The 144,179-nt window shown below is 39.9% G+C and overlaps 1 protein-coding gene across 1 annotated transcript; it reads left to right on the top strand.

Annotated features, from left to right (window-relative positions):
- The first annotated feature begins 38,947 nt into the window (after positions 1 to 38,947).
- SLC12A2 (solute carrier family 12 member 2) lies at positions 38,948 to 104,965 on the top strand. Its single transcript, XM_064140854.1, has 27 exons — positions 38,948 to 39,696; positions 62,206 to 62,325; positions 64,254 to 64,329; positions 65,429 to 65,524; positions 67,261 to 67,400; positions 68,878 to 68,988; positions 71,980 to 72,088; positions 72,535 to 72,662; positions 72,750 to 72,834; positions 76,010 to 76,158; positions 80,006 to 80,113; positions 81,016 to 81,139; positions 82,425 to 82,526; positions 83,489 to 83,644; positions 84,660 to 84,759; positions 88,096 to 88,207; positions 90,313 to 90,453; positions 90,656 to 90,762; positions 91,920 to 91,999; positions 93,286 to 93,426; positions 94,167 to 94,214; positions 95,686 to 95,808; positions 95,962 to 96,073; positions 96,550 to 96,636; positions 99,496 to 99,631; positions 101,100 to 101,167; positions 102,028 to 104,965. Exons 1-27 carry the CDS (start codon positions 39,127 to 39,129, stop codon positions 102,161 to 102,163), a joined length of 3,465 nt encoding a protein of 1,154 aa, XP_063996924.1. The 5' UTR covers positions 38,948 to 39,126; the 3' UTR covers positions 102,164 to 104,965.
- Positions 104,966 to 144,179: the final 39,214 nt, after the last annotated feature.

Here is a 144,179-nt window from a genome sequence, read left to right as displayed (position 1 = left end):
GTATGCAATTAATACACAGCATCTGGGAAAATGTGTCTTGGTCAGTGTTATGTAACAATTTATTATTCAAGGCAATATTCAAATACCATGAACACAAAACTGGGGCCTTTTTTTCTTGGAACTTTTTCTGCTTGATTTGTTACCCACATTCAGTTACATGCAAAAAGTTACACACCAAGACTCTATATTTCTCATAGCTGAGATTTCTTAGCGATTTCTAGATTTCTCATATCAAAGGAAAAGTATATGATACTAGTACTGTAATGTAAGCATAAGGTATTCTGGTACTGATTTACTGTTTGTTCAATAAGCATTTCAGATGTAGAGCTGTTTAGCTTTGAATGAAACTCGTAAATGAGTTCTGTTATTAGGACAAGAATTCATTTTCAGGACGCATTTGAAAATTTTGACAGTCTAATGACTGCCCATAGTTTACTAGCAATTCATTTTTTTTAAAAATTTTTACTTAAGTTTGAACACACTTACTTAAACTTACACCTCTGATTCTGTGATGTATGATTCCTAAACACTATAAATGATTCCATGTACATTTGTATGTCAGTCTGGACACAAATGTGATTGTATGGAGCCAAAGTCTTAGTCTCTGAACTACCTATTTAAGGCAAGTATTTCATAAACTCTCCTCCTGAAATTAAAGTAATGGATTATGCTGTTCTTTCAGCCACACAGCTGAAACAACAATAAGTCTCGTTAATTAATTAATGAATGAGAAGGAACTGAAAGAAAAGAAGCATCTTAACAAACACATTCGAGAGTTTAGTTATAATAAAGGGTGAACTTTTGAGATACATAATTGAGCAAAATGGGTGCAACCTTCACTTTAAAGGTCACATACCATTCAAAATTCTCTTCTAGAGATAAAAGAATTGATTCTACCCTCTGAATTCTCACCAAGCTAAAGCTTGTCAGGAAAATTCAGTTCAAATCTCTGATGTTTGTGTCCCACTGATCCAACATATATGTTCTTTTAGCTGTTGATGGGTGAAAACCTATGGAGTTTTAGAATAATGTCTTTAAAGCCCCCTTGAAATTGGATAATTTCCATGTATAATCATATTTCAGTCTTAGTCACCATAGGCACCAGGCTTCTCTTTCCACCTCTAAACTGAGAGTGTGTTCTGGTTTACCAGATTAATTTAAAAGACAGAAAGCTATTCAAGACAGTTAATCATCCCAACAACTACAAACATCTTAAAGATGGTGGTGAGAAGGGTGGGAAGAAGACAGCTATGTTGTAATTTTAGTGATGTAAATAAACAGTAGTACAGTTTCTTATTTGGGTTGGGTGTTTTTTAAAATATTAGGGCAGTATTTGATGACTTCAAGCAGGATTGAGTCCTTACTCTGTGAAACATTGTGCAAGTGTAGTAAAAATCTATTAGCAGAAAAATCTCTGGTCTAAACCAAGACAATAGTATAATCATGAAGGGAAGTTAAAAAGTCACAGCAAAAAGTGATCTCTTACTGTTATGTAGTCAGCTGTTGATGTGTTCATGTACTTCTAATTAGTTTTTATTGCACATTTCTCTTAATATCTAATAAACATACTTGTGTGGACTTTGCCAATATGATAAGCATCATCTATATTACAGAGCTGTTATACCTTCTCTTGCTGGCAATGACTGTCAAAAAATCTAAGCTGTTGTACAGATAATTAATTTAAAGATGTTTATTATGGCAGCAGGTTAAGTGGAGCATAATAGTTTCATTTCTCATATAAGGTAAACCAGACAAATCTGTGCAACTGCTAAAAACAGAAGGCAAAATTTGTTAGTTTTTTTTAATCCTTCTCTCTACTTAAGGCCTAATGACACAAATTTTCCACAAAAATAAAACAGCAATACAAAGACAATCTATTTGTTATGTTTCATTTTCTCTCAAGATCACAAGGCATTGCGTTCCTATGATTTAGATACTCGACTCAAAAAATAAAATGTCATATTCTTCTTGACATCCTGCACAGGAACTTGTTACAGTGGCATTTGTTTTCAGCAACTGAACACTGGGTTTAACTATGCCTCAGATTAGCAGGGCAAATTATCTGTTCTGGTTGAAAGTGTTCGGCTTTAGCCTGTAAATAACTAAGCACATTTTCAACAGATGAGAATCTTGAATTGCATTAATTAATTCATGAGACAACACAGCTGAAGAAAATGTGTCCTGTTGATTAAGTTCTTGGATGGGAATCAATGGTTTCATTGCTTGGACATATTAACTTTCTAAAAAATCATCACTACGGGTTTCATTACAGAGAACACAATAGATTGCACATGGCTGAGTGAGATATGGCCTAGAAGCCATTCATTTAGAACGAATATATAGTCACCCATGAGCCAAACTGTTCTGCTAGTGTTCAGCAGAAAGGGAGAGAAGGACACGCTTGATGGCCTGGACTCACAATCTGACATCTCTCTCATATAACATTGGGCCCTCCACAACAAACGTGAAATGAATATGACAGGCTGGGTGTTTGCTGGGTTTTAGAATACGTGCTACTGCAATAAACCAGCAGGAAGGATGATCAAATTCAGAGGAGAAACTAAGCAGGTGTGGTTTTGGTGGTTTAATAAAACATTTTTTCACTGAGAAATGGGATATTTTTTAAAACTTAACTAAAAATGAGTTGTGACATATTTTTCTTCTCATTTCTTTCTGTCTCATCCCATTATTTTTTATGCTTCACAGTGTGCAAATTACAAAATAATGTAGTATTTACAGTGGGGTATTTTCCTGTTTCCACCTGAATCTTTTTGAAAGTGAGGAAAATTTAGTGAAAGAAAAACAAATTACTTGTATTTTTTCCTCAAATGATCACGTTTTTGTAGCTTGAGAGTTATCTATTTTGCCTCATTCAGTTGCAAAAGAGAAAGAAAAAAGGAGGTACTTGGTATTAAAATAACTTATAATAGTTTTTGTGACGGTTTGGGTGTTCCCCGTCCTCCCACACTTTAGAAATCACCCAGACTAGACTGAGCCAGCTCTGGGAATATGAATGAAGCTTATATTTACAGCTGGCACAATATACAAGCAGATATGTACAGTATATACAGATATATACAGAAATATACAAGGTAAAAGGTAATACAAAAACACAACTCCCCTCCCAGAAACCTGAGTCCCCAGGAGGGGCTCTCAACCACCCCTGCACCTTCCCCCTATGCCTCTCAATCAGTCCCAAGGAAGAATGGAGGTTAGGGGGTTAGGAAGCAAAGTGGATTAGTCCAAAAAATGGAGGGTGAGGTTAGAGAGATGCAGCTCAGCCAGCAGCCCAATGAGAGTGATTATCTAATGTTTTTTATTTCTTGTTCCCATACATCTCAGCAAGTCTGTGAGTGACGTAGACATTACCATTGTTTTCTTCCCACAGCCTGTAATCTAGCTCTTCTCACCAAAACATTCTAGCTAGCTTCAAACTAGCACAGTTTTATAGAAAGAAAATCAGGAAACATTCTTTTATAACAAAACTTACTTTTGTTCTTAACCACTCCAGTTACAGGAGGTGTGGAGTTTCTAGAACATAATGTAAATAGGAACTGTGCAAAAATCTTAAGACACTCAACCCAGAATAAATGTTTGTCTTTGTTTAAAAACAGATAAGTTCTTCAGTGATATTCTAAACACGGTGGTGACAGTGGTACAGATATCTGTCAAGTAGGCTGTTGTTCTGGAATTGTGTGTTTGGAATGCTCCAAAGGTTGAGCATGTTTGCACACCACACAGCCTTACTTCGCTTCAATGACTTTCATGGGTTTTTGCTTTCCCATATCAAAAACTTATTTGTCTTGTGTTTTCATTCTTGGTATCACTGCTTTTCTTCTAAATTTTCATTCCATAGGGAGAAAAAGAGAAACACAGTCAGCATTCAGAAAATGCACAAACCACCTGTGTAGTGACTGATGTTGTCCTATTTGATATAAACTCAGAGACAGAAATGTTATGCAGTTTATTCTGGCAACGGCTTCACATGACTGTGAAGGGGTCTGCAAGCTTCAGAACTGTTCTCCATAATGTTATTTCTCAGTACACTATTGGGTTACCAGCCCCCCTCTGTCAGATCTTCCTTGACATTGTGATGGTTACAGTATGCAGCAGATCCCAAGCTCTAGCAGTACCTTTAAAATGTAAGCGTCACAGACTGGTTCTTTCCTCGGATACTCTGCAAGTCTAAGTCGTCCTTTTTCCTGTTGATTTTTGCTTGTTGGGGTTGTATTTTGTGTTGTTTTTTCCTTGGGTGTCAAGAGTAAAAATTGCAAGAGCAAAAATAACATTATACATTTCCTAAAGCATTTAAAACCCCTCTCCAAAGACTACCAAAGACTACACTAGCATCAGACACAGCTTTCCATTTACAGTTAGAATCAGTTCTTTTATTAGACGCTATTTGGTAACTTGAATGAACGCATGGTTAAAAATGTTTGGGTTTTTTTTTGTTGTTGTTGTTGTTTGGTTTGGTTTTGTTTTGGGTTTGTTGGTTTGTTTTTTTTTTTTTTTTTACTCTCTAACAGGCAGCTGGATTCTTTTGTGGAGAATATGCAGTGTTGAAAAGATAAATAGCTCTGCTCTATTAACATCTTAATGAACTTACTGAAAAGCCCATCTGATGTCTTCTATTCACATTTCACATGTGCTAAACAGCTTAATGTTTCTTCTACATTCCTTTGAAGTCCTTACGTGCAAAAGATAATCACATAATTTAAAAAAAATTAATCTCAAATATTAAAAGCAGTTGCATATCTGACTCAAGGCATGTTACTGACTGATCATAGGCGGCATACCAGAGAGAAAACAAAGTATCATGCCCTTATTATAAATGCCACCTGTTTCAGAAACTGTCAGTCAACAACCTTTTGAACTTCTCATTTTGTTACTGAGATGAAATTGAGAAGGAGGTCAGGGTACTGGGGAAGGACAGAAAGATTTCAATGCAAAAGCTCCAAAAGCAAACAGCAGTTTCCTTCCAGCTCAGGGAGTAAATCTTGAACACCCCTGCCTGAAACAAAGGAGAGAGAAGGAGGGTGAGACAGAATTCCATGTCATAAAATCCCACTTGATTGTTTATTGTAGACCAGGCCTGAGACATAGTTCTTTCTTATCAGCACAGATGAGACTAACTTGTTTCACCATTTGATTTTTAAAATAGTTTTGGAGTTCCATAGATACAGCCATTTCCATGGCCCATCTGAGATTTACAGCAATTACGAAGAAACCCAATTTTCAGCATAAGGTCTTTTGGTATAATATCTTAAAAGTCAGAGTGGAAATGGAGGCCAATGGGATGAGATTTAACAAGGCCAAGTCCAGGGTTCTGCACTTTGGCCACAACAACCCCAAGCAGCACTACAGGCTGGGGACTGAGTGGCTGGAAAGCAGCCAGGAAGAAACAGACCTGGGGGTACTGATAGATAGTAGGCTGAAGACGAGCCAGCAGTGTGCCCAGGTGGCCAAGAGAGCCAATGGCATCCTGGCCTGCATCAGGAACAGTGTGGCCAGTAGGACAAGGGAGGTTATTCTTCCCCTGTACTCAGCACTGGTCAGGCCACACCTTGAGTCCTGTGTCCAGTTCTGGGCCCCTCAATTCAAGAGAGATGTTGAGGTGCTGGAACGTGTCTAGAGAAGGATGACAAAGCTGGTGAAGGGTCTGGAACACAAACCCTATGAGGAGAGGCTGAGGGAGCTGGGGTTGTTTAGCCTGGAGAGGAGGAGGCTCAGGGGTGACCTCATTGCTGTCTACAACTACCTGAAGGGAGGTTGTAGCCAGGTGGGTGTTGGTCTCTTCTCCAAGGCAATCAGCAATAGAACAAGGGGACACAGTCTCAAGTTGTGCTGGGGGAATTATAGGCTGGGTGTTAGGAGGAAGTTCTTGCCAGAGAGAGTGATTTGCCATTGGAATGGGCTGCCCAGGGAGGTGGTGGAGTCACCGTCCCTGAAGGTGTTCAAGCAAAGCCTGGATGAGGCACTTAGTGCCATGGTCTAGTTGACTGGCTAGGCCTGGGTGCTAGGATGGCCTGGATGATCTTGGAGGTTTCTTCCAACCTGGTTGATTCTATGATTCTATGATTCTGTGATTCTATTTAAATTAAATTTTAACTTACTTGATAATTTCAGAAACTGAATTCCAAAATCCACAGCCTCATCAGAGTTATTGTTTAATAAAGTGAGGTGAAGGCACTCATGAGTTCATGGCCATCGTTCAGGTGGGTAATTATATACAAGATGATGTTAAAAAAGTCATGATGTTAAAAAAATCATTCCTCTGCGATGTCAGTGTTCGTATCACAGTACAGAAGGCTAAGACTACATGGAAATGTTATCCTATACCACCAAGTTATAGATCCTGGAACAATTAATATACTGGACTCACATTTTTGTTTACTGAATTTCCCATGCATCAAAGCTTGAGAACCATAAGAAATATTATAACTACTCTTGATTTTTTTTTTCTGGAGCAATTTAAGTGCTGTATGTGGGTTAGGATACTTCTCAGGTGGTTTTTATGCCCACTCATTCTGGTTATACAGAGAGAGAGAGGTGTATACTGAAGTTTTACTTTCATTAAAAATTGTTCTTACGAGCTGAGAGCAATCTATACACCTTCAGAAAGCTCCATGAACCAGGACACTGGGATTCTGAGACAAGAAAGAGGACTGGTTTAGTTGCTGTCAATGGGTGAAGAAGGTTTCTCACTGAAGACTGTTAGCTGTTCAATGAAATAGAAATAGTATTTTAAGGACACTTGTATTGCTTAAAGTCTTCTAAGGCACATTAGAGACCTTAAAAGCAGCACTGGCTTGTTATGACTGAAATCTCTATTTACGTCATTTCAGTTGTCACAGCCTCAGAAAAGCCAGACAAACTGATTCATCCTGGATAATTACCAAAGCCTCCCACATACAACCTGGAAAAAACCTGTCCTTTGTAAGTACATATCTACATCTTAAATACCATACCCACTTTCTAGAGTTACTATTCGCTACTCTGCTGTCTTCATGTTGCAAGACCTGAATTATGCATGGCAAATTATATCCCATTTTCTATTGTTTTTCTAGTTAGAGCTTAAATCCTCAAAACAGTTGGAAGCACCTTTTAATAACATACACAATGAAAGGAAACAACAAGATTCATAGGATATCACTGATATTTGGGTGTCCGGTGTATTACTTTAATGTTTTTGTAAAACTGAAATTCAGCTTCTGATATAAGCCATAAGTGAGTATGAATGAAATATTCTCGATTAACTTAATACATGCCAGAACTGTCACTGAGCTACAAGTGGACCTTCTTGGCAATTTCTCATTAGTAACTCTCCACAAAACCTGGGGACACACAGAATCAAGCTGAACTCTGAGAACTGTGAAGATACACAATGTAAATGACTTACACCTGCAGCAGATGTTGAATCACACTAAACATCATTTTATTTTTTCAATTAAAGCTGGAGAACCCTACCCTTTACTACATCTTTACTGTTCCTGAGAAAGTTGCTTTAGCCATTTTTTTGTAGAATCAGGAATAGATGCTTTATTTGCATGTTTTCTCTGTGCACACTATGGATGATAACTCCTTCACTTAGAATTGCAGTATAGTTTGAGTCGGAAAGGACCTTTAAAGGCCACCTGGTCCCATTGCCCTGCAGTAAGCAGGGATGTCTAACTAGATAAGCCTGCCCAGAGCACTGTCTAACCTGGCTTTGAATGCTTAAAGCATCCATCATCCACCACCTCTCTGTGCATTCTGTTCCAGTGCTTGATCTCCCATATCGTAAACCAATCCTACCTTATATCTGTCTACTCTTCTAGTTTAAAATCATTGCCTCTCGTTGTTGCAGTGGTGCCCTTCTAAAAAGACTGTCAACATCTTTCTTATAGGCCTCCTTTAAGTGCTGGAAGGCTGTGAAAAGGTCTTCCTGGAGTTTTCCGATGATCTCTTTAGCTGGTATTTAAGCAATCAAGTACTGAAGCACCTAAGTATGTAGGTACTCAGGTACTATAGAATATACAGATCTTAGGTACTATACAGTACCTGAGAGGCCAAGCTTTAATATGACATCTCTGTATTGCTCCCTCATTAGCTACTCCTGACTGACAATTGCTTAAATGTCATGCTTGGAATTGTTTTGTTGAAAATCAGTGAGTGCCCTGTGTTCCAGTTAAATGCTGGGACCTTGGTAAAATCATCACATCCAACCTTAGCACCGCTGCCCCAGTTTTCACACATTGTTTCTCGTCCTGAGTTCTGAATAAAATGTGCTTTTATAGTGCCTAACAGCCTATGGAGCTTCACAGCAGTTTATGATCTGCTGGATTCTTTCAAAAATTACCTGGCAAATATTTCAGTGTGGAAATTGCCCTCTCAGAAACTTGTTTGCCTGCCTACTAGATTCTCATAATCTCTCTTTTAATTGGTCTATATTTATTGGGTTCTGACAGAAAGTTGCAAAACATGCCTCTGATGTTTGCATACATTGAAACACGTTTAGATAGCACTTGCCTTAAGCAATCCTTATGTAAAAGAGGTGAAAAAAATCTGTAAGCTAATAAAGAGACAATGTTCTGTCATCTTCAGAAACACACAGCCAGTTAAACACTAATGGCAACCATGCTAAAAGAGTGGAAAAAAACCCAGGACTCATGTATCAGCATTCCAGTATCTCTCATAAATGGTTCTTGCAGCTTTGGACTCACGTGACAAAAAGACACAAAACATCAATAAAATCATAGGCCACTTGGAACATGTAATTTATTTTGGCTGTTTTATATGCAGGATAAATGCTTTCTCAAGCATTAAAATGTTCTGAAATACACATAGAGCAGTGCTGTGACAGTCAAAAACATTATTGGAATACCATTGTAATTATACTGGTCTAAACATAAGTGACAAGGAAGAGTAGGATTGTCTTTTAGTTAGCCGACTGGAAAAAAGATTTGCATGGAACGTTTTATCATCCAAACAGCTGAACTACCAACTTGATACATCATCCTTTTTCATTTTTTTTCTACACAAAGATCACCAACATTCACATATTACCTTGCCATAAAAATAAATATTGGCACCTCTTTCCCTCTTACAGAAGCAGGCATGGAAGTGCCAGCTATACCAAAAGGAAAAGGCAGAAGGGGAGTATAACACAACTTAGCATTTTAGTGAAGAGGAACAGAAGTCAATGACATGATTAAATAAAGGAATTCATTAACTACATTTCAGTGAATTATTTCTATCATAAGTATCAATTATGATGCTGTGTGCCTCAAACAGAGTTCTTCTAGTGCACACTAGGTTCTGCTTGCAAAATCCATTAAATAAAATTTGAGAAAGTGTGTGACTAGCCACCCAGTATTTTGAACATATGTGTTGTCTCTCTGCTTGCTGGCATTGCCCCTCGCTCAAATTTAGTAACATAGAATATTAAAGCTGTCACTTACATCTAAGGGTTAAGAACTCCAAAAGGATTTATGATCTCTTTGCAGTTTCCAGGGAGAATAAGCAGACTGTTCCCTGCCAGAACACTCCTAAGCTGCCCTGCAGTGAGGAGTGTTACAGGAAAAGTACCAGAGCTAGACAAGGAGGAAGGGGAATAGCAAAGGAACAGGGAAACGCAGCTGTCAGCATCTTACCCACTGTCTATTCTTCATTCTTACTTCAGAGTACTACCTCTTTTCATTTAAAAGATATGTTGTAAAGTTGACCTAAATTTAATGAAAATGTGACTAATTCAAGTTAGAAAGCATCAGTATATTGTATAGACACTTTCATAGAGCAGTGAACATTAAAAAATGTAGAAATAATGAACTACTAAGAACAGTGAACCTCTAATGAAGGTTGCTCCTGTCTACTTTTTGTGGTCACTGTCAGCAACGTGCCCTGAGTTAATTATGGTTTGCAAGTCAAATTTTTGTCACTCTGGTGCTGTCTTGGAGAATAATGCTTGTCAGATGATAATTAAAGAATGTCATCTGACATTGTCTGAAAATCTGAGAATATGATTTGCTTTCAGCTCCTATCATGTAGGCACTAACTAAAGGTAAAAATCCTGGAATGATCACACTCATATTCTGTCAATACATAATCTTATTGACTATGTCCCATTCTACCCCAGTAAATTTGCACAAGTTCACCAGTCAGCAGACATCTTTAAATTTCTACTTTCTCAAAGGCTTAGCAAAATTTGAGAGGACAAACACTCTAGCTGAGGAAAAAAAATATCTGTGGTTTGAATACAGATCTGCAGTTGAAACAAACCACTTATGTACTTCAGCTGTGTGAAACCTCTATCTGGAAGAGTATACATCTTCTTAAACATCGAAATCAAGCATCACCCACAATTCATTCATATTGCCTGCAGAACAGTTCGCTTTTCTACAGCTCCTTTGAGATTGTGGCAACGGTGAGGCTGAAGATAAAGGTTCACAAGAGCTTAAGATAACCCACGGGTTTATTTGTGAAACTCACATCATTTGGGTTAGCTCTTTAAAAAATGATTCAGTAAGCATCAAATCTGCTGCATTAGAGTACATTCAGCAGAGGTCAACCCAACCCTGAATGCGAAGGGAGTGTTGGTTTTCATTGCACTGCTCTTCCCCATTAGTGATGAAGAAGCAGTGTTTTGACAGTCCCAGAAAGAGAAGAAAACAAGCTAAAGGGAGGGTTTCACTATCTGGCTCAGGGAAGGGCCATGACGACTTCATCTGAATAGCCTTTTCAAGCATAATGTTGCATGCCCTCACTTGTGTGGCAATTTATATCTTGTTTGCATAAGGTGTGTGAATGAGATGCATCTTTCCTGTGAAATGGGAGCATTTCTGAACAGTTATGTAATAAAGATATTGTATGCTTGCCTGCATGCATGAGACTGAAGAAAAAAAAAAGGCAGAGTATTTCTGAAACTTGAGGAAATGTTAACAATCTTAGAACTCCTCTATAACTCCAACTTAAATTTCTGTGCATCTTTGCACTTATAAAACACTGGCAATAGGCAATGAAGTTTGGTGCAAGTTTTCCATGAACAACCTGAGTGTGGCTTTGAATATGCTGCAGAGACATGAGTACTGCTAAAACTGGGTAAGCAGGGAAACAACTCAGTACCTCTGTATGCTAGATTGGCTCTAAAGCACATCTTAATACATCTGTGAGATAATTGTAATTACATTTCATTGGATGTTTTAAGCAAAGGATTATTAATGTGTAACCACTCATAAACAAGGAAGAAATAAGCCAAAACCAAAAGTGGATTATGTAGAGCTTTCATTTCTACTTGAACTCTATAATTTGGCACAACTTGCATTGAAGTGGTTATCCAAATGACCCATTGAACCTAGGCAATGAATTGGAAATGAATTGTTCTGGAAGGAAATTAGTGAGTTGAAGGTAAAAACTGGCAAGATTTGGGATGTTGATAACAGTTCCAGGCAAATAAGTGGTTTCTTTATGGAACACATGTATTTTTGGATAGCACTAAGGCAGTGTCATAACGAACTGCAGGAGGATAGCAGCTTACAAGCCAGGATCTCAGAGAAAGTCAGAGACATGAAAGAAGCAGAAGTCACAGGAAGCCTGTCTAGATCCAGAAGTCTATTTTGAATGTCTCTGAAGTTAGGAACTTAGAAGATATGGGGGAGTGGGGGAGAGAGAGAGAGAGAAAGGGATGGGGGGAAAGGAGAGACAAGCTAATATATTTTCAAATTATATGATGTTATTTTTATCTGTACCCCTTCTATGCCAGAGGTTACAGCTTCATAAATTTTATGACGGTTTTTGTCAGGAAATGAAATAAAACATCACTGCAGCATCTTCTGATTTTCATTCCAGTGTTGAGTCCCAGTGTCAGTCCTGTCACCTCTTGGCAACGGACTCGGCTCCTCTTCCAGACAATGAGGATTTTGCCTGAATCCCAGTCCAGCACAGCTCTTCACCTCTGTGGGCCAGAAGTCCAAATCAGATGGATGATAGCAGTTGTCTGCTCTGTTTTTGTAGTCACTGACTGAATATGCATATAATTCGTACTAAGAACAAATACAGGAAATACAGTAAAGCAACCACAAAATTATTATTAACACAGTCCCTTTCAGCACTTCATTGTTAGACACTGAAATCAGAGTATTTATTAAAGAAAGCTGTAAAACAGTAATACTTCTTATTTCCTCAAGGATAACCTCAGGATTGTTTTTTAATTTATTGCTTTAGTTTTCTGTTTTGAGAACGAGGTGATGGTAATTTACCTGTATTCCTTGTCAAATTCTTCAGTGGTTTTCCTGTTCTGAAGTATGCAGTTTCTTGGTATTTATTTCATCCAGTTTTAACTGTTTGAAAGTTAGCTGCCTTGTATAAAATCATCATCTAGGCAACTTCTCTAATGAAAAGACAGGCACTTCCCATTGCTCTGAGATTCCTGTTTTAAAGTGGCCTGAATCATCCACTGAAGTTGCTTTTCTCTCTCCATTAGTGTCAGAACACAAAAATAAATTAAATTTCATGTTTAAATTTAGACATCCAAAGTTAGATGGTTAAATTTGGGTGGCTAAAGGCAGGGGTGATAAATTGCACTCTTAGAGATTTTAACATCATCTTAAGTTACAGTTCTCTGTCTTTTATTTCCAAGACCATATTAAGACTATTCTGCCTATTTAAGAAAGAGATAGAAAGAGAAATGCTGCAGATTTTTAGCCAAAGCTTTGTCAAATGGTAGTGCTCTATTGAAGTGAGTGCCATTTAATCTTCCTATGCCAGGTTTTGAAGTGCAGAAGAGTTTTGATATCACAGGAAAATCAGTTTTTATTTATCTTCAGATGAGTTTTCAGGATCAAGAGACACTTTTGAAAGTTGCAGTATGAATGATTATTTGAGGTTATCCTCAAAGAAAGCAGTAAAGGTAGGAACAGACCTTACTTCTTCTCAACCTGCTACTACAACATTGGTGGGGTTTTTTTAATTATTTTTTCTTTTTTTTTCTTTTTTTTTCTCTCTCTCTTTTTTTTTTTTTTTCCTGGTTCATAGGATTAGCTTTCTACTGTAAAGCAGAGCAATCACAGTTAGAGTATTTTGTGCCTTAAATGCAGTGTTTATTCATAGAGTCATAGAACTGCCTGGCTGAAAAGACCTTAAGATCATCGAGTTTCAACTAATCTAACATTTCCCGGCACACAGATGTTAGACCATGCCCCTGAGCACCTCATCCAAAGGTCTCTCAAACACTCCCAGGGATGGTGACTCCATCACCTCCCTGGGCAGCCTCTTCCAGTGCCTGATGACCCTTTTGGTGAAGACTTTTTTTCCTAATATCTGACCTAAACCTCCCCTTGTGTAACCTGTGGCAAGTTCCTCTTGTCCTATCACTTGTTGCCTGGGAGAAGAGGCCATACCACACCTCACAAATTTCTTTCAGATAGTTGCTGTGGGCAATGAGGTCTCTCCTCAGCCTCCTATTTTTCAGGCTGAATAACCCCAGCTCCTTCAGCCACTCTTCAGTGGATTTGTGTTCAAGACATCTCACCAGCCCTAGATGTCCTGTATGCATAGATGAAAATCCCAGTATAATGCCTGGGTTTGTTTACTTCTGTAGATAACACATTTTCTTATTTTTTCATAAGTCATTAACTGAAAGAATTTCTCACTAATAATGAAAAAAAAAAAAAAAAACCCCAAATATTATTTCATTATTACTTTAACTCACAACCATTCTCAGGCAACAAGGCAAAAGCTCAGTGTTATGTAACTAAAATATGTAGAAAGAATCAAAGAAAATAAAGATTCACAGAGCTATCTTGTAGCTATCATGTCTCTTTAAAACAAGTCTGGCAGATAATATAAAGAGGCTCAGCAAAGAGTTCTGTAGTATGGTCTTTCGCTCTTTCAAAAGACATGTGCTTGACACAGGGATTCTCAATTTTTGTAAGGCAAGAACAAGAGGAAAGTGTGCTCCTTGAGCTTAGCTGATCCAGAGAGTCCAGCAATGTTCATTTTCTTGCAGTTATGTGAATGTTGCTTTCACCTGATCCCTAAAAGTGTCCATCAGATCAAGGGAGGTTCTCCTCCCCCCTCTACTCTGCCCTAGTGAGACTGTATCTTGAATACTGTGTTCAGTTTTGGGCTCCCCAGTTTAAGAGGAACAGGGATCTGCTGGAGAGGGTCCAGCAGAGGGCTATGAGGATGATTAGAGGACAGGAGGGCATGGCTTACAAGGAGAGGCTGAGGGACCTGGGGCTTTTTAGTCTGGAGAAGAGAAGACTTAGAGGGGGTTTGATAAATGTTTATAAGTATCTGAAGGCTGGCCAGGAGCAGGGAGACAGACTCTGCTCACTGCTCCCTGTGATAGGACAAGGAGCAATGAATGGAAGCTGCAGCAGAGGAGGTTCCAGCTCAACACAAGGGACAGTTTTTTTACTGCAAGGGTCACAGAGCACTGGAACAGGCTTCTGAGAGAGGTTGTGGAGTCTCCTTCTCTGCAGATTTTCAAGGCCTGTCTGGATGTGTTCCTCTGTGATCTGTTAGGTAGTATTGTCCTGCTCTGGCAGGGGGTTTGGAATCGATCTCCTTGGGTCCCTTCCAACCCCTAAAATCCTGTGATCCTGTGAAAAGTGCACTTGGTGAGAAGCACTATAACATTGTCTTTATTGGCTTTAAGTGTTTGTATTACTTTGGAGCTATCTTGCTATCTTGTTAAAGTTTCTTCATGTGAGAAAATTGCAACAAGTTACACTTATGTGTCAAAGGATGCAAAAGGTAAGATCATGCAGAAGCTTGATATTTGTTTTGTGGTTTAAAACAGAAAATCCTTTCCAACACATGTAGGGCTAAGATACCACCAAAAGGGCAGAGCACTTATCTGAGAATCACAGACTCATTAATCATAGAAGTACTCTGGTTGTAATAGACTTTTCAGATTCTTGAGTTCAACTGTTAACCTAGTACTGCCAAATCATCCCTAAACCATGTCCCTGAGCACCACATCTTTTAATATCTCCAGGGATGATGACTCTACCACTTCCCTGAGCACTCTCACGACACTTGCAACGAAAACATTTTTCCTAGTATCTTCCTTGTGCAATTTGAGGCCATTTTCTTTTATTCTATCATTTGTTACGTGGGAGATGAGAATGACACACACCTTGCTACAGCCTCCTTTCAGGTAGTTGTCCAGTGTGATAATTGTCCCCTCAGGCTCCTCCTCTTCAGGCTAAACAAACACAGTTCCCTTGTTCACTCCTCATTCTCTAGCCTCTTCATCACCTTCATTGCCCTTCTTTTGACACATTGCAGCACTTCTATGTCCTTCTTGGCCCAAAACTGACCACAGTACTAAGTACGAAGTCCACTCTGCACCTATTTTTATTTCATGGCTTTCTCCCTTCCACTTTTCAGATGTAATGAAATTTCACAAGCCATTGTGTTTTCAGGTTAATTTTGATCAAATAGAGTAATTTTATATTATATTTATCAGAGTATTTTTTCCCTGTCTGGAGAGTTATTGAAAGGAGAGATTATAGGAGGATGTGTGTAGTGACAAACACTTGCAGATTGGTATGAACTGATATAGTTTCTTGGTTATGCTTCCCATGACTGACTTTTGAAATGGGCCCAGATCAAGAGAGCTAAATACATGCATTGTGTAAATATGGCTGCATCCGAAAAAGCAGCATTAAGTGGTAGGGCACTGGACACTAGATAGGTTTTTGTGATGCTTTGTTCATCAATATAACCTGTAAAATGGAAGGATAAATATACATGCAGGCACTTTTACAGTGTACCAGAATACTGGCAGCTAGTAGGTTTCCTATTAATGTACTTTGTGCATAGGTTTAGACCTTTACTTAAGTTTTTTATTAGTCAGATACTCAGATGCTGTTTTCTAAATCCATGCCTTTATGTTTCAGGCTGCAGTTCAGACAAGGGTGACCCAAGACTGCATTACACCACAAGATCCAGGCACTGGTATTTCAGCATTGCACTGAGAGCAGACATTCCTATACACTACTTGGGGGATCTGGTTCTCAAAGGTTTTCAGAAGATAAAGTGAGCAGGAGCTTGAAGTTCCCTCCCCACTTAGGAGGGAACTTACAACTAATCTGATTCAACCAGCTGGCAGGCATGTCTTTCCCAAGATAATTAACCTTCAGTTCTTTCCTGGTGGTAGTAATCATTCAAGAAGCTTAGTCTGGACCTGCTAAACTCCTATCTCTATCACTTGCTCACGCTGGCTTCCTTCCCTCTGTTCCTTAAGTTACAAGTCTTTTCTGCATGAGTCCTCTGCTGCTCTCACCTATTAGGGATTTATCTTCTGTCATGATACTGCTAAGTAACAGTTATCAAGCATGTGGTAAGAGTGCCAATGATAAGGAAAGCTGCCTGCGGCTCATGTTGTGAATAGTTCAGCTGTAACACCCATAACATTTTATCTCATATGGCTATATTTGTAGACTGGAAGCTGCTGGGTAGTCCTAATCCTTTGCAATGTGAGGAACTATGCTATTGTGATATTCATCTGCACAGCCAGCCACATTCAGTCCAACCAACATCCAGACTAAATCCATTAGAAGCTCCTGCCTTCAAATTTATAGAGCTCTTCCCTCTTTCTCCTCCACGTTTTCTCGAGACCAGGCTTTGTGAATGTTTTGATGGATGGTTCATAACATTAGGAAGGCTGGCTTAAAAATTGCATGTTTTTTTTCTGCCTAAATAATCTCCTTTATATGCCTTGAGAATTTTAGAAGCTGGGTTCTCCATAATCTTCTAGCCCTAAGGCAAACACAGTGGTTTCTAAATATAAAATGGTAGAAAAAACATTTAACAGCAGTCACCTGAGTGATTCTGAGGTTTTGTTCTGGAATAAGATGGGAATGAAACCCAAAACTGCTATCATAACTTGCATGCCAGTCTCTCTTTATTAATTGTGTTTATTACAAATAATAACTATAGAACAAACATTAATAGAGCCTCATTTATCATTGTACAGAGTGAAATATGTAAAAATGTGTATTGTTGCTTTTCTCAGTGCTTTGTATCTAAAGTACATTTGGAAACTCTCTGAGGTACAAGTTGTCCTGCTTGCAGCCAGCCTGTCAGTAAGATGAACAAGCATTTTGCGCTATGCAGAGCTGCTATTCTGGTAACACTGCACCTCCTAAACATTAGCCTGAAAGCAGTTTATTTGTGTACAAACCTGCATATCTTCAAATAGGAAAGATCTTGTTAATGTGGACATAAAGTGATATAGAATTTGAGACATAAATAACTGGAATCATTCAGTTCCACACAGATCAGCATAATCCAAGTAAATTTAGAGTTTAAAGACGCTCTGCAACACCTTGTATGATATAAGTCTCCAGATCCACTTTCTTCGTAGCAACAGCCAACTGATCCTTCTGGGAAGGGTACCTGCAAGAGGAATAAAAAACTTGCTCTGTTTAGACAAATTTTCAGGATACTTTTTTGTACCTCTACTTCATTTATTAATTTGTAGCATTTGGGTGGCCCTGAACATGCATACATAGTAAAAATGAACTCACGGTGTTTGAAAACCAAAGAGAGTTGCACAGGTACAGAAATGTTGGCACTGGCAAATAGCTTCAAAGGAATCATCTATCTAAGGGTGCAAGGATCTGTGGTCAATATCACTATCAAAATGTGAGTGCTGTTTCCAGCTCCTACATTAGGAGAATCATAGAATCTTAGAATTGTAGGGGCTGAAAAGGACTTTATCTTTCAAACAGTTTAGTGTCTCAAAATTAATATACATATGACTTCAAAAGATCTCAGCCTAAGGTACATTCTTTTGTGTCCCTTTGTAAGTGTTTAATTACTGGCTTACAGCATAATATCAAGTTGACACAAGCATGCACACATCCTGGTGTCTGCATTTCCATTACCTTATAGTCATGCTATGTTTTATGAATGCTGTTAGAAGACATTCAAACATTTGGTATCAGAGGCAAATGTCTGGTTTGGGGTATTTTCACAAACATATGCAAAAATCCACCTAATTAGCATCTGAAAACTACAACTGATAACTAAAATACTAGAAATATACTGAAATCCACAAGAAAAATAAAAGCAATTAAACTCCAAAAATTTATAGAAATGGCACATGGCAGGTGGTCCCAGAGTTTTCTCCCCCAACACAAGATTAACTATACTAGCTCAGACATCTGGAAGTTAAGGAATGAAGCTGTATTTTACAGCGTAGCACAGATTTACAAGCATATATACACAGTATATACAGATATTTACAACTATATACAATCATATACAAGCTAAAAGTAATATAGAAATTCAAAGCCACTCCCAAACAGCAGAACCGCCCAGGAGGGCTCCAAACTAACTCCCCTCATCCACCCCCTTCCTTATCTCAAAAGGCTTACATGCAGGGGTGAGATGCCAGATAAGGGGTTAGGAGGAGAATGATTGAGTTATACAGGTCCAGGCAAAGGAGTTAATGAAGCAAGATGCAGCCAGAGAGACTCTTTGTTTATGTTTTGGCTTTTCATATCTCTAAGCAAAATCAATGGGCAATATAGACATCACTGTTATTTTCTTTTCATAGCAAATGATCTAATTTCTCTCATTAAAATATTCCAATTAGCCTCAAACCAGCACACATACAGCAAAGATATTTCTGTACTACAAAATGTAGCTATGCATGAAAATATTTATACTGCATTTACCTTAGACACTCTTTAAGTTCTGCTGAAGTATATAAGATTTTATCAATTGATATCAAGTAAATTGTTCACATTTGGGTTGCAGGAATACAGAAAATCTAATAAAATATTCCAAACACTGCACAATGCATATACAATTGTAACAATTTTGCCTTTTTTTTCCCCTTTTTTTTTCTTCTTTGTTGAAGTGATTTGTTTGGATGTGTGTTATCTTGTTGCATTTGTAGTTTTTGTTTCTAGCAAACAAGTAAACCCATCACTCCAGAGGTGAAAATGCTTAACAGTTAGTGAATTTGTGGAAAAGGTGGCACAGCCTCTGGCTTTGTTGTTAATAAAATCAACAATTCTGTTGTTTCTGTAAAGAGCCATTTAGCCTCCAGCACAACAAAATGCTTCAGCACATGCCAACATTTCAGCACCATCTAATTCTACTCCTGCTCACCAAAGCATCCAGTCAGTTTTAAACAGAATTTAAGTATGTATAAAAATTATAAGTTTAAATATTTTGCCCAAATCAACCCTCCTTTTGACAGAGAATTTTACATCACATGAATGGAAATGTTATGAATTAAAGAGAAGCAGACTTCTTCTTTCAATCTGGGCTTTATTTTGATAGATTGCTTTAAAATTAACTCAACCTCAATCACAGAGCACTTAATTTGATGCTGCTCTACTAAAATTTGTCAGTTCTGATATCAACTGCTCATGAGGGTTACGTATATATATTTTAAACTTTAAAAAAAATCGTATTTCAGTCCCTTTCACCATGACTGTCATACTAAAAAGCAAGCAACACCCCCCCACACACACTATTTTTGTCTCAAGCATATTTCTAACATTTTACAACACAGATGATAATGTTTCAATCTAATTTCTACCAAAACCTATTATGTAACATGTTTTAAACTCTATGGCATTAACAACCTGCAATGAAAATTACATCTGCTAGCTATTTGTTAATTATCTCTTTGCATTGCTTATGGCTACAATAGGAGACACATTTTAGGCTTCGATTTCTATTAATAGATGCCTGCTCTACAAATACAAAAAAAGCTTCTGTCCAATCCAGTCTCTTTATACCTAACATCAACTATTCTCAGAAAAAGACAACAAACTGATTCTCTCCTGTGTGAATATCTGTGTGAATATCCATGTGAATGTGTGGTATATTGTCCTCTGAATTCTGTGAAACCATTCATGATTACTCAATGAATGTGTAATAATGATTAATTTGAGACAGAGGTTGTATTTAATGCTTTCTTAGACTCCAGTTTTCTGTAATCCTTCAGGAACAGGTTGGGTTCAGTTCAAAGCGATGTCTATCACAGTTATCTAAATGTCTTGAGATTAGACTAGGCTGTAAGTAGCATAAAGCGAACTTTCTTATTGGGAATCTATTAATTTCCTTTTGATCACTTGGAAATAAGCCAAGTGCATGCAGAGTTTGAGCCAAAACCTGCAACTGTGCAGCTGTAACATTTGCACAATGTTTTGATAACAACTACTGACTTTCAGAAATTTCTGACAAAAGCCCAGGTCTGCTTTTGGTTTACCTCTTCAGCTTCACTGAACTGATTTAATCAAAAGAAGAGAAATAGGTATGTTAGTATTCTCCCCAGTTTTAGGACTGCAAGCATGAAACAACCTTTATTAAAGCAGCTCAAATAAGAATATCATCAATGCTAGGTCCTCATATTTTTCTCTACCCAGGAAAAAGAAGAGAGATAAGGAAGTACTCACTTCTCCATAACTGTTACTAGTAGAAAAAGTAAGATATCTTTTGAAAAGTAAGAAGGTACAAATAACAATCCTGGAAATGCTGTGGAATGATCTTTTTGGGAGCCAGAATGTTTCTACAATCAAACTATATAGTAAAAATATCACAGGACATAGAAAATATAATTATAGTGTAATACTACAAAATTAACTGCTCTTTTGACATAATCAGGTAATAGTTTCTTTAGAAACATTATCCTACTTTTTTTAATGTCCTTGAAAACTATATACTCGCTGCAGACACAAACATTTACATGTTACAACTCATGGTACAGACTTCAGAAAAAAAAATTCCATGAAAACATATTACGTACTCATTGACAAGTTGGATAAGAATGCAAAGACTGATCCAGGAACATGTATCTGCTACTTTTGGCAGAGAATAAGCCCAACATTTCACCTGCCCTGGCTAGGTGAAAGATTGTCTAGATATGAAAAGGCAGAACAAACACTAACAATGAAGCTTTCAAGTGAGGAGTTGGAAAACAACCTGGTGTGAGGGTAGGGCAGACAGAAATATCTCCTCAAATGAGTATTCCAAGGGCATAGCATCAAAGCTAGTTAAACACCAACAGAGAGAGAGATGCTGGGAAAGCTACCACTGTGGGTTTTATTATCAGGTTAAGCAAGCATATATATATCATGAATGTCATTGGTGCAGTTAATTTGTCCTACTCTAAAGCAACAATTACCTTCTTAATAACCGTTCTTTCCTCCTCACCCTGCCCATTATCATTCTCATGATATGAGCGCACTGCATTTTTCTCTTGGTCAGATTTACTTGTTTAGGTCACCTTCAACCACTGGAACTCAGAGCGGTAACAATTCTATGGCTTCTTTTCAAGGGGGAAAAAGAGTCAAGAAACCTGGATGTACTGAAACCAGAGGCAAAGGTTTTACTTTCCAGTGGTAGAATCCTGTGTAAAACAGGTCTTTTCTCACAAAGTGGGGGCCGAAAAGCTACCCTCTTTCACCCTTGCTTGGCAGTCTCTGCAGTCCTGAGTCTTGACATCTGCACCAACATACCTCAAAAGTTTGTGTGCCAGCTACCTAATTTTTACAAACTTTAAGAACTTATGTGGCTTGTCTGTTCTCCATAGCCAGTAAAAGGAGTTAGGACCCTCCAAAGGGCAATTAGGCTTTGATTAGGCCAATCACCATCTAGAAGTGCTGTCCCAAGTAATTTCAGGCTAACTCTGGGAAGACAAGGCATCTCAGCTCAACAGATTTACTCACTTCATGTGAACTAGATTTCTGTATAGTAAAATAAACAAATTTCCTCAGAGAATGAGATTACAAAACTAAAGGGCTTTTGGAGTTAACCTTTAACTCAAATGGCTAATCCAGTGTTTTGTACACTGAGGATAGGCAAGTTCCTGGCATTCCCATAAGAGAAGGTGCTTTGGCACAGTCAGTATGGTAGGAAGTTGGCACTGAGAGGCAGTTCATATGAGAGCTCTGGAAGAGGGCTGTTTGGTTGCTGTCTTTAGGCAATTCCCGCTCAGACTAGTCCTGCAGTGCAGCCTACCTACTAAATAAAACCAGTAAATTTATACACAGTGAAAGGATATTTGACTCCAAAAAAGTTATGTTTATGCTGGCTGATTTGTAAGCCAAATGGTGAGGAGCAAAAAAAGACCCAGCTCTTACTGAGCATGGGGAAGGGGAGGCAAAGCAAAGGAAGAAAACAACAGCCTTGCCCCAGCAGGAAAGAGCAGGGAGAGGACCAGGAAAGAATTTTCCCTGCATCTTTTCCCAAGTTAGACTACCGAGGAAGCATCTCTTTGATTTAGTACTCTGAAGGTTTTTCACACCCTGGCATCTTTGACAATGATTTGATGCAAAATGTAGTAACATCTATATTTACCAGGCACGAAAAAACAAAGTACAGCATTTCTTCTGTAAAACTAAGAAAATAACAAAGGGCTGGACTCAGTTAGCCACATGGCTTATAACATTTTTGGCAAATGTGTACACATGCAATTTTCTAATTTTGTATGGCCTAAAATCAGAGCAATGGATGCGATTTAATAAATTGCAACTGTAATATTTAACTGAATAATCCCTACTTTCCTACATAATAACTAATAATTTCTTTCAATTTGCATTTCCTGTGAAATTGCAATGAAAATGGACTGATGTTTTATGCTTCTTATTTATCCATAGTACCTATGAATTATTGGGTTATGTTTTGGTTAGTGTACCGCTATGATGAAGCTCTGCATCTATTTCTGGAAAATCACTATTTTGAAGACAGTGTCCTCATATTTAGAAAATAGATCTTAGGAAGATAAATCTGCCTTAAAGATAGAAACTTGCAGATCCAGTAACTAGAGTTAGAACAAGGCAAAAGAGTGTCTACAGCCAAATCAGTCTCCAAATCTGACAAGATTTTGAATAGAACTTATAATATTTCACAAAGAAGGCAGGACTGAAATAAACAGACTGGTAATCACTTCTGACCTTGTGTTTCATGTTCTCTTTTTAAAAAAATAAATTAGTAAGATAGAACTGAATCAATCTCACTACAGAATAATGGAAAAACTAGCCAGTAGAATCTACACTTTCAGTTGGTACTGTGTCTTTCCCAGTGTCTGCGGAATGACTTCACTGGCATTAAACAGTTCTGAAATTTGACCCAAGTCCAAGTTGAAATGCAGGTGAAGAAATCAAGAGTGCCTTCAGTTGTGTGTATGAGATGTTTAATGTTCAATATGACATTAGCCAGATTAAAAACATGAATTTTGGTACATCTGGATAATACAGAAAGAGGGACAGCAACAGCTGCAAAAATTTAAACACATTGTGTACTGTAACTTTTTGTCCTGGATTTCTAAATTTTCTGCCTGTGGCCCTGATCTTTCCTTCCTGTGTGTATTGGACAAGCAAACCCCAAAATTTATACTGGAGAACTCTCAGTGAACCATATTTGTATTTACAAATGAGTTATCTTACAGGAATTTTCATCCATCCATAAAAAAAGGATATTAATTTTAGTTGTTTTTTCTTTTTTTTTTTTTCCCAGAAGCATAAGGTCTATATCAAGCAAAGTATTCACAGCTAACACAACAGTTTTAAAGTTATGTTGTTTTCCAATTTCATTGCCCTTGGTGGTAAAATCATTACATCATACAATGCTTTCAAGTCATCCTGGCTTTGTTAAGTCATGCCTTTTCCTTGGGAACAAACTCATATACTGGAGTTTAACTGAAAAAAAAAAAAAACAAAAACCCAAACCCAAAAGAAACCAGCCAAACAAAAAAAACCCAACCAACCAAAAACAAACAAAAGAACCACCCTGCTTAAATATCATAAGAAATTTGGTTGAAGAAATGTGAATGCATGCAAATTATTAGATTAGGAAATCAAAGTTGCTGTTTTCACAAAACACTTCTAAATGCTTATCAGGAAAGGCCTTTCTAGTGTCTCCTACATATTTAATAATGTCTGCACTTTAGTACCAAGATGCCATAGTAATCTTTCAGAAATTTATTTGTATATAGTTGTCAAATGCCTGAGACATCTGCACTTCACCAGCCTACTGACAGGAAATCAAGGAATGAGTAGAGTGACAAGTACTGCCTTCCAAAATTCCATAGTCAGCATTTGCCTTTTTTATTTGATAAAACAAGAAAACACCTGCTCATTTTTTGGGGCATGAAAATTCATACATTAATATTCTACATAAACAGAGGTCATTGTCAAATTAGCATAGCAAAGTAATGTTGGCATCCATGTTCTAACAGAAGTCAAAGTAGAAAGCAGAAGTACAAAAAAAAATAGGATTTTTTTTTATTATGTTTCTGAAATGTGTATTCCACTTCACACAAAATACAGTGCCTTATTTTTTGCAATGGCTGTAACTAGTTTTGCCTAAATAATATATAGACTGTTTCCATAGATTCAATACTAGAGCATTCTATAACTCCTATTTATGGACAGTCCAATGGCACATAACAGTCTGGGTTCATCTGAGGTGCAGGAGTTGCAGGGTCAAATGAAAAAGGGCTCTTAAAAGAATCTTTCATGGAGTTCACTGTCTGTAGCTCTCAGTTGGTTGAAAAATAAATCCAGAGAAATTCAATGTAAGTGTTATTACTCAAATATGTTTCCAGTTTCTATTAAATACATTTCTGTTTGGGGAAAAAAAATAAAAAGGTAAAAAAAAAAAAAAAAAAAGAGCCACCTCAATAAATAACCTCAGTGAAAACATTTGAACATTTCTGGTGAGAGGTGAAATATTTCAGTCCAGAACTCTAAGTCTCCTTGTTGGCATCCATTTCTTTAACCCTTTTTGTTTGTTTGTTTGTTTGTTTTTGCATCTACCAAACAGCAATCTTCCTCTCTTTGGCAAGGCTCTTAAACAAACTGCTTGATCTTAGTGGACCAGGACAAGTTTAATGCTAAATACAGTCTTTACTGCTTTGCTGAATAGCAAAAAAGATAAACATATGCTTACATAATTTGCTTTGTTGGGTGTCCAGATATGTATATAACATATACACATACACTCAACTGAACAGCTATATTATACACTAATTTATTTCAATACAGTAATGATCATTAGGCAGTTTTTAAAATTCAGTGGCCTAAAAGAGTACTGTGCTCTGGGATCTGATACCTTTCAGTCTGCTAAAACTCAAGCTGTATTACTGGAGAAAGGCCAAGAGGAAAGACAGAAGCAAAACAAGGTAAGAAATATAAACCAGAACACTAGCAGTAGCTTTAGGAGCAACAGTCAGATAGAGATTCAAAATGTCACTTGTAAATGAGACAAGACAGTGACCAAATGGAGGCAAATTCTCTTCTAAGGTCTGTCATTGATGATGGAGGTAGCTGGTTACACAAAAACCAGCCTTGTGAAATTGGTCACTATGGGGTCAACCAGGAGGACAAAACTGAAGAATAATTTATTACCATTTCTAAACAAAACAATTCTTCCAAGACATTGCACCACACAAGGATAGAAGGAAAAAACTATTGCTTACTGACAGAGTAAAAATAAATAGTGAGCAATGCAGAAAGAAAAACATTGTATTTCTGCGTGTTGATGTTCCAGTTGAGAAGGATAACCGTGTATCACAATTAGAGGACGTGCAAAGAGAGCTGCAGGAAAGCACTTCTGCTGCATTTCCTTCCAGCCTATTCTGAAAGATTGAGGAGTGCCTATGATATCAATTCCCTTTCACATAAATGGGTGATGACAATAGACTGCAGTGCGTGGGGGTGACACTTGCCATATGTTTTTTTTTACACAGCTGAAGTAGCCATTTTTCAAACTGGATAAAACAAATTTTACAGTACACAGAAATGTGCTATAGTTACAGCAGTTCTTCCTCTTGGTCTAAATGAGCTGTTTACAGGATGGTTAACTGATCAAAGCAGTAGCAAATTGGCATATATTTTGCTGAAGGTTTATGTATGTTTCATCAATCAGGAAGAGAATCAAAAGAGCAATTTCACTTTTGAACATTCCTACCAGAATCTGCATCAGATTTTGTGCTGTAAGTTTAGTTCTCCGGAATACATAAAGATACCTAATGATCACTTTTGCCACCAGCTGCCTCTGAGTAGTGGTGTTTTCATGGGAGGAAAAGCACTATATAAAGTGAGAAATTGCAAGCATCATTGGAAACAGTCTCTAACCTATGCCAAGAGCAAGCATGAGTAAGTAATGCATTGATTTGGGGAGAAATCCTTTCTATTCCTTACTAAAGTACACTTACAATTTGACAGAATCAGATTAAGATCTTTGAAATGTTCTTTTGTCTGAAAACCACTAATGTTTTATTGGTCACTTAATCTAGTCCTTTCTTCTTACCTACCTAGGTGAATGCCATCTGCATCAGTAAGTTAATTAGGTTGTGTGTTACTAATTTTTATCCTGATCATTCCATTCTACTAGAAGGGCAGACTGTAGCTTCCTACTTTTTGTTTCATTGCCTTTGAGCATTTTGCACCTGCATGCTAAGCCCCTTTCTATTTGACCTTTGTAGAGAACCACTGTCTACAGTCTGTCATTTCCCCACTTCTAAGTACTCCTGTCCTAAAACTGGAAACCTTTGTCTGTTTCTGTTCTTTTTAACACTTTTACAGAATTGTTTGTATGATTCCAAATCGAGATGAGTGACTGGATATTATTACAACAGTTTACTGGGGTAAACATAATTTATTTTATTTTCCTTTGAATCATTCATACTTAGAAGTACCATGTAGATGCTATCTTTTCCAATTGATTTTCATCCACATTACTTTTCCATAGCTCTCTCAGGGACTATTCACTCAGGTCACCCTGAACTTACCTTAGGAAAGGAGTTCAAAAATATTTTTAGGGATAAGAATAAAAATAAAGCTCTACATAAAGACATGGGGTTATATTATTACTTATTTTTCTTTTATAAAAGTTTGGTGCAGTGATTTTCAGAGGTTAATGATAAACTCTTTGAATGGATGCAGTTGAATCACTCTCTAATCATTTAAAGATTTCAAGAGCACATACAAAATACTTCAAGAAAAAAAGAACTCTTGACCACACTATTTAGGAATACAATAAATAATAAAGCAACTTATCTTGCCAAGATATCTTAAAAAGCTACACAATGGGCCTACATCAAACATCTGTAACACCATCTATAGTTAGAAGACTGAAAGTAGGGCAAAAATCAAGTGCATTACTACAAAGCTCTGTTTTCGGCTTCCACTACTTGTAAGATTATAATGCATTGGACTGCTTCTGGTATTAGTAATTTGCCCAATGAATCTGTGGGTGGAAAAAAGTGAAAATAAAAACTGAAAGGACATTTTATGTTCACAATATTCACCTCCACATATACATTGTAAAGTTTGATTCAAATTTGTGTCTTTCCAGATCTGATTTCCCAGGTGTAAAATGGTTCAAGTCAGACTATGCTCTATTGCCACTACTAAACTTCTCCAACCTTACTTCCCTCATATTTCCACATAAATTTCCTGTTTTGAAGCCTGGTGAGGGGACTTAAACATGTCTTAAGAGGCTGAGGGAGCTGGGTTTGTTTCAGCCTGGAGGAAAGAAGGCTGAGGGGAGACCTCATTGATCATTACAACTATCTGAAAGGAGGTTGTAGTGAGGTGTGGTGGTTTGGCCCTCGCTGCAGACGAAATGCCTACCAAAGCCTCTCTATCACTCCCTCCTCTTAGTTGGACAGGGGAGAGGGGAAAATATAACAGAAGCCAGTTATAAGATAGAAGCAATTTAATAATAATAATCACAAGTGATAGACTGTGTGGAAGCAAAAGCAGAGAGAGATGTTAGTCTCTGCTTCGCATAAGCAGGACAACGTTAGGTCTAGAGAAGCAGGGCTCTCTAGGCATAATGATTCTCCTGGAGGATAAACGCCATGGGCAAATCTCAGACTTCCTTCTTTCACTTGATTCTTATATCTGAGCTGACATTTTATGGCATGGAATACCCCTTTGGCCAATTTGGGTCAGCTGGCTCAGCTGTGTCCCCTCAGACTCTCAGGGTGGGAAAATATTGGAAACAGACAACCTGGGTGCTCAGCTCAGGCTAAGCCGAAACACTGCTGTATTATAAACACTCAGCTACAGCACTGCAAACCATGCACTAGACAGATGCTTTGAGGTGAATTAACTCCAATTCATCCTGGTGGGTGCTGGCCTTTTCTCTTGAGAAACAAGTCATAGGATGTGAGGAAATGGCCTCACATTGCGCCAGGGGAGGTTTAGGTCAGATATTAGGAAACATTTCTTCACCAAAAAGGCCATCAGGCACTGAAACAGGCTGCCCAGCAAGGTGGTGAAGTCGCGATCTCTGGAGGTATTTAAAAGACATTTGGATAAGGTGCTTAGGGATATGGTTTAATAGTTGTGTAAAGGGAGATAATAAGTTGTGGTTGTAATTTATGATCTTAAGGTCTTTTCCAACCAGGTAATTCTGTGATTCTATGGTTCTGTGATCTTGGTGATATGTGACAAAAGTATTATAATCTTCCTTTCCCATGACCTTAATTTCTGGAACTTGTAAACTCTTTAAATTCACAAAACAAACAAAACCAAAACCAAACCAACCAAGCAAAAAAAAAAAAAAAAATCCAAACAAACAAACAAACAAAAACCCCAAACCAAACCAAACCAAAAAAGCCACAACTCAAAACCAAACAAAATAAAAAGTATTCTGAGAGGGCAAATATTATTTTATGCTGCAGGCATATCTGAGACACTTAGTTTGTCCTATCACAGGAAGGCATAAAGACTTCCATTCAAAGAGTTAGAATTCTCTATCCAGTCTGAACTGTCTATTCATAGATCATTATTTTACATTTTCAGATACCTTTATGACATTGAGAAGAAAGAGCCTGGAGCAAAATTCTGCTTAGAATTCTAACTATCTTAAACAGCATCCTAGAATTAATTAGTGTCCATCTTCCTGGCAAAATATGGTAGTAGAACAGAATGCAAAATTCCTGCATTGCAGGAACATGTAGCACACATGAATCTCTTTGGCAGTGCCTACTCAGTTTGTTGCTCCTGTTAAAATGCATGTTAGAATTTCTGTGGATGGATGGTAGATCTCAAATCTAAGTCAATCTGACTTAAGTTCAGTAGTGTACAAGACCTGGCAGGCTTAAGCTGCTAGAGTGTTATACGCAACATGTACACTGATTCTGCACTAATACATTGCAAAGAAAAGTATCAAGCTATGACTGGGCTCAAATAACATCAGGCAGTAACCATGAACGATCCCTTGAGAAACACTCAAGCTACTAGCTATGCTACAAGTGTATCATGACAGTTTGGAACATAAGTGGCACAAAATTTGTCTGAATAATCATGATAAAATTCAGTAAAATAGTCTCTAAAAACCTGACAGTATCACCTGGACTACAGAGCCTGTAATGAAAAATGTCATCCTGTTAGTTTTTATCCTTTCCATTAGTTATGAATTATTGTTTACAAGCATAACTTTACATTGAAATTTTATTTTCTTGCTTTCCTTTTTTTTTTTTTTGAGAACACTTTATTCTGATCATCCAGCAGTACAAGAGCTGACTAATAGTTAAATCATGTATTTGACTCATTTCTGGTCTGATGAAAATCAAGTAATTTTGTACTAAGGAAGGTTAGTGCCCAGGGCTGGAAGACACACTGTGGGTGCAGGGGAAGTGAAGCTTGAAATCCCATAAAATGTTTGCAGAGAAATCAGTGGTGGGAAAACTGGTTTGAGGTGATCTGAGGAGGACTGAAAGTGGGAATATGCGAGGCAAGTGGGCAAAAAGGGCTGGTGATGGGGAAGTAGCTGGCTGGTGGGTATGGCTGTTCACTGTGCTGAGTCGGGCTGTTCTCCAGAGTCCTTCCTCATTCTGTCATGTGTTATGGCTTTCTCTGCATGTGTGCACATGTCATTGCCAGTTCCAGAATCTGACATGTGGCTGCAGCCTGTCGTGGTAGGCTTAAATAGGCCAAAATAGGCTAATATACATCCTGGCTTCCCCAGACATGTTCCCCTGCTCCCCCTCCTTCTGTGCTGGGGGAAGCAATTGCAAGAAAAGAAAACAAAAGCCCTGGTTTCATGTAATATGGTCAAGATTGGCAAAGTGCCATTCTGATAGGCTAATCTATGTCCAAAGGCCCATTAGTCTCAGGCTGTATCAATAAAAAGAGATAAGCAGGTAGTACAGCATGCTCTGATGCCTCAGTGCATCCTGAACTGCTTGGAAACTCCACCTTCTCGAGTTTACTAGGAACAGGCTCTAAATGCCTGCATATGATCAGCGTGCATAGCCAGCATGACATTGTGCCAAGACTGCACATCGCATTAAGTCCTGCCTGCCCCTCTGCTGAATTGGAAATCAAGAGGAACCACATCAGAGACTATGCTATAGACTCTCAGCTTCCTAACAAAAAAGCTTGGGAAAACTCTAAAGCCTCTAACGGCTTTGAGACCGCTGACAGCAACCCCTCTATGTGTTTTGAGCACTGTCTGCTACTGTTCTGTGAGTAAACACTTAAAGCCTCTTGTAATTCACTAATTGCCTTCTGCCATAAGCAGAAAGGAGTTTCTTGCATCCATCTAGTGGATAAGCTGTATAATTAACTGCAAGCAGTGTATTGACCTTCTCCACCATTATGTTTGTATTTTCTACTTATTTCTTAAGGTGTTCTAGTTTTGCCTGTTCCCTGTGTGTATAAATATCCGAACTCTGCATTTCGAACCTCGTAAATAACTTTTATGGTGGGATTTAATGTTAATAAACTGTGTTCATAGTTATTATGCTTTTTATAACATAAAAATTAATACAGCTTAATAATTTTGCATTATTTGTAACATAGCCTTAGCACTTGTATGTCCTGATGCCCAGAATTTGGAAGACTGGAAGTGAGGGGCAGCTACTGGACAAGCTGAGAATGTGAGCTAGCTGATGGGGGACACCCACCTTGTCTGCTCATGTGTGCACACTGTCACTTGTGACCTCCATCACTAAAGACAGGAGCAGGACAAAGCCCTCACTGCTGCTTGTGTCCATGTGAGTGCTCTCAATGCCTGTCTGATCGGTGGTCCAGAGAGGTATATAGGTACATATGTGGTGTGTACATGCGATTTGACTGCCTGCTGGGAACATGTCTCCAGCCTTGCTGCTAGGTGGAGCAGGGTACTTGGAGCTGAGCAGCCTCCTGTCTCCCAGGCTCTTAGATCAGGCAGGGTATATTGTTTCCTACTTTTTTTTTTCTTTTTTTTTTTAAGCTTCTGCCACTTCACCAATCAGTTGCTAAACAGCAAGTACAAACAGTGCCACAGTATTTCTTGGAAATGTTTGTTGGTTTCCCATAAGAAAAAACTCAGGAAGAAGAAGATTAATTCTATAATAATAAGACAGAACAAAATCTAAGAGCTTTCCAAACACTGAACGTAGTAGGCAAGGTGAAAAAAACAGAAGGATGACTGCAACATGATTAGCAACCTCTACTCAGTTTTGATAATGAGGGTTTATAGAACCCTCTTTATATAGTGGATGTCTATTCCAAAGAACATCCATTTCAGAAGCTAATTAATTGGGTACAAAGATATGAAAGTTATTTTATTTTCAAGAAACAGGATTAAGCAATCAAACACAAAATTATCACTTTGAAAAGTAAAATTAAGAAACAGAAATCACATAGTAGCACCCCTGTAAAGCAGATCTTCATCCCTGTATTCTCTGTATCATGTCTTTACATAAAGATCTCCATAAAGTTAACATCTGAGATGACTTCTTATACTTATTTCTATAGAGCAAAGACACGAACTAAAGAAAGAAATAAATCATGCTAAATGGATGTAGTCCATGCAAAGGTGTCAGAAGTTATCAGAATAGGTTCCAAGCTCACAGAAAAATTATATAGGAGGATCTCTGGTGAGAAATTGTGTGAGCCCTCTCCTGAGCTACTTAGATTCAATCTGTATGCGTGATTTGGAATCAAAATTAGTATTCTGTAGTCTGAATGGCATTCAGTGTATACCCTTTACATTTCAGCAGCACCTCAGTGCTTCTCTGAAGTTTTGTCTATTATAAAGTTCCTTGAATAATAAGCCACACAAGATGACTAAAACTAGAAACATAATAAATTGAATTCATGGAGAGTTTTGCTTTGAAAATACATTGTATTGCATAAGAAATCTGTTTTTTTTTTTTTTTTAATTTACGTATCCAAAATTCCTGCAATATATTTATCTATGCTCTCAAATAATTCTCACGTAACTGCCCATAGCCACAGCAATTTAAGATAACAAATTTCACCTCCCCTTTGCATAATTTCTTCTTTCTAATGCATGTACATACACACTGCAATCTACAAATACTGGGTGAAAAAAGAATGAGTCACACATTAAGTACTCTGAATGATAGGTAATAATTAAAGCCCATAATTATAAAGTTCTCATATTTAATCTCACTTTCAAACACAGACCTTGGCAATGGTTTCCACAGCCTGTGGGGATTCACTGGTCTCAACTGGACTAATACAAGCACTGGATAAATGGGCAGTGTCCTATATCTTAAGACAACCAAAAATTTAAAGACAACCCAGCACTCTAAACCTAGGCATGTAAACTCATAAACTCCAAGCAGTGACTAGGTCCTAAATATCCCTCCTTCAGCTAACAAAAAACCAGAGCCCCTTGCAGAAATTTCCATTTATGGATGGACACAGTATACACCTTCTACCTCACTCCTAGGAAACTACATTAAGAATAGTAGTCTTCTGAAGAAACTATCTATAAGCTATCTTGCAAGTCAGTCTCAAAACTAACAATGTTAGAAACACTCAAATATTAGAAATAACTAGAGTCATTACAGAGGTACTCTCATTACTACTGGGTCAACAAAAACAAAGCAGAGTTGTGCTAGGGCTGTGACACACATAAGCATATCAAAAGCATAGTTGGAACAAGGCCGGCCCCTAAACAAGATTGTTCTACCACAACATCTGGCTGCAAGCAAATGGGTTTCGTTTCTGAGTGTCTTAATAATAGGATTTATCTGTCAGCCTTTCAGAAGTGTGCTGCAATTATGCTTCTCCTTGTAAGCTAGGATTAATATAATACAATTACAGGTGAGTTGCCACAAGACAGTATCGTATTTGCTAAGAGTTCATACAGATTTCTGTGAAGAGTATTACTTAAATATTCATTTGGATCAACACCTGTAGCAATCATAATTAACAGAATGCAAAGTAGAATGCAAATACAGAATCATAGAATGGTTTGGACTGGAAGTGTGTTCTAAAGGTCATCTAGTCCAACCCCTTTTGTGGTAAGCAGGGACATTGTCAAGTATATCAGGTTATCCAGAGCCCTGTAGAGTCTCACCTTGAGTATGTCCAGGGATGGGGCCTCAACTACCTTCCTGGGCAAGCCATTTCAGTGTTCCACCACCCTTATGTTAAAGTGAACCTTTATTTGTTATGGAATAGGATGGAAAAAGGAAGGAAAGAACTAAAACAAGAAACAAAGGGAGGAAAAGAAGGAAAGAAGAAGGAGGCCATGTGCTGACTGGCAAAACATGACATGGGATTATGATGCAGAAAAAAAAACATTTTTAGATGCAAATAGTGTCCGTTATCAAGGAGCAACTAGGTAGCTAGTACACAAAGGAGAAATAGCCCTCCTTATGGTTCAAGCACTGCACACAGAGGATATAGTCCAAACTTTCAGCACTGAATAACTGCATTGTAACAAGCGACTATAGCCTGCCGTGCAGAAACAAGAAAATACATGAAACTCCAAAATCCACTAGACATGCTAAACAGGAAGAAAAAATAAATCAAACAAAACAAAAAATGAAATGAAATTAAACTGGTCAAAGACAAAGCTGGGTTAGATCCTTACAGGTGCTGATTGTTGAAAAATACCGTTTTGGAAAGACATAGCAAATTTATACCACCAATCAAAAAGATCAGAAAGGTTGAGAAGATGGCACAAGACAGAAGGAAAAAGATGAGTTGCTGGGAGAAAGAAGTAATCCTTTGAAAAGCTAACATTGTGTACAAATATATAAACCTCAAACAAAACAGATTATGAGGATAACTCTACAAATAGAAAATGCAAAAATAATTAGTTTTTGAATAAGTAAATGAGCACTTACCTCTATCTAATAGTAAGCCTGTCAAGAGTGTCAGGCCAGTGGATAGAAAAGATACAAAACAAGCACTCAGAGAAGTTAAGGCCCTATCAAGCCTATCAGGCAGGCAAAGAGAGTTATTATCTGTCTCCTTAGAAGAGGCAGCAGATGTTCCTCTGCTGGACCTCTTCTTTACAAGGCACAAACAGTAGCAAAGCGATAGGTTCAAATAGCACTCAGCCCTAAGCTCTAGAGGAACTTGAGGATGAAACTGCTGAATTATTAACTCAAATGCACAGCTCTTAAAAGCACTTTTGTGTCGAAGGCCATGAACTTTGCAAATTAGATACCTATTTTTAATTATTTGAATGGAAATCTGGATCTATGGGCTTGTGAATCTGGTGCCTGTAATCAGACGTATCATGAGAAACAGAGTAGACATGGACATGTGGACAAATAAGATGTTTGGAGTGTCAGCACAGCTCGCATATACTAGGAGTGTACCAGAGTTTTATGAAGGTGTTCTCAAGCAGGTAACATTTATCTCAAACACTTTAGACTACACTGGAAAGAGAACATGACTAGATAGTCTGTTCACACACTAAAAGGAGGTCCACAGTACAATCATAGGGTAAACATGGTGCAAGTATCTGGAAAAAAAAAACTGGTAGTACCAGAGAGGAACAAGGACATGTGCAACAGCTCCACAAGAGGAAAAACTCATAGAGTTCTGCTTGGGTAAGGGGCAAATGGCAGAACTAGTCAAGGTCTAAATGGTCACAATTCATAATGCCATTAAGTATGTGATTTTTTCAGTGTTTCATATTGGGTAGCAAAAGAGCATTAACGAATACCTGGTGAAGCTGACAAATGGAAAGTTCAAAGAAGAAAAACAAGGTAGTTCCTCACATCATGTTTACATGTGAAAACCCTGCCACAGGGTACACTGCATAATGTCAGGTGTAAATGAGACGAGTCTATGAGAGAGAAAGCCCCTCTGGCTTGCTTAGTCATGCCCAACCGCTAAAGCGTTGGGAGGCTGAAAAACTACCTGTGCCTCCTGTTCTCAGGCAGTCTTTCCTTGGTGGCTGCTGCTGCAGCCTGGTTACTGGACTAAACAAACTCTTTGTCTGAGCCAGAACAGCTGTTCTGTTTTGATCTGATATTCCCAGGTGGAGGTCCACATGGATGTTAAAACTCCCAGTTTCTAGTGATCGGCAACCATTTTCAGAAACATTTCTGAAGCCTTTTGGTGCCAATAGAATGTATGTGTCTGATGGAGAATGATTATCTCAGGTAACAGTAAGTCATTGAGGAAACTTTGGTATTTTCTCCATCATGCGTATACATTATATATGCATAATTAAACATTAATCCAAAGTTACCAAGATTTTAAAATTCCAAAACCAAAACTGGAATCTTCAGTTGTGCTCTTGCATCTTTGACAAGACACTGAAATCATACAGTGCAACTCTTTCCACATTTCGTGAAGAAAACCAAACAAAACTGTTAAAGTTCTGTGGTAACTTAGAATTACACTAATTTATGGCTTGCATTTATTTAATGTGCTACATTCTTGTTAGGTTCACCAACAAGATCCAGATTCTACCATATTAACTTATTTTGTCAGAAACCATTTAATAAAGACCTCAAGATGAAAAACCTTTTTTAATTCAGTGTACATTTTTTAGTATCAGTAGCATTTTACTTGGCAGTTAATGGGAGTTCGTGCACTCTGTTAATGCTACAGATTCTCTTACCCTTCTCACAGGCCACATGAGGACACAGGTTCTTTATGAAGGCATGATCCATTTTTCTTTTAATCAGTTTCCCATACAGTCCTATTTCTTAATCTTTTATGCTTTTTGTTATGAGACAACTGTGCTTTTCTCACCCATCTTCTTTTTCTTGGGCTCCCTATTCCCTTGTTTTTCATGGGGACTGTAGTAGCATTCTCAGTTCTTTGCTTTCTTCAGTCAGTGTTTTGTATTACCTCACATTAAAAGGATGCACATCACAAAATATAGTTGCTACAAATGCTATACCTTGTCTTGTTCTTTCATTTTCATAAAGTTCTCCTTCATGTGAACTCACATGCCCCAGCTGTCTTTCCCCTTGGCATGAGGTACTCTTCTGTTATTCCTGTGCCCCATTTTCTGCCCATTTGCATACTCTTCCCACCCTTTCCCCATTTCTTCTAGGAAAGAATCTCTTCATGAATCCTAAAGTGCAAACACTCCATCTGTCACCTGTTTTGCTCAGATTGGTGCTTTGGCCTCCCTTCATGAGTGAGGCCAATCTGACCAGTTTCCAGATGTACACAACTATGGTTAAATGTTTGAGCACTTCACTGCAATGATACAAAGAAAGATGAAATGGTATCAGACAGGCTGTAGGCCTCATAGATGTGACAAATATATATTTAGCTATACAAAGTGCTGTTTGATTTAGAATAGCTAAATAAATAATCCTATCATCACCAAATGTTTCAGTCTCTTTTATTATTTATACATATAGTCAAATGAAATAAAATTTTCCAAATGTAGTTTTCTTCTAAATACCTTACCAAATGACATTGAATGCAGTGTTTACATTTCTTTAAGCAGAATGTACAGCAGAGGATTCTTTTTTGCACTTTACATGATGTTGTAGAGTTGGTTGCTTTCAATTCTGAACAAAGTCCTTTATCATACACTGCTTTTAAAGTCCCTGCTCCCTGACATGAAGTAAAAATTTCAGCACAGTTTAATGTTTTATTTTCCAGTTCACTGACAGATTCTGTGTTTACAGTCTGAAAACTCCTGAATTTCTTTTGAATGTCTTATTCTCAAATTCATTTAAAAAATATGGTCTATGACTCTTGTTGTTTATCTGGAACAGTGTTTGAACAGGAAAGGATCTTTTAATCTGCTGCAGTGCCCTCAGCTCTTTTGTGCATGTACACACCCCCAAAACTAAAACAGTTCTTCCTCTAAGTTAAACTGTTAAGAAAAGGCAAGCTTTGTTTTATAACTGCAGCCCTTTCCTGTTGGATTATGTCACCAAGTTTTTTGTTAATTTAAATAAAGCAATAGAGACTTGGTGAGATAGAAAATGGACGCTGGCACTCAGCATTTGCTAGATGGGAAGAATACAAACCTGCACATAATTAAAAAAAAATAAAATTGAAAGCAAGTACCAGCAACCAAAAAAAAAAAATATATATATATTTTTTTTTTTTAAATAAAGAGGTGTCATTGTTTCAGAAAGCCAACAAATGAATGTTTGGGGATTTTCGGCAACTACATTAGATAAAATTGTTTTGGCAGGTTACCCAGCTTTCCTGAAATAAGAATGCATCCCAAACAATTGCTGGTGAATCCCTTCTCACCCTTTACTATCTAAAGGTTTCTTTCTTTTCCAAAGTTTCTTTTCATAGCCTCAGAGTTGGCCTCCCATGCTTTAATGGATTATCCAGACACATGCTCCCCTAAGAAAGAGGAGGCCTAATGAAGCATAATCCGGAGCGGGGGTGAGGGGGTGAGGAATGGAAACAACAAACAAACAAAAAACCCCAACCAATTTAATAGAGCAGGGGCAAAAAGCTGCAAATATAAGCCTCAGTACTTAAATTCCACCTACTAATATAAGGAGAAAACTATTTCCACAGTACACTTGGAAGCAATCTAGAGGCTAAAAGGTGAAAGCGGTGCTTGAACGACCACTCACTTTTGCTCTGCTGGTTTATTCTTCCCTCAGGACACCTGTGGGTAATTATCTCTGGGCATCCCCCCGCATTTACCCGGACGCACACACCTCATGGCTGCACTTACAAAACACGAGCACTACCGCCGGCTCCTTACACCCGGACGGCGTCACGGAGCAGCTAGGTGGCGTACAGCAAAGATCAAGATGAGGCGGCTCAAAGCGAGTTTCACAAGGCTGTGTCCACGCCACGGGCGCGGGCTGGACAGATCCGGTACCACCGGCGATGGCTCCCCGGACGGCCCTAGGTCTGTCCATGCGTCGGAGCCTCGCGGCCGCCTGGCCACCATCCCTCAGCCCACACCCGCCTTAATGCTTCAGACATCACCAGAGAGGGCGAAAAAAAACAACGAGCTCGCCATGTGGAGCACTCTACTCCTACCGGCCTCCCTGGCCGGCGACCGCTCAACTCCCGCCGGTCGCGGTGGGATGAGCTTGCCGGGGAAGGGGGGGCGGGGGTCGCTCGTCTTCACAGCGCGGCCAGCGCATCCCCCGGTGCCAGCGCTCCTATCGCGAGATGTGCGCGCTAACCCGCTATAGCTGGCGGACGAGCGCCAAGGCACCGCGGCCCCCCACCCCGCGCTTGCTCCCCCCCCGGTCTGCCTCAAGGCGGATGCGGCGGTCGCCATATTTTGGGCCGGGAGGAGCTGCCACCGCCCTCCCCGCGAGCGCCGCTGGCAGGCCAGTGCTGCTCCAGCCGCGGCGGGCGGAGCCTGGGGAGCAAGACGGCGCCAGCGGCCCCCTGCATCTCGCCTCCGCCCTAGCGGGGAAGCGAGCAAGCGGGCGCGGCGAGGCGGCTCTAGCTGCTTCTAGTCCAAGTTCGTGTCTTCGCCAAGTGGGGATCAAGTCGACGAACTGAGGAGCGAGAGGTGGAGGGCACTGGGAACCGCTTCCTTCCCCACTACACCACTCCAAACCAGCCGCGGGCATCACGCTGTTCCCTTGTTTGATCCCCGGTGGGCTTGTCCGGCGTGGGTGCTCCTCCCCGCGTGTTGCTGTCAGAACGGCGGGCGGTGCCTTCACGTAACGGGCGCGCTCGGAGGAAAGCGAACAGAGGCAGGAAGGCAGTGTGGGTAGTGGGAGAAAGTAGCTGCTGTGGGGCAAGAGGGCCACGGCAGGGTTGGGTCTCGCCGAGGGGTGGGCGGTGGCAGCACCAGCAGCGGCATCATCACCTGGCGCTGCGGAGAGGGACGGGGCGGGGCGCGCGGCGCCTGGCGTTGTCTGCGGAGTGCCGCTGCAGCGGGCGCTGGTTGGCGGCTTAAAGCAGCGGGGCTGCCACCGCGAGGGGTGTTTAGAGCAGCTGGGGCTGTGGCGGCACGCAGTGCTCAGTCAGAGCGGCAAGCATGGAGGGCAAAGAACAGCAGCTCTTGCCGCCTGGCCCTGCTGCGCCGAGGGCCGCAGGCGAGGAGGGGCGCTCGGATGAGGGGAGAGATGCAGCGGGTGGCGATATGCTAGGCAAACCGCTGGGTCCTACGCCGAGCCAGAGCCGCTTCCAGGTGGACTTGGTGGCCGAGGGCTCCGGCCGCCCATCTGAGGAGGTCCGTAAGGACAGCGTGGATGGTGGCATAGCGGGTAAGGGCACTGAAGAAGCCAAAGGCAGATTTCGGGTGAACTTCGTGGACCCATCGGCGGGCGACGATAGCCCTGGGGAGCCGGGAGGCGGCAGCTCGGAAGGCGGTAATGTCAGCTTCCAGAACGGCGGCGACACGGTGCTGAGCGAGGGCAGCCTCCACTCAGGCGGCCACCATCACTATTACTATGACACCCACACCAACACCTACTACTTGCGTACCTTCGGCCACAACACCATGGACGCCGTTCCCCGCATCGACCACTACCGCCACACAGCTGCCGACCTGGGCGAGAAGCTGCTCCGGCCCAGCCTGGCTGAGTTGCACGATGAGCTGGACAAGGTGAGCGGCAGTCGCGTACTTCTCACTCTCTGACCGTCGCCGAAATCGACTCCCCGCCGAGTGGCCCTACTTGCCCCTCCGTTCCTGTACTGGACCCATACTCGGCCCTGCATGGCGCAGGGAGCGCTGCGAGCACTCTTGTGCGAGTTGGCGGCGGTGGGAGGAAGATGGTAACGAACAAACAGCTCGCCTAGCCTCGGGCGAGCGCAGGGAGTGTGAAAGCACGGGGTTCGTTGCTCTTTTCCCCCCTTTTCCATGGTGCAGTGGGGCTATCTCCCCCATATTTCTGGGAAGTGGTCCCTGTGGTGGGAAATAGTCAGCTGTAGGTCTGCGGGCGAAGTGTTTTTAAGTATTTCCTCCATAACCGATAGAGGATCTGTTGTAGACGCAGCCGTTTGCCCTTTCTGGTTCGTGCCGCCTTCAAAAGGGAATTTGGGGGTTTGCGAGAGGTATTGGTCTGGGAAGAGGAATGAAAGTGTTTTTGAAAATAGGCTAAAAAAAAAAAGCCAAAACAAAACCCAAAACAACCAAAAGGATGCGCTCGGCTTTAGTATCCACAAGAGGTTTGTGTGCAGACCCGTTGAAAACGCATGCTTCTCCTGCGCCTGCGGTGCCGAACAAAACCGCCTTCTGGCGTGGTGATGAAGCCTGCGCGGATAGAGCCGAGGCTCTTCAAAGAGCTTTTTTCAGTCTTACTGAGTATCCCCACGCGTGAGGGCGTTATGATCAAAGCTTAAGAATTTCTGAAGCTGTGCGTGTCAAGCTTTTTTCTGTTTTGGACTTGTCAGTACATTGTTGGAAAACTTCTTTTCAATTGCAGGGTTTCTATTAAATGGCAACCTTTAGCGGAACCTGAAATTAATTTGATGTGTTTTTTAGATCGTTCTTAAACGATCGGGACTAAACTAAGGCTAGATCAAACTATTGCAATACTGTTTTCTTGAAGTCTGAAAAATGCCTTTTTTGGTGTTAGGTCATGCTCCTAGAAATCCGTATTCTAGAGAGGTCTTCTGCTGGGTTTAGGGAAATAAACAGTGTGTGTCATATCCTAATGAATATTTTGTTGACAGAACTTTCTTCATCCGTTCTTTTGCACCTTGATCGGTGAGGCTACATGAGAAAATGTATACTTCCTTGCAACATCTCAGAGATCAAAATAATTACTAACCATAACAGTAAATTGTTCTTGTCTCTCAGGTCCTTCTCGATGGAGTGAAATGTTGTTCTGGGGTCTGATTCTTAGTTAGTATGGAATGGAGTTTGGCAATTACTGTCTTACGCATAGACTTAGATTTGCTATAAATAAACCATGTGTAATACATGTGGAAAAAAACCCCACTGGTATTTTTTTTGTAATTTTTTTTCTTCCCCACCAGCTCTTGGCTGCTGGTCTATGATGGGATGACCAGGTTGTTAGTCTTTTCTGTCACCACAACATAACTTGAATTTCTGAGCTTGGCAGATAGGCTTTTGGTGTGTTTATACTGCAGCAGTCAAGAAAGCTTTTGGACACCATTAATACATTTCAGTGTGGACTCTTAACTTACTCTGAAACTAGATTTTCTAAAAGTGTGGTTTTCTCATAAAGCGCTTTCAAGCATGGCAAGCAATACTCTTGGTAGGCTGTGGCGTGGAGGAGATACAGGCAACCTAATTATGTCATTATCAGAGCAGTTTTAAGGTAAGAATTAATTAAAAATACTAATTTCTCAAATGTCCTCAGTTTGTTCTGCAGTGTAGATAGATGTTTAGATGAAATTTTGTCGTCTTTTTTTTTCAAAGTTACATCTTGTCTGCAGTGTCCTCCCCCCCTTCCCACTCTCCAACCCTCAGAGAAGGGGAGAAGAAATGGAATGTGCAATTTCAGTTACACATCATACCAAAGTATTAATTTTAAAAACTGTTATAGTATAAACTCCATAAATGAGGTTGAATTCCATGTAGTACCTTAGCTGTTTTGTTGGGGAGTGCTTCATTTCCCAAGCCATTAATGTGTTAACAAGCATTCAGGCTTATGTGGAGAAGGAAAGCAATTATTTCTGCTTCAGACTTAACAGGACAGTTTGGAACATAAAGTTGAGAACAAAAGAGCTTTTAATAGGGTGTGTCATGCATACTAATAACGTTGGATATCTGCATTTTCTTCTCAACCTCTATAGTATAAAATATTCTACATTTGTGACTATATACTTGGCTGCTGGCCACAGAGTGCTGATAAGTTTTCAATCATGATGGCACCATACTTACATATGAAAGATGTTGAGCCTTTTTTCCTCTGTATTTCTTGGGACTTATTGTCTCCATTCCCAAAGATTTTGGTTCCTGCTGTGTAACAGTAATGGTCTGTAGTGCTGAATAATACTATACATTAAGAAAGATAGTTCACTGACATAAAAGAATTTTAAAAAATAAGCTCCCTCTTTAGCTGTGGTGTTTGTACTGACTTAACTTGTGCAGCCTGCATGTCAAAGGCTTAGGGCGGCTGCTATTAGCATCCTAGTACCATTACATAAAACAATCACTACTTGGAAACTTCTTGTTATGCCACTGCTTCTTGACCCAGTGCATCCAGGTTGACAGTTAGTTTGTGTTAAGACTGAACCAAAAATATATTCACTAGCAGCATGGTTCACTGCTTTTAATGTAGCAGTTACATTTTGCAATTAGAGTTATCTTTTAAAAAGTAAATAAATATTGTGAGGCAGTGTTGATGTAATTTTGATGCTAGTGCGAATTATAGGAGATTTTCTTTCCTCCATAGTTTTTGTTCAGAAGTTTAGTATGTCTGACTTTTACTGATTCTGTTCTCACAGAAAAGCACTGTTGGAGGAAGATGCACTCTGAGAAAGATGCCCATACGTGTACAGAAGGGGTGCTATTTGACAACAGTTTGGTTTGCTGTCCTGGTAGGATAGGTCTCTAACCACCAAGTTTCATGTGGTTGTTCCAACAATGGCTTTCCTAGCAGAAAAAAAAAAGGTCTGTTTCTGAAAATGATTATGGAAACAGAACTGAGAGATGATGAAGTACTCTGAAGTGGGTGAGTTGCATGCTGCTGATCTTGGGTCTGTTATGTTAAATTTCAAGTGAAAAGTTTTATCTTCATATATTGTTTGCTGCAAATGGCCAAGATCATCAATCTGTTGCTTACCCAGTTGGTGTGCATTAGTCTTACTCTGCTAATGGAGTTGCTCATCTCATAGACAAAGCAGTGCTTTGTAGGAGCATTGGCCTCCAGACCAGTCTCTGTAGAGGTGAGAGTGTGGTAATTAACAAAGCTGGATGAAAACAACTTTGATACTTCTAGAGTAGGTCAGCTGCAAGTGAGTAAAGCTATAGGTTGCTTCACTTACAGTAAGTAAAACTTTATTGTGTAGAAGTCATTCCGACTGCTTTTGTCTTCCTCAATGGTGTGGGGTTTTTTTAAGAATAAACTTCAGTATGTGATTTATTCGGATTTGATAGGTGTTTTGTGCAGTTATTTACAGCTGTGGTAAGTAGATGTTATGTGAACTAAGCCCTCTACTGGTGGCATTGTTCTGTTGTTTGTTAAATGCCCACTGCAAGTAGTAGTTTCCATAACAGCCTAGAACGTAGTGATCTCAGTGGAAGATCTTTCTATCTTGAATTAAAAAACATAACAACAAAAATCCCCACCAAAAATGAGAGGAATTTAAAAACACATGTCTGACTTTGCTTCCTTTCATGTAGAAATACATGCACTTGTCCACTGAATTTCTGAGACAGAAGTAAGAAAGATGTTACTGATAGCCTTGGTGCAGAATCGAGGGGAGAGGCCTGTTTGTTTTACTCACATTAGATAACTGTATTGTGGGGTTTTTTGAAACTATATTTTCCACTTTGGTTTTTATTTTCTTGAATATTGCAAGTTTTCTTCTTATGTGATTGTTGTGGAGGCAGGAATTAATGTGTGGCCGAGTCGGGAATTTTATACAAAAATAGTTATTTTCCCAAAAACCCGCCCCCACAACTATATATACAAAGGTTAATTTAGTTTAATTAGCAGATTCAGTCGCATGAGAATTATCTACAGGGATACCATCAATAATCTGACTATTTTGGAAGTCAGAAGTTGGAAAAGGCTTTAGCTATTAATTAATAGCGGGTTTCTTACTAATAAAGTTGAGCCAAAATAACTCACGATCAGGCTGGCTTCCTGCTGAGGTTTGTCTCTCTCGTTCTCCTGCAGAAGCTGTCGGAGAGTCGTTAAGAGGTATTCAGCTCTTACAAAGGTGTCAATGGGGAAGCAATCCTTTGAAGTTTTCTGTATTCACCTTAGGCGAGTTGGGGGGGGGGGGGGAGTCTCAGGCAGACACGAACGTCCAGGCATGGGCGAAATCCAAGGCAGGAACCCCCAAAGGCGGGAAGCCCCCCTATTTATACCCTTGCTAGACAAAGGGCAGAGTTACCACACCTTAGGCGCGAAAGCGCACAGCCAATCCCAGTCAGATCCCAGCGTGCGCACTGCACGGGGCACTCCTCGTGCGGGCAGGACCCCTTTGCTCACCCCCTTCACACCTGCGGGGCAGGCGAGGGCAGGGAACCAGGCGGCTTTCCCCCTCCCATTCAAGCCACTGAGAGAGAGGAATTTAGGGGTACCCAGGACTTCCAGGACAGTGATAACTTTAGACGTTTAACAAGCACAGTGAACAGGCTGGCACTGCTTTTCTGCAAGAATGCTGAGTGACTGCCTCACCTCTAACATTTGAGTGGCATTTGGTTTTTTCAATTCTTAAATTGTTTCTGTGTAGCCTGTGAAGAAAACAGAGCTCAGCTAAAGATGCATAAAAGACTAAAAGATGATTCTAGATTATTCTAGGCTATCAATTTATCTGATTGTGTTATGTAAGGTCTGTCTTGAAAAACTCCTTCCTCCTCTCTCCCTCTGGCAGAGGACGGAGATCCTCTTGCAGATAGGTTTTATTGCTACCTTGCTGAATCTTGCTTATAATCATTACATCTTTCAATTCTTGTGTCAGTGTGTTTTAATTGAAGCATCATCTTTTCCTATTTGCTTTCCTTTTATATTTTTAAGTAGAACTTGAATTTTCATTCTCAAGTTCATAGTACTAAAATAAAAGGATGTCTCTTAGTCTCTGTGCTTTTGGCCATCTTAGGAACCTTTAATTTGTAACTATTTTCCTACATCAATTTAGGAAAATGGTGATCTCAATGCACATATACCCATGAGGGTATACTAGCATTATGCAAAGTGATGTTTTTATGCCTTTTTGTCTATGTGGAGCATCCTCACTTTGCATGCCCTGATGCCCTGCTTAATTACAACCATTTTCATCAAGGGAGAAAAATGAATGTACTGCTTTGTTTGCAGCAGTAAATCCTACTGGTCCTTCAGGGTTTGTATTTTGTAAAGACCACGTGCGTTTTTAAATCTTACATTGCTTAATGCTTAAATCTTTCTTACTGATTTTCATAAGCTATGGAATCCTGAAACCCTTGAACTGTCTTCAGAAAACTGATATTGTTATTGCTACTTTAATTTTGCTTTATTCCAGGGAAGCTCAGAATAACTGGGTGCCACATTATTGTTTGACAGCACAAGTATGAGCTGCTGCTGAAAGGCGTAAATCAGTGTGCTGTCTCCTGTGGTGACTTTAGAGTTACATCTGGGAATTGACGTGGTTTACAGAAAGCAAGCACCCCCCCCCCCCCCCAGATTGTGAAACTTGCTGCATATTTTTATTAATAAAGACATTTTTGAGCATGCGCCCTTAATATATATATACATATACTCAATTACCTTAAATGGCATAGATGTACTGCTATGCTAGTATTGTGTATGTTACCAAAAAAAAAAAAAAAAAAAAGCATGAGATAAAGATTAAATAAACACTTAAGAGAAATACTTTTTCTACTTTAGTGTCACAAAATGTACTTTCTGCCCATGTGTCCATCAGTCTTGTGCATACCTGGAGACTACTGCAGTGCACTGTGAACACCTTGAGGGCTCGTGTCAGAAGAGGAGGCACTGTAATTTGTCAGAAGAGTACAGTTAGTGAAGGAAGGAAAGAGTGCCTGTATTTGGAGGAGCACCTTTTTCTGTTTTTTAATTCTTTCCAGTAAACCACTTGTAGCTGACATAGTGTCAGTATCAGTGGCTAAAGACCAGAACCTGAAAGACTGGCATTAACTCTGGTCTAACTGGGCAGCTGTGGTTGTTTTTTTTTTTTTCAACATAAGCGATTTCCGAACTAGCTAATGAGAAAAGTGCTGCAAAATTTAAATATTTGGATTAAATTCCCTTTTGGTACTGCATTTTGATTATGCCTCAGATAACTTTCTTGAAGAGTGCTCCTGCAGAGGAGGAGATTGGCAAGATCAATATCTTGGAGTAATTCTAACCAGTGTATTACATTTTCTGTTGCATCCTTCAGATTTTTCTGTATAATATTCATACATGATCAACTAAAAATATACTTCCTCCCTTCTTTTTGCTATAGGTAATAGCAACTGCAATATGGTAATTTTCACTGAAAATAGTTGACTTAAAATTGTTTGCTTTTTGGCATTTTGGAAGCTATCCAGTTCTTGCAGTTCGAGTGCATGAAATGTCTCTGGTTTATTTCTACACTTAAACGTGCCAATAAAGTTGCATGAAATTTTATTTTCACGTGTAGAAAATAACTGAGATGCATTAATTTATGCTCAATACTGACTGCGGGATGTGATGATAAGCTTGCTTCTTACAATGAAATTTAGAAATTAGCAAAATTAAGATGCAAGAGAACTCGTTCAAATGAACGTGTGTTTCTGTTTCAGATTATTTGAATTTTTTTCATTCAAAGAGAATAGTGATACCTATTTCAGCTGTAAAGAAGCTGTGATGCTGGGTTAATTTCTGAATTTATTCTGAAGGCTTATATGGTAGAGAGACTCTTCCAAATAATCCTGAAATGGTAAGCAGTTTGGCAGTCTGAATGTAGTGCTGTGTTAAATGAAACTACTAGCCCTGCTCAGTGCTGGCTTGGGTGCTGTTCCTGTAGATGTATCTACAACTTCAGTACTTAATTGATTTTTGAGATTATTTCAGTGTGCTGTTTAGTCTATTTTAAGACAACAATTTCGAAGTAATTTTAAATTACTGTACTTGGAACTAGACTTCTAATTAACATTAGTTTTATTAATCTTGCCCACCTCTTGAATGGAAAATCACTTTTTTTGCAGAAGTAGTTGAAAAGTGAAAGGTACTAAGAGTAAGAGTGCTTCAGTTACATCTCTTTTGAGGTGGAGTGTAGAAGAATTAGAAATATGCTGTGTTGAAAATAAGGTCTTGAGAGACTGAAAAGGATTCTGTTTTACACTTTCAGGGCATTGTATTTCTCATATTGTACTTGAACATGCAATATTACTATGCAAGAGGCTTACTAATAGGATTTAATTCAGCTTTTAAGCAATAAAATGGTGCATCCGCTTTACCGTGGAGAAGAATATTAAAAGGTCTCTCACCATTATAGATGTGTCAAGGTTACATTTTCAGATAATGAAGTGAAAAGTATCTGCGTGCAGAACCTGGATTCATTTTCCTGAGAAGCATGATTTCTCCTTTCGTGACAGTGGATATCAAAAGGAGTATGAAAGTCAATGCACAGTAATGAATAATTAGTTTAATCATTCACAGTGTGATGGCCCTTCTGTAAGGGATTAAGTACATTGGGAAATGAGATGTTTGATTCTGGAGTTGACAGGAAAGAAATTGTCCATCAAAACCAGAACTGAATTGTGTTCTTGGGGTGTGAAGTAGACTACATGTATTTCTTCCTCTTAAGCTGGATGGGTTGGTTGCCTCTAAACTTATTCAAGAAATTAATTGTGCAATTTCCTGTCGACTAAAGAAATGGAGACATTGGTTAAGTTGGGTTTTTGGCTGTTTTGTTTCTTTTTTTTTCCTCCAAGGGTGGCAGGCCATGTTTATTATTCCTTGATAGAGCGGCCAAATTTTGCCTGCAGTATTTCTAGCAGTGCAGAATGTAAACTTTGTGGGTCTGTCACAGGGTAGCCACACTGTGTAGCTGCTGAAAAAAGATACCTTCTCAGTTGTCTTAATTCTTGTCAGTTTGCCCAGATTATTCATATTGTCTGGTGGTTATGGATTTATATATGGATCATGATGTGAAGATACGATTTTATCTTGATGTTTTTGCAGATGTGCTGTTCTGTAAGTAATGTTTTTGCTATGGAGAAAAAACCCACAACTTTATGTACCTCAGGTAGGACAACTCTTGCAGGGTTCACCTTGGTGTTTCCAATCAAGGTCAAGATCAGAGTTGGTACCAACTTGGGAAATCTTAGCAGGTTGGTCTTCCTGCTGGTTGTGTTGGTGTTCCTCAGTAGCTCTGCTCTTAGGCATGTGTGCATCTACATGCTCCACCTTTGCTGGAGTTCTCTATAGTTGTGCATCAATGTCCTGCCATAGATCAGCACACCAAATAGGCTTTCCTTTTCTCTGCCAACCATTCTTTTTCCAGTCCTATAGCCCATGAGTCGGTGTAGAGGTAAAGCATAGACCAATTCTCACGTTTAGCCACATCCAGAGCAAGTTGGACAGCTTTTACCTCAGCAAACTGACTGGATTCTTCATCTCTTGCTTCAGTAACTCTCCTGGTAGGACTCTGGACTGTTGACTTCCATCTTCACTTGTTCCCAACAAGGTGACAGGAACCATCTGCGAATAAAGCATAGTTCTTTTCCTGATCAGAGAGATCACCATAGGGAGGAGCTTCTTCAGTACAGGCTATTTTCTCCTCTAGAGGTTTTATACAGACTGTGCCTTCTGGCCAGTTGGTGATCACCTCCACTAGACCAGGTCGATCAAGATTACCCATTCGTGCTCGTTGGGTTATCAAAGCCATCCATTTAGACCAGGCTGCATCTGTGGCATGATGTGGTGATGAACCTTTGCCTTTGAGCATCCAGTTTAGAACTGGCAATCTAGGAGCTAAAAGCAATTGTGACTCAGTTCCAGTCACTTCAGAAGCTGCTTTCACTCCTTCATAAACTGCTAGTATTTCTTTTTCTCTTGTGGTGTAATTTGCCTCTGAACCTCTGTAGCTACGACCCCAGAAACCAAGTGGACAACCACGTGTCTTATTTGGAGCTCTCTGCCAAAGGCTCCAAGTTGGACCATTGTCACTGGCAGCCGTGTACAGAATGTTTTTAATGTCTGGACCAGATCTCACAGGTCCCAAGCCCACTGTATGGACTGCTTCTCACTTTATCTGATCAAAGGCTGCTTGTTGTTCAGGTCCCCACTCGAAATTGTTTCTCTTACGAGTTACATCGTGCAGAGGTTTGACAATTTGACTGAATCCAGGAATGTGTAGTCACACTGCACCCAAGAAAGGTAGAGTGGCCTTATTTGTGGAAACTGCCATGGTGGAGACTCTGTTTATCGCATCCTGTGGAATGTGACGGCGACCATCCTGCCACCACACTCCCAGAAACTGAATTTCTCTGGCAGGTCCTTGTCTCTCTTAATGGCAAAACCTGCTTGCAACAGAATGTCAGTGATTTTGTTACCTTTCTTGAAGACTTCCTCAGCTGTTTGGCCCAACACAATGATGTCATGGATGAATTGTACATGTTCTGAAGCTTTGCCTTTCTCCAGTGCATTGTGGATGACTGAGTGACAGATGGTTGAACTTTGCTTCCGCCCCTGAGGCAAACAGTTGAACTGGTACTGGGTTCCTCTCCAGGTGAATGCAAACTGAGGCCTGCACTCCTTTGCTATGGGAAGAGAGAAGAAAGCATCAGCAATGTCTATGGTAGCATACCATTTAGCCTTCTTCGATTCCAGCTCGTACTGGAGTTCCAGCATGTCTGGCACAGCTGCGCTCATGGGTGGAGTCACCTCGTTGAGGGCACAGAAATCAACTGTCAGTCTCCAGTTTCCGTTAGTCTTGCACATAGGCCAGATGGGACTGTTGAAAGCTGAATGAGCGTTCTTGATGACAGCCTGACTCTCCAGTTGGCGAGTTAGCTGATGAATGGGTAACAAAGAGTCACGGTTAGTTCTGTACTGCCTGTGGTGAACAGTTTGAGTAGCAGTTGGCAGATCCTCTATGTCATGATGTCCCACAGCTGCAGATTCATCTGAATGTTCAGGTCTAATGGACAATTTCAATTTAGCCTTGGGCACTGTGGTAAAGGGTTGGACTTGATGATCTGTGAGGTCTCTTCCAACCTTGGTGATACTGTGATACTGTGTGATACTATTCCAAAAGGCCATTTGTGACCCTTAGGATCTTTGAAACAACCTTGTCTCAAAAAGTCAATTTCCAGAATGCAAGGCGCATCAGGACCAGTTACAGGAGAATATTTCTTCCACTCTTTACCAGTTAAACTAATTTCAGCCTGCAACTTAGTTAACTCTTGAGATCCACCAGTGATTGCAGAAATAGTGATAGACTCTGTCCCTTTGCAGTTTGATGGCAATGAAGTACACTGAGCTCCTGTGTCAACTAAAGTCCTGTATTTCTGAACTTTTGAACTGCCAGGCCACTTGATGAATACATTCCAATAGATTTAGTTTTCTCCACTATCCCTTTCCTCCTCCTGGCTGGAGGCAGGGCACCTCTGATGCTGAACATGGCATGTGGGCTGTACACAATGATTGGTGGTGTTGTGAGGGAAACTGCAGTTGTTGGAATAGTTGCAGTTGCTCTCAGGAGCTGAAGAAGTGACAGCTACTTTTCTGGCATTGCTGCCTCTGTTTCTTCCACTTTGCAGATCCCTGACTCTCCAAAAGAAGTGAAGTAGGTTCATGTTTTCACCAAATTGGTCATGCAGGATTATCCCCAGTGACGCACGTGATTGCTGATGTGTAGGTGGAATTTGCCTTCTTCTGGGCTGGAATTGCCTTGAAGGAGGTGGATGTCTGTTCCTGATGACAGAAACATCACCCTTTCAGATGATGAAGAGATGGCATCCTTTACCAAATTGAAAATAGCAATTTTAAGATCCTCTTGCAGTTCTTTCATGCTGTCTTCAATGCCATCCTGTATTTCTGTACCCAGTATTTTTATGGCAGAGACTAGGGCAGAGTGTGACAAGCTGTCCTCTGTCTGCCTGAGCTGGTCAGTGAATTCACCAACAGAGAGATCTTCCATTATCACTCTTTGATAGAAACTTGCTGGCCAGGATGTTAGTGTAGGATGAAGGAGCAAGCTTAATAAGCTTCTTGATGAGACCTGTTCCAAGAGTAATGTCATCAGGCTCATGTGTGCCATGATCTCCATAAAGCACTTCCTTCACAGCAAACTCCTTCAGAAGCTTAATTCCCTGCTCAATGGCGTTCCACTTCTTAGCAGCCTATGGCAGATCACCTCGGGGAGGATCTCATAGCCACAGTCAACAGGAGGCATGTCCACAAGCTAACCTTACTGAGAGGGCTTGCTAGGTATTTGTCAGTTCCACTCTCTATTGCAAGCGGCCCTAGGTGCTTGGCAGACTTGTCTCCTACCTGTAGGGCTTTGGCACCAATAGTACAGCATCTCACCAGCCAGCTTAGGATTTGCTCTCCTGATTCCCTTGAGTATTCCTTTCTAACTTCCCTGACCTCTCTGAGGGAGATTATTTGAATCCTGGATGTCATCCTTCTCCTCTTCTTCTTGTTCTGGTTGTCCCTGGCCTAGAAACAACTTTCCTAGGAGCACTCTTAAACTCCTCAGAACCATTGTCTTTCTTGGCAGCCAATCTCGCAACGCTTCTCTTGTCAGAGTACTGGGATCTAAGTATGTTGGCCAGATCTCAAAGACTATACTTCTCTTCATCCTCCTCTGCACCAGAGGCCCCCTCCCCTAGGTTCTCTTTTTAATCACTCCTTGTGAAATGTTTCGTCTTCACCTGCACTTTGGCTGGAGCCTGAAGAATTTGAGCTGAAGTGGACTTTGACGAACCCCTCTAGCCTGTCTGAATCATTGGGGGTTTGACCTGAGGCCTGTGAGCTTGAATCTGGCCTAGGGTTAGGGGTTTCTGATGCCCGAGGAGTCAAATTAGTTGAAGGAACATCTTGGGCCTGAGCAGTTATCTCTGTTCCTTGGCTGCCTGCCATGTTTTTGTCAACAACTGAGACTTTGGCAGCTTCCCCAGCCTCTGTGGGAGGAGGTGAATTGGTGGGCCTCCCCTTACTTTCCCTGCGAGCTGGGAGTGTTTACATTCGGACTGCTGCTTATCTGGGGCACTGGTCTTTTCTTTTGGCTTCTTAAAGGCACCACATTTGAATTTCTCATACATAATGCCAAAATTACTACAGAATCAAAAAATATAAGACCTAAGATTGCACACAACAGAAATGCCAGTCTCACATGAATAAAATTCAAAGCAAGGGTGAGGTAGCTGGGTCTTACACAAAATTACTCTCATTAAAGCTGTTGCTAAAGCAGTAGATAAATCATTTCCTGAATTGTTGCAGGTAAAAAGCCCTGTAATATTAAATCCAACCAATTTGAGCTGTCACCCAATGGTAGACCAAAAAAAACCAGAAAATTGGCCACACAACAGCCCCCACTAAATAAAATAGCTTTGATAGCTTCATTCTGATTCCCAGAGTTAATTAAGAATCAAATTTAGTTTTCCCCACGTTGGAGTGCCAAAATAAAATATGTGATGTTTTGGGTGTTACCCGCCTCCCTACACTTTGGAAATCACCCAGACTAGACTCGACCAGCTCTGGAAATTGAATGAAGCTTTATATTTACAGCTTAGCACAATATACAAGCAGGTGTTTCCAATATATACAGAAATATACAAGTTAAAAGGTAATACAGAAACACAACTCCCCTCCCAGAAATCTAAGTCCCCAGGAGAGGCTCCCAACTGCCCTTCCAACTTTTCCCATCCCTCTCTAACTTACCTCAGATGTTGCCTTGTGCCCAAGGAAGACTGGGAGGTCGGCCAGGGGCGTTAGAAAGCAGGTGGATTAATCAGGGAGACGGCAGGTTAGGCTAGAGAGAGAAATGCAGCCAACATCTTGGACAGAGAGCGTCTCCCTTATCTATATTTATACTCTAGTTCTCATACATTTCAGCAAGTGTATAATTGAAGTAGACATCACCATTGTTTCGCAGCCTGTAATCTAGTTCTTCTCACTGAAATGTTCTACCTGTCTTCAAACTAGCACAGTCATTTACTTCGAGGGAGACTTTGTTTTGGTGTTTAGGAAAGCATTGATATTTTTGTACTTAAAAAGAGCTTTAAACTCAAAGTTGTTGGTGTTGCAGTAGAGGAAGAGATGAGATCAGCTTTGAATATTATGCAGTATTCTGATGTCCTGCGTTGCTTAACTGACGTGACAGTTTAGTGGCTGTGGAATATTGCTATGACAATCAAGTTTATCCAGATCGGTCAAGGATCAGATTCTGGCCATTTTCACCCATTAAAGTAGTCTTAAGTGTGGATAGTTTTGCTGTTGCTTCATTTTAGAATTGATTTCAGTCTTTCAATCAGAAGTCTACCAGATGGCCATTTGTATCCGTCCTATATTAGGAGGGGAGGATTATCATCACTTCTGTTAAAGAAAAATGTCCATAGTCTTCATGTGGTTGGTAGGATTGCAGTTTAGTCAAAGGTGTATGTGTGTTAGATTATAAGTGATGGTGAGTTCATAAGCAAGGCTCCTGCATGCCCTTTTGAAGCATGTTGCCTTGTAAGAACCATGATTTACTCTTAAGCTTCTTGATTAACAGTCTTGTTAGTCTGGTCAATACATTGTAATACTTCTAAGAGTGGGAAGAATAATGGATTATTCTCTGTCTCTTTAAAGGAATTGAAGTAAAGATGGCTTTTACAGTCAGTATAGGTATGTATATGTGAATGCACAAATGCACACAAAGTGCTGCTTAATGCTTCTCTATTAAAAGCAGTTTTGACTTGCAAGATGCTGAAATACAAGCTGATGGCAGAGATGTATAGCTGGCTAATTCTTCAGTTGACATGCTAATTGTAACTATAAATTCATTCTGGTTAAAATTGTTCCTCTGATATCAAAGTACAACAGACTTTAATTTCCGCTTAAGATAACATTAACATTCTTTCTTTGATGCAATCTCTTAAAAATCTCTGGAAGTGGATGCCAAAAGCATTTGCTGCTATATTGTGAATTTGTAGAGAAAGTAATAGAGACAAAGCACTTAGGTTTTGGACTCTTGGCAAGGAGCTTGAAAAAGATTTCCTTTGGTTGAGTTGAGTAACCAATGGTTAAAGCATTTCATGTTTGATTCCAAGGATTCCTTGGTTTTAGGAACAGACAATATTTTATCTGGATTATTTGTTTTGTTGCTGTAGGTGACTGCTCAGTGCCATTTAATGGGTTAGTAGGCATTTTTTAGGTAATGACTGCAACAGTGCTGGAACTGCAGTATAGTAGCAGCATTTTGTATGTGTTTCAAACAAGACATGGGAATTAGAAGTGGTATTCTTAACTTTGCTGTAATATATTCCAAATTTAAAGCAGTAAAGCATCTAATGCAACTGAATTTTCTGAACTGCCATCAACAGGTAGTTACTGTACAGTGACTAGCAATGTTTCCTCTAAGCGTGTGGATTTTGAGAATGTTTTTTGGAGAAAACACTGAGGAGGTGTTTTGGCAGACTAAGATGCCTTGAACATGTCTTCTGCCATGTTTTTTTTGTGTGTGGTAGCAATATACTAAGCATTCAAGCTTCCAGTTTAGCTCCTGAAAAATGCGAACATCTGAATCTGTTTTGCTAACTTGGCGTGTTTACCTTTAACTGGGAAACTATCAGAAATGTGTAAACTGTTCCAGGTGTCTGTGGAAGCTGTTGTCTTTGAGTAGCGGTCTTGTAAGTGAAAGATCACTCCGTTCACTGACTCTCACCATTTCTGAAGTACAAAATATTTGTACTATTATATCTGTTGGTAAAATATAAATTATTGATGTCATTAAGATGTGGAAAGTAATAACCTACTTTTAAGTTTGAGTGCACACCGATTCTTCTTTAAACAGGAGGGCTACTTCAGAGCATTGAGAACTGGGACATGAATTCCATGCTAACTCACGATAATCTTAAAACACCATCTTTGTCCCGTACAGGACAGGTGAGGAAGAATTAGAACTGCATGCAACATTTAAAGTTCAGATATACTAGAGACTTACTTCTAGTCTAACCCAAACCAGACATATTTTTTCATTTTTTCTCAGTCTTCTCTGTTACTTTCACAGTATCACAGTATCACCAAGGTTGGAAGAGACCTCACAGATCATTAAGTCCAACCCTTTACCACAGTGCCCAAGGCTAGACCATGGCACCAAGTGCCACATCCAACCTTGCCTTGAACTGCCCCAGGGACGACAACTCCACCACCCCCCCAGGCAGCCCATTCCAGTGCCCAATGACTCTCTCAGTGAAGAACTTTCTCCTCACCTCGAGCCGAAATTTCCCCTGGCGCAGCCTGAGGCTGTGTCCTCTCGTTCTGGTGCTGGCCACCTGAGAGAAGAAAGCAACCTCCTCCTGGCCACAACCACCCCTCAGGTAGTTGTAGACAGCAATAAGGTCACCCCTGAGCCTCCTCTTCTCCAGGCTAAACAATCCCAGCTCCCTCAGCCTCTCCTCGTAGGGCTTGTGCTCGAGGCCTCTCACCAGCCTCGTCGCCCTTCTCTGGACGCGCTCGAGCATCTCAGTGTGTAACAAGATGATAGTTTTCTGAAGATATTTATGACCAATAAGAGAGAATTCTTCAAGGGTAATGAGAGATATAGACAGCATACCTTTTTTCCCCTTATTTTCCTTCCATAGGCATTTAGTTTCAGGTGTGTTAATTTTCGGTTTCTAATGAGATTCTTCTGCATTGTTTGATAGGTCTAAATAGCAAATTGCCTTTAACTGTTTCCTTCAGGTTTGAATATTCAACCCTGAGAAGGGACTTTTTGAGGTGTCAGAGAATGACAGGACTGTGGGAAATGGAACAAAGCTAGAAACGGGGCTGTTCAAGGCAAGATTGGACGTGGCACTCGGTGCCATGGTCTAGCCTTGAGCTCTGTGGTAAAGGGTTGGACTTGGTGATCTGTGAGGTCTCTTCCAATCCTGATAATACTGTGATACTGTGATACTGTGAAATGGGTGGTTTCAGCCTGGATGTTGGGAGGAAGTTCTTCAGCATGAAGATTGTGAGAGCTTGGGACGGGTTGCCCAGGGAGGTGGTGGAGGCCTAATCCCTGGAGGTGTTTAGGGACAGCCTGATCCAGTGTGAAGTGTCCCTGCCTGTGGCATGGGGGATGGAACAGGATGATCCTTGTGGTCACTTCCAACCCTGACTGATTCTATGATTCTGTATTTACTGACAGTTCTCGGGTTTTAAGGGAAGAGAGGCTTAGGTAAATTCATTGTGGCATAAATGAAAGTAGTCAAAATATCTAACAGAGCTTTAGGGTTAGCACGTCGGAAATGTGTCTGGATAAAGAAGAAAATTGCTGTCAGCAACAATATGGATAATGTTACTAATTTACAGAGTACGTTGTGCCAATATGTACCTTTTAAGACGCTATTAATCAGAGCAAGCTATTTTAAAAGTAATTACCTACAATTCTTGCTCCAGTTTAGAACTGTTTGTTTGTGCTACAGAAAAGCACTATCTGTTATGGTTACTGCAGACATCTATAGCCTCAAAGCTTCTAAATGGCAAAAGCGTGATTTTGTTTCTGAGACTTCAGCTGTCTCTGGGAGAGTTCAGAGACACGCTGCTGTACAGAGTTGTTCTGTCAGAACTTCTGTTCATGAAAGACAGTTTTCAGATTGCTTCTCTTTTTTTCTGTCTTCAGTAAGTGTGTTAAAGGGTGGGAGCATCATGATCAGTACCAGAATGTGTAAGTGCAAAGCAGTTCTAAATATAAGCAGCTATTCTCTTGATTGAACACAGTGGAATCCCACTTCTGTATTTCCCTGCAGAAGCTGGAGTTTGAAAAGACAAGGCACTACTTTGAGGTACTGGCAATAGGAAGGATTAGCTAGTGAAGTTACTTGACTACTTGGAATGTGCCAAATGAAGTAGGACATAAAGAAAGCAGCCTGGAGGAGAACCAGATAGTCTTAGATGCTCACTTGCTGGTTGTTTTGTCTTTTACTTGGGGCTTCCATGTTGTGAACTGTGAAGAAAGGAAAGAGCAGAATAATTCATGTGTACTTATTTTAGTACCATCTCGTAGAGTTCAGCATAGCCTGAGTAAGCTGTCTTTAAGGTGGGATCTAGAGAAGCTCACCAAAAGTCAATGTGCTGCATGGCATAATACCACTCTCAAGAACAATTAATAAAACTAAACAGCAATTCCTACTGACAAGAAACTTGTTCATTCACCAGCGTATTTCAAGCTGTGTGCAAAATCTGAAGTATCTTCTGGCTAACAATTTTTTCTCATTACTAATCCATTTCTAATAAATGTGGAGGCTATTCACAGTTGTCACAAATAAGATACTGTTTTCATCCAGCACTGGAGGTGAAATAGTACATTCCATTGTATTAGCAGTGATACAGCAATGGAAATTTCTGTGTAGGAACATAATTTAACTATTTCTTGGCCAAATTTTTATCAGCATATGTTAAAATAGTTAACATATACCTTATTTTTCATTTAACAGTACAAACAAGCACCATAAATCTGAATGTTCTTTTGACTGAATAGATAAAAGACATTATTTTGAATAATCACAGAATATTAGGGGCTGGAAGGAATCTCAAAAGATCGTCTAGTCCAGCTCTTCCTGCCAGAGCAGGATGACCTATCACATTGGATTGTATCCAGGTGGGTCTTGGGGTCTTGAATATTTCTAGGGAGGGAGACTCCACAACCCTCCTGGGCAGCCTGTTCCAGTGTTCTGTCACCCTCACAGGGAAAAAAAAAATTCCTCATGTTTACATCGAGCTTCTTATGCCTCAGCTTCCATCCATTGCTGTTTGTCGTATCATCAGACATCATCAAGCAGAGCTGGGCTCCATCCATTTGTCACTCACCCTTTACATATTTGTAAACATGAATGAGATCATCCCTCAGTCTCCTCTCCAAACTAAAGAGCCCAACTGCCTCAGTTTCTTTTCATAAGGAAGATGTGCCATTCCCTCAGTCATCCTTGCAGCTCCTTGCTGGACTGTCTCAAGCAGTTCCCTGAGGTCCTTCTTGAACTGAGTGGCCCAGAACTGGGCACAGTACTCCAGATGTGGCCTCACCAGAGCAGAGTAGAGGGGGAGGAAAACCTCTCTTGACCTAAGCTGACCCCATCTAATACACTCGAGGATGGCACTGGCCTTCTTGGCCACAAGAGCACATTGCTGGTTCATAGTCAACCTTCCGTCCACTAGGATTTGCAGGATGTTTTCCCTTTCACTGCTCTCCAACAGTTCAGTCCCCAGCATATGCCTGGGGTTGTACTTTCCCAGGTGCAAGACTTTCATTCAATTTCTCCCTGCTGAACTGTCCAGTAAGTCTCATGAATGGCATCAGAATCCTCCAGTGTGTCACCCAGCTCTCTGTCATCAGCAAACTTGCTGACAGTCCATTCTGTGCTCTCATCCAGATTGTTGGTAAGTATATTGAACAGCACTGGTGTCATTACTGACCTGTGCAGCACTCCGCTGGTACAGACTTCCATTAGACTCCACCCCACTGGCCACAACTCTGACTTCTTCCCTTCAGCCGGTTCCAAATCCGCCTCACTACCTGATCATCAAGACCACACTGCCTCAGTTTAGCCAGAAGGATGCTGTGGGAGACTATGTCAAATGCTTTACTGGAATCAAGATAAACCACATTCACTGCTCTTACCATCATCTATCCACCTGGTTATGTCCTCAAAAGGCTATCAGGTTGATCAGACATGACTTCCCCTTGATGAAACCATGTTGACTGCTCCTAATGACCCTCTTGTCCTTGATATGCCTAATAGTGCTGAGGGTAAGCTGCTCCATTACTTTTCTGGGGATGGAGGTGAGGCTGACCAGTCTATAATTACTTGAGTCTTACCTATCATTTTTTGAAGAGTGATGTGACCTTTGCCTTCCTCCAGTCCCCGGGCACCTCTTCTGTCCACCATAAGTCTGACATGTGAAAACTGTCTCCTCTCTTTCACCTTTTGTTACACCCCCTCCAATTTCACAGTGTTAATGGTTTTTTATTGTTTATGAAGATCTTATCGTGCATGTACTGTTCTAAATAATGCTGGTGGTGCATTTTTTTCCATTCAGTTTATGGCTTGAGTAGAAACATTGTTTCTTCATGAACACAAGCATGAAAAATACTACGCCTGCTTTATTTACAGCTGAGACTACAGTGGTGCTTTCTTAATCTTACATTGAAAGGCTGAACGTGGAGCCTCGTGCACTGGAATTCTTTTGTGCCCACATTCTGTACTATCTGCTCACAGTAATGCTTTATTGAGCTTTCGCAAGTGCTGATAACCAGCGATAAGCTTTCTGTTGTTACATTTTGCATGCGCTTCAGAGTATTTTAGTGAGAGATATTGCGTAGTGTGGAGAGACAAGAGAACAAAACCTTTCTTATGTTCATACTGCGCATATCTTGGAGCTCTTGTGGTAACTGATAATGGTTTGGAACTGACATTTTAAGTTGTCTTCCTCCCAAAATACCTCAGGCTGAGCTGTGGTCTTGAGTGCTATAGTAAAATGCATAGCTAATTACCTCTGAAAGTCATCTTGGTATATGCAGGTTCTGTCAATACCTGGCTGTATGCTGAAGTATGTAGTCATCATTTACACCAGGTACTAGGATATTCTCCACCTTCTTTTAAAACTGAAACATGCAGAGTTGTTAGTTTGTTTGTTTTGTAAAGAAGCTAGGAGTAACTCAGTGTTTCACTACTAACTAGTTGTATGTAGTTTCAGTATTTTGGAACATAAAGATAGGGTTTTTTTCCCTAGCCTTTCCTAGATCTTCTCTGACCAGTCTTTTCAAGAAACAATTGTACTGTTTCTTTCTAGAGATGGCATGCCTTCTTTTTAATACCAGAGAATGTTACCAGAGGTTGGCAGTTTTATTTGCAAAGCATAAAAATTGTACTCATGAGTGTGACTCTGATTATTTTAAAGAGTAAGCTTTGAAACTGAGTTTGCAAGTATAATGTAATGCTTTTCTATGAGAAATAAGAATGGATTTCTATATGAAGGAATAATACTATGCAATTACACTAATCCATGCTTGGTTGTTGTGGTTGTCCTTTGCTTTAGTGTTTCATTTTTTCTTCCCCACTTCCTAAGGGGGGGGGGGGGGGGGGGGGGGGGGGGCAGAAAGAAACTTGTAGTAATTCCTGCTGAAAATAGCAGAATCTGACAAAGAAGACAATATCTTGAAAGAGCTTTGAAGTGTATTCTTATATTTCTAGGAAAGGGACAACTACTTGCAAGAGTATCAGAGGAGGGACAGTATATAGGCCCATTATTTTCTGTTGTGAACTTCAGGTGTGACTGAATTGGGCAAGGATCCCTGTTAGAGAACTTCTCATTTCTTCCATCCTGGTTTAGTCAGGTCAGGGTAGGCAGAGTGAATGAGTGGCTTGCAGCTGTATGTATTATATTAAAATTATCTCTAATTAAGTAACTGCTTCTTGATGTAGAGATACAAGAAGTTCTATATAAAATCTTAAGTGTAGCAACATGGCATGGTTTTTTGTGTGTCTCATGGTGGTTCTTGCCACTGTTAGATCACATACAACTTTCTTTATTTGGTTGTAGTGCCTTGAAACTAATAATCAGGAAGTCAGTAAATTCACCTGGCCAAGGGGCTGTGCAATCTCTCAGGATTTGCCAGCCATTAGTTTTCTTCTATCCAGAAAATCCAGCAGTTCAGCAAACTTAGTAATTCAGTTATGTTTCTTTGTCCTGTTTAATTTATATAACACATTATATTCATGTATGTACACACATACACATAAAATACATATATAACACATGCATTGTCATTATTTTAATCTCTTTTTACAAACAAGAAAACCTGATATTTAACAAAGCTATATATTAGAGGATAATGCTCTGCAAATCAAGCATTGTTCTGCCTTCTGGTTAAAAACTTGTGCCATAAGGGGTCTCCAGATATACCTGTTTTTATGATATTTTTGTAATGCAGTCATTGAGAGAAGTACTGTCAAATCTGGTAATGACCTCTGGATAAGATTGACGTAACCTAATTTTTCAATTTAAAAAAATACATATGTTAAAGTGTTTATATGTGTACTGCTGAATATAAGGAGATTTGGATGACTCCTTAAGTTACAGTTCTGTAAATGTTGCCTCTGGATTCTGTACCAATATGGTATACTTGGTATTAAATTCTGCTTCCTTCTGATAGGTTATGAAGTAGTTCACATAAAGCTTTCTTACTCTGTCCTTTCAGCATGGAACATACTTCATGAAAGAATGATTTCTGTCCAGTCTGGTTTGTGTCTTACTTAGCAAATGGGAGATTTGTCTTTTACCTCATTTAGGTATTTAGAGGTGTTCAGTCTTAATGTTTTGTAAGCCCTCCAGTATGCAGACTGCTTCACAGCTACTGCTTAAGCTAATTAATTGAATACTATTCTGCAAATGTTATTCACTCTTTCTAATGTGTTCTTTATACTTCTTACCTTGGATAACTAAAGCACTTTGCCTGAAATGCTGGCTGCAGGTTTCTCACAAGCAAAAGTAGGAAATATTTAAAGGAAGTTTAAATGTTTAGGGGTATACTTGGTTGGGAAAACAAAACTCTGTCTTGAAAAGCAAGCATGGAATGAGTATGTGCATATATGTATACACACATTTTAAACATAAACAGGTAAGATTTCTACACTTAAGGTTGAGTTGTAAAGGAAGGCAAGTCCACAGGAATGATGTTTCCTGTGTCTGTCATCCTTCCTTTTCAAACAGGCAAGAGTGTTTAAGAAGAGACTTCTTCTCTCCTCCTCCTTGAAATGCCGCTCTCCCACCCTACTTTCTAGCAGCATCAACTTACAATGAATAGTAGAATAGTTTTCAGGCAAGTGAATAATTTATTTCCTGAAAAAAATGATCAAATGACAGTTAAGCCTGAACTACAGGAAATGTTTTAGCTAAGACCAGTAACTTGTGGTAGAATTATGTACACTTTCAGATTAAGTAGTGAAACTTACGTACTGTAGAAGTTGGTGCACTTGGAAGTCTTACAGCCCTTTTTCTAAAAGGACAGATGTTTGTTTCTTTGGGCTGTAGACCTGATTAGTAAATATTTTTTTGTCTAACTGCTGAAAGTTCACTCTAACTGAAGTAGAATACCTAAGATGTCTGTATAAATTTGTTCTGTATTCTTTGAAATGTGAGAGATGGTGCATCATGAAAGGAACACAAAAGGAAAAGCTTAAAACTTCTGCTATGTCATTCTTGAGAATTTCTATTAGATGCTTGAGGTTTGTTTCTTTTTTTTTTTCTCCGTAATGTTATCAAATGTCCTCTCTACTCTGTTAATCACATAATATAAAAACTTTTTTTTTTCCAAGGAGCCCTTTGAAGATGGCTATGCAAATGGTGAGGAAGGCACACCAGCTGGGGAAGCAGTGACCACTTACACTCCAGATAGCAAAGGGGTAGTCAAGTTCGGGTGGATAAAAGGTGTCTTGGTAAGTATGATGTATTGTATCAGAGTTTTCTTACAGATATGATCTTTCTGAGAAGGATTGTGACAGTATTGTGTAAAGAAAAATTTGTCTATGAGACATGTGGAAAAAGTCATTATTTTAAGAAGGGCTGCTCTTAGTTGTACTAAATTTTAAAGAACTAAATACTTTGAGTATCCTTCAAGTTTTGAAAGGACTGTAGCACAGATTTTACAGTTTTAGAAGCTGCATAACTTCCAAGAAGTAAAAATATAATGTAAGTATTCATATGTTGTAGAAAATAGGCATATGACTTCTAAATCACAGTATCACAGTATCACAAAGGTTGGAAGAGACCTCACAGATCATCAAGTCTAAATGACAAAGAGAAATGCAAATAGAGAGAACCAAATGTATGTTTACTTTGGATCTGTAAATTTAGGTTCAGGCTGAAATGTTAGAAAATTTGATTCTTATTTATTTTTAGAGAAGCAAAAAGTGAGAGCAGTACCTACCTCTAAATGGCAGAACTCAGCTGGGATCAAGTATTTAAATTCAGTTGAACTGGTTATGAAAAGTCATCTTTTCCTAAGATGTAGAAGACATAACAGTAAATACAGTGCTGTCATAGTGGAAAAATCCTGAATCTATCCTCATTTGGAGTAGTGAAAAATTAAGGGTGACGTGGGGAATTTTATTACAAATACATAGTAATTTATTTATAATTACTGATTAATTCATAGTCTCCAAATCTGTAAGTATTTATAATGGTGGCTGCCAATGCAACAGTTGGGTAAAACTTACTGAACTTATGCACTGAGAATACTTGACTTTAGTTCAGACAGCTTCTACGGTGTATTATCAACTTGCTTCTAAGTCTTGAGGTAGCTGTATTGAAGTGCCTTGTAAGGAGCGTGCCTGTGGTAGGTAGCTGTGAAATAGGTATTATGGGTGTCTGTTAATGTGTCCCAACCAAGGACAGAGTTGTTAATTTTAAAGCAGTTACGAAGCAACTTTGAATTTTTCCGAACCCAAATCTTGTATTGGACAACAGTTCTAAGTATTGAAGAGTTATGGTGTAAATGTTGCTAACTGTTTTCTTACAATGTCAGTTAAGTTTCATAGAGGACGATGTGCTTTGCAATGGTTTGAAAGCTGCCGTTTGTGTTTCCTAAGAGACATAAGCCATCTGGGTGAATATTTCCATCTCAAGTTTTACATTTTGCAAAAGATGTTTTAAATCTGTGAAAAAAAATTACATTTGGGGATTTGGAGAGGTCTCTGTCTCACTTCTAGTCCTAACAACATGCCACACTTTTTGTAGGATTGATAACATACTCTTTAGATAAGAAAGACACCTAAGACCTACTATTGGCCTTCTAAGTCCTGTACAGTGCAAACTCTACTGGAGACTAAGCTTAAAATACAAGAATAAAAATAATGCCATGACACCACCATCCTCCTCCTCCTCTTTTTTCCTGTCTGTTAGAGTGCAGCTGGGAAGTTGTGGGTGCTGTGTGGGGTTTGTTTTGTTTTGCTTTTTTTTTTTTAAAGAATTAATTATTTAGTAGGATATTATTTTAGTGCATTTTAGGGGGAGATTTGGAATTGTAAACTTCGTAATTGGTCCAGACCTCACACTTTTAATTGTGTTCAGTCATATGGAGTCTCAATGATTTCTGTTTGGTGAAGACACACTACAAGTATCAGACATTAAAGTACTTCATTATATTTACTAAAAATAGTAAAATTTTAATTATATTTAGTCTTGTCTTTTTTTAATCAAAAGCACACTTAAGTTTGTCTAATTAAAAAAATCTATACTTGTGAAATAATTTTTAAAATAGTGAGGAAATACTGCAAGATAATTTCAACAAAATAAAAGCTGTAATAATAAATGGAAATTACTGCACATGTAAGACCTAACCTATGCAAAATTTCTTTTATGTTAGGTACGATGTATGCTAAATATTTGGGGTGTGATGCTCTTCATCAGACTATCATGGATTGTGGGACAAGCTGGGATAGGTATGTGTGCTAATGCTGTAATTTTATGTCAGTGACTTTTAAATGTGATCCAAAATCCTGAGTTTACATAAACAGGGGTAGAAAACAATCTGTGATGCCTCTTAAACTGTTTCCATTTATTTATAAGGTAGATAATTTAAAATCAACATTTGTAAGTCTTCAGTGAACTGTTGCATGATTTTTTTTATCTCTGGTTATTACAATCTGCTTATAGAATGTCATATAAACAGTTTTCTTCAAAGGCTTAACAGTCCCCAGTAGGACAAGGGAGGTTATTCTTCCCCTGTACTCAGCACTGGTCAGGCCACACCTTGAGTACTGTGTCCAGTTCTGGGCCCCTCAATTCAAGAGAGATGCTGAGGTGCTGGAACGTGTCCAGAGAAGGGTAACAAAACTGGTGAGGGGCCTGGAACATAAACCCTATGAGGAGAGGCTGAGGGAACTGGGATTGTTTAGCCTGGAGAAGATGAGGCTCAGGAGTGACCTCATTGCTGTCTACAACTACCTGAAGGGAGGTTGTAGCCAGGTGGGGGTTGGCCTCTTCTCCCAGGCAACCAGCAAGAGAACAAGGGGACACAGTCTCAAGTTGTGCTGGGAAAAGTATAGACTGGATGTTAGGAGGAAGTTCTTGCCAGAGAGAGTGATTTGCCATTGGAATGGGCTGCCCAGGGAGGTGGTGGAGGCACCGTCCCTGGAGGTGTTGAAGAAAAGACTGGCTGAGGCACTTAGTGCCATGGTCTACTTGACTGGGTAGGGCTGGGGGATAGGTTGGACTGAATGATCTTGGAGGTCTCTTCCAACCTGGTTAATTCTATGATTCAATTAAATTATAGAGTTGGACTGCAGAAAATACCTTTTGCAGATGAGAGACAATTTTTATCTAGCTTGAGTCCTAAAAACCTCTTTATACAAAGGGGAAACGAAGAAGTCTTTTTCCTGAGTGTGCAGGACCACAAACAGTAAGTAATACTGTGTTTGCAAGGATTGTTCTTTAAGCCAAGTTAAGTTGAAGTTGTTTTTTTTTTTTTTAATTTTACATATATTTATCTAATTTTAATACTGCTGTACTTAGACTCTTTTTCCTCTGGTTTTCCAAAAGGTCTGTCTGTCTTGGTTATTGGAATGGCCACTGTTGTCACAACTATTACAGGACTGTCTACTTCAGCAATAGCCACAAATGGGTTTGTAAGAGGAGGTAAACCTATTTGTTTAGAGTTTTTAATGCTTTCATCACTCTGGAGCATACACTTTAATGATTGCATCTGTCATTTGTCTTGCATTCCTTAACATCAGTGTAAAACAATATGGATGAAATATAAGTAGAGCTAGTTTTCTGAAGAGCTGAGTCTTCTCTGTGTTCTGTGTTTGGTTAGGCAGTCACGTAATTAATGAAAAGTCAATAACTAGCCTCCTAATTTCATTTGACTAGTGGCTTGCCTTTCCACTGTGAAAGAAACATTATCCTTAATTTGTGGAATACAAACATTCTTGAAGAGACATACCCAGGAAAGAACAGGATCTCATTATTTTCCTTCATCTGCACTGGTTGGTTTAGAATATATGTACATGTGTGCTTGTGTCCATTCAGGTCCTGAAATAAACCTACTAATCAAAAAATATATCCCGTAAAAGGATAAGCTATGTTTATAGTAGAGCCTAAAAAAAGACATGTTCTGTTGTGATTTTTTTTTTTTTTAATAAATGAAGGAAACTCTCCAAACTCTTACTATCAGCAGCTTCTCTGAAGGTGACAGTTTTTATTCCGTGGCATAGTTTGTGCTGTTGTGAGCAGTTCACGGAAAATAGTTTTGTAAGTGGTTGGTAACTGACATGCTAAAACTGCTTCATGACATTACAAGACTGCTACTAGTAGAAAATATGAAATTAAAATAGAAGCTCCTAAAATTCTGTAGATGAAAAATTAAAAGAAAAACCTCACTGTCACAAAGTAAACAGACTCAAAGGGAAAAATCAGCGGTGAATCATAGCATTGTCAAGCTTACTTTTGAAGTGTCCTTTCTTCTTCTAAATTGCATTATGTGTATTGGATTTTTCTATTCTTTCAAGAACCCTTTGTTTGAATCACTTGGTAAAGAATACTTTACTAGAAAATGTGACTTGCTGGATGGGAAGAGCTGTAGAGTAAAATCACAGCAGTTCATATGAAAATATTTTAGTAATATTTTTCTTGTATTAATGTTTTCATTTGCAACATATATTACAGCTTGGTACCTACCTATGTACAACAATTATAATGCAGTTGAAATTACATATTTCCTACTGCAAATTTATAAGGTGTGCTTTATTGCATCAAACTGTAGCTGGAGGGTTTTATTGCTTCTAGAAAGTTCAGCTTCAAATTGGACGAATATGCCTTTGCTACTTTAAAAAAAAATGCTTCAGGTACTCAGTTCTCTACTTGTCTTATGTGCATTTTGAGATGTTCCATTTGTCAAGCTCAAAATTACAATGAATAGGTTCTGGAAAATAGTGATAATTCCTACAGTCCTAGTGGAGGTCAGAAAATGCCCTGAACAGCACTTTAACAAACAGGTAATGGAGATTTGGAACTCCACTTGAGCAATACTTAATGACTATGTGTAGTGGTAGAACTATGCACAAACGCTTTGAGTAGTTTGAAATAAAAAGCCCAGTAATACTGCTCTTTGTTTTTTACAATTTATTTTTTAGCCATAGAACTGGCTGAACAGCTGAATAATGTGATGTGGTATGAGAGTCAGGTGATTATCTCCAGCTGGTGTCTTTTCTTAAAATTGTAATGTGGTCCTGAAACTTGAGCATTCCCGCCTCTAAAGTGCTGTTATTTTCTAGTTTGTAAGGGAAGGTGGAACCTTTAGGTGCTGATGACTATATATCCTTAGACTCTGTCATACAGCATTTTATCTGTTTTTTTCTCCTTTTTTCTTTCAGGAGGAGCGTATTATTTAATTTCCAGAAGTCTGGGGCCAGAGTTTGGTGGTGCAATAGGTCTCATTTTTGCATTTGCTAATGCTGTTGCAGTAGCAATGTATGTGGTTGGTTTTGCAGAGACGGTTGTGGAGCTACTGAAGGTATATGGATTGTAGTGGTTACACTGATTTCACTTTCCTTTAGCCAAGTTTGAGATCTCACAGAATGGATTTGGATTGGAAAAGGACCCTTGAAGGTCATCTAGTCCGGCCCCTCTGTGAACTAAATGAAGTTGCACAAAGCCCCAGCAATCTGGATGTTTTCAGGGACCAGGGCATGTACAACCTGCCTGAGCAGTATGTTCCAGAGTTTGATCACCCTCACTGAATCTACCCTCTTTTAGTTTAAAACCATCACATGTAATCCTGTCACTACAGGACCGTTAAAAGTCTGTTCCCATCTTCCTTTTTAGTTCCCATTTAGCTATTGGATGGTTGCAGTAAGGTCTCCCTGAAGCTTTCTATTTCTAGGCTGCACAATCCCAGGAGTCTCAGCCTTTTTCTCAGAATTGGTTTCCTGTGATTTTGTTTGTTTGTTTGTTTGTTTTGTTTTTTTGGTGGCCCTTCTGTGGACCTGATTCAGCAGGTCCATGTCATTCCTGTCCTGAGTACTTGAGCTGGGCACAATGCTCCAGATGGGGTTTCATCAGAGTGGATGAATCACCTGCCTTGATGAGCTGGCCACAATTTTTGATGCCACACAGGTTGCATTTAGATTTCTGGTTCGCAGATGCATGTTGCTGGCCTGTGTCAAGCTTTTCATCCACACCTGTATCCCCAAGTCTTCTGCAAGGCTTTTAATCCTTCATCCTTCTGCCTGTATTGACTGGGGCTTGCCCTAACTAATTAAAATATGTGAATCCAGATTACTACTGATGTATCAGTACAATGCTGCTGTAATTAAATAGGTTTTTGGTAAGAAGTAAACTATTATTTGTATCAAGTGGAAGAAATTTCCCACACTGGTTCTCTCCCTGAAAAAACAGGATGTATAACTTAGGCTGTTCAGAAGAAGAGCAGCAGTACATATGCATAATGCAGAACCCTAAGTAATTGATGATGAGACTATTAGTGACCTTTCTTGTGATTGTTTATATTAAGCTAGCTCACATTCAAAGAATTTCTGCTTACTAAAAAGAATTGCTGAAGTAAAATGTACAATTTGTCTATTGAATTTTTTTATTTAATAGCCAGTACTGGGGGCTCAATCATACTCTTCATAGAGGGTGAAAAAAATTGTAATACCTTAAGAATTAAGAGTCATAGTGAACAAAAAGTAACATGCGCCTATAGTTGCAAAATGTTAGTGGCTGCCTTGCTGAGTAATTCTCTTGCAGTTAAAGACAGACTGTTCTCTCTGAGTAGCAATGACCATTTCTGCTTGGAAGACTGTGATTTAAAACAAGTGAAAAACGTAATTACTTGTGTCCACACCAGGAGTTTAAAATGAATGTATTTGTGGTATAGAGGCCAAATCTGTTAATGATTTATAGCAGGTAAATTGATACAGTGCTCTAGGGAAGATAAGTACTTGATAAAGTGTATGATTCTGGGTATTTTTATTTGTTTGTTTTGTTAGGAAAATGGAACACTGATGGTGGATGAAATGAACGATATCAGAATCATAGGAGCTATCACAGTGGTTATACTGTTGGGTATTTCTGTTGCTGGAATGGAATGGGAAGCAAAAGTAAGGATCTCAGCTTTTATTCTATGCTTCATATTTTTTATTTCATTTTCTAGCTCAGCTTTTTGATGTATCTTAAATATATTTAGTATACTCAGTGTTGCATCATGCATGCTATTTTAGACATCAGTCAGTGGGAAGATTTTATGTAATAGCTCTCTGTCTACGACTCATCTGTGGAGATCTGGACAGTGTCTCATATTTTAGACCACTTTTCTCCACTGGAAATTTACAAACCTATAAGAACCTAAAAATCATCATGATCTACTCTTAATGACACTGCCAAGTAGGTTAATGGCATTATCCTCCTCTGGGTAATACACCACAGCAAGAAGAGGTAAGAGCATTAGCACAGAAATTTTGTCTCACTGGGGACTTCAGATGAGCTCCGTGGATGAAAAATACAGAGCTGGAACTGCTGCCTGCCTGAAGTAACTTTGTTTTTGCTAACTCAGTTCTGTTCATTTTATTTTCACTTTGAAACAGCACACAAGATGATGGAGTCACTAGGTCCTGCACTGAGAGTTGTGAACATTGGTCGTAGACATGTATAAGGAAGTGAATGAGTGATGAATGTGTAGGGAAAACCTGCTTTCCTCATCTTGTAGCTGCACAGTCTTAGGTCAACTCTGTTTTAAACAAAAACATGGAGAGGTCATAGGATACCTTAATACAGAGGTTGTCTTGTTTTCTGCTCTACATTACAAGGTACTGTAGCTTGCTTGCTGTTTACTGCACCTAAGGAAGCTTTTCCTGAGTATCTGTTCATGCTCAAAATACTGAGTCTCACTTGCTACCCTTTCCCATTCGATGCATGGTTCACAGTAGCTTCTATTTTCTGCAGTGAGAGGCGATTGAAGGAGATTCTTTGTGTAAGCATTGAAATAGTTTCTTGTGCTGCTGCATCAAGACATTGGTGATACTTGTAATGAAATGAAAAAGGAGATTTCTTACTGTTGCTTCCAGTCCTAGAAGCAGAAACTGTACAAAAGGGAAATGAAATAAAGATCAAGTTCATTGCTTGCTTCTGCTGCAGGGAGAAAATCTAAGCAACTAACTATGGCATGTTCCTTTAAATTGAGCAGCACACTTTAGGTAAACAGTTTATACAATTCTCAGGTTGTCCTTTAGTGCCCAACTTCAGTTTGTAATGATGTCTTTATGCACCTGACTTTGAACAATACTGTCTTTCTCTAATCTCAACCATTTCATTTTCATTTGAAGAAATTAGTTGTTATTAACCCTGTGATCACTGTCAGTCACAAGAAGTAGCTTGCTTTTGCGCTATAGCATGAGCCAATTCTATACTAGCTTGCATTGAAGTACTCTAGTTCAAAAATTATCTGTCAGTCTTGACCTACAGTGTCAATTCAGCATCATCTTTTGATGATCTGTGAGGTCTCTTCCAACCTTGGTGATACTGTGATACTGTGATCTTTATTAGGAAAAGGTAACTTTCAAAATTTCCTGTGCTTAATGCAATAATTGAGGCTTGTTAGCTTGGTTTCTGCATCGTGGCAGATACCAAATAGGATGATAATCAGCTGAACCTGTCAAACAAAGCACTTCATGTTGGTTAACATAAAGCTTAGCGTAGCAAAACTCTAGTAATTCCCTCTTGATTAAAATATCTATGATGTTCCTCTATGCCTTCTTCATGACTCAGTAGAGTGCCTTGGAACGTGAGACAAGGGAAATTATGTTGATGCCTTTGAAGTAGGTGTGAGAGCTAAGAGAGACTTGAGATTCCAGGGAAACCTGCTTAAAAATGTACTTTTATGAGTTTGTGGTCTCATGCCACTTAGTTGTTGAAGACTTGAAAACCTATTCTCTTTCTGAGACCAGTATGTAAGGAAGTTACTTGGAAAACTCTCTGAGCTTCAGGCAAAAGCCTGTGTTTGTTAATGGATAAACCCACTTCTGGCAGTTACTCTGTGGTAACTTCATGCTGAATTGTCTTCAGTAAGCACCCAGCTGCATCCTTACACCTCTTAAGTGTTCTTCAGACTTGGCGGAGTAGGTATCTAAATATTGTGCACAATCTAATTTCTTTGGGTGGTTGTTTTCTAACACTGCTCTTGTCTGTAGTGCTCTTACTCATCCTTGTAATACCCTGTGTTATTACAAGTCTGTGTGAATGGAAAACCTGTTTTTTTAATAATCAACAAGCACAGTGCTATTGCATGTTAAGTTTGGATCCCGGGCCTGATAAAATGTCAAGCTATGAATAGGTTCCCCTGATCCGTTGGTATATACATATATCTTGAGGAGAAAACCCAAAAGGTAAGAGGGCAAGGTAAATCTGTTATTGAAATGTGGAACCTGAACCACGTTTTCAATTCATATGTTTATCTTTACTTAAATTTTGGAGGCGTTGGATGGTTTACAGTACTTCCAGGTGGAGGCTTTGTAGCAGTTTTGTAATCAGTGGCTAAAAATCTAGGTTGTAATAAAAAGAATCTTGAGAACTAGATATCAAGTAATTGTGGTGGTCTGAAATTTTGTTACGCTGTCATGTTCTCAACTCATTCACAGAACTAGTCTACTGCATAAAAACAGCAAATAAAAGTGATCTCATTCATAATGTAATAATTCTTAGTAAATACCATATATTAAAGTGCAAGGCAGAGTATTATGGTTACAGTTAATAGGAAATACTTGGCATTTGTGTGCATTTAGTTCTTCCGAATTTCTTCAGGCTACTTCTTTCTGGAAGGTTTATAGAGAAAGTAGTTCTAAGCATTCTGTCTCTGTAAGTATAGTGTTGAGGGGTACAGTGATTATTCTTATTGGAACGATGATTTCTATTTCTTTATTGGAAATCCTGATACATTTTCTGTCTAGCTAGTATTACTCATTTTTGGAAAACAAACTGACAGGACTAAGATGAATTTGAAATCAAGTGAATTATTTACATTTTAGAACACAACATTGACTCTTGAAACTGAGAAAGAGAGCAGGTTCTTCTGTTTGACGGCATTTGTTTTGTTTCAGGCACAGATAGTCTTACTGGTGATCCTCATAGTTGCTATTGGAGACTTTGTGATAGGAACATTTATTCCTCTGGATAGCAAGAAGCCTAAAGGTTTCTTTGGTTATAAAGGTATGTTGGAACATTGATGCTGTAAATAGTAACTTCACAAAGAGAACGCATAATAAAATAATTAACTGTCTAAAATAGTTTACAGCCTATTTAGAAATTGGTTTTTTTTTCCTCATTCTTTCAAACTTCTTTGGTTTTGTTCCTTGAAGCAGTTGGGCCAAAACTTGGTCATGTGTACTTACTATTGATTAGATAAAATGTTTAAAGAACTGAATGATACTCTTAAGTACTTTTTCAAGTTTTGAAAGCTATTTAAGATTGCTGTATTGATTTTCTTTTTTTTTCTGTTTGTTTATTTTGAATTCAAGTGATAAATTATGACTTAAATGTCCTACACTTAAGATCATACAGCTGTGATTTTCATCTTTTTCATGGAGCTAATGAAGGCTGCAATGGGCTGTAGTGTCCATATGAATACTGATAGGCTTAAATCTTTTTTTCTACAGCTGAAATATTTATGGAGAATTTTGGACCAGATTTTCGACAAGAGGAAACTTTCTTTTCTGTGTTTGCTATTTTCTTCCCTGCTGCAACTGGCATTCTTGCTGGTGCAAATATCTCAGGTGATCTTGCGGTGAGTAGTGGATTAACAAATGCTGTTGACAAACACTGCGTGTACATTTATCTCTGTAATCACTGTCCACTGGTGTTTTTCTTGCAGGATCCTCAGTCAGCCATCCCTAAAGGAACGCTGTTGGCCATCTTAATTACTACATTGGTTTATGTAGGAATTGCAGTATCTGTAGGTAAATAGAGAATGTTTTCAGCTGTCCTTTTCACATTCATTCTGAGGCTGTGTTTTGAATATGGTTTGTATAATCCATTATGTAAAGTAATGGTGTAATTGACTTTCAAGCATGGGAAAATTATAGCCAGAGGTTTTAATTTTTATTGTTCAAGGTTCAGTTTTTAGCTGTTTTTGTAATTTCCTAAAATGAATGATATTTTTTTAAGACTAGTCTAAGACTGCTTCAGGCTAAAAACGATGAAATTTTTTTATAGGTATTTCCTGATTTATTGCAACTATTTATGTTAAAAGGTTTAGGAATTAGCAGTGGGAAAATAATAGTGTAACAAGCACCTGTATTAATTTAAAGATGATGGTAGTTAGCTACTTACTTGTGGGATGATCAGACAGGTCTTTGGTGACAACGCTTAAGCACTAATTCCCTGGTGGAGAGAGTAGATTGAGAAGTGCATTTCGTCTGCTAGATGACTTTAAGGAATATTGTCATGTTCAGAAACATTCTCTGTAATTTTATTTTCATTGTGAAAGAGGAGAAATAATCCATAGACCAAGCTGAATCTCTTACTTGTCTTCTTGACACCTCTGTGGTTTTAGATCTCTGTAGAAGTTGCTGTAGGGTTTGATGCTGTCTGTATCAGCTATATTGTAGAGCATCCATGGTCAATGAGGTTTTTCTCACCCATAAAATAATTCTATTTGAGAAATCCTAAGAACAAAAAAATGTAACTGTCTTATGATTGTATTTCTTGCCTATGATTATAATTTTTTTTGTGTTAAATTGGTTTCCAGCAGCAATAATCAGTTTTCTTATATTACTTAGTGTAGTTGTGCCATTTTTTTGAATAGTCTCATTTATTACTGTTGATCTTGCCACTAATGATACTTGCTTTCCAGAGATACCAATCTTGCTAATCTGTCTCTGTTGGCTACTATTGTGCTGTAGCTCTGCCAAATAATTGCTCTGTAGTGATTGTAGTTTATGCAGTTCCCTAATTAGATTGACCTTAGAGACCTCTGCTACCAAATCAGAGTCCTTGAACCCACAGAAGAGCAAAATGCACATTAATATCCATTCATTAATGGAATACTTTGGTCACCTTTCAAACATAAAAAAAGGTTTTAATACTGTGTAAGGAACAGTTTACTAAATCATCTGAACATGGAATTGCTTGATGAGCACCTGGGTGGCATGGTGAACAACTGCACCAGCTCCTTCAGTATCCATAAACTTGGATCCAATTGGTTTAGCAGATTGCTAGTCATCTCCTCTTGATTATGGGTGTTTCATTCCCTGCTAGCTGAGAGGGCTGAACACCCAGGTAACAGCTATTTCTACTACTAAAGACTGAAACAAAGGTGGCTTTAAGCACTTAAGCATTTTACTCATCCTTGACACTTCCTGTAAGGAAGTTTCTCCTTAGTCTTACTTTTGGTGCTAATATACTAGTAGAAATATTTCTTGTTGTCTTTAATAGAAGATGCCAGATTTAAGTTCTAGCTGATGTTTGGCCCTTCTGGTTTTTTTTCCCTCCTTTGCCTCACATTTGTTGTCCTCCTGAGTGGCCTACCCATTCTTCTAAGTGCTGTAAATTTGTTTTTCACCCTTGGTGGCTGCAAAGCTCCTTTTTCATCCAGGCCAGTTATCTTCCCCAACTCACTCTTCTTTTGGCACATGGGAATGTCTTGCTCTTGTGCCTCTCAGACTTCTTTCTTGAAGAATCTCCAGCCTTTCTGGACTCTTGGCCCTTCAGAACTATCTTCTAACAACCTTCTATTCACCAGTCTCCTAAACCAGCCAAAGCCTTCCTGAAGTCTGTGGCAATTCTGCTGACCTCACTCTTCTCCGAGAATCAAAACTATAATTTCATGGCTGCTATGCCCAGGTCAGCCTTCTACTGTTACATCACTCAAGTGTTCACAAACAGGTCCAGTGACATGCCTGTTCTGGAGCACGCTAAGAGTAGAAGCAATTTTTACATCAGAGTTCTTCAACGATGTATTGCAAAAAACAGTATTTATTGCTTTAAAAACAAGGGAAACTCTAATAAACCTTAACTTCTGATCAGGGTTGAGACATACTTTCTGCAACCAGGAAACTGAGACTGAGAGCCTAACCATAGCCACTTGGTAGCAGTGAACTAAAGCTGTCTCAACTGCAGTCTAAAGAACTGGGGGAATCTGGTGGTTGCACACATTCATTTGATATGGATGGTCTGTTAACCTTTTGGGTCTTACATAATGGCAAAACTTTACTTGACTTTGGCAAAGAGAGGTCTATGTGTAGGTCAGTTAGTGTCACATCTAGCATATAATGGTTGAATGACTAGGACAAGTACTTTTGTAATGGAAGAGAAGAAACTTTTTCTCAGAAAGAGTTTTTAACCTCAGTTAAAACAGAAATCCCTAGCTTGTCCATGTGCCCATAAGGAATATATAAGACAGATAATCAGTATAGGAAACCTTTACTGAAATTCACCAAGTAAGCCTACCTAATAAGTAACTACAAAATAAATCCGAGAGTGGGAGGATTAAGCGATTTCCACCTACTAGGGCCAGGTGTTACTGTGAACTGTTAAGCAAGCTCCTGTGGCTCAGAAACAATCTAAATATGCTACAGGTATGTAGGAGTTCCTTTTCCCAGTGAAAGAGAGGCGATATGTATAGACGAGGGATTGTTATTGGAGAAACTTAAGTCTGTAGCATGTAAGCTCTTAAGTCTGTAGCATGTAAGCTCTCCTTACTTTGCAAGTAAGTAATATTGGTTATGAGTAGTCACTTTGTTCTGTTCCAAGGACCCCCTCATCATTTCAGGGTGAAAAGGAAAAGCTGTAAAACAATCTAATGGTGCAGAATAGTAACTTCAGTTGAAGAGCTATGCAGAAATTCATGATCCAGAGTGATAGTGTTCAGCTAAAATTGGGCTGTTAAGCAGATCTATTGACATGGTTTTCTTGTGTGCTGCAACTTTCCATTTCTTATTAGACTTGGAATTTATTACACTGAAGATTGTCTGAGACCACAGGGCAGTTAGTTTGCTTGTTTGTTCTTCATAGTGAATATGTGCATAGTGTAGAAATTTATTGAAAATACAAATGCCAAAATCTAATGCTGCTCTGAGAGAGTACAGTTAAAGCTTTTCAATGCTTTTTTTTTTGTGGTTGTGTCTGCTCTAGGTTCATGTGTTGTTCGAGATGCCACGGGGAACATTAATAACACCATTGTCACCGAGCTGACAAATTGCACTACTGCAGCTTGCAAGTTAAACTATGATTTCTCATCCTGTGAGACAGGCTGTCACTATGGGCTGATGAACAATTTCCAGGTATAAAATGTTCTCCTAAACTTGTTTATTGATTTTTCTTTTTTTAGTCTTTTTTTTTCTTTCATCTACACATTAAGAAAAAAAAATCACACAATAAAATAACTATATCCACAAGTGCAAGGTTTGTCTGAAATAGTTAAATGGTATACTGTAGCTACTATGTAGAAGAACAATGTAACTATGCAAAAAATATTTGGAGGTTTATACACAGATGGCATAAATATTTACTCTTATTCTGAGTAAACTGCTTAGGTTAGGTGGTAGGACTGCAGTTTTTTCTTTTTAGATACCTGAATGTCACCATTCAGTGATGTGGATACAAGTGCCCATTGTTTAGCAATGAAGCACAGTAATCATAGGTAGCCTCTGTCAGTAACTTTTTCCATCATTTTAAGTTTCTTAGAAAGCAATCTTGCTTTCTAGAATGATTTATATATTTGTCACCTGTGTCCTCTTCAATGGTAAGTATGTTGTGCGTTTTCATAATCCCTGATGTTAATGTGTTTAGGAATCCTCTAGAAGTCATGGAGTGATTTGTAGTCTTCATCTTAGACTTCTCAGGCAATTGTCATGTCCATGAACTATTGGTAAGGGTTTCCAAGAAACCAAAGAAAATGTATGAAGTGCAAACTGTTTAATAGAGTATCTTGCAAAATGAAATGACTTCTCCTCATTTAAGCTCAAAAGAGCACAGTATCTAATCAGATGTATGGCTGAGAATAACACAAGGCTGATTTGCTTTGACTGTCTCTTTAAGTCGTAACATGGGTAAGGTTGCTTACCATAAATGTTTGTGCTTCCATAAGCTAGTCATTAATGTTCTGGTTTCTTATAATTTTGTTTAAAGAGTACTTCTAGCTCCCAAATTCATCTTGATTCTTTCTGTGGGGTTCTGAAGAGGGAAAGTCAGTTTAAAAGCAAAGGGCTGCACAGAGAATGCACTTCTTGCTGAAATATTGAAAACATTGTCATGGAATTTGTACAGCATCTCTCTGGACACTTTGCTGCAATGCTTAGCTACTACCTTGCATGTATTTGTTTTTCTATTACCCAGATGGATTTTTCCTTGCTCTTTTTTTTTTTTTTACTCATCCTCAAAGCTTTTGCTATACATTTCGGAGAAGACCCTGCTTCTGTTGTCTCAGGACATGTCAAAAGGAAATCATTTGCATAAGCAGCTATCTGCCAGCAAATATACTGTCATCTGGCTTCTAACTGAAGCTGCCCTTACCTTGGAAGTTCTGAGAGGTAGCCATAAAGTGCGTTTTAATTCAAGTCACATGCTGGGCATGCTCCAAGCCTATTTACCTCTCAAGCTCTTTATACAAATGTAGCTTATTTCTGTAGGTTCAATAGCTGAGAACAAATACTTCACAAACCAAAATTAATCTCTGAAGTGAGCAAAAATTGTTCTATTTGTCTTGTAAGCATTCAGGTGCTTAGGCTGAAACTGCATTTGTGTGGACAGCCTAATGACTTTGTCACTTTGGTACAACTTGTGCTGCATTAAGTTCTTCTCACAAAGCAGTGAAGTTAGTTGTTAGGCAGATCAAGTTGTGAATGTGTTTGGGCAGAAAATGGATGACTCGCAGTATAAATTACCTGTAGAAAACTTGAAATGAGAAGAGTTGATGATACTGGCTTAGTCAGACTTGCATAGAAAGATTATCTTCAGTTTCTGCTGTTGTCAATACAAATTAATTGCAGGTCCTCACAGTCTGCAGGTATTTTTTTGCTCAGTGACATTTCTATGCCCTGGCTATCACCTGGTAGAAGGGTAGCCTCAGAGACTTGTTTTGGGATCTGTACCTCTGTCTGAAACTTCCCTAGGTTAAGTTGCAGCTTTATGAAATTTAAATACAGAATTTGGTTAACTTCATGTGAAGGTTGAAAGTAGCATTGAATTCCGTTCTGGAAACAGTGTAAAGAGTCTGCTAAAACATTCCTCCTGCAAATGAAAGAAGTTTGGGAAAGGGGAAGTTGAACAATGCTTTGTTCATATTCATTATAAAAATCTAGCTTTGAAGAAGCTGCTGTAATTTTCATGTGGCATTTCCTTCTACTTCACCTGGACTGAAGAATTGAAACTGTAGTCAAAGTATGGTACTTCATTATCCTCAGTGTTTGAAATGTAAGAAACTGTCTGAAAAGTAAATGACAAGCAAAGATAATGAGTCTTTTTATCAGTAGTAACTGTGTATCTGTCTCAGGAGGCTAGTGATGAAAGGGGAACAGGGCGAGTCTTAACTACATACCTATCCTAATTTTATGTGTTCTTCCAGGGGTGAACATTTTTAGTGTGCTATAGCTAACTGCATGTGTAGATTACTTGGTTTTGTGATCATGAGTTATGGTATGTACATTGCCAGGTGGGGGGAAAGGGATGTTTAACACCGTGGCATACTGATTCTGCTGGAATTGATTCTCTTTTATATTAGCAACCTATGTTGTGACTTAATAGGTTTTAAAATGGACAAACATTATCTGTATATATCTTACTCAGATTTCTTGGTAATTTATAGAACAGATACAATACTAAAAACCAGACAGTGTAAAGAATTTGAGGCAGTGAGCACATCTAGTAAGAGAATGTGTAATCTGAGCAGTTTGTAAAACTAAATTGCAAGAAGATGCTGCAAGCGTGGTAAAGCAAAAACCTAGAAATAATGTGCAAAATCAGGTGGGAAGAAAAGTGATTTAGACTTTGACATGGATTCTGTCCACAAGAGTTTCTTCCAGGAAAAATTCAGGTTGTCCTTGGAGGAATGAGAATTTTCATACTTCTTCTACAAAGACTATTCCATGATTATGTTGCTATAGCAATGATTTTGTTTCTAAAATATTTGTCAGTAAAGCGTTTACACCGTTCTCTTCTGCAAATAAACGGTTGTTTCACACTGATGTTTACAACTAACTTTGCTTGTAAAGCTAACTTAAATGTAGGTGTAGGAGGGATGGCTTGATGTATGTGTCATTAATTTTATTCATGTCCTGCCTTTTATTGTCAGCCACAAACACAATTCAGGAAATGCTCTCCTTCCTTTGTTACACTACTGCAACAGCTACTCCAATCTCGTGTACCTGCAATTATTTGATTATCTTTTTAGGAAAGGCAAGCCTTGAATTAACCAGTAAAATGTGGTGTAGCATAGAGATTATGTTTGAGAGACCATTTCTGATATGGAAGAAATTGCTAAATTTTATTAACTTGCCTCTAGGAGTATTACTAAAACATCCATATTCTGTTAAGAGCATGGCCTACCCAGTAAGATTGCCTTAGACAGATTTTATAATTTCAGTTAAAAGTCAGGTGAAAACTGGATACTTTTACATAGTCTTTCTTGCCTTTCTTCAGTCCTTTTCCTGATTCTCTAGATGAGGTTGCTGGAATGAAAGAGGCAAATAATTGCTGCAAGTGATGCAGAACCTCATTCTGACACATTGTGCTTGAAAGTCACCATACTGGTCTTGGTCCATTGACTAAAAACAATCACTTGACCTTTCTGATACTGTTAACAGTAGCCTAGTTGAAATATTTTAATAAATTGCAAGGCGTTTTGCTTCTGTGACTTACTTTAAATTATATTGGGAGCAAATTTAGACTTTTGGTATTGATAGTTTTAACTAGGAATTAAATTATTGGTCTACGTATTTTGTGTGAAAAGCCACCTTCTTTTGTTCTAAAATGTGGATCCTTTTGTATCCCTTGATTTGTCCATAGCTGAATTCATGCCTTTAAGTGGAGGGAACATAGTAGTTGTTTTCCCATTTCTATGGTATTCATTCGTTTGTACAGTGTACTCTTACATACTTCTTTTTTCTTAAAAAAATACTATTTTGGTTTCAGGTGATGAGCATGGTATCAGGGTTTGCACCACTGATTTCTGCAGGTATATTTTCAGCCACGCTATCCTCTGCATTAGCATCTCTTGTGAGTGCACCTAAAATCTTCCAGGTAAGTGTGGAATCCAAACTATAATCTTTGAAAGAAGAATTTAACTTCTGAATCAGAATTTTTTGAAGGGGACTCTCACATACTGCCATCATGCTTCATAGGAGCTGATTTCAGTATATTGATCTGCTGTTTACCTGTTGCTTAGAATGGGAAAACAGTTAAAGATATCTAGAAAATTGGTTCCAGAGCTCATGTATTTCTCGTTAGTTTAGAGGTTAGTCGTGGTGTAATTAACATTATAGGAATCTACAGAGGTCCTTAAATTTTGGGTTGTTTTTTTTAAAGTAACAGTGAGGCATGTACAAAGTGAACAGACTAGTTCACTTCTCAAAATAATCACAGAAGTAGATCAAGACATGAAATCTGGATCCTCATTATTAAAATAATTGAGTACCAGTTCTCATGTAAATAATTAATATTGGTGTTGTTTTTTGCTTTACCTTTCCTTTAAGCATTTAATCTCATTTACCTTAAAAGTTATTTTTAATTGGGCAAAACTTTATTGTCATTTAATGACCTTCTTTCCCAAAAGTTCTATAAGGGGGTCAAAGTGTGGAAAAGAATAAAAGCACAAGTAGCAATGTATAGAATGTATAATTGAGCAAACTTTTTATTTTCTGAAGAAAGTACTATCTCTAAGAGACTCTTAGATTGTTAGCAGAAAAGTAGAATAGTCAATTACATTCAGAAGGGCAAAGCTTCTTCTAACAGATTGAAAATACTGAAAGATAAAATACTGGAAATTAAAAATGTCACAATGCAAAGACAGTTGCAAGTGGAATTAGTGACTATAAACCTCTTTTTCCTTTGAACAAGATAATAGGCAGTGGAAGACAGCATTAGTAAGGATAGATTTTGAATAAATTTCACTCTGACTCTTGAATTATGTTGTTTTTCCTTAGGCTTTATGCAAGGACAATATTTATCCAGGATTTCAGATGTTTGCCAAAGGTTATGGGAAGAACAATGAGCCACTGAGAGGATACCTTCTAACATTTTTAATTGCTCTTGGATTCATACTAATTGGTTAGTTTGAAATTACTAGTTTTGAGATCCTTTTGTCTTTTACCAAAATATTCTAATTCATAACATGACTTGATGACAATGTCCTAGAGGTCTAATGCATGGCTTAATTTGAAGTCTTTAGTCTGGATCTGCTTGAGGTTTACTTCCTCATGTCTTCTAGATAGGACTTTGCCTAGGACTGCAGTAAATTCGAATTGAACTGTAACAATATTGTAATTTTCTGAATAACCTCAGTTATCTGTCTCTAGTTACTGACAAGCTGTGTAAAACATGTGTAAAACATATTTAAAAGATGTAAAAATACTTTTTTGACTTTCGGTAGACAGATGTTATATCATGTAAATAAAACTTTAATTAGGATTTCTTAATAATTATAAGAAGTGTCATTAAATGCAAAGTTGCAGGAACAATCCTTTTTAAAGCGTTCTTCTGTGAAGTTAAAAACAATATAGATGAATGCTGCTGCTAAAGGTAAGGGTAGTCTGGGTAGGGTTGGGTGTGTTCTGTGTAGATGAAAGTTAATTGTGCAGTATCTGTCCTAGTGCTTTTATATTTCTTTTCCAAGTTTGCTCTTCCATACCTTCCCCAAGTCTGCTTAAAATACAGGTATACTCACGTCCCTACTGCAGCATGCTGACTGAGGCTTGATTATGAGTACTGTGGACTAATGCAGTACATTGTGCATTTTGAGCCACTTTTGGTTTTGGTGGTGAGAGTAGACAGGTTTTGTACCATCATGTCTCACGGAAAGGAGTGCATCAGGTTCTCCTGTCTCTTTCACTGAAAAGTGTACTCATTATTGTTGGTCTATAATGCACTATACTAGTACCTAACTCTGTCTGCTGTTGCAGTTCACCATAGTGGATTATCTCTTCAACTTATTAGTATCTTGTTCTTTGCTGTTTGAGACTTGAAGTAGAGAGGGCTGTTAATGCTCTCATTCAGAACATGTTTTATGGTGCTCTGTTTGGTTAAGCCATGGTGTGAAAGAAATTTCTCAATTACTTTAAGGGTGTAGTGCTTCCTAAGCAGCAATCTTGGAGCATATGGTAGTATGGAAACTTTCAGTACAGAAAACTGAAAGTTAGACTTCCTGACTATCAGAAGATAACTTACTAAATGAGAGACCATGAAGATAAATACCTTCGTCTGAAGAGAAAGGACAAAGTGCTTCTTCTTGGAGTACATTAGAAAACAGGGGTGTTTGTATCAGAGTTTATACTTTGTAGTCCTCAAAGCCATTGGATAATGTCTTTCATAACAGTCTTTGTTTTTTGCTTTACAGCTGAACTGAACGTCATTGCTCCAATTATTTCTAACTTCTTCTTGGCCTCATATGCCTTGATTAACTTCTCTGTATTCCATGCTTCTCTTGCAAAGTCTCCAGGTAGGAACTATACTTTGAGGATGAAAATTTAGCCTGCAATTTCTTTATGTATAAATAAATAGCATTGTAAAGGTATTACTATAAATAGACGGAATGAGCCTGGGAGCTGCTGATTTTGTCATCTTTGAGATAAATCAGTGTTTATTCTAAAACTCTTGAAGAAAATTTCTCACTGTATCTGGTGTTCAGAAATCACTGTTTTGTCATCTTTGAATTTCTCTGTTAATGTGTTTATCTTCCAGTCCAGGAGAAACTGAAATTGCAGGTGATACTGACCACACTTTTGTAACCTTTGATGCAGAAGTCTAGGTAGATTGCTGGAATAAGTCAAAACCTAGTGCTTGCATTGTGGACTGTGTATGACATATCTGTTATGCATTCATACTGAAATAATACTCTTAAAAGCTTTTCAAGCTGCTGAACTGGTAGATGTTATTTTACCAGTGCGCAACCTTTTTATGTCTGATGTGCTTGTAAAGTAGTAACAGTGCAGTCAAGTTTTACTTGGTTGTATCTGTGCTTTTCCTTTTCACATGCTGAAAATTTCTGGCCATATCAATATAGTACAAATACACAATGAGAGTAGTATGTGAAACAGCAAGCCACAAGTTGATAATTCGTATTACACTGTTTTCAAAAGCAAGAAGTCAATTGTCAACAAGCTTGCCAAAGATTTTTGTAGCCTGCTTCAAAAGGCACACAGGCATAGCCATCTTCAGACTTCCTTTTTGAGATAAACGTTTAGAGGACAAGAAAAAAACATGATCATTTGAAATGTGTTAGGAAATTGAGAGCATAAGTGCACCAACATCTTTATTTTATATATTAATGAAACCATAAAGTGAAATGTGGTACAGAACACCAGGAAAGGAAAAGAGGAGTAGTGACTTCCTTCTCTTAGTGCAGTGATTAAATTTCCCTCCTGTTTTCTCTCCTGACCTCCAAATTATATCTTTGGCTAGGTTGGCGTCCTGCTTTCAAATACTACAATATGTGGATTTCTCTTGTTGGAGCTGTTCTGTGCTGCATTGTGATGTTTGTTATTAATTGGTGGGCAGCACTTCTAACATATGTCATAGTTCTTGGACTCTACATTTATGTCACTTACAAGAAACCAGGTATGTATAGGGGCTTCTCTCGCTTGTGGAAGCAGGGAAAGAGGGATGCATAACAAGGGAAGAGGTGACAGCTTTTAGGGAAAAAAAAAGACTTACTTCTGTTTGACTGAGTAGTTCAAACTTCTGTTTCAGGCCTTTTAGTTGTAGTGAGTGCTTGTGACTGTTATGACCCCTCCCAAATTATGAAGGTGCATACCTTGCAGTTACATGTAAACAATTGAATTAAAATCAGAAACAAAGGTGTTTGTGGAAAGCAATGCCTTGGAGCATCAAAGGCACTGTGCTTTGGTAGGAAATAAAAGAGGATCCTCTGTTTTACAAATTAGGAGGAGGTTTAAGTGTTTATTTTTCAGTAAGCTGTTCCTATGGATATGAATAACAACTTAGGTATTTTTTTTCTTCCTTGTAAGAGTGCTCTGTGTTCAAGTGCAACATGTGGCAGAACTGATCCAAAAAGTTTCTGAACTTGAAAAACCTGCTTTCTGGGTTATGAAGGTTATGAAATACTTGGATGATAAATTCATTGTAACTATTGAAAGATGTATATGGGAGCAAATGAAAAGGACACTGGGATCTTTGTTACTTTTATAAGGAAACATGATCTAAAAAGGATCAGCTTAATCTAGCAGTTCTTCACTGAAAGTATCTTGAGTTGAAGGCAGTGTTTTGAGATTATTTTTTCTTTTGCCATGTTATAAAACAACAGGCATAGAACTTTTTTCTTGAAGTGTTATTTTTCTTTTGAATCTGAAGTTGCCACTATCTTCTACATCTTGGGCAAAACCCCTCAGGTTTTTCTTCCTATAATTTTGACATAGTGAACTCTTTACTGGTGTACTAAAACTTCTGCAGGAATGCTGAACTGCCTATTTAACAATTGACTATTATTGTGTAGACCAGGAGGTAGCTTAAATCTTGTGTGCTTTCAGTTGGCATTCAACATTGATTTTGTAATGATGTAGCCTCACAATGAAAAGCTTTAACTAACATGCTGAAACTTTTATTCTTCCAATAGATGTGAACTGGGGGTCCTCAACACAAGCTTTGACTTACTTGAATGCACTACAACATTCTATTCGTCTCTCAGGAGTGGAAGATCATGTGAAAAACTTCAGGTAATGAAAGGCATAAGAATGGACCTCAATGTGTCCTGTAGGGTGTAGTCTCAATGTTTGCTGCCGTGTTTTCCATTAATGGCCTGTTTCATCTTCTGGGGTTATAAAATATGGAGTTGCACCACCATGGAAGTCCTCTGGACATACGTACATTAGCATTTTATTTTTGATTTAAGAATTCCCTTTAGAAGCAAGTGTATGGATGATGTCTGCTTATTGTTAGATGCCTCATGGTTTGCATCATGAGCTGTGAATTGCATTGCTCTTTGAAGCTGCCTCACACTGCTAACAAGTATTATTCAGTCCATGTGCTTAGGATAAAACTGATCTAACGTAATATCTCTAAGATGTCTGTTGTGGACGTCCTCAACACCAGATGTTTCATATTAGACATACTCTCATTGCACTTCAGAAATGGCAAGCAAGCTAAACAAGTGTTTTTCAGACAACTAAAGAGGAGAACTGGTTGTTGTCTGCCACTGTGGCTGCTTAGGGAGGTCCTACTCAGAAAGGCCATTTTCTGCTCTGTATTAATGGCACTTTTCTGAACTAAGCTAGCGTAGGAAAAAAAATGCTTCAGAAAGAATGAAGAGGAAGTATTGACTTAAACTAAGGCCTCCAAAAATTAGAATCAGAGATTGAACATGACTTTACTATGTGGTCTTGTCCAGTCCTAGACTAAACTGACTCACTACAGATCAAGCTGCAGAGCTGAATCAGACTTCAGTTTCCATGAGATTTCTTGGGGCCATATCCAGTCAAGCTTTTAGTGTTTTCCAGGATGGGAGGTTCTGTTGACCTGTAGTTTAAAATAGAGCAGTTATTTTCTATATGCTGGCTGTGTTTGGTGCAGGATTTATACTGTTGACACTTAGTCCAGAAAATCTCTCTCATCCCTTGCAGCTACAACTGTAAGAAGTGTATTGTTCAGTTATGCTCAGTGTATTAAAAAGACAATCTAGTTTACTAACATTTTGTTGTTTTCATACTTAGGGTATAATTTAATAAGGATCCAATTAAGGGAGAGGATTTTGATAGAGGTGCCATTTGTGAAGTTTAAGTCCAGAATGCAGAACCTGGCAGCAGTGCAGTTTTTCAAAGATGAGGTCTATGGTATTTCCTTTCCGTTGGGAAAATAATCCAAACCTCTCTTGAAAGTTCCTAACTTTTATTGAAATATGGGATAGGTACTTAAAATGCCTGTGTTGCATGCATGCAGCCAGTTGACATTAGATACATGTCACGGGTAGATGCCAGCACAACCTCAAATTAAAATGCAGATGTATTGATATGAGTATTAGTAGGATTTCCACTTCTAAACTTAAGAATTGGCTGTTGTACGTCAACCACAAAATGCAAAGTTTAATTAAGAAACAGGCCTTCTTTCTGAAGTCCTAATGTGACATTAAAATCTCTGATTTATGTACAAACATTTGTATTACCTGTTACATCAAACTGCAGAAGTCTGTCATCATATAATTTGGAATATCTAACTGTGATGGTTGTCTCAAGCTCACTTCTGCTGTGAGTCTATTTTTTGTTGCAAGCATCAAGGTAGACAAAAGCTTTATAGGGAAATTGTTACCAAGTATAACTTTCTGTGTATGCTGGTACAGGAAATGAATGCTGTGCTGATCAATGTGTACTTAGCTAAAGTACTTTAAATACAGTCCTATTTAGTTGGAGAAGCTAGTGTAATAGATTTCTGAGCTTTAATCTTCTTTAGTTGTTATCCTAAGCAGATAAAAATCTTAAGGTAAGCCAGTTTTAAGCACAGTGGCCTTAGGTGAGCTATTTTTTTGATAGCTACTGGTTCCTAAACTGGCAAAAAATGCTTTTGAGTTTTACAGATTCTAAATGAGAGCAGTTCAATATTTAAGTATTATACAGGTTTGCAGATAATACCGAGTTGGGCAGAAGTGCTGATCTGCTTGAGGACAGGAAAAATCTGTAGCAGGATATGGACAGGCTGGATTTATAGGCCAAGGAAAATTGTATGCAGTTCAACGACGACAAGTGCCAGATCCTGTGCTTGGGTCACAGCAACCCCATGCAATGCTCTCTGCAGGCTTGGGTCAGAGAGGCTGGAAAGCTTCCTGGCAGAAAAGGACCTGGGAGTGCTGGTCAGCAGTCATCTAAATATGAGCCAATGGTGTGCTTAGGTGGCCAAGAAGGTCAGGAGCATCCTGGCCTATATCAGGATTACTGTGGTAAGCAGGACTAGGCCAGTGGTTGTCTGCCTGTACTCAGCACTGGTGAGGCCACACCTTGGGCCCCTCACTATGTGAAAGATCCTGGTGTACATCTAGAGAGGGGCAGCTAAGCTGGTGAAGGGTCTGAAGAACAGGTCTTAAGAGGAGCAGCTGAGAGAACTGAGGTGGTTTATTCTGGAGAGAAGGAGACCGAGGGGTGACCTTACTGCTCTCTGCAACTGTCTGAAAGGAAGTCGTAGCAATGCAAGCGTCAGGCTGTTTTCCCAGGTAAGAAGTGATGAAGAGGAAAATGGCCTGAAGTTGTGCCAGTAGAGGTTTGGATTAGATATTAGGAACACTTTATTCACTGAAAAGGTGGTCAGGCACCAGAATAGGCTCCTCTGGGAGGTGGTTGAATCCTCCTCCCTGAAGTTAAAGATGTGTAGATGTGGCAGAAGGACATAGTTCGGTGATGGAATTGACAGTACTACATTAGCAGTTGGATTCAATTATCTTAAAAATAATTTTTAACCTAGATGGTTCTATGATTTTGTTTATATGATTCCATTATGGAAAATTAGCTGGAGCTGCGGTAAAGATTGAAGCAGATGACCATAGGTGATAGTTATGATAGGAAAAATTACCTCTTGAAATTAATTCTGAAGTCTTGATGCTTTGTCTTAAAAATGAACGGACAGTTGTCTAGAATAACTTGTTTGCAGTTGTTTGGTTTCATCTTCTGAATGACAGTAATTAAGAAAAGGCACAACTTTTAGTTTTTCTGTTGAGCACAGAAGAGTCTATGCTAGAAAACGCAACAAGAAAATCTGACTTAAAATTGGGGGGAAACCATCTCTGACATTGGTTTGTCTAAAAATCTATTTCTGGATTTTTTAATTGTGTTTTCAAATTTAGGTCAGTTACTGAGTTTGGAACCAATTAATCATATTCTATCTGTAGCAAAAAAAATGATCTTTACTTAATGTAGTCTTGTAAAAGTAGATGAGCTTACTACTTTTGCAGTGACAATTATGTTCTTAGGGTCAATATTTCAAAAAAACGTGTTTCTGTTAAATAAAAACATTGCAATTTCAAGTGAAGTGAGTTCCAACCTCTCTAACTTCTCATCTATCCACAATTCTAGACCTCAGTGCTTAATTATGACAGGCCCTCCAAATGCGCGTCCTGCTTTACTTCACCTTGTTCATGCTTTTACCAAGAATGTGGGCTTGATGATCTGTGGCCATGTGCATATGGTAAGTGTATTCCAGCTTTACTTAAAGTAATCGTGGGATTTTGGTTTTACTTTTTCTTTAGCCAATTTGCTTTTTATTTCTGGTTCTTAATTGTGTGGAGGTTTATTTTCAGTTGGTTGTTGTTTTTTCTTAAAATGAAAGCATTATTAGACATTGGAAAGTGCAAAATGGGACTTACAGATAAGATCCACTAATGGTCATCACTATGCTGGTTAGGCATACTACAGAGGAAACTGAAAAATTAGTAACTTTGGTAACTTAGTGTTTGAATGCTGAGGAAGATTTGCAGGAGTAAAGTGAACACTGAATTATGGCCTGGATCTCTTTCTTTCCTTGTATCCTGTGCTCTTTCATGCTTTGACCAGAGCACTTGGTTGAAGTGATATGCAGTATATATCTGGATTTTCTCTTAGTGTTGCTGTTTCAGGGAGACTGATTCCTATGCAGTTTTCATCCAAAGTCTTGGCTAAAATCTGCTTCAGTTGCAGATTCAGTATCAGTTTAGCCACTAGTTAAAAATTGCTCTTAGCCTTTCAAGTAGTGTTACTTCTTCAGTTACTAGATGGATTGAATTGGTAGGTTAAACACTAGTGTGGACAAGTATTTCCAATCCTGTTCCTTTTCTGCCCAGCTCCTACTACACTGCTAACTTTCTTTTGTCAGGATATGAAGAGTGGGGCATCTGGGGGGTTAGGAGGTATGTGAGTACTATTCTGCAAGGATGTTATTTCAGCAGTTCTTACTACTGTGAAAAAAAAAAACAAAACAGCAAAACAATTAAGCATTTTGTTAAGCACAAAAACAGACCTGTAGAAGTTTTTGTTCAGGGTGGAGTGTGAGGTTGTGATGGAAGGAAGCAAATTCAAAGTCATTCTTCTTGTGAGAAAACTGGCTGTGATAGAAGGTGGTTGTCATACTATGTTACGCACCAAAGCTTCACTTAACTACAGAGAGACTGTTGCATCTGACAAACATTGTTAAATATATTTTGGCATACTGGGATTGTGTAGTTTACCTTCTTATTTTACAGCCAGACTTTGTCACGTTATTGAGAATGCTTGAGCATATGTGTCTTCAAAGATTTATTACTCTTAAATATGTTCAAATTTACCACTTACTCCATATGACTTAGTTCCAATCAAATGCATAAGAGCAAATCAAATTAATGCAATCCACAGAGCATACATTTTAATAAACAAATATTAACTAGTTTTGCCTGCAGAAACTTGTATTTCAGTTCCTCTCTATACTTAAAATTTCAATTGAGTGCTCAGGACAGAAAGGTAAGATATCACAGATGGAATTACCTGCTGTCTTTGAAAAGTAGTGCTGTACTTGAAAAGAGTAAGGTAGTGTCAGCCTTTCTTGTAGGAAAATAATTCTGATGCTCTGGGAGCATGCCATACCTCTAATATTTCTTTCCCACCAGAGGATGACACTGCCTCACTCTTCACTAACTCTAATCATTTGGTTGGAGTATGTATCCTTTTGAAAACTGTACCCTTTTTAAAACTAGGCAAAACTAGGTTTGATTATACCTTGTCCTGTATTCTGCATTTTGAGGTCTAGGAGGAACACAGTGTTTCATCCTGATGGAAATAATAGAAAGTATTTAAAGAGATAACTTTGCAGCATAGAACTGTAGTAGTGGCACTATTGTGAACAAAGGCTGGTTTAGGATTGTATACACACAGAGACGCATGTTTGTACAGCTTGAAACAAATACTCTGATAAAACCTATCGTTAAGTTATCCTGTACTTGTGTATGTTTCATTACAAAAACCTACAGTATGCTTTGGAGGACATGTTTGTGCCACCTGCTGGGGAAGTGGGTTCTGCTCTGCTGGAACAACGTCGTTAAAGCTTCAGCAACCTCTTTGCTGCTGCTGATGCATGATACTGTGATGTTTCAGGGTTTGTTGGTTTGGGGGGGTTTAGTTTTTGTTTGATTGTTTTTTTTTTTTTTTTAATCGTGTACAAGCATGTTTTGAGGTTCTCCATGTTTGAATTCTAACAGTGAAATAAAATAACAAACTAGGAACTTCTTTATTGTTGCTACTCATCATTCTTGTACTCTCTTCACTTTTTGTTTTGTATTTTGAAAGGGTCCTCGGAGGCAGGCTATGAAGGAACTGTCTACTGATTTAGCTAAATATCAGCGATGGCTAATTAAAAACAAGATGAAGGCTTTCTATGCACCAGTGCATGCAGAGGACTTGAGGGATGGAGGACAATACTTAATGCAGGTACACCTCTCCCAATTTTATTACTTTTTTAGTGAAGGTGGTGAAGACAAACATCAAAATTGGAAGCATTTTTATGCGTTGAAATATTTTCATGTTGCAAACTTACCTGAAAACTTTGAAAAATACTTTTTTTCCTGCTTAAGTAATAGAACCTTTAGTTGTTTCAGTAACAACTTTCTAAAAAATCACTTCTTGTTCTTAGGCTGCTGGCCTGGGTAGAATGAGGCCTAACACCCTTGTTGTTGGATTTAAAAAAAACTGGAGACAAACTGAGATGAGAGATGTTGAAACCTATATCAATTTATTCCAGTAAGTAGAAAATGCAAAGGTGTAGCTCTTTTGCTCTATTTCAGTATGTTTGGTAGTAAGTGAAATGCATGAAATCCTTCACGTAGTCTTAGATTTTCCATATTGCTGATTCATCGGTCTTCAATACCTTTCTTTTCTTTCTGATACAGAAATTAATAGGCAGCTTTTAACAGTTTAACCAGATTTCTGTAGAATGACTTTTTACCTAGAAAGAGTGTGGCAGTTAAGTCCAAGGCCTAAAAGTTACTGTCTTTGGAAGTGGAACCAGTGTCTAATGTGCCAGTCTGCTAAAGTCTTTAAAGCATAATTTAATGTGAAAGCAGGGGGTTTTGCAGCCTTCCTTGGTAAAGATTTATTAGAAAATGAATCAGCATTTATGCTGAAGTTTTGTTTTCATTAAATCTTGCTCTCATATACAAGAAATATTTTACTTAGAAGGTAAACAGCACTGATGCCCAGAGTACTATAGTAGCGAAAAAGATGGTGGGAAAGGAACTCTGTAAACTGACAGTACTTTCTGAAAAACTTTGAGTAACTTGTGCCACAAACACTCAAGAACCTAAGACTTGCTTTTTGGACTTATGCAGGGGCATTTTTGTTTTCCTTCTGTGCTGCATAGCTTGCTTAATTTGCACTACTCTTCATGTTTACTGTACATATAAAAGAAAGAGGATTGAGGAATTAAAGGCAGAGATTTGAAAAGGAAATAAATCCTACCTACGAGCTCTCCCAGCTCTCTAAGGCAAAACCACGAGCACTGAATGCATTGAGAAATAAGTAAACATATTGGTTAATTCTTGGATTTTCTCATTTGTCCACTTTGGAATGGCTTATGCTGGAAGATCTGTCAAGGACAAGAGTTTAGATTTCTCAGTGTGCAGAACTTAAGTTACCTAATTCCTATTACTTTTATTTAATCACTGTGTACACAAGAAAGGGAGGAGAAGGAATATCCGTCCTATGTGTTACTTTTCAGGATATGATGTTCAGTTCACTGATGGAGTTGTTAGATTGGAGTTGAAACTGCAACACAGATTTAGGATTTGGGAGTTTAAATAGCAGTCTTGAATCACTGGGATTTGTTGGAAGAGGTTGTGTAAAGTAGGTCTGTTTGGAAAGAAGAAGTTGTAAAAGACTACTTTTTCCTTTTTGTTTAGTGATGCCTTTGACTTTCAATATGGTGTAGTTGTCATCCGCCTAAAGGAGGGCCTGGATGTTTCTCACCTTCAGGGACAAGGTAAGATTTTTATCTCAGGTGGTGAATAGCTTTTCTCAAACCCTTTAAATACTGCTTTTTGAAAATATTAAAAATCAGCAAAATAAACCACCACCTTCCTATAGAATAAAAACAGGAAATGGAAGTAATAGACATTCAGCAACAAAACTCAGTTTTCTTTCTTTCACATTTCTGTATTTGTAAATCCTGTATGGTTGCTTCCCAAGGATTTGCTACTTAAATGAAACAAACTAAAGAGGCTGTCAAGCTGGTATCAAATATGTGGGACCCAAGCCTAGAAATCATAAAAATTGCAACAAATACTGCATGATCCAAGATTCCTGTGAGACTAGTGTGGATTATCAACCCTTACACACCTTACTTTAGAGACCTCAGCAGTCATCTGTCTCAAAGTCTGGAAAAGTTTTGTATTTTGAATGTAGGACTTGATTAGGGTTGGTAGTGGTCTTAATCCAGATGGTATCATTTTAATTACATTTAAGCAAAATAATGAAAGAAGCCTGTGAGCTTTGGCAGCAAATGTTGACTGAATTGATAATGTCTAATTTGTTTGTAGCTTGTCTCATGTAATGTTGGTACAATGAAGAAGGAAGCTTTTGATAGAGTCTGTGTTAGGGGGGTATCCTTCTGGAGCCAAGGGAGGGCTGTTTCTCCACATATGTATTTCTTAAGATTTGGAGAGATCTGTCAGTGTGTGCATGAGGGCAAAGGAGTATGAGCAACAGCAAGGAGTGAACCTTCAGGATGAAAACAACACTTCTGAGAAGACTGGGAAATGCCACACCAAAGTGTCAGAGGAGTCTTAGTATCAAATAGGAACTGTGAGTTAGTTTCCTTTAATTCTGACAGCTGCCAAGCAGCTCCACTGATGACAAGCCTCAAAAAAAAAACTTGGCTGTGAGACATACTTGGTGTGGACCTTATCTGAGGCTCATCTTCCTCTTGAGGTTGGAGTAGAAATGGGAAATATTTTGTCCAATTAATTTTTTTTCCTTCTTTCTCAAGTATTAGCTAGCTCTGTTTCTTGTTTAGCCTGTGGTAATGCAATGAACACCAAAATCTGGTAAGGAAGTAGCAGGAAACTATAGCTCTGCTCAGGAGGAGCTTCTTTGAAGCAATTTGTATAAGATTTTGTGGTTAGTGTTTTCTGCTTGCCTTTTTTCCTCCTCTCCTTGCATAACAGTTGCAGTGACCAACTGTGAACCCTCTCAATATAGTTGTGTACCTCTGTTGATACGGTTTGGAACAATTAATGGTTTACAATCTATTTCTTTGCTTTCTCTAAGAAGAGTTACTGTCATCTCAAGAAAAATCTCCGTGTGCCAAGGATGTCATAGTAAAAGTGGATTATAGCAAGAAGTCTGAGACAGACACTTCTATAGCTTTTGCTCCATCATCCAGTGAAAAAACGCATGCTCTACATAAAGGTAACTTGCCTAGTTGGCAATGAAACTTCAGTTGTCTGTATTTCTCGTTCCTGCTTAAATTTCGCTCTCTTCTTACAAAGGAAATACTAAAGGGGTTTTTGTGTCTGTGGAACAGAAGTGTCCTGCCTTTCTAGCCATTGATGTCTGAGTACTTAGTACTTTGGCATAGAGCTTACCGATAGGTAAAATAAGTCTTTCATGTTTAGTCTCCTAACTAAAACAGGTGGTAGACAATGACTTGCACTGGATCTTCTTTGTTAATGAATTTTACAGACAAGAAAAATTACTTGAAAATCATGCCACACAATTTATATATTGTGATTTGAAGGCTGCTGAAGTTGTGAAGGTGTTTTCACTTTTGACTAGGCTAGAGTAATATATGTATGTTAGCAGACACAAATAATCCAGGATACTTCGACAGGACAATAACCTTCCTTTTCTTTTGAAAGTAGAAGCTTGGAGTGACGTAAGTAAGCAATGTGATTTCCACCCCTGCCCCAGCTTTCTTTTTAGCTGTTACTTATTTTTTGTCTAAAACAGAAGTAAATGTCAGGATCTGGTAGACTGCATTTGTGTGCTTTTCTTTTGTATGAAAATCCATTTCATTCTACACCGTTTATTTATTTATTTATTTATTTGTTTGTTTATTTATTTATTTATTATATAGGCACTAGTAGTGTTTCTATTAACATCACAAAGGAAATTAACCTTTTTATTTTGTATCTTTAAAAATCTTCCAGAGGAGGACGAGGATGGAAAGACTCCAACACAACCACTGTTGAAAAAAGGCAGGCATTTTCCACCTTTTTGTGTTAAATCATTCTTTCACATTGTTAATTTCAGTTTTCATTTTGTATTTCTTTCTACAAATATATATGAGAGAGGAAAATATCAGTCATGCAGTGTTAATTTGTTTCTTCATATCTGCTTTAGAATGTGCTTCATCTTTAGGGATTAGCCCGTAGAAAAATACAGCTTCATGGAAATTCTTAAAACAGATTGCTTCTGAGAGAGGACTGTGCATAAGATACGAACATTGGATATATTTTCTTCTTGGCTATATTTATTCTTAAGTAACATTTGAAATGCGTTCAAGAGCTTGCTTAGTTCTGGCTGACATTTCTGTATGGGCCCTTTACTTAGAGATAAGGGAACTATACTCTAATGATATAGCTGAAATATATTCAGTAGATCTTCGTAAAGCCATACTTACTGCTTTATTACTTGAAACTGTGTGCTATCTTGCAAATTAAGGCACAGTACAGCCACTCAGATTTAACATCTGAAATAATGCAAAGTTGTTGCTAGAATCAGGCAGTTTGCATTTCCTGGTTTATTTCAGACTTTTAATTAAGCAAGTATTTTAGCCTTTGCTAAGATTCATACAATTTTTTGACATCTTCATAATTTCAACAACTAGGAGCTCTTGTGTATTTATAATTGAAATTGATGTTACATCTTGAAGCACAGGATGGCAGTTTGGAAGAAGTCCCAGTCTGCAGTATAGTAGCATATTAATGTACACCAGTCACAAGTGTACTCTAAACTTAAAAATTCCTAGTAAAATTAGAGACTGAGATGAATCTCAAACTCCTGGCTCTTGTGCAAACTAAAGTTGGAATTAATTAAAAGGGACTATATTTTTCTTTATTAAAAAAAGCTTACTTGAATTATTCTAATTGAAAATGCAGTCATCTTGTTTCAGCAAATCCATTAGCTTCATTGTGCAGACAGTATTGTGCTTCAGAGCCTTGCACATGCCTAGCAGTATTTGTTGCAAAAGACAGAATTTCAATACATAGAACTAGCTTTGATCTTCACCACATGCTTAAAGAGCAATGGATTTAAGGAAACAATAAGTGCTTAGGATGTGTTAATTTACTGCCTGTAAATTAGTAAATACGTGTTTTTAGAGAAGTTTTGTCATAAGCAAGAGGTAGCAACAGTACATGATCTGATGCTCTGCAGTACACAAGCAAGGTCAGTTAAATTATCCAGGTAAATGACTGTTTAAAGATATTACAAATCTTTTATTTGTCAGATGTCTTCTACATGACTTGGAGATTTAAGTATTGAACAGGTGAAGTGTAAGGGTTTGCACACTGCTTAAATGTAGCGCAGTTTATGCCCATTCAGTCAAGATCTGGAGTTGGAGGGGAAGAAACAATTTGTTTTTAAAGGTAGAGGTATCACAAAATATTAAGAAGTTGGATTTGATGCACTTCAATAATGAAATTTCATCATACTTTTTTTTTCCAGGTTCAAAGAGCCCGTCTTCTGCTTTAAACTTAGCTGACCAAAGACTTCTTGATTCTAGTACTCAGTTTCAGAAGAAACAAGGCAAAAGCAATATTGATGTCTGGTGGCTCTTTGATGATGGAGGTAATGAACTTTATACTTATAAAAGAAATGCAGAAAAAATTACTGAAGTAATATTGTACTAATTTTTAATAGATAACCTTTCAGCCAGCTCATATACAGATTACAAATACATTAAAATCTTACACAATGCTATGCTTTCTGGTAAAAATGCAGGTTTGACACTCTTGATTCCATATCTTATTACAACCAAGAAGAAGTGGAAAGACTGTAAGATCAGAGTGTTCATTGGTGGAAAAATAAACAGGATTGATCATGACAGAAGAGCGTAAGTTTACATCTAAAAATTCCAGGGTCTAAAAGAGCATGTTAACACAGTGCATGACTTCCCTGGGCTTCTTTCATTTGTTCTTCAGCTGAGGTATAATCCCACTCTATTCCCTTTTTCCATAAAGAGTTCCATTTCCCCCAGATTGTTTTGGGTGAGATACCTCATACTAAACTATTTTTTTTTCCTGCAGCATTGCCTGATGCTAACTTTTTCAAGTGTTTTTTGAGGTTGTCTTTAAGGAAGACTAAGAGGAAAATTTTGTATGTTTAGGTTTAAAATGTTTTGTGGTTCTTTTGTTGGATGTTTTTTTTGTTCGTTGTGGAGGTTTTTGGTATTGTTTTGTTTGGAGTTTTATTTTTTTATTGGCTGTTCTCCTTCTTAAACTAGTGGTTCTGTTGCCAAACACATGTCTGTTTACCCTTTGGAATGCTTATAAATCTGATCATGCATAAAGGCTTGTTTCTCTCTTACAGGATGGCTACTTTGCTCAGCAAATTTCGGATAGACTTCTCGGACATTATGGTTCTTGGAGATATTAATACTAAGCCAAAGAAAGAAAAGTAAGCCTAAAAAAGCTCACTCATTATAGTTGAATTCTTAATGTCTTTCTTGAACTTAGCTTCATTCTTTACTAAAAAACTGTTTTGGGAGAGTTGTTTCCTATGGCATTCAGTGCAGGAAGTAAATTAAGCAACATATATGAACATAGTTAAAAAAATGCATAATTCTGTCTGGCACTTTAGACTATAATACTAAATTTAGTAAAATACAGTTAAAAAAAAATCCAGTTTGTGTAGAGCAATCTTCCTTAAAAAGGTAAATGGTTATAAAATCTTAAATGGTCTTCGTCTTGCTTGGAGGCATTGTTTAATGCACCAAACCTTGGTCTTCAGACAGAATGGCTTTTTAAAATATATTTTTTAAAATAGCTTGGACTTCTGATTTACACAGGAATGGTCACACATGGGATATTGCTGATTTTTGAGTTTAAGAAAATAAAGTATAGATGACTTTCAGTAGAAAATTACAACAGAATGTGTAATATCTAAAAAATATTATCCTCCTTTCCCGTCCAGTGTTCTTTAGAATGTTGATGTTGTAAAAATACATTTTACATGGATGTGCATGTATGAGTAATTCAACATGTCATGTGAGTTAGGAAATACTGCTTTACAACTTGTTTAATGGTAGATGCTAATATGCACCTTGTTGTATCCTGCTTTTTAATTGCCTTTCCTTAAACAAGGAATATATCAAGCAACTAAACCAGAGTACTTTTGACACTGATATTTTTCAATATCTTTGCTCCGGGGAGCCTGTTGCTGTGGATGCAGCATCACAGAATGTGTCAGATTGGAAGGGATCCTCAAAGGTCATCTTGTCCAACCTGCCTGTAGTGAAAGTGAGCATCTCCAAGTAGACTGGGTTGCTCAGGGCCCCATCAAGTTTGGCTGTGAATGTATCCGGGGGGGGGCCCCGATCCACACATGTGGGCAACATATTCCTGTAATTCACCACTCTCATTGTGAAGAACTTCTTCCTTATGTCTAATGTGAACCTACCCTCCTCCAGTTTAAAACTGTTGCCCCCTATCCTCTTTGCTGCAAGTCCTTCTAAACTTTAGTCCTTCCCCAGCCTTCCTGTAGGTCCTCTTCAGAGAAAAACTTTTTGAGATATCAGCTAGCATTAACTGTAGCTGTAAACCAAGTGGAGGAAGATGACAATTAGTGTGTTACATAACAAAATATTGTTCTTTTTGTTCAGCCAAAAATGGATCATATTTGGCATTTTCTTTTGGATGACAGTATCAACTTTACTCAACAAAGACCAGCAAGAGTAGAAAGAAAAGATGGTTTAAGTAGTCTGAGTGCTTTCTGGAGGAACATGAAGCACATCAGTTAGCAAATGGGCATGGAGGGAGCGTTTCAGTGTACAAAAGCTAACCTATTACTGATAATGTCTACTACTACATAGTACTGATATTGTGATATATCATAAGGGGCGTTTCTTGATGTTTGTTAAGTTTTCTACAGCACAATTTGCAACCACAGAATACTGGCAACATCTCTTTGTTTTTATTAAAATATTAAGCAGCGTCAAACTGCAGTTATTTAATTAGATGCAGTTATTTCATTAGATTGAACACATACATTTATCTGTGTTTTGTCCTGTCTGTTTTTCTTACATTTCACATAACTGGGGCTGCTCAAAGATAAGTTACTTCAGTAAAATGTAGTGGCCTTTGTTTGCTGTTCAAATACCCTAATATGGTATTGTAATGGTAATGTAGGGAAATGTGGTATAAGGTGTAACACAGGAATCTCCAGCTCAACGTGATCTTTACTGTGAGGGTGACAGAGCACTGGAACAGGCTGCCTGAAAAGGCTGTGAAATCTCCTTCTCTAAGACTTTCAAAACCTGCCTGGATTTGTTCCTGTGTGGCCTGCTATAGGTGGTCCTGCACTGGCAGGTTAATTGAACTTGATCTCCAGAGATCTTTCCACTCCCTGTCATTCTATGAATATAAGTTGTGTTTTCTAGTAGAAATGCTGCATTGTTGGTCTGCAGGTTTTATCTCAAAGTTCTTGCTAAAGTTGCAGTAAACTCAGAGTAACACCTGATGCAACAGAAGGGCTGACAAGAGTGCTGTGGTTATTTGAATTTACAAAAGAAAGCAGAATGAGGAAATATCAAAGCCAGAATCCCAATAGCACTAAGCATGAGGTTTGATAAGCTGTTGCTTTTAGTGTGAATGTAAACTACTTCTTTTCAAATGTAATTTTGAATAAGCTATCGTTAATTACTGTATATCTTCTGAGGCAGGATTCCTCAGCTTTTGAACAATTATAGTAAAATTCTAGCAAAAATACTGTAATGGGTTGATACAAAGGTTAACCTTACAAGGGAAAAACAACAAAGCAACACAAAATCTGGCTTGAGACGAAAGTGAGATCAGAATAGAGTGTACTGAGCAAATCAGACAATCATAACACAAATACACAATTGTCTTAGTCTTTTGCAGGAAAAAAAAGCAGCAGCAAGCAGCCATCAGAAGCCAGTTAAAAGTCCAAGCTAGAGCTACTCCCCTAACTTAAAGCCCCATAACACTTTGCTTCAGCCAGCACTTTTCATTTTGAAGCTGGTGTGAGGCAGGATGGTATGAATAGCAGCAGACTAAAACTCAATCTCTGACTGTTATTTATGGCTTTTATTGAGGTGGCTAAATATTTTTATTTAGTTATGTGATGAGCAGTCCCTACCTGTTGGGTGACTTGCAGTCCTTGCAAGCTTATGTTCTAAGAGCAATTGGCAGTAACGAAGTTTCAGTTAACTTTATATGTACAAGGTAATAAAACATTAAAGTCATTGCTGATCTATAGACTCTTCTGTTTTAATGTTTCTTCACTTAATCATTCCAGTATTGCAGCTTTCGAAGAAATGATAGAGCCCTTCCGGCTTCATGAAGATGATAAAGAACAAGATGTTGCAGATAAAATGAAGGAGGATGAGCCATGGAGGATAACAGATAATGAACTTGAGCTTTACAAAACAAAGGTTCTTTATTCTTTAATGTCTAACATGTTTCTGAGCTGTTCTCTTCTGCTGTGGATGTGATACCAATGACTTCGTTCTTGTTACTCTGTCTCTTCCGTACTTAAAAATAACTAATAGAAAGGAACATCTAAAACCATTTTGACAATTCACCAAAACAAAGAAAGGAAGAAATGTTTCTGCATTTTGTATGAGGGGAGCCTAGACCATTTCCCTCCAGTATTCCAGCTGTTAATTTAGAATAATACAGTCTATATTAATGGTTTACCTTTTTACTTTATTATTTTCTCTTTTTCTGCCAAATGTGTTTTACTCTGTCATCAAAAGAAACACCAAAACACACCACATCTAATTGTGATGTCAAATTTAAGATTTGACACTTTTCCCAAGCAGTCATGCATAATAGAGACCAGAGATATTCCTCTGAAGTGTTTCTGTGGGGGAGACTCAGGTCTCATCATACAAGGGGGATGTAGCCAGAGACATCTAAAAACTGGTTAAAGTTTCATTGATCTGATGTGCTTCAAGATGGTCTTGAATATATTCCATTTTCATCTTTTCCTTCCTCTTTTTGCTTTGGAGGAGAAATGGGAATGTTAGGTCATTCTGTGTAAAAAGTGTAATAGGTGGTAGGCTGAGTGGGGAAAGGGGCAGGAATCTGTTTAACAGGTACAGACTGACTAAGCAGCTGCTAACGTCTCTTAACTCTGTATTACTCAGGGGCTGGGAGATTTTGTGAAGCACAGTTGCTTTATAGTTAATGAACAGCTCAATGCCTTGCTGTTCCTCATGTCTACAAATACTGCCAAAATTAATTTTAGTGAGATAATTGAAAGGATTTATTCTTTTGTCTGCTGATGGCTTAATTGTTTCTGCAGACAGTAGCCCACAGGCAAACTGACTTCAGCTCATCTAAGAATAACAGAACCATTAAGCAAAGGTTAACTTAGAATCTCTACTAGAAAGTAAGCTGACATAAAAGAGAACTCAAAATTACTGAGGAAGGTACCTGAGATGTTAAAACTTGATAGAGGAATAAAGAAAAGGAGAAGAGCTTACCAAATGAAGATGGAATGTCACTTCTCTAAGACCTGCTCACTATAAGCTTATAAGATAGATACACTTAGAAGAACTGTATAGAGAGCTAAGTCTCTCTTGCTTCTAGGAGCTGTGGAGGAAGGTATCTTTCTTTAGAGGAACTACATTAAATTTAGATTTCACAGTTCTTGGCTTATTTGCTTACTGTTTTCTTCTCTCTCAGTCTTACAACCTGTATTGTGGAAAAGTGAGTAAGTTACTAGACTAAGAGGGAAGTACATGCTCTCTATAAATGACCCATACCAATTGATCATAACTGGGTGTTTGTGTTTTTTTGGGGGTGGGTTTTTTTCTTCGTTTGGGTTTTTTTGAGTAAATTAACTCTTTTTAGGTTTACATTAAACCTTCCTAACAACTTTCTTTTTAATTACAGACTTACCGCCAGATCAGGCTAAATGAATTGCTGAAAGAACATTCAAGTACAGCTAACATAATTGTAATGTAAGTAAATGATTTGTGGTCCTACCCTAATTTATACAGAATTATAATTTGAAATATGCATAAACATAGGTTAGGAAAAAGCCTGTGCTTTGGCTTTAGAATATAGAATTCCTCAGGGAGGCTTCAGTACTGAAGATCTTTATTAGGAGTATGTTATATTGAAGAATGAAAACTGGCCCATGTAGTTCCATGCTTCTTGGTACATTGCTTTGGATGATTAGCTCCACATTTGTAGTATGGTTCATGAGTCTTGCGTTTCTTCTCCTGCATGCCAACTACCCCATTCTTTGAGGTCCTTCCTTTTGAGTCTTTTTCCTCTCTAGCAAAAGGTAATTGTCCTGCTGATGGATTTCTGTGGAATTAAATTCTTTGGGTGTAAACAGGCAGAATGCAGACTGTAGGGTTCTTCACTGTGTTTATGAGCCTGTTTCAGAACCCATAAAGTGAAGTTTGAGTAGGGCAAATAGACTTATAGTAGTTTATACGAAGCATGCTATACTCTCTTCTTTTGAAATGATTGTGAGAGAATATTAGAATGACACAACCTGGCATTGTGAGACAAAAAGATGTGGTTTTGAATCTTAGTTTCTCACAAAATTGTCTTCAGTTGAGGATAATTCTCTGTGAAGCTACCTGCATATAAAATTGTGCTAAGAGGCCAAAAGCAAATAAATGTAAAGGACTATAATGGTTAAGATACCAGCTTCCAACTCAATACTTGAATTCTGGGGTGTGAAAGGTTGGGAAATTGAATATCTACTTCTTTGCAGAATCATACATTTGTACTTAAGTGGTATGACTTGTACTCCCAACATTTTCTTCTCATTGGTGATTTATTTTTTTCCCCTTGTGCATTGTAGGAGTTTGCCAGTTGCACGAAAAGGTGCAGTTTCTAGTGCGCTATACATGGCCTGGTTAGAAGCTCTTTCTAAAGATCTGCCACCAATTCTGCTTGTTCGTGGGAATCATCAGAGCGTTCTCACCTTTTATTCGTAAGAGTACTGCAAAATAGGACAGCCATGGTGAAATGGTACTTCAGTGCCCGAGGAGAGTGACTGACATGGTCTATAGTTTATTAATATCACAGAGGCAAAAAGTGACTCTTCTTTTACTATTTCACTGACTTGAAAGCACACAAGGAAAGTCACTGTGTTTCTAAAGTTGTGACATCATGGATTTTATTCTATATTTTCTGTAATTTAATCTTGCTTAATGGGGGAGGATTCCTTGTTAGACTGAAGAACATGACAAGCTTTTTGTTTGCTACTTGAATAGCAGCAATAAAATGTTTTATTTTTGATCAATGAAAGGATTATAGATTTATAAAAGCCTTTTAGCCTTGAGGTGCCTTCTGAAATTAACCAAATCTCATCCATACTCCTACTTTGTAAATTTATATGGAATGTCAAAATCTGCCTTCAACTAAGTTTAGATCAGATTTCCTTTAGTTTCTAGTCTCTTCCACATTACAATAAAAACAAATGCTGCTTTTCAGTCTTCCATTGAGCTTAGTTCTTAGTACTGTATGTTTTCTATTGTCAGAAGGTTTTGGGTTTTTATTACTATATCTGTTAGATTTAAGGGTGAGAATTGGGGCAGGTCGGTTGAACTAAAGCAAATTCCTGGATGTTACTGTCAAGACTTTGTGTTACTAAATTTTGTAATAGTAAAAATAAAACTTATTCTACTAGTAGGCAGTATCCTTTTCTCTAATTTGACAGTGTGTACTAGTTTGGCACTAATCTGAGATACAGAGCTAATGTGATGAGCTACCTTGGAGAAGGATACTGCTCAGTCTTTGCTCTGTAGCCCTAATAGGAAACTGAATTTACCTTCCTAGTTGAGGCTTTTTATTTTATTACAAATTAGAGGAAAAACAAAAAAAAAAGAAAAGACCTGTCCTAGTTCTTGGCCTGATATGTTTCGGTATCACTTATAATTTATTTTGAAACAAAACTCAGCTTAAGGCTTGAATGGGGATAATACAAGCAACGTGATGCTGTCTAACAGAAAACAGTAAACACTATGTGGAATCTCGCTATCCAGTATGAAATGTAAAAGCTACAGTTCTCTCACATTTTTCAACAAATGGTTAAAAGGACCACTAGTTACTAGGGGAGATGTTTTTAGGTCAATTCATTCAGTTGTCAGAAAATACATTTAGTCTTATGAAATAATACTCAGGTTTAATTGTCTCAGAATTTAGATGTATTCCATACATCCTACTTTATACATTTTTCTATGTTCAATAAAGAAACTGCCAATCTTGTGTGCCCTTCCATTATACATTTGGAAAACTTCATAAGTTTAGTCTTTTATGAACACCTACACAAGAAATTTCACTTGTGCCTTTGTCTAAAGGCAATAATGTGAACTGTTTTGTTGTTTTTTTTTTAATTCCAGATATACTTTGGTTAGAAAGGATTGCCTAAAAACATTTCACAAGCTTTTGATATTAACATTGGACATGCTACTGGATCAGTTTACCAGTAGCTGAGTGGCTTTCATTTAAGGATGCACAAAAAAGGTGTAGTCTTACGCTCAATAAAAGATACTGGAGTGTACTTGTTCTGTTGAAGGACAAAGCATAATCATTGGCAAGGTAGAGCTTCAGGCTGTTGTGATGAAAGATAAGAATATTTTACACAGTGCAGTATATACCAATAAACTGCAAAAAATCTTCTGCTTTTTCTGTCAATTGAATTTGAGGCTGTTGAATCATTTTACTTAAAAAAAGAAAGATAAAACAAAGGTGCACATTTTGCTGCTAAGTGTGAGATAACTGACGCTAGCATGAACCCGGCTCGTTACAATAAACGTTGAGAGACAGGACAGTTTGCAGTGAAAATGCTGTTTCCTTCCAGGTGAGGGGGTGGAGATCAAACTTAACAACAAATCTACTGAAGGTATTACAGCATTTACAGGGGATAAGGGTGTTGCATTATGAATACAGAATCATTGCCATCTTCTCTCATGGGTTACATTCTTTTGAACAGACAGTAAGGCATGGACTTAGTGCTGCTATATTAAAAAACAAAACACAACAATAAACATTTTAAAATTGTGCACAGGTACACTTATTTTAAAGGTTTTTTGCCCATTCAGGAAACCATTGCTTGTGATCTGTAACACAAACCAAATGAAGTGTGTGTATACATGCATATATGTGTATAAAATTATATAAAATATATCTAAATATGCATATGGGGATAGTTAAGGTAATGTTTGTGAAATAACATAGGATGCTTTTCACATGCACTCAAAAGTCCACTAATGCTAGGCATGAGGTCAATTTTCAAGATTATCTGCTACACTAAAATTTCAACTTAATGGTAATTGTTTGCAACAGTTGTCAGATAGTGGCAGTCACTTCAATTTCTGCTTTGATTTTGATACCAAATTTAGTTATGTTCCAATCATTAATTACTTGAAAAATGAAATCAATTAACACGTGGCGATTCATACCTTCTATAGATTATTCTTCTTTGTATTGTTTTAGAAAGACAGTAGTAGCTGGAGAAAATCAATTATTTATTTGTTCACTTGTATTTAGGTTTCCTTTTACATACATTCTTTTTATATGCTTTTTCTGACATTACATATTTAAAAATAACTGAGTAATTTAAAGATTTGAGTGTTAGTGGGCAATGGCCCACTTGGTTTCAAAGATGTAAGATTTGATACTGTACTGTAACTGTCACACACAAATGGCTTTTCTAATGTTTTAACGTAATTATTGCAGTTAATACTTTGTACCGGGGGATGTCACTGCAATAAAAGGAAATTAATTCAATACAACTGTCTTGCCTAATAAAGCTTTTTTCATTGGTGAGGGATAGAGAACAATGTTCATAATTTAACAAGTTAGTGCTGAAACTAATTCCCAATATGTGCTTACTGCATGTATCTGATACTTAACTTTTCTTGTGAAGCTTTTGTAGGACCATATGCAGCACAAGTTAGTCATTTGGGTGTCAGGTGTATAAAGAGGTATGTTTTTGTTCTTGAGGAGAATATTGCCACTGAATTTGGAACAGCATTGGTTGCATAAGAAAAAGAAACTTTCACTCTGTAAAATCTGTCATGACTTGCAGAGCAATCTGTGTGGTATGTTTAAGCTAAAACATTGGTATCTGAAAACTCATTCCTATTGCACGTGAAATTTGTTTTGCACTTGTTAAAAAGTACGCTGGCAACTTCTATGGCATTTACCTTAACCTGCTGTAATACATAGAGAAGTTAGTAGCCAGTTCACCACTTCACCACCTGTATGCTGGTGGAGTGGTTTATCTAAATAATGATGTGGTACCTTTAACTCAATTTACAGGTAAGTGACTTCGTGTTTGCTTTAGAAACTAAAAATTTGAGGTTTATTTCATCACATAGCTACACAATTGGCTAAGATTCACACTGCATAGTAACCTTTCCTGGTTTTGTTTTAATACAGGAAAGCAGGACTGTTCACTTGTAATGTTCTTTATTACAACTGGAAGTTGTGTAATTTCTGTGGGATCCTGTACATCTTGTCTCTGCACCTGAAACCTGGTTTATGTCCAGACAAGAGTAGGAGCTAGGCTTCTGGTCTGAAAGACTACTGAGGCTTTGAAGGTGTCCTGCTTCAGGACTACTGCCTTGCTTCCCTTTGCAAACTAGATTGTCTGAATGCTGATACCTGTGTTTAGGAGAGGGGTAGGCAAGCAAGTAGAAAGGTGAGCTGGAAAAGTGAACGTGGAAGCAATAGCATGCACCTTTCTCTTGAAACATCAGGTGCTTCATGCCCATGTTATGACAAACTACTGGCTCCTTTGGACTATATGCTTCGAATTTGCTGACAAGGTGCACCACTTCAAGTTACCTGTGTCACCAAGCAGAAGTCAAGCCCATGTCAGCTGCTTACATTCCTGTGCTTACTGGTGTCAGTGGGCACAGAAGTGGCAGCAGAACAGGAACTTGAGAACACGTACAGGAACCTGAGATCAGTACCTTTCTCGTCTTAACCTCGATCTCCATTCTCTGCCAGAATAGACTCGCTGTGTAGTTCCAGGAATCTGCTTTCCAGCCTGCACTCTTCCAGTCTTGCCTCCCTTCTTTGCCTACACTGTTTGTTGCAGGCTTGTGATGCCAAGCTGCCATCACACAGCTTATGCTGCCGTGTTTACCTCATGTCACAATGTAATGGCGAGAGGGACAGTCGAATCGGTCAGCATTTTAAATGTCAGACAATACTAAATGTAGCGGTTTAGCCACTCCTCCAAAAACCAGTTTCACGGCCGCTCCGTCGCCACCCCGTCCCAGCAGCTCTCCGCTCCCATGGTCTGGTGGCGCCGCCTCGCCGGCGCTGGGCAGGCTGCGGAGGATGCCGAACGCGCCGAGCTGGAGGCCTCGGTAAAGGCAGGGCCATGCGGGGGAAGCTCCGGGACGTGCGGGTGCTAGCGGCTTCTGCCAACAGCCGCCCGTGCCAGATGGTCATAGTCCTGCCTGTCCGTGAAGCGCTCTCTTATTTGCTTACCCTAAGTGCTGTGTGCTGAATGCCTCTTTTTTTTCCCCCGAGCCTCGGTGGAATCTTGCCAAACAGGCTGCTAACAGCAGCCCCGCGGCGCTGCTTGCCTGCAGCTGAGGGAAGGACCTTAGGCCTCTCCCTCCAACGCTGCGGGGCCCTGCAGAAAACTGATCCCTGTCAGCTGCAGCCAAAACACATTCTGTTCTGAGACTCAGGGTCTGGGTACCTCACGTTCACAGTCGCTCAGTTTCCGCCCTCAGTAATCTAAGCCTCAGAGCAGCTGCTGGTAGAGCCTCGTTTTGGGGACTCGTTTCCCTAGGACTTCGCGCGGCAGCAGCACGCCAGGTGGCGCTGTTGTCTGCCAGCGTTTGGGCAGTGCCTGAGCCTGCTGCGCGCCCTCGGCCCCGTGGGCTGCGCGACTGAATGCTTTGGAGCGCGACTCACATCCGCGTAGCAGTGTCGGTTCGCCGCACGTTTGTCCTAACTTTGGCTGTGGACTGGGGGAAAGTTGAGTGTTAATTTCACCTCTCATCCTCTGTGGGAAAAACATTCTGGTTTTGTTCGAAAGTATGCAGGAATTTCCATGCAGATACTGCCTGGATTCAGGTGCTGCCTGGTGCGTTCAAGCAGCCTTTTCACCACCAAGGAGCTACCGTTGCTTATAGCACCGTGTGATACTTCTTTTACTGCTTATATCCAAGTCTGTCAACCTAAATCTATCAAGAAGTAAAAATGCTGTAGCCAAAATGAGATGGGACCTTGGAAAACAAAACGGACTGACGCACCCCATTTAGTTTCAGAGTGATCCAGGACATTTAAATAAGGCATTTTTTCTTCATAAGCAACAAGAAAAACATGTGCCACCTTCTCCAGCTACAGAGATGTGAGCAAGATGATAAAAGCTTTACATCATCCCCAAATAATCAAGTACTTGCTGTTTAAAGTATTGGAGGAAACTAGCATTGCCAAGCTTAATAAACTTGGGAATAATGTTACTATGTTGTTGGAGTGTTTCACAACTGGTAACTACATCTCGTAACATCTCTCTGCAACTAAATTTCTGTCTCCGAAGCAGATGGTCACAGGTAAAGCGAACAGGATAAAGAAATGTGTCTTTACAGACATTACAATGTGCAGCCTGAAATGATGAAAAGAGAACTAAGAATCAATGAAGAGTACAAAAAGGACAATCTTTGGGAAATGTTGCCAAATTTCTTTTGGCTTGTGCCATGATTTTAGCAATCTGACCTCACCCTTATTGCCTGTGACTAGCAACAAAATGATTTTTTGCATCCTTATCACTGAAGCTACCACATTAACGTATCTGCCTGGGGAAGTAAAATGCCTAATTTCAATGAACACATGATGCATGATAGGGGGGCTTCAATGAACACATGATGCATGATAGGGGAAACATGTAGTAGGTGGAACAGACAGTGTGCATTTTGAATACCTCAGCCAATAGAGGAAGAGGGATACTAATAGCTAGGAATTTAGAATAAAAGGAGACTGTGTCCTCCAGAAATGTAACAGCACCCAAGCCCAAGGGTATGTCTGTGTGGAGTCTCCCTTTATTTGAATTAAGTGTTACAGGACTCTCGTGTTTCCTGTGTGAACACAAACCTCTAGCAGTAAAAGTTTTCCATACGATTTGCACAGTGTCTGACTCAGAGAACTGGAATTAACCTTGAAACACCCAGCCCTGTGTGGTCATTCACTCAGACTGAGCTGCCTGCCTGGCTGGTTTAACCACAGTGTACCAAATTATAGGTACTCTGAAACAATTCCATTGTGTGACTGTTTACTGATTAAATAGATTAGGGTTCAGAAGGGTATTTTTAAAAAGTCATACATGAGCCAGTGGGTGGGATATATGTACAAAAGAGTGTGGTAGGTAATCCAGCGTTAGCCTGTGCGGATCACATTTTGGTCAATGTAATGCAGCTCATTTCCAACAAGAAGTGAGGGTCTGAAAAAAAGCAAAACACAAAAACTGACCATAAATAAAGTACAAACACACAAGCAAAACGTTAAGTAGCATCTCCCCTGCTTTGGCTCAGGACAGAGGCTACATGCATATACAGAAAGGTCATGCTATAGTCATGGCTCCAGTACAGTAAGCTGATCCCTGAGATTTCCCCTATGCACCCTGGACACATTTTGGGAACTGCTCGAAAGACCGCACATGATCAGTAAACAATGCCTAAAAGGAGGACCACAAGGGACCAGAGACTATTAAAGGAGCAAAGTCAGGCCAGGCTGGCCCACCACCACCTTGGATCAGAGGCCATTATACTGAGGCCTGTGGTGCTGATATCTCTCTCTTTTTTGTTGTCTTTTGTCCCTCTAATCTCTAATTTCTTCAATATCTTTATTGATGATCTGGACCAGGGCATTGAGTCCAGCATCAGTAAGTTTGCAGATGACACTGAGCTGTGAGCAGATGTCGATCTGTTGGAGGGTAGGAAAGCTCTGTAGAGGGACCTTGTCAGGCTGAATGAGTGGGCAGAGGCCAATGGGACGAGATTTAACAAGGCCAAGTGCAGGGTTCTGTACTTTGGCCACAACAACCCCAAGCAGTGCTACAGGCTGGGGACAGAGTGGCTGGAGAGCAGCCAGGAAGAAAGGGATCTGGGGGTACTGATAGATAGTATCTGACCATGAGCCAGCAGTGTGCCCAGGTGGCCAGGAGAGCCAGTGGCATCCTGGCCTGTATCAGGAACAGTGTGGCCAGCAGGATGAGGGAGGGTATTCTTCCCCTGTGCTTAACACTGATCAGGCCACACCTTGAGTGCTGTGTCCAGTTCAGAGCCCCTCAATTCAAGAGAGATGTTGAGACACTGGAACATGTCCAGAGAAGGATGACAAAGATGGTGAGAGGCCTGGAACACAAACCTTATGAGGAGAGGCTGAGGGAGCTGGGGTTGTTTAGCTTGGAGAAGAGGACGCTCAGGGGGGACCTCATTGCTGTCTACAACTACCTGAAGGGAGGCTGTAGCCACGTAGGGGTTGGTCTCTTCTCCCAGGCAACCACCAATAGAACAAGGGGACACAGTCTCAAGTTGTGCCGGGGTAGGCCTAGGCTGGATGTTAGGAAGAAGTTCTTGCCAAAGAGAGTGATTTGCCATTGGAATGGGCTGCCCAGGGAGGTGGTGGAGTCACCGTCCCTAGAGGTGTTGAAGAAAAGCCTGGATGAGGCACTTAGTGCCATGGTCTAGTTGACTGGCTAGGGCTGGGTTCTAGGTTGGACTCGATGATCTTGGAGATCTCTTCCAACCTGGTTGATTCTATGATTCTTGACAAGTTAAAGATCACCTCCTTGCTGTGTTGCCACTACTCTTATTATTCAGTAAAGAGCTCAACTAAGTTTGGAAGTTTCTTGGTGCTGGGTTCAGGTCTGTTTGTCTGCAGGGGATCCCAAAACTCATCATGACTCTGTTTCTAAATGCTGAGTTTGAGGCTTGGGTTGTGTCATGGAGTCAAACCAGCAACAGTAATTCACTGTATTAGCATAAGAAATTAAGGCTAACCACAGAGTGTTGGCTTTCACATGGGATTTTGGCTAACCTCATATATAATTACATTTTATTTTTGATTGCACAATTGACCATTGCTAATTTTAAGAACGATTATTCTCATTAAAATATTACTGTGTCCTTCAGCTAACAATATCAATATTTCAGACATGATAAGATTTTTTTGAGAAAAGGAGAACTTTGGCAAATACATGCCAAATCTTACTAACCACTCTTTATCCATTACATTTTTATTTTAATTGTATTCAAGGTTTGGGGGTTGCTGTTTTTCTGTTCTTGCCATGTTTTTTAAGTTCCTGAAAAAGTGAAGCTTGATTCTCAGCTGGAGCCTTCAAGTTAAGTCCTGGAACTGATCATTCTCTCTATCTGGAAAACAGATCTGACTTTGTGCTGTCATGTAATATTGGCCAGCCTTGCAATTCTTTAGTCATTCTAGAAAACTCACTCTGTCCCAGACACAAAATATTTCAGTATTTGTGATTTGGAGTCTGTCTTCACAAATACATGTGTGTCATGATTCCAAATGCATTGTCATCAAGGAATCTTCACTTGGCCAGGATTAGCCAAAGATAGTAATAAAAAACATCTCCTCCTAACTGCTCTTTGACTGTAGCTAGTCAGCCTCTAAATAAAGGGCAATAGATTCTGAGTTTGTAGTCTCATCCTCATTGTAACAGTAATTAACCATATTCTGTGGTAGATTTTAAATTTAGGTCAAATCCTGATTTCTAGGTTTAGCCGTGATTATTAGAAATATTCTCTTTTTCCTTTGATGGAAAATACTTTCATTACTTGTAATTACTTCCATCTGTGTTGTGGGATAATTAATTATTACTGATTAAAAAAATCAAATACAGACACTGCTTCTTGCTTCAGTCAATAAATGCAAAGTAAGATCCTAGCTAACTACTTCCCAAATCTAACCAAAAGCAGGAAAAGATGTCATGTAGTTTCTCTGGCTTCAGAACAATGCCCATATGGATCTTCAAATTTAGGCTACGGTATAAGGAGATGGAAGGAATTGCAGGGTTCATCCTAAGACTAGAGATTTTTTGTGATGGCAATAGTAATGATGGGGCTGATCAGGTCATGTTTGACAGATCTTTGAAGTTTGTATCGTTCATCATCTGAGTGAGCCAGTAGTGAGCAGTTACAGGTAGAGTACAATTTTAACTTTAAAAAGCATTGGAGAAATTGGTCAATGTACTGCTGTTTTTCATGGACAGGCAGATCCTGTTCTTGCATGTGAAGCTTGTTTCATCTGTGCTTGCCCTCTGCTAAGCCTGATCAGATTCCTTCACATCCGATTGGAAGTTTCTTGTGCTTTTAAGAGGTGGTTGTTGAAGATCAGCTGACATTTCTGGGTCTCTTTGCTCGGCAGAGCAGCTGCCTGTGACAATCTGCTATACTGATCTTAAATGAAGCCCAAGTTTGTTATCCTGAAGTCCAGGGCTTTAACTCTGCCTTTTATTCTACATACTTCTCTCAGGATTCTGAACTCTCTTCTTTGTCGTAGTCGCTACAACCAAGGCTGATCCTGGCCTTCACACCCTCAGACAATTCCTTCATATGAGAAAACATGTTCAGCAGAGAGTTTATCCTATGTGGCTTTTTGAGCAACTGCATCAAGAAATTACTACCAGCACAGTCAAGAAATCTCAATTACTTTCCCAACTGTACTACCCCTCCATCAGGTATTTCTGTGTTTAAAATGCTCTGTCAGTACTAGAGCCCTGAACAGGTGGCTTCTTCCAGCTATTTCAAATACATTCTGAGATGTTTACACATATTCTTTTATGAGTACATAAATAAATATAAACTCACATGAAAAACCATTACAGGCACTGCATTTCTCAGCTCAGGAATTGAAAATCAAGAAAATTTACATCAGTCTGCTACTATGGTAGGTGCAAAACAATATGTTGAAGCCAACTGGCAGATGATGAATGCCTGTGAATGGAATCCTATGATTCTGAGTTCTGTTTTGCAGAGGGGGATCACAAGTGTCATAAGAGACTTAAAAGAGGATGGAAATTTAAGTGGAAGCCATTAGCTGGTACATGCAATTAAGCTAAGGATGAAAGAAAAATAGAACATGAATTAGAGAGATCAGTGTTTTTGGCCTGAAAATAAAATTTGGAATTCGAAAGGTAAGAACACAGAAGATAGATTGAGATGAACCATGGAATAGAACTCAGGGTAAATAGATGAGTGTCAAGAAGAGAAGGAAGGCCACGTCTTTGTCACTTGTTCTTCTCCCAGCCTGTTGGAGAGAAACTATGGTCTTGTGTGGAAAGGTAATTTGACATAGAAAAACATTGGAGAATGTTATAGAATGCATATAGTGGCAAATGTGGGTTGCATCCCTCATGTGAGGGTACATCTGAAGGAAAAACTTCATATTGGAGGTAATCAGCTTAACATTTTGAATTATTTTTCTTGTTATTTCCATTTTCTGTCCGAGCTGGTGTGTGGAGTGTGTGAGTGCCTTCCGTGAATAGTAATGCATTTTTTAAAAAGTAAAATCATTGTGTACTGTGGAACTGCTTAAAGCATTTTTCTATTCTTACTGTTTTTCAGTGGTTTTTTTCTCCGTGATTAACAGTTTAGGTATGGAACAATTAATATTACATCACTGAAAATTTAGGGGTTTGACTATTTACGTGGGTGTGCTAGTTTGAAGCTAGCTAGAATGTTTTGGTGATTACAGGCTGTGAAAGGAAAACAGTGGTGATGTCTACTTCATTCATAGGCTTACTCAGAGATACATGAAGAAGAATCAAAGCATAGGTAAGGCACTCACTTCTACTTCTGCTGGGGAACTGGCTGAGCTGAATCCCTCTCTAGCCTCTTTGACTAATCCACTTTGCTTCCTAACCCCCTGGCCGAACCTCCATTCTTCCTTGGGACTGGGGTTAGGTTGAGAGGGATAGGGGGGAGGTGAAGGGGCAGTTGGGAGCCCCTCCTGGGGATTCAGGTTTCTGGGAGGGGAGTTGTGTTTCTGGATTACCTTTTACCTTGTATATTTCTGTGTATAACTGTATATACTGTACATATCTGCTTGTATATTCTGCTAAGCTGTAAATAATAAGCTTCATTCAATTTCCAGAGCCGGCTGAGTCTAGTCTGGGTGATTTACAAAGTGTGTGGGGGCGGGGAACACCCAAACCATCACAATGGGCCATATTCTGGACTCTCCATCCTCTACATTTTTAAGAAATTTTGGTATTTTTTTCTTTATCACTTTAGAATATTTGTTCTTGGTTGTTTTCATAATGAGCCTTCAGCCTCATGTGATGTAGACAGCATTCTACACCTGAATGCACAGTTCTTTGATAAGCTTCTGGAGAGCAGCATCTGAGAGTGCTTTGTGCATTTATGAGAATTTTTGACAGGTGTACTGCTTTTGGAGATGTGACTTCTGAATATCATGGAGAAAACTGGAAAAATTGTGACACTAGGCAATAGAGAGGTGATTCTAAACAAAAGATAGATGTCTGAAAGTGAAAAATGAATGGTTAGTTAGGTAGCACTTCTGAACGAAATCAAAACTAAGCAGCTGTCCTAACTAGGTGATGGCTATTTCACAAGAATATTTGAGTGATTCCTTATCATATCTGTAAGACTTTCCCCTTATATTATTTTTGAAAAGTATTTTGTGAGCAAGAGGGAAGGTAAATGTGGCTTTGTAACTGGAAGATTTTGCATGTTCTGTGGATAAATTGGTATGACCCAGTTTTCTGTGAAAGTCAGTCTTGAGACATCAGAGACATGAAAAAAAAAAAAAAAAACCCCAACACCAAACCTGCTTTCTACAAAGGACAGTGGTTTTATTAACTATACTGAGTTATATTCATATTTGAGGCCAAATTTTTGTTCCCTTTTATTGGCTTTTTGTCTCGGAAGCAGCATTGTTTCTGTGGGGTTTTAATGTAACTTTATGGGAATGAGATTTTCAATTATTTGCTTTGCTGGTGCTCAATTCAGTCACTGGTTATGATGGTTTGTTTCTCTTGGCTATTTCCTCTGGACTGTGGTTTCCTTAAGAACACATCCTGATGAAAGGCAACTTAGTTTTCCTTTCACTGAAAGAAGTGGGTGAAGATATAGGAGCAGACAGGATGCTAAATACAAACAATAGTACACAAAACCCAGTTAAGCCCATTTGAAAAGGAGAGGATAGAATGGGAAGAGAATGAAGTGCCTTGCAGCATTTTGGATTCACATCAATAAAGTGAGTGAATAATAATAGCATATACTGTTCAGTCTTGCATGAAGAAAGTGTTGCTCCTCTTCTCAAGAGGAGCCTAAGACTCAGGACAAGGTGGATGTAATTCACTCCATTCAGAAGGAAACAAGATTAATTTCTGGTTAGTTCTGCATTCACAGAACTCTTATTTTGGAGAGGGCATATTTGTAAATATGTGTTCTCAGAAGCTGAAAAATTACTTCTATCAAATTTCCTTTAAATACTCATGCCCTATTTTCATCTTAAATTTATAACTGTATTCTAGGACAGCTACAGTTTAGCCAAAATCCACTTGTTTTGAGACTGAATGCTGTAGGATACTTGGAAATTATGTTTCTTTGCAAGCAGACAAAGGATTTTATATCCATTTAGTTAACAGCATGCCTGGTATACTTTTTATTTTCTGTGGAGTAGTATTTTTAGATACAATTAGGAGTTATCTCAATGAAGCTCATATCTGAAGAGCAGCTATTTTAAACCATCTCTGTTTAGTTGATTAGGGTGACAGCAGTACACATGGTAAGGATTTCACTGAGCTCTCAGCGTACTGAAATCAAAGGTTTAAAGTACTGTTTATAGTGTAGCTAAGAATTCAATGGGTGATTCAGAAAAGTGGTCCTCTACAAATTTCAGAGTCTGGTTCAGAATTACATTGCGTTTCCCAGAGGTAGGGATTACTGATGGCTAAATGAACTGCTGATGCTGGTCTTATGAATCAAGAGTGAGCAGCATAGAAGTGAAGTGTCTCAGTAATGGGTTTGGCCTTAAAAATGCTGTAGGTGACTTTTTTAGTTTTGTCTTCTGTAAGCCCTGTGCACCATCTGATAAATTTAGTCGCAGGCATTTCAAACTGAATGTGGATTCTTAATCACTTTACAATCTCTCAGATATGTCAGATCTCAGGTCTTTATATTTGATTTTTGGTTTACGACTTAAAACTGCTGGCACTGACAAATACCCACCACATTTTACATCTAATTGAAACCGGTTCCTTTGGATAGCTCTCTTAGCAGTGTCTGTAGTGTTTTGTGTATGGCTGGGTGACAGTTTGGAAAAAAGTGTTTGTTGAAATAGAGAGCTTGTGGCTGTGTGAAAATTACTGTCTCTAAAACTTGTTTTTAAAAATAAGTTGGACAAGATGTGTTATCTGCTTACCTTTAAAACTGGTTTAAGTGCATTTTTTGTGAGTAAACTCATTTACTTTTGTTCATAAACAGTAGACTTTTGATGAAACACTATGCCTTTGGGAGTATGAAAGGGGAGAGGCACATACACTGCCACATCAGCCTTGCATACTCCTGGGCAGCTGTGTAACGAGACCAAACACAAGATATTGCTTGGGAAATGCAGACACAGGCTTCATTTACTTTGGTAGCAGTGGCCTGTTCTGGCCTGTTCTCATCAACACTCATAAAATTATATGAAGGCAATAAAAGCTGATGCCAGGAATTATGTGTATGAGCTATTAAATTCTAAAATAAAGCCTTTTTTTTTTTCCCCCTTTTTTTTTTCAATCCTCCCCTCCAAAGGGGGAATGATTGTGTGAGCTTATATGAGCATAGATGATATGAACCCTAACTTTTTTCATAGAAATTGAAGAGGAAATATGTTTCAAACAGATGACAGGGTGATTTGTACAGAAAAAAAAAATGTTGATCTATTCAGCACACAAGGCCAATGGTAGCAATGTACCTAAGTTTATAGTAGAGACATCTGGTGTGGTGTCTCCAATCTGCTAATGACTATCTACTAGAAAGCAAGATCTGATGCAAGGTGTTTTGTTTTATTTGTAACTTCCTCTTCGCTTTCTTCTGCTTCTTGTTGGGAACTTCATAAAAGGTTTTTAGACTACTTAGCAGAAGATTTTACACACTTACTTTTAAATGTTTGATTGTTTGTTTCTTTATTTAAGACTTCAGTTATCAAATTAAATTGTGATGGTCCTTCAGCCCTCATGATGTGGATAAGCAAAACTTTCTGCAAAGCCAGTCCACTTGAACCCAGTATGGAACAGATATTGACAGAGTTGAGACAAAGTTTTAACTTGATTCCTGAGGCTCTTCATCTGCTGTTTACTCCAGCTCTGACTTCTGATGAAATGTGAGGCAAGAGCTGGTGAGCACATACTTATACATGCAGGGAGTTGGGGCTCTATGGTGGATGCTAGGTTTGCAGATAACGCTTTTTTGTTATGCTGTGTATTGAAGGGCCTGAATTTCTGCTGACTACTAGTGAGATGGGTATCCAGAAGCTGTAGTGGTGTGGTGCTTGAGTACCACTTCTCATTCAGGATTGAATGTGTAGCAGCATTTCCTCAAAGTCCCAGGAGCCTTTGTCTGTGTGCTGGTTGCCTGCTTTGATACAGAAGAACTGAACAATAGAATCATAGAATCATAGAATCAACCAGGTTGGAAGAGATCTCCAAGATCATCCAGTCCAACCTATCACCCTGCCCTATCCAGTCAACTAGACCATGGCACTAAGTGCCTCATCCAGGCTTTTCTTGAAGACCCCCAGGGACGGTGCCTCCACCACCTCCCTGGGCAGCCCATTCCAATGGGAAATCACTCTCTCTGGGAAGAACTTCTTCCTAATATCCAGCCTATACCTACCCTGGAACAACTTGAGACTGTGTCCCCTTGTTCTATTGGTGGTTACCTGGGAGAAGAGGCCACCCCCCACCTGGCTATAATGCCCCTTCAGGTAGTTGTAGACAGTAATAAGATCACCCCTGAGCCTCCTCTTCTCCAGGCTAAACAGGCCCAGCTCCCTCAGCCTCTCCTCATAGGATTTGTGCTCCAGGCCCCTCACCAGCTTTGTTGCCCTTCTCTGGACATGTTCCAGCACCTCAACATCCTTCTTGAATTGAGGGGCCCAATAAATCATACAGTACAACTTTGCTAGAATTCAGGGTCAAAGGGATTTTTTTGAAGTTTTGGTCCCAGTTTGACTTCCAAATTAATTGCTTTGCTGTTGGCCCGAAGGGACGCTGGCCCATCAGAGCTTTAGCAGAACAGCTTCCTCAAAGGCTTTACATTATAGGCATTAGTTGGTCCTGTCTGTTTTCCACCTTTACTCATCCTCTTCTTCTGGTTTTGTTTATAAAGGGAATTTATTACTTGCCAAGTTCATTTCTTTATAACAAGCAGGTATAAATCCAGTTGTAAATGATGGCTTTTCCACATATTGTTCTGCACAGGGCAAGATTGCTATAGCGAATAACTACATAGATGACATCTGCTGTAAATTCCCTTCCCATACTGCTTCATGAACTCAGTGAATTTGCTGACTCCTGCCTTTCTGTGCCAAGAATAGTTTGTGCCTTTCAAGTGAGGAGAAGGGTGTAAGACTTGCACTGCTCTTGGCCTTCAACATTTTTTTTTTTTTTATTTTGTGGTGCCTGGGAGAAGGTTGAGGATAAGATGCAGAGTTCTGCTAACAGGGGATGCAGCAAGGAGATCCTTTCATCGTTTTGTATAGAGCTTTGTGTCATTTCCCTCTCCCTGCCCTGATCAATCATTGTAAATTTCCCATGCTGGCAGATATCACAACAGGAGCAAGGTAGCTCAGTCTCTCATACACTGACTTTACTGAGACAGAGGCTCAGGCAAACAGGGCAGACTATATGTATGTGTGTGTGTAAAACCTGCTCATTTTTACAGAGATTTGTGAAAATTCAGGCAACTGAATCACAGATATTTCAAAACTGAACACTTATTGCTTCATTGGAGGTAAGAAGGCTGTACTGGAAAAATGCATGAGCAAAACCATCCCATATGTTTTATTACCTGCCTTTGCAATATGAAATATAAAGAAAATAGAGTAAATAAATACAGCATCTTGGTTCCCTGCTTTGCAGAGTTTTGTAACCAAGAACCCACCTATGGCTCTGGGAGTCTGTACTGATGTGCCTCGGATTCTGTTTTAGGTGAGATTTCCTCATCTGTCACCTTCAATTCTCCATGCAAAAAATGCAAGTTGGTTAGAAAAGTGCTTGGTCACTCTGCCTGAGATGTGAGAGAATTCTCATTCCTGGATCTCAGTTCTGAAATAAACAGAAATTCCTGAAGCTCCTGGGAGCTGAGTTGGTGGTGCATGATACCAAAAAGGGTGGTTACCAGGAGGATGGACACTCCTTTTTGACAAGGAGTCCTGTGGAAAAGATAAGCGCTGATGGGAACAAGTTACTGCTGGGGAGGTTCCCACTGGTCTCCAAAGAAAATTTTTCCCCTTAAGAACAGTCAAGACTTTGTAATCATCTCCCAGAGGGAGCAGTGGATTCCCCTACACTTGACAGGGTGCTGGGCTAGCTCATGCCAACTACACCTTTACCTAGTAAGGTTGGACCACATAATCCTTGGGGTCCCTTACAACCTGGCATTCTGTGAGTCTGTGAGTTTAGTTCCAGTATTTCCTCTCTGTCTTGACAGAGAAACTACTAACAAATGCTGTATAATCTCACATACAGTGAAGACTTTGCACCATGTACAAGCACCTCTTTCTGCTCTGACAGCCTCCAGATTTACAACCACAAGTTTATTCTGTGTAAACAACACAAGCATTGTGAAGAAAAAAATATACCTCAAAATCAGCTTTATTGCAAAAAAAGTATTGTCTTACAGATACAGACCTTAAAAAAAAGAATTCTTACACACATTTGATTAAAGATACATATTTCCTTTGCATTTCAAAATCCCCAAATTGAACAAAATGAAAAGGAAAAGGAAAAAGAAAAGGAAAAGGAAAAGCAAAAGAAAAGGAAAAGTGAGAAGGAAAGGGAAAGGAGAGGGAAAGGGAAAGGGAAAGGAAAGGGGAAAAAAGAGAAAAGAGAAGAAAAAGACAAAGCATAAAAGGAAAAGAAAAGAAAAGAGGAAAAGAAAGAGAGGCGAGGCGAGGCGAGGCGAGGCGAGGCGAGGCGAGGCGAGGCGAGGCGAGGCGAGGCGAGGCGAGGCGAGGCGAGGCGAGGCGAGGCGAGGCGAGGCGAGGCGAGGCGAGGCGAGGCGAGGCGAGGCGAGGCGAGGCGAGGCGAGGCGAGGCGAGGCGAGGAGAGGCGAGGCGAGGAGAGGCGAGGCGAGGAGAGGCGAGGCGAGGAGAGGAGAGGCGAGGAGAGGCGAGGCGAGGAGAGGCGAGGAGAGGAGAGGCGAGGAGAGGCGAGGCGAGGCGAGGCGAGGAGAGGAGAGGAGAGGAGAGGAGAGGAGAGGAGAGGAGAGGAGAGGAGAGGAGAGGAGAGGAGAGGAGAGGAGAGGAGAGGAGAGGAGAGGAGAGGAGAGGAGAGGAGAGGAGAGGAGAGGAGAGGAGAGGAGAGGAGAGGAGAGGAGAGGAGAGGAGAGGAGAGGAGAGGAGAGGAGAGGAGAGGAGAGGAGAGGAGAGGAGAGGAGAGGAGAGGAGAGGAGAGGAGAGGAGAGGAGAGGAGAGGAGAGGAGAGGAGAGGAGAGGAGAGAAAAGCAAAGCAAAGAAAAGCAAAGCAAAGAAAAGCAAAGCAAAGCAAAGCAAAACAAAGCAAAGCAAAGAAAAGCAAAAAGAAAAGCAAAGCAAAGAAAAGCAAAAAGAAAAGCAAAGAAAAGCAAAGCAAAGAAAAGCAAAGCAAAGAAAAGCAAAGAAAAGCAAAGCAAAGAAAAGAAAAGCAAAGAAAAGCAAAGAAAAGCAAAGAAAAGCAAAGAAAAGCAAAGAAAAGCAAAGAAAAGCAAAGAAAAGCAAAGAAAAGCAAAGAAAAGCAAAGAAAAGAAAAGAAAAGCAAAGAAAAGAAAAGAAAAGAAAAGAAAAGAAAAGAAAAGAAAAGAAAAGAAAAGAAAAGAAAAGAAAAGAAAAGAAAAGAAAAGAAAAGAGAAAGAAAAATCACTGAGTATAACATGGTATAATCTTTAGTCAGCACTGACTGAAACAATCCTGAAGTCAGCATGTGCTTTGGCTATTTTCACATGCAAGACTGTGTTACATGACTAGTTACTGGTTATTGACAGCACCAGCATCAAAGCAGCACTGAGACATACACTTAGCACATAATGGTATGACATTTAAAATAAAGCTCCTAAGGTAGACTAAATGTCAACTCTCCATACATCTTTCTTACAAAGGAAGCTATGATAAATGAGGCATATGGTGTGTAACTGCAGCTTTAATGAAACTTCTAACAGATCTCAAGTACACTTTTTCCTTCTCAGCGCTGCATTATTAGTTTGCACATATGGCAGCCCTGATGCAGCTCTCAGTCTTTAGTAAATGCACCATTAATTCAACCCAACACCAAGCAGTAAGAAAACATCACACATTCCCTTCAGAGAGACATTTTCTTCAGCTGCCTACACTAATGAAAGGTTTTAGAGTGCCCTTTCTGTGAACCTTGAGGTTATTGGAAGGAAGTACAGTGCAGTTTAGTTATGCAGTTCTAATGGTATTAAAGCAGTCAAGGTATTTTGCTACAGTGGTCGTGCCTCTTATTCCATTATTTGATGTGAAAGATTCAGAATACAGCCCTATGGAGCTGCTGTGAAATATGATCTCCACAGAGACTGAGATTGGAAATCTTGTTCTTCAAGATTATTTTTTCGAAGAGTACTTTAGAACATCCAGAAGACGTATACAGTGCTTTTTTCAGCTCTGAAATATTTTGAAATTGCTTACACACTATTTGGATGACTGGCCCAAATACAAAAGGAAACACCTTTCAAATATTTTTTTTTTTTTAATCAAGTACCTGTAAAATGTTACAGCTCAGATTTCTAATTCTAAAGAAAACCAAGAAATTTTTCCTTTTGTTTACAGAGATTGTTATTTTCTACATATATTACTGCATTCAAAAAAAAAAAAGAACTTTTATAATTTGTTTCATTTGTATGTGTGTTTCCCCCCCACCTCCCCCCCCCCCCCCCCCCCCCCCCCCCAAGCATTGGAACTATAGCAAAATACCCAAAGTGTTACAGACTGCCAACTGGAAAAAATAGCACATATTTTTGTGCCATTTGGTGCCATATGATGAATTCTTGAATGTCAGTTTTTAAAAATACTTTAAATTTAGATTATATAAAAGATACAGCAACCATGGTTGCCATTGTAAGCAAAGTTTTGGCAGTGGCAGAGTTTAAGCTACCCTCCTGCAAGGGTAGTTCTGCAGTCTTAACAGGATGGCAAGGCAGGGCTCTTTCTGTCTCATTTCCTCCCCCAAAAGCCAGTGGCTGTTTTAAAGCCCTTGAAGAAGCAGATAAGCTAAGATGGGTAGATAAGTGAACAGAAAGTGAAGAATGGGACTTAGTCTGGAAGATGGCTAATAAAGGTCTATCCACAGCCTCATTCTGAGAGCTTCCCCAAATTCTCCCAGGAGGTAGTTGTCCTCATTGCTGTCTTCTGGTTTCTTTGACTCCTTTTTCTTATATAGAGGAATGCTAGTAACTTCTAGTGTGTGAGTTCCAGACACTGAAGTCTTCTTAACTATGTGCAAATAGCTCAGTCCATCCTTCTGGTGGATTCTAAAGAAGCCATCGTCATTGCCATGTGAGATGATGTAGTGCACATGGATGGTGAGGGGCTCAATGGCTGGCATGAGCTTTAAGAGATGCTCCTTGCTGTCAAGCCTGGAAGTGTTGACTCTCATCTTCAAAGGACTACCCGTGTCTAGACTTTCCATGCTAATGTGCTTGAGCTGAAGTAAAGGAAGAAAGATTATTTAGAATAGAAGAGACATTGATATTCACTGGCATTGAGAGAAGAATAACATGGGATTATTAACAGTTTCTGGATTTATCAAAATCTAGCTGTGAAAGAAGCAATTGCACATCTTTTCCACCTGGGAGAACTGCATGATTGCATGTAACAAACTCCATAAATCTTAAAGGCTTCTGTGATGGTTAGGGAGTTACCTACCCTCCCACTCTTGTGAAATCACCCAGACTAGAATCAGCCAGCTAGAAGTTAAGGAATGAAGCTTTATATTTACAGCTTAGCACAATATACAGCAGATATTTACAATATATACAGCAATATATAAGTTAAAAGTAATACAGAAACACAATACCCCCTCCCAGAAACCAGAGCTCCCGGGGGGAGAGGCTTCCAACCACTCTTCCACCTTCTTGCCACCCCTCTGCCTTATCCCAGAGTTTGCCTTATGGTCAAGGTGAGCTGCAAGGGTTGGCAAGTGGGGTTAGAAAGCATAAAGATTAGTTACACAGCAAAGGCCCAGGGAGAAAGCACAGGCACCTACAGAGACAGCCACACACAGTCCTATCTGTATTTATGTTCTTATTTTTATACATCTCAGCAAGCCCATGAGTGAAGTAGATGACACCATTGTTTCCTTTTCACAGCTTATAGTCTAGTTTTTCTCACTAAAATATTCCAATTAAACTTGAATTAGCACAACTTCCCACACAAGCTTAACAGAATAATTAAAGTTACATCATCAGGTCTACAGAAAGGGCACAGATTTCACATTCATTTCAGAAACATTTTAACTTCACACTTTCAAAAAACCATGTGCAGAAGAGACCTGTGTTTTCTGCTACAGTAAAGGCTGTAAGGCACCACAGTCTTGTTCTCATGATCAGCTTCAGTGAGGAACATTACAGAAACACATACCACAATTCTCTGAAACTTCTGTTAAAACTGTTTTAATGAATACTGGCTTCTAGTAACATGTGGGCTCAGCATTTGATGTGAGGAAATACAGTAAAGGAAATTCACATAAGGAAACAATTGACATATTGTCAGACTTCTGTAGAAGGGCTAGAATGTCACATTGCCCAGTTACATCCTATTTGGACCACTGGTGTGGAAAAAAGTCTCAGCACTGTTGCTGGAATTTTTTGTTTTGAAAATTCAGTTGCATTCTTTTTAAACTTGAGCTTCAGTACAGTTATGCTGCAGGTGTGAACATATTCAGATATGTCAGCTGTGAATACACTGTGGGGTGGAGGGCAAGAATGAGTGCATTCCTAGGAAACCCATTTAACAAGCAACAGAGAGAGTGATTTGCCATTGGAATGGGCTGCCCAGGGAGGTGGTGGAGTTGCCATCCCTGGAGGTGTTCAAGAAAAGCCTGGATGAGGCACTTCGTGCCATGGTCTGGTTGACTGGATAGGACTGGGTGCTAGGTTGGACTGGATGATCTTGGAGGTCTCTTCCAACCTGGTTGATTCTGTGATTCTATGAACACCTTCTGGAAGTGCTTCTACAACAACACCTATGCTGTAGCCTTTCTTAGGGTACCTGATACTAGCCTGCATGTGAAGATCCTTTCATGCTTATAAAGATAGCAAAGAATTTCTCCTTCTGTGGGATTCCACAGACATGTGAGTACACGTGTGTGAGTACATATAAAGTAATGAGAAACACATGGTGAAAACAAGGAGCAAGTGTTTTAAATACTGCACTCCACAGATGTCATTAGTGGTGAGACTTTTTTTCACACACTTTGATAGATGTGAAATCTTTCATTTTTACTGTGTCATGGTTCTGTTACTAGAAACTGAAAAGGTTAACTCTGTAAAAATAACAAGAAGATACAATAACTATGACCTAGATATGAAATTGTCATGGTAGGCTTGATAGGCCAAAAACAGGCTTATTCATGCCCTGGCTTGCCCAGGCATGTTTCTCTGCTACTCCTCCTTCTGTGCTGGGCAGAAGCAGCTGAGGGAAAGAGAACCAAAGAACCTGGAGCAATTGAGTCTGACTCTGGCTTGTCCAGACATGTTCCCCTGCTCCCTGTACTCAGCGCTGGTCAGGCCACACCTTGAGTCCTGTGTCCAGTTCTGGGCCCCTCAATTCAAGAGAGATGTTGAGGTGCTGGAATGTGCCCAGAGAAGGGTGACAAAGCTGGTGAAGGGCCTGGAACACAAACTCTATGAGGAGAGGCTGAGGGAGCTGGGGGTGTTTAGCCTGGAGAAGATGAGGCTCAGGGGTGACCTCATTGCTGTCTACAACTACCTGAAGGGACACTGTAGCCAGGTGGGGAGTGGCCTCTTCTCCCAGGCAACCAGCAATAGAACAAGGGGACACAGTCTCAAGTTGTGCCAGGGAAAGTATAGGCTGGATATTAGGAGGAAGTTCTTGCCAGAGAGAGTGATTGGCGTTGGAATGGGCTGCCCAGGGAGGTGGTGGAGTTGCCATCCCTGGGGGTGTTAAAAAAAGGCCTGGATGAGGCATTTAGTGCCGTGGTCTGGTTGACCGGATAGGGCTGGGTGCTAGATTGGACTGGATGATCATGGAGGTCTCTTCCAACCTGGTTGATTCTATGATTTCCTCTCCTTCTGTTCTGTGGGAAACAACCACAGGAAAGGAAAGTGAAAGCCCTGGAGAGCTTAATATGGTCAAGCTTGGCAAAGTGCCATTCTGATTGGCTAATCTATGTCCAAAGGCCCATTAGTCTCAGGTAGATATTGATAAAAGGGGTGAATGGGTAGCATTGTGTGCTGCTGCTGTCTCATTGTATCTTGAATTTGCCTGGAAACTCCATGCCCTGGAAAGCTTACCAGTAACGGGCTCTAAACACCTGCATGTGATCAGCCTGCAGAGCCAGCATGACATTGTGCCAAGTCTGCACATCACACTGTATCCTGCCTGTCCCTCTGCAAGGCTTCTGCTGAATTGGGAATCAAGAGGAACCAGGTCAGAGACTATGCTATAGACTCCCAGCTTCTTGGGAAACTCCAAAGCATTTAACGCCTTTGAGACCACTGACATCAATGCTTCCACATGCTTTGGGTACTGTCTGATAATATTTTGTGAATAAATACTTATATCCTCTTCTAATTCATTAATTGCCCTCTGCCATAAACAGAAAGGACCTTCCTATGTCCTCTAGTGGATACGTGGTATAACCAAATGTAAGAATCTTTACTTCCAGTATAAAGTTTGCATTTGCTACTTTAATAAACAAGTGCTCTAGTTTTGCCTGTTCCTTGCATGTAGAAATTTCCAAACTGTGCATTTTTGAATCCTGTGAATAATTTTTTGGCAAGTTTTAGTGTTAATAAACAGTTTTTATAGTTATTAACAATCATCACCTGGATATCAATATTAATACAGATTATTAATTTCACATAATCCATCACAGAAATTAACTGTGCAATCAAAAAAAAAACCCACAAAAATCCAAAAAACAAACCCAAAACTTTTTGAAATGTCCATATTGGGTTGGCCAGAGAATTCAGATTGGAACAAGTCCAGTGTGAGTGGTGGGGGGGAGGGAAAAGGGATGTTTGTTGGATGTGTGGATGTGTGTGTGGAGGTCAAACATTAACACCACAAGTGCCAACATTATAACCTATAGATCAGAAATTATAGAATTACTTTACCAATACAAGAACTGCCTTTGGTGGCATCAGAGTAGTGTGTGTTAAGGCTGGATCTTCTGGATCGTCCCTACTCTTTGAGAAAGGAGACTTGTTTCCACATCTGTTTTTAATGTAACTTGTGTAGCTAGTGTACGTTACCATTTTAGTTGAGGGTTTACATTTTGCCTGTCTGAATCACATAGCTCCTGTACTACCTATCTGCATCCTTCCTCACCTCTAAACTGAATCAATCTTCCATCACTTCAGATTTCAAGACCAAGGCAAATGCTACAGGACAACATTCTATCATACAGATAATGCTGACAACAGATATACTCTTCCAACTTTTGAATAAAAGCATCTTAAAGGTGCAAACAGTAGGGCTGGTTTCTTTCATGAGTGCCCCATAACTCATTTTTTAAGTCCAAAAAACATAGTAAGAAAAAATGCACATTGTGAAGTGTAATTCTCTAGTACCCTCAGCAATTCTGCAAATATTTGACTTAGGTGTATCAGCTTGGTCATGAGCCCCCCCCCCCCCCCCCCCCCCCCCCCCCCCCAACTGAGCAATGATGGAATAAACAGACTGTTAATCTGCAAGCAGATTTGTTTAGCTGTTCCAGATCATGAAATGCTACAGCAGAACAGACTGCAGACATGTCCATATCCCCATCTTTCTGTAATGGTATGAAAATAATTTTCCTGGATATATTTTGAGGAACTAGACCAGAGGCCTGTGTTACAAAAAGTTCTATACAAGCTTTAAAAACTTAATCTGTTCATGGGTGTTGTGTGATTGTCATCTTGTTTCTGCTGTTAGCACCCAAGTGTGAAAACCACTGAGGCAGGGGGAAAATGGTGTTTTGTAGTCTGTCAAAAAATTTCCTCGGTTTCCTGATAGTTGTGAGTAGGGTATCTCTGAAAATACCTCAAAATACATAACAGCATTTCTCCTGGTACATACAATGTCATTGGCATTTCTCTTCCTCCTGTTTTCTTCTTTGGAATAGCCGTTGATTTTGCACTCATAACATGCTTCAGAGGACAAAGCATTGTCTTCATCAGTGTCTCCATCCAGCGGCAAGTACTGGCCTTTGTTAAATCCCATTCCCGAGACAGAGTGACTGTTGATAAAAAAACATCTTGTTAATTCTTGCAGTTTTATGAATTACTTTGCTAAACAGGGAATGAGTGCATGTCCTCTGTCCCAGTGTCTGCATCCCCTTCCTTTCCCTACTCTCAGCAGCTGGTCTGTGCATGAATTTTCATTGCACTGCTATGGCATATAGTGTGTGAAATAGAAGCAAAAGCAGTGTGCCCTGGACTTTAGAACTAAAGAAAATGGACATTATCCCATACCAGAACGTTTATTTGTTTAATGTTCTCCATTACTCAGTGCGTCTTAAAACCCTTACTTATCCCAGTACCGACCTATCTTTATGCAGCAACAGTCCTCACTAAGCAGATTTGTGAAGAGTCTTCATGCTAATACCTGAGCTAATTGTTTAATGTGGCTGTATACTAGATTTAAAATTAGTGCCATGCTCCATGTACAGACATGTCTTTTTTTCTAGTTTATGGAGATCATGTGGGAAAAGAGTGGAAAGGATGACTAAGTGGCCTATTCTTCATTTGCAGGTTTGCTGTTCAGTTTGACTAGGGTCCATCCTTATGAAGGGCCCAGGCTTTATAGCCTTCTGACCTTTGATGAATAGCTGTGTGGAGATACTCACCCTTGTCCAACTCGGTAATAACCAACTGGATAGCCACATAAATAACCACCTTCAGTGTTGGAACAATCATAACTGCAGGGGTTCTTGGTAGATGAACACTCATTCTCATCATGGCAGGCACTGCAGAACTGGTCATAAGAAAATCCAGATGGGCAGGCACATTTGAAACTTCCAAGTGTGTTGTAGCAAGAAGCAGACCCACACGTGTTAGGATCGGAGCATTCATTTTCATCTAGTAAGCAAGCAGAAGTATATTGATATCTTCTAATCTGACAGACATCAGGCAAGCTGGTGAGGGGCCTGGAGCACAAATCCTATGAGGAGAGGCTGAGGGAGCTGGGCCTGTTTAGCCTGGAGAAGAGGAGGCTCAGGGGTGATCTTATTGCTGTCTACAACTACCTGAAGGGGCATTGTAGCCAGGTGGGAGGTGGCCTCTTCTCCCAGGTAACCAGCAATAGAACAAGGGGACACAGTGTCAAGTTGTGTCAGGGTAGGTATAGGCTGGATATTAGGAAGAAGTTCTTGCCAGAGAGAGTGATTTACCACTGGAATGGGCTGCCCGGGGAGGTGGTGGAGGCACCGTCCCTGGAGGTGTTCAGGAAAAGACTGGATGAGGCACTTAGTGCCATGGTCTAGTTGATTGGATAGGGCTGGGTGCTAGGTTGGACTGGATGATCTTGGAGGTCTCTTCCAACCTGGTTGATTCTATGATTCTATGATTCTATGTAGCTAACAGATTAGAGTATCCATGCACTCCTAAGGCTTTGCTATATCGTTGACCTCTTTACCCCATAGAGACTTGATCTCTGAAAAAAAGGTACACTGGCAAAGGTCCCAAACACACACAACTGAGCTGCAAAGATACTTTGAGATTCTGTTACTGTTTACTCAGTGCTCTCTTCAAGGTATATTTCCTGCTTTGCATAGAGGTTCTCTTTGTCCTGGTAGGTACACTCCTACCACTTAAGGTCGACAGAGGAGAAATGAACTGGAATTCCAGTCATACTCCAACCATGATGGTCATCTTCAGTACCTAGTGATGGGGTGAAGTAAGCACATACTTGTCGTGGGAATCTAAAGTCTCTGTAGTGGAGAATGGCCAACTAAAACAAGAGAAAAAGAAGTACTGTCTTTAACTTTTGTGTGCTGAATTAAAATACAGTGAAGACAACTCCTCCAGTCAGTATGACTGATTTAGTTTCAGGCTGTACTGTGAAAAATGGTGAGGAAGTTAGCTGGTTGTAGGAAACATCATGCTTTTGCATGATCTTCTCTGAAGGAGGGGATGCTCCCCATTGGTCAGTGCAGACTGGGTTAGGAATCAGTTACACAAATTGAATATTCACAAGTCCGTGGGCCCTGATGAGATGCACCCAAGGGTGCTGAGCAAACTGCCTGAGGTTATCACTCTGCCACTCTACATCGTTTTTGCCAAATCGTGGCATACAGGAGAGGTGCCTGAGGACTGGAGGAGAGCCAATGGCAGTCTTCAAAAAGGGCAAGAAAGAGGTTCCAGGGAATTATCGTCCAGTCAGCCTCACCTCCATCCCTGGAAAACTGATGGAGTGGCGTGTTCTGGCAGGTATCTCAAGGCAATTGGAAGAGAGGAAGGTTATCAGGAGTAGTCAGCATGGATTTAACAAGGGAAAGTCCTGCTTGACTAACCTGATAGCATTTTATCATGCCATAACTGATTGGATAGATCCAGGGAGACCAGTGGATATAGTTTACCTTGACCTTAGTAAGGCCTTTGACCCTGTCTCCCAGAATATCCTCGTGAGCAAGCTTAGGAATTGTGGGTTGGAAGAGCAGACAGTGAGGTGGATTAGGAACTGGTTACAAGATAAGAGTTCAAAGTGTACCATTGATTGCTGCCAGATCCAGCTGGAGACCTGCAACTAGTGCTGTCCCCCAGGCATCAGTGCTGGTTTTGATGCTGTTCAACATCTTCATCTATGACACTGATGAGGGGAGAGAATCTGCTCAGCAAGTTTGCTGACGACACCAAGCTGGGAGGCTTGGCTGATGCAGCTGAAGGCTGTGCAGCCATCTACAGAGACCTGGACAGGCTGGAGAGCTGGGTACAGGGAACCAGATGGGGTTCAACAAGGACAAGTGCAGAGTCCTGCACCTGGGGAGGAATAATAAAGTGCACCAGTACAGGCTGGGAGGTGATCTGATGGAGAGCAGCCCTGTGGAGAGGGACCTGGGAGTGCTGGTGGATTACAAGTTAACCATGGGAAAGCAATATGCCCTTGTGCCCTGGGGTGCATTAAGAAGACTGTGTCCAGTTCTCCTCCCCCTCTACTCTGCCCTGGTGAGACCTCATCTTGAGTACTGCCTTCAATTTTGGGCTCTCCAGTGTAAGAGGGACAAGGATCTGATGGAGAAGTTCTAGCAAAGGGCTACAAGGATGATTAGGGGAGTGGAGCACTGCCTTAAATGAGGAGAGGCTGAGGGACCTCTGGCTTTTTAGTCTGGAAAAAAAGAAGACTGAGAGGGGATTTAATAAATGTTTACAAATATCTGAGGACTGGGTGTCAGGAGGGAGTGGACAGGCTCTTCTCACTTGCTCCCTGTGATAGGACAAGGAGCAATGGATGTAAGCTGCAGTACAAGAGGTTCCATCTCAACACAAGGGGGAATTTCTTTAAGGGTCACAGAGCACTGGAACAGGCTCCCCAAAGGGATTGTGGATTCACCTTCTCTGAAGACCTTCAAGGCCTGTTTGGATGCATTCCTCTGCAACCTGAGCTAGATTATGGTCCTGCTCTGACAGTGGGGTTGGACTCAATAATCTCCTTGGGTCCCTTCCAATCCCTAACATCCTGTGATACTGCTGCTTATTTTACTTCTCTTAGCCAGATGCCATTTCTGTGTGGGTGTTTTCCCCCCCAGTACCATTAATATGTGATTCACCATTCTTGCCTGCAGTTATTAGAAGGCACATTCTTTGAGAACTGCAATAATCAGAGACTGTAGCTGGTCTGGAGTTTTGTGGGAGCTGTTTGTTTTGTGTTACTGTCACTTCCACTCCTGTCTTTTGAATTGTTTATTTTTTTTGTTGTTATTGGTTGTGGGTTGTTTTTTTTTTTTTTTTTTCTTTTCTGTAGAGCAGTATTAAGTAGTGGTTGAGCCTTTGAAAAAGCTGCCTGGTGTGCTATCTAATGTATAATAAACTAATTTATATGTCTAGGATCAGGACAGTAGGGAAAACCTATAAGAAATGTATAGCAGTGCTCAAAGTTGTCCTCTGACTATGATACACTGACAGAGAACCATGAAAGCAAACTTGAAAAGGTAAATTTGCTGTTACGGTGCCTTGTGAACAGCACAGGATGGAGGTTGTTTCTGAGTGTCAGTTTTGATAAAAGAATATTCCCATGTTTCCTCTGGTATGGGAGTAAGCTTAGCTCATGAAATACAGAAAAGAAATTATAAGATTGAATGAGCTAAACATACAATAAAACTGCTGAGCTGATTAATTTGTCCCTGTTTCCCATCCAAAGGACTAAGGCTGGTCTTGAGACTGTATTTTGAAATTGGGGAACCCTTAATGTTGATTATGTTGGTATTTTTTCTCCTCATTCACTACAGACACTCTTCTGTAGTATCCTCAAACTGCTGATGACTGTGAGTGATACTTGGTGATGAAAGGTGGGATTTATTTATTTGTTTGTCCCATCAGAGGTATTTACATGGATGCTTTTAGGAATTAAATGAATTTCTTTCCTCCTTTCTAGGACGGGAAGAGGGAGTCAGAATTTAGGCCTTACTGGGAAAATGCCATGTCACACATTTTCAGCAGACAAAGTGTGTTTCCTTGTTACCTTATGTCACTGATTTCTGTTGGGAGTAGTAAGTGTATGGTAGGAGGGGGAAACAGGAAAAGATATTTGAGCCTGCACACCGTTTGCTTTGCTCAGTCTTATCCTTGCCTAGCAGGTGTCACTATAAACATCATTACAGCTTTGCTGCTACATGTATTCTGTGCTCTTTATTTCCTTACCAACACATTGATTCCACTGGCAATGTTGAATACTGAATTTTGGCTGCTGAGCTGCGGGGATTGCTGCTGGGATCAGTTTTTCTGCTCCGTTCTGCTGCTCTCTGTGGTTCCGAGAGAGACGTTAGGGTAAGCAGGGGGGGACGGCAGGGCTGTGGTCTCGCGAGAGAGAGCGAGGCTGTGACGGGGGCTCGTGACGTCAGCCGCGGGAGGTTTAAAACCCCGCCGCGTGCCGCGCGAGATGCCATTTTGGCTGCAGAGCCTCAGCCTGCGGCTGGCAGCTTTGCTTTTTGCTTTTTGCCTTTTGCTTTTTTCTTTTTTTATCCCTTCTGTCTCTGACTGTCAATGCCACTGCGCACTATGCCTGTCACTCGCACTACCAAGGGCAGGAAAAGCGTGTGCATGCAGACAGACTCGACCCAGGAGCACACAGGAGTCCAGGCTACTGGCTGCAGGGAGTGCTGGAGCCTCTCACTCACTGTAGAAGGGGAAGGGGAGAACAATTGCGCCAGGTGTGAGCAGGTGAACTTTCTGCTCACTTTGGTTGCAGAATTGAAAGATGAGGTGGCTGAGCTGAAGGATGAAGTATCCAGACTCAGGTCGATAAGGGAGAATGAAAAGCAGCTGGATCTGTGGGAGCAGGCTCTGCAGATCATCCCTGATAAGGGAACTGCCCCTGGAAACAGGGAGGGATGGATACAAATCCCTGTCAAAGGCAGTAAGAGAAGTCCACCTCGGCCCTCTCCTCCTCTTCCACTGCCCTTGCATAACAAGTATGAGGCACTTCATGAAGACAGCAGGGAGGATGGGAGGGCTGAGGAGCATTCAGCCCGGATGCCTAGGGTGGAGCAGTTCCCACCAACTGTGGTGACTAGCTCCACAAAAAACAAGAAAAAGAGAAGAGTCTTAGTCGTTGGGGACTCAGTTTTGAGGGGGACGGAGGGACCCATCTGTCATCCCAACCCATCTCACAGGGAGGTCTGCTCCCTTCCCGGTGCCCGGGTTAGGGACATTGCCAGGATACTCCCAAACCTAATCCAGCCCTCTGATTATTACCCTTTGCGGGTAATACAGGCTGGCAGGGATGAAATTGAGAAGAAGGGCACTAGGGCAATTAAAAAGGAATTCAAGGCCCTGGGGAAATTGATAGATGGGGCAGGAGCACAGGTGGTGTTCTGCTCAGTTCCCTCTGTGGCAAGGGAGTTCACAGAGAGGAACAACAGAACCTATGACATCAACAGCTGGCTCAAGGGATGGTGTGAGAGGAGGCACTTTGGCTTCTTCGACCTTGGGGGAACTTTTACTGAGCCGGACCTGCTTGATCACAATGGGGTTCAGTTATCTAAGAGGGGCAGGAGAGTCCTGGCACTGGAGTTGGCAGGTTCTCTTGGGGCCAATAACTGCGCACCTGAGGGATGGCAAAGAGCTCAGGTCCAGCCAGCATGGGTTTAGGAAGGGCAGATCCTGCCTTTCTAACCTGATCTCCTTCTATGATCAGGTGACCCACTTGGTGGATGTGGGGAGGCCTGTGGATGTGGTCTATCTGGACTTCAGCAAGGCCTTTGACACTGTCCCCCACAGCAAACTGCTGGCTAAGCTATCAGCCCATGGCTTGGATGGCAACACTCTGTGCTGGGTTAGGAACTGGCTGGAGGGCCGAGCCCAGAGAGTGGTGGTGAATGGTGCCACATCCAGCTGGTGGCCAGTCACTAGTGGTGTCCCTCAGGGATCAGTGCTGGGCCCCATCCTCTTTAACATCTTCATAGATGATCTGGATGAGGGCATGGAGTCAGTCATCAGCAAGTTTGCAGATGACACTAAGCTGGGGGCAGATGTGACTGAGTTGGAGGGCAGAAGGGCTCTGCAGCGGGACCTTGACTGCCTGGACAGATGGGCAGAGTCCAACGGGATGGCATTCAATAGCTCCAAGTGCAGGGTGCTGCACTTTGGCCACAACAACCCCATGCAGAGATACAGGCTGGGGTCGGAGTGGCTGGAGAGCAGCCAGACAGAGAGGGATCTGGGGGTGCTGATTGATACCCGCCTGAACATGAGCCAGCAGTGTGCCCAGGTGGCCAAGAGAGCCAATGGCATCCTGGCCTGCATCAGGAATGGTGTGGTCAGCAGGAGCAGGGAGGTCATTCTGCCCCTGTACTCTGCACTGGTTAGACCACACCTTGAGTACTGCGTTCAGTTCTGGGCCCCCCAGTTTAGGAAGGACACTGAGATGCTCGAGCGTGTCCAGAGAAGGGCGACGAGGCTGGTGAGAGGCCTCGAGCACAAGCCCTATGAGGAGAGGCTGAGGGAGCTGGGATTGTTTAGCCTGGAGAAGAGTAGGCTCAGGGGTGACCTTATCGCTGTCTACAACTACCTGAAGGGTGGTTGTGGCCAGGAGGAGGTTGCTCTCTTCTCTCAGGTGGCCAGCTCCAGAACGAGAGGACACAGCCTCAGGCTGCGCCAGGGGAAATTTCGGCTCGAGGTGAGGAGAAAGTTCTTCACTGAGAGAGTCATTGGACACTGGAATGGGCTGCCTGGGGAGGTGGTGGAGTCGTCGTCCCTGGGGCAGTTCAAGGCAAGGTTGGATGTGGCACTTGGTGCCATGGTCTAGCCTTGAGCTCTGTGGTAAAGGGTTGGACTTGATGATCTGTGAGGTCTCTTCCAACCTTGGTGATACTGTGGCTCATTAGGCGGGCTCTAAACTAGATATGAAGGGGGTGGGTGAGGCAATTACTCTCTGTGAGAAGGAGAGAGTGGGAAGGAAACTGGGGACAACTGGGGAATCGAGAGCCCAGCTGAAGTGCATTTCACAGTATCACAGTATCACAGTATCACAGTATTATCAGGATTGGAAGAGACCTCACAGATCATCAACTCCAACCCTTTACCACAGAGCTCAAGGCTAGACCATGGCACCAAGTGCAACGTCCAACCTTGCCTTGAACTGCCCCAGGGACGGCAACTCCACCACCTCCCCGGGCAGCCCATTCCAGTGTCCAATGACTCTCTCAGTGAAGAACTTTCTCCTCACCTCAAGCCTAAATTTCCCCTGGCATAGCTTGAGGCTGTGTCCTCTCGTTCTGGCGCTGGCCACCTGAGAGAAGAGAGCAACCTCCTCCTGGCCACAACCACCCCTCAGGTAGTTGTAGACAGCAATAAGGTCACCTCTGAGCCTCCTCTTCTTCAGGCTAAACAATCCCAGCTCCCTCAGCCTCTCCTCGTAGGGCTTGTGCTCAAGGCCTCTCACCAGCCTCGTCGCCCTTCTCTGGACATGCTCAAGCATTTTGATGTCCCTCCTAAACTGCGGGGTCCAGAACTGAACGCAGTACTCGAGGTGTGGTCTAACTAGTGCAGAGTACGGGGGCAGAATGACCTCCCTGCTCCTGCTGACCACACCATTCCTGATGCAGGCCAGGATGCCATTGGCTCTCTTGGCCACCTGGGCACACTGCTGGCTCATGTTCAGGCGGGTACCAATCAGCACCCCCAGATCCCTCTCTGTCTGGCTGCTCTCCAGCCACTCCGACCCCAGCCTGTATCTCTGCATGGGGTTGTTGTGGCCAAAGTGCAGCACCCTGCACTTGGAGCTATTGAATGCCATCCCGTTGGACTCTGCCCATCTGTCCAGGCGGTCAAGGTCCCGCTGCAGAGCCCTTCTGCCCTCCAACTCAGTCACATCTGCCCCCAGCTTAGTGTCATCTGCAAACTTGCTGATGACTGACTCCATGCCCTCATCCAGATCATCTATGAAGATGTTAAAGAGGATGGGGCCCAGCACTGATCCCTGAGGGACACCACTAGTGACTGGCCGCCAGCTGGATGTGGCACCATTCACCACCACTCTCTGGGTCCGGCCCTCCAGCCAGTTCCTAACCCAGCACAGAGTGTTGCCATCCATGCCACGGGCTGACAGCTTAGCCAGCAGTTTGCTGTGGGGGACAGTGTCAAAGGCCTTGCTGAAGTCCAGATAGACCACATCCACAGGCCTCCCCACATCCACCAAGTGGGTCACCTGATCAACTTTGCAGAAGCATTGGAAGGAGCCCATAGTGTTAATACACTGTCCATTTCTGCACAGGTTTGGCATGGCCTTACATTCATCAGTATCTGCACAGAAAACAGCAAATAGGTCATCTTTCAGTTTCAAATCCGGCTTTTTTATTATCTTATATTTTACAGAGCTCCTCTTCAGGCTTCTGACAGGAACTTTACCCTTTCTTTCTCTTTAAAAATGGGTATGCATATAAAACTAAACAGCCTTGAAGCTTTCATTTCTGTTTTCTGCATCAAAGGCTTCCTGCTACTTCATTGGATGCCCAGGTTCCAATTTTGCTAACTGAAAGTACAACAACTACAGAAGTGAGTTTTCTTATGACCAGTTAGATGAATGTCACGCTTTTAAAACTCAGTGTAAAATGCACATTCTTCTGTTTCCTGTGTGGAAATAGTAGCTGCAATGCCTTCAGTGAGACTGCTGTCAGAACCACTGTTGTTGCCTTTGACATGTATGTGACTTCTCAGCGTACAAAAGCTCTCCAATAATTTCTAGCTTTTATTTACTGATTCGTAACCTGTTTCAGATTCCAATTCTGAAAATTCTGCACAGCTGAAAATGTTCTGCTTGCAGCTTGTGTTTAAAGGTGGTTTTAATTTCTTGTCTCTGAGCAGCATTTAAAAAATCAAACTCTTTTTTCACAGGAAATTCTTCAAATGCACTTCAAAGACAGTTCTGCATTTTCACATATATGTCAGCCTATTCTTTTCCCCTTTCCTGCCTCGCTTTATCAACACAAGTACCTCTTCCATCTGTAGTATAGCCAGGACCATGTGGACAAAGTTTCTTATATTGAGCAGTTCCAGGAAGGGGACAGAGCTCACACTGGTTACCCCAACCCCGGCCTCCATGGCAGCAGCACTCTGATTTAGTGACAAGGTTCTGGCTGCTTGAAGCCATCTGATACATTGTCTGTAAAACTTCATCAAAACAAAACCCTTGACGATTACCTATAAGGAAAAGTACAGAGATCAAGACAAAGCAGGAGATAAGCATCTGATTCATCAAGCATCTGATGTACTGTTGTGGCTCTCTATCAGTATGTGCAAGCACTAGATTATTAGCAACCAGCCTGTGAAGTCTAATTTGACTTAGCCTTACAGATTCGCTGTGTCTTCTGATAATCTGCTGCCATTCCAAGTGTATTTCAGACATCTCTAAAGTTCAGCAACCACATGGGTTGGCTACTAAAAAAGTTGTGCCCTGGAGCATATCTCGTGAGCATGCTTGAAAGTAAAGCAAGCTGCAGACCAAACAGAATTTCCATTTAAGGTGCCTTTGTTTGGCTGGCAGTTGAATGATTTTACTCAGAGTGGAGTTTGTCTTGTTCGTTTGGCTGACTGGCCAAAATAGCATGTCAGATCATCCACAATTATCCTAATGTAGCTTAAATTACTAAATCTTTAGCACTTGAATGTTTCTATGCAACTCTGTTCTTTTGCAGTGGCATCCTTACTTTCTGATGGGGGGAAACTTCCAAAATTGCATGTCCTTACTGTTATCTGTCCCTTTCTAATTCTTTTTACCTCTTTTTAAATGTTTTGATTAATACTTGTCAATCATGAAAGAGGGGAATACAACTTCAGAGTCATTAATCTACATCAATCTTACTTGTTAATTACAATGGAGACATTGTTAACAAGGGTCTGACAGACATGTTTTTAAAGGAAAGATTTTTTTTTTCCTCTTCAAAGTGAAAGAAAGTTGAAATGCTTCAGTTCCCTCAGAATGTGTGTATGTATTGACATTCATCTGAATTTCTCTTTTACAAGTACGAAGAGCAGAATCCGTGAATTTCTTGCATCCAGCAGGTAAAATGCAAACGTACTTTGATGTGAACAGTAGCTTAACTGTTCACATCAAATAAAGCTGTTGTCACCAGAAGTGTCAGTTGTGTGAGACAGTACATCTGCTGCAGTAATTTGTAAGACTCGGCAGATTTCTCTTCTCCTAGTTAGGTATATTGGGCAGGTCTTCATGCACTTTATGACCTGAAGAAAATAGGCAGCTTTGTCTCCAATTTGAGACGTGCGATAAATTTTAATGTGTACAAAACAATAAGGCTTGCACAGTGTATTTAAATTAATGCAATCTAAGACTTCATGTTTGTGCTTTAATTCTGAAAAAAATGCTTAGTTTCTGACAGACTTATTTTATTTTGTCTTTTCTGACCCTGGAAACCCTAAAAGAAAGGCAGCAGTGAATCAATCATAGTTCAAATCATAGTTCTCATTAAAAAATAAGAAATAATATATTAAATACAAGAAAGCAATAATGACCTCCAAGCAAGGCATTTCCTTGGCATTAATGATGGGTTTGGGTTAACAGACTGTGGCATCATCTTTTCATCTGGTCTTAATCTTTAGGAAATACCCTGCAGTTCCAAAGTTATTGCTTTGCCATGAAGTGAGCCCACTGCAGATGACAGTTTACAGGAAGCTAGCTTTGTAGTACTTACATAAGATAATACACAATTCTTCCTGATGCAAGAATACTAATAAATTCTGATACAGCTTCAGTATTGTAGAACACTCTGAGAATCCTATACTCAAATGCTGATCATGAAAAAGGTTTTACAGTTTTGTTTGAGTTCTAAATAAAGCACAAATAATTTCATAACTTGAAATGACAAACCTGAACATACTGAAAAGAAAATAGAGGTTGATGAATATAAAAACTTTCACTGGCAATTAATGTGCAGGCCTACCTGAAACTTTTTCAGTATATCCAGCATTTTTTGTGTGTGAAATCCTACAGTTATATTCATTATTCCTACCTGAATTAAAGGTATAGAAAATTCAGATATCTAGCTGCAGTACTGCTGTGCTTAAGACTGTGTTCTGAATATGCAAACTCTAATTTTTTTTTGCACTGCATCCCAGTTTTTGATCTGCTTAAGGTAACTACATTATGCTTCTTTCTAAAAAAATACCTGCATTTGGTTTGGATAGGGTTGTTTTGCACCATACTTAGGTTCTCTATGGAATTTAGACACTTCTACCTGAGGCCCCTGACTACTAGACTCAGATGACATTCTCAAGATGCTCCTCGTTCCTATCATTATTTAACATACGCTTGTTTCATTAATAAACCTCATTATTTAGTTTCTGTAGAAACAAGAGCTATTAGGTAAACAGAAGCCTCATTTACACTCTCTGTCCTTTATACTTTAATGCAAGATGAAATGTATTTGAAAGAGGCATTTACCAAGACACTCAGTGCTGGATGGACCTGACAGGAATTCTTCATTGCATTCACATCTGTAGCTCCCAATAACGTTCATGCAGCAACCACAGATAGCTGGCTTGGTGTGGCATTCATTTTCATCTTTACAAAGATAAAATAAAATGAAATTGTGCTGGTTTGAAGCTAGCTAGAATGTTCTGGTGAGAAGAATTAGATTATAGGCTGTGAAAAGGAAACAGTGGTGATGTCTACTTCACTCACAGGCTTGCTGAGATGTGTAAGAACAAGAACACAAACACAGATAACAGAGTCGCTTTGTGGGCTGCACTTCTCTCTCTAACCTAACTTGCCATCTGTGTGACTAACCCATCTGCTTCCTAACCCACCTGGCCAACCTTCCAATCTTCCATGGGCATAAGGCAACATCTTGGGTAAGGTAGAGGGGTGGGAAGAAGGTGGAAGGATGGTTGAGAGCCCCTCCTGGGGACTCAGATTTGTGGGAGGGGAGTTGTGTTTCTGTATTAACTTTTACCTTATATATTTCTGTATATAGCTATATATATTGTAAATATCTGCTTGTATGTTGTGCTAAGCTGCAAATATAACCTTCATTCAATTTCCAGAGCCACTGAGTCTAGTCTGGGTGATTTCCAAAGTGTGTGTGTGTGTGTTGGGGGTAAGACCCAAACCACCACAGAAATAAAATAAAAACTAACTACAGGAATCATCTGTCCTACCAAGAGAGACCTGGGGCTGTTTAGTCTGAGAAGAGAAGACTGAGAAGAGATCTTATCCATGTGTACAAATATCTGAGCGGTGGGTGTCAAGTGGATGGGGGGGATCTCTTTTTGGTGGTCCACAGCAATAAGCCAACGGCTACAAACTAGAACGCAGAAGGTTTCACCTCAATGTGAGAAGAAACTTCTTTACAGTGAGGGTGACAGAGCACTGGAATAGGCTGCCCAGACAGGTTGTGGAGCCTCCTCTGGAGACATTCAAAGACCCACCTGGATGCATTCCTGTGCAAACTACCCTAGGTGATCCTGCCTTGGATGGTAGGTTTGACTCAATGATCTCCGGATGTCCCTTCCAACCTCTAAAGTTCTGTGATTCTGAGATTCATAGAATGCATTAATTGTTCTATGTAATATTTGGAAATCATTTGGAAGAAGTTGAAAATCAACAACTGATAAAGCTTGGAAAGGAATTCCCTAATAACTCTGTTGTATTCCATTCTTTACGTACATCATCCTAAGACAAATGCATTAATCTTTGTATGCTTTTTGCAATTTATATCAAGAAGAAATATACAGGAGAATATGGGAATATTGCTGGAGTATGTAGTGGAAAGGGAAAGCTCTCTTGGAATTAAATCTGACAAAGGATGTAAAAGACAACAAGAAGGGCCTATTCCAGTACATCAGTGGGAAAAAAAGATGTCTTCTTTTCCTTTCTAAACTTTGCCTATGCAGCCTTCTCCATCAGGTCTCTGGGTCATACCAGGAGGACAAATGCACATGAAGGTACCAATCAAATTTTTGCACATCACGCCTCTTGATTCACAGTCATGGAGACCTTCAGCACACTCATCTACCTCTGGAAAAATAAAATAAAATATTGTGTTTGAACTTCCTTCCAGCAGCTTCAGTTACTGCAGTTAACTGCCACTTTCTCAAGGAAAACGCCATACAGACTCCCCTAAGAAGCACTGAAGAAACATTTGGGAACCATTCTTAACTGCAGCTTTGTAAATGTTTGTGAGCTCTATCATCTTGTCATGATAAAGCTGAACGTCACCATTGTCATCTTCTTAATCACAGAATCATAGAATCAACCAGGTTGGAAGAGACCTCCAAGATCATCCAGTCCAGCCTGTCCCCCAGCCCTATCCAGTCAACTAGACCATGGCACTAAGTGCCTCATCCAGTCTTTTCTTGGTTATACAATCCACACAAAGGGTACACTTGGTAATAAAACCACTAGATATTTGCCTTGCATGAATTCTGAAAGAGGAAGTCATCATCTGTCTGCAGGGCTGTTTGTTAGATTCTGCTGAGAGGATGAATGCAAGGTGCATTGAAATAGTTTGTATTATGCTTTGGCCAGTGCTGAGTGGCAGAATCAGGGGAAAAGTTTATGCAACTGTCATTACCTCTGCACATCTTTTGGTCTTCTCTTAGTTCATAGCCAACTGGACACGTGCATTCATAGAAACCACAGAGCAAGAGATTCTGAGCACACTCGTTTATATCTGAACAGAAAGGAACAAAATAACCATTCCTGTTGAAGTTTTGAGACAATCCAGAAGGATTTTTTCTTATACCTGTACTTACCTTGTCAGCTAAAATGTAATCAGAAATATAGTCATGCAGATCACAGTATCACAGTATCACCAAGGTTGGAAGAGACCTCACAGATCATCAAGTCCAACCCTTTACCACAGTGCCCAAGGCTAGACCATGGCACCAAGTGCCACATCCAACCTTGCCTTGAACTGCCCCAGGGACGACGACACCACCACCTCCCCAGGCAGCCCATTCCAGTGCCCAATGACTCTCTCAGTGAAGAACTTTCTCCTCACCTCGAGACGAAATTTCCCCTGGCTCAGCCTGAGGCTGTGTCCTCTCATTCTGGTGCTGGCCACCTGAGAGAAGAGAGCAACCTCCTCCTGGCCACAACCACTCTTCAGGTAGTTGTAGACAGCAATAAGGTCTCCCCTGAGCCTCCTCTTCTCCAGGCTAAACAACCCCAGCTCCCTCAGCCTCTCCTCATAGGGCTTGTGCTCGAGGCCTCTCACCAGCCTCGTCGCCCTTCTCTGGACATGCTCAAGCATTTCAGTGTCCTTCCTAAACTGGGGGGCCCAGAACTGAACGCAGTACTCAAGGTGTGGTCTGACCAGTGCAGAGTACAGGGGCAGAATGACCTCCCTGCTCCTGCTGACCACACCATTCCTGATGCAGGCCAGGATGCCACTGGCTCTCTTGGCCACCTGGGCACACTGCTGGCTCATGTTCAGGTGGGTATCAATCAGTACCCCCAGATCCCTCTCTGTCTGGCTGCTCTCCAGCCACTCTGACCCCAGCCTGTATCTCTGCATGGGGTTGTTGTGGCCAAAGTGCAGCACCCTGCACTTGGAGCTATTGAATGCCATCCCGTTGGACTCTGCCCATCTGTCCAGGCGGTCAAGGTCCCGCTGCAGAGCCCTTCTGCCCTCCAACTCAGTCACATCTGCCCCCAGCTTAGTGTCATCTGCAAACTTGCTGATGACTGACTCCATGCCCTCATCCAGATCATCTATGAAGATGTTAAAGAGGATGGGGCCCAGCACTGATCCCTGAGGGACACCACTAGTGACTGGCCGCCAGCTGGATGTGGCACCATTCACCACCACTCTCTGGGTCCGGCCCTCCAGCCAGTTCCTAACCCAGCACAGAGTGTTGCCATCCAAGCCACGGGCTGACAGCTTAGCCAGCAGTTTGCTGTGGGGGCCAGTGTCAAAGGCCTTGCTGAAGTCCAGATAGACCACATCCACAGGCCTCCCCACATCCACCAAGCGGGTCACCTGATCATAGAAGGAGATCAGGTTAGAAAGGCAGGATCTGCCCTTCCTAAACCCATGCTGGCTGGACCTGAGCTCTTTGCCATCCCTCAGGTGCGCAGTTATTGGCCCCAAGATAACCTGCTCCATCAGTTTCCCTGGCACTGAGGTCAGGCTGACAGGTCTGTAGTTCCCAGGTTCCTCCATCCGACACTTCTTGTGGATGGGGACCACGTTGGCCATTTTCCAGTCTCCTGGGACCTCTCCGGTGAGCCAGGACTGCTGGAAAATGATGGAGAGTGGCTTGGCCAGCTCAGCTGCCAGCTCTCTCAGCACCCTGGGATGGAACCCATCTGGTCCCATGGACTTGTGGGTGTCCAGATGACTCATCAGGTCCTGAACTAATTCCTCATGAATTTCCAGGGGAACACACTGCTCCCCGACCCCATCCCCCAGTTCAAGAGGCCACTTGCCTCCTCCTCCTCCCTCCTTACTGTTGAAAACTGAGGTCAGAAACTTGTGAATATTTGGGTCTGAGTAGCCAGTGAAAACTCAACGAAGTTATGCTTAAAAATAATGGCATAATAAATACAGAACTAGTTGAGCTTACAGCGACAAGCTGGAACAGGATTATTTCAGATTCTTATTATATGATCATTTTCGTGTGATGAGAGGTGTGAGCTTTTTTTTTTTCCAACTCTAAAAAAATTAATTCTTGTTTCAGGAAGCAAACTCATTATGATTCATGAAATTCAGAATCTGTAAGAAGCATCCTGATCAGCATCCAATGAGAGCAGAACAGTTGTACACAATTTCCACCCTACAAAAAATAACAGGTATTTTATGCTCTAATAGGGAATCAAAGAAAATACTTGTATAAGTAGCTGTGCAAGTTTGAACCTATCTGGGATATGTTAGTGAGAGAAATTAGATTATAGCCTGTGAAAGGGAAGCAACAGTGATGTCTACTTCACTCACAGGCTTGCTGAGATGTATAAAAACAAGAACACAAATGTAGATAACACAGTTGCTGTGTGTCTTTGGCTGCCTGCACTTTTCTCCCTAACCTGCTATCTGTATACCTAATCTTTCTGCTTTCTGACTCCCCTGGCTGATCCTCTAAACTCATCTTGAACATAAGGCAAAGTCTGGGATAAGGTAGAGGGGTGGAAGACAGGTGGAAGGGTGAATGGGAGCCCCTCTTGGGGACTCTGGTTTCTGGGAAAGATGTTTTGTTTCTGTATTACTTTTTTAACTTGTATATTTCTGTATATAGCTGTATATATTGTAAACATCTGCTTGTATATTGTGCTAAGCTGTAAATAGAAAGCTTCATTCTTAATTTTCCTCTTGGCTGAGTCTAGTCTGGCTGATTTAATGAGAGTGGGGGGCTGGGTATCACCCAAACCATTACAGTAGTGAGAGTAGTGACATTCTGCATCTTAGTGTCACAAGAGGCTGTGAAGTCAGATGATATAAGCAAGTTCGAGACTGTACTAGACAGATTCTTTGGGAACAGATCCATAAGTCAATAATATACCTGCTCTGCCGGGATACATCCCCTAGTTTACATCGTATTTTCCTTGTATCCTCAGCTCTTGTTAAAGGGTAAATTGAAGAAAGTTGTTAGTTATGCTTGCATGCTGAATTAGTGTTTCAGCTGTGAGGGATAGAATAATGGACTATATGGACCAGTGTTCTGGCTTCAGTCTACTAGGCACAGTTGTTACTCTGACTGTGATGAGAGGGTCAGTTCATCCCTGCTCTGCCTCAATTATGAAAAATACTCTGTGAATTCAGACATTTTTGCTATGGCTAGCTATACCATTTACGAGGATATTTAGGGGGTTCAACAGTGACCTTCCCTCCCACTCCAGGTTTTCCAATGAACAGATGAACAACATAATATGCAGTTTTGAAATTCGGTGGTAAACTAAAATATT

This window comes from Pogoniulus pusillus, chromosome Z, assembly GCF_015220805.1.
Source record: "Pogoniulus pusillus isolate bPogPus1 chromosome Z, bPogPus1.pri, whole genome shotgun sequence".
In the NCBI taxonomy this organism is placed as follows: Eukaryota; Metazoa; Chordata; class Aves; order Piciformes; family Lybiidae; genus Pogoniulus; species Pogoniulus pusillus.
The sequence above is the reverse complement of the archived record's forward strand: the minus strand, read 5'-3'. Positions and strand labels throughout refer to the sequence as shown.

Excerpts from the sequence above, each read along its gene's own strand:
- SLC12A2 (XM_064140854.1), top strand. The coding sequence starts at position 39,127 with ATGGAGGGCAAAGAACAGCAGCTCTTGCCGCCTGGCCCTGCTGCGCCG. Across the intron at positions 90,454-90,655 it reads GAGGACAATACTTAATGCAG|GCTGCTGGCCTGGGTAGAAT; the intron begins GTACACCTCTCC and ends TCTTGTTCTTAG. Across the intron at positions 90,763-91,919 it reads ACCTATATCAATTTATTCCA|TGATGCCTTTGACTTTCAAT; the intron begins GTAAGTAGAAAA and ends CTTTTTGTTTAG.